The sequence below is a fragment of the Phocoena phocoena genome, chromosome 18, assembly GCF_963924675.1.
Source record: "Phocoena phocoena chromosome 18, mPhoPho1.1, whole genome shotgun sequence".
NCBI lineage: Eukaryota > Metazoa > Chordata > Mammalia > Artiodactyla > Phocoenidae > Phocoena > Phocoena phocoena.
In genome coordinates this window covers 12,445,661-12,589,839 of record NC_089236.1, presented here as the reverse complement: position 1 = coordinate 12,589,839, position 144,179 = coordinate 12,445,661, and the positions used below count along the sequence as shown (strand labels likewise).

At 40.7% G+C, this 144,179-nt stretch overlaps 3 protein-coding genes and 1 pseudogene across 4 annotated transcripts; 1 reads left to right on the top strand and 3 right to left on the bottom strand.

Annotated features, from left to right (window-relative positions):
• The first annotated feature begins 13,861 nt into the window (after nucleotides 1-13,861).
• SMAD9 (SMAD family member 9) lies at nucleotides 13,862-36,797 on the top strand. Of its 2 annotated transcripts, XM_065895805.1 has the most exons (5): nucleotides 13,865-14,500; nucleotides 19,767-20,024; nucleotides 23,711-23,932; nucleotides 33,151-33,407; nucleotides 36,304-36,797. In XM_065895805.1, the coding sequence occupies exons 1-5, from the start codon at nucleotides 14,089-14,091 to the stop codon at nucleotides 36,445-36,447; spliced, it is 1,293 nt and encodes a 430-aa protein (XP_065751877.1). In that variant the 5' UTR covers nucleotides 13,865-14,088; the 3' UTR covers nucleotides 36,448-36,797. The 2 variants fall into 2 exon arrangements, with proteins under 2 accessions (XP_065751878.1, XP_065751877.1); XM_065895806.1 differs by lacking the exon at nucleotides 19,767-20,024 and having other exon boundaries at nucleotides 13,862-14,500.
• A 15,220-nt stretch (nucleotides 36,798-52,017) lies between these two features.
• Nucleotides 52,018-96,554, bottom strand: RFXAP (regulatory factor X associated protein). The gene is made up of 7 exons (XM_065895912.1): nucleotides 96,500-96,554; nucleotides 95,929-96,025; nucleotides 68,812-68,894; nucleotides 58,136-58,350; nucleotides 57,354-58,025; nucleotides 53,749-53,856; nucleotides 52,018-52,128 (listed from the first exon to the last, which is right to left on the bottom strand). The coding sequence occupies exons 1-7, from the start codon at nucleotides 96,552-96,554 to the stop codon at nucleotides 52,018-52,020; spliced, it is 1,341 nt and encodes a 446-aa protein (XP_065751984.1).
• An 8,472-nt stretch (nucleotides 96,555-105,026) lies between these two features.
• Nucleotides 105,027-113,074, bottom strand: LOC136137504 (glyceraldehyde-3-phosphate dehydrogenase-like; annotated as a pseudogene).
• Nucleotides 113,075-134,621: 21,547 nt separating this feature from the next.
• On the bottom strand, nucleotides 134,622-134,945 carry SERTM1 (serine rich and transmembrane domain containing 1). The gene has a single exon (XM_065896271.1). The coding sequence runs from the start codon at nucleotides 134,943-134,945 to the stop codon at nucleotides 134,622-134,624; it is 324 nt and encodes a 107-aa protein (XP_065752343.1).
• Nucleotides 134,946-144,179: the final 9,234 nt, after the last annotated feature.

Genomic DNA, 144,179 nt, shown 5'->3' with positions numbered 1-144,179 from the left:
TAAAATAAAACAAAGCAACACTTCCCCATAAACCATTTGGCAAAGCCAAAAATATCCCCCCAAATATCCCTCATTGCATTTTTAAGACTCTAAATATTTTGAAGCAGTTTAATGGCCTTGTGTCCTGACTTAGATTCTTTTAATTCCTTAGGTAATGAAGACTTTGAATCTGGGAAGCTGTTGTATAGTTTTAGCACACAGCACAGCACCTAACGCATGGTAGAGACTCAAAGGTTTGTTGACTGAATCAAAGAATGAATGAAGATGTACAAACTACCAGTCATAAAATAAATCACAGGGGTGTAAAGTACAGCACGGGGAATACAGTCAATGATATTATAACAACTTAGTATGGTGTGTAATCTATAAAAATGTTGAATCGCTATGTTGCACACCTGGAACTAATAAGTCACTTGTACCTCATAGAAAGAAAGAAGGAAGGGAGGGAGGGAGGAAATGAAGAAAGAAAGAAAGAAAGGAGGGAGGGAGGGAGGGAGAGGAAGAAGGAAGGAAAAGAAAGAAAGAAAGCAAGAAAGAGAGAGAGAGAGAAAGAAACGGAAAGAAAATGTGGAGAATTACTTCAGGATGGCTTTGCAGGGTAATTTAGAGGCTGTGTAGAAATAACCCCTACTACTAGGAGTGCACCTAAGCACAAGGGAAGGTAACAAGATTCTTTGGTCATGCCAGGCAAATGGCCATTCACTCTGCTGTAGATCTGCATTTCTCAGAGGAACAAAGTAGAAAGGGGAAAAGTGAAAGATCACTTGTGTTTACCATAATTACAGGCTGGAGTTACAGAAATAAATTTTAAAAATCTTTTTTTGAGTAAGCCCCCTGAGCGTTACTTGTGTGTTGATATATAAGAAGTTCTGAATGAAAAATAGGGAGATTTGAAAAAACATGTTTCTGTCCTCTGCGTGGTGTGGCTGTCATGCACTGTTCTGCTGTGTCACCACAGCACATTCCCCATATTTGGGCTGAACAGCATTTATTGAGAAACGTGGGTGCAGGGGCGGGGAGACTGAGAGAGAAGGAGGATGTACTTGTTGGAGGCAAACACATTTCTATTGTTCCTAAACACTCATCAGGGTTAAAAAATGACATCCAAGGTGTCCTGGGGTGACTTTATAACAATGAGAAGGTGGAAATATACCTCCTTACCTAGAAAAACAATTTCAAAACATCTATTTAGAAAAAGGGAAATATCCCTTTTCTGAATTTGAGCTAAGCTATTCTACATGGATATCATCTGATATTTAGAATAATACAGTTTTCTGAAGGACACACTGGGAGCATTTTTTAAAAGTGGTTTATTGACTACATCAGTAAAATAATACCGTATTGCTTACAAAAAAGCTGGCAGGTTTGTAAAATTCTTAAAGTTTTAAGGATGTTTGGTGTTTTGATGGGCAAAGAGTTTAGAAGATAAAGCGTCCCCAAAGCTAATTTGATTTGCTCTGCAGTTTGCTAACAATGGGGTTCTTTACTGCCTAACGAAAATGTTTAGATGATAAGATGGCCAGAATACGGGGTTTTTTTTTTGGTTTTTTTTTTTTTGCGGTACGTGGGCCTCTCACTGCTGTGGGATCTTCCCGGACTGGGGCACAAACCCGTGCCCCCGGCATCGGCAGGAGGACTCTCAACCACTGTGCCACCAGGGAAGCCCTCCGGAATATGTTTTTAAAGTTAGAGTTGTATTTTAGAAGTAGTCATATAATGTGAACTCTCTTAATTCTACTAAGGAGTCTAGATTGTTTCTATTAGATATACCTTTAGAAGCAAAATATGTAAGGTTTTAACAGTTAACTAAAGGAACTGCAACATAGACAACTTGGTAAATATTTATTGAATGAAAGGGTATTTATTCCTGAAAAAGCTCAATCAGATTTTTGTAAATTGCAGCATACTTTTACATTTATAATGAGTCATTTTGTAAGACAAATAATCTCTCCCAAATTTACATTTGTGGCAAAGCCAGATTTTCATAGATCAGAATTGCTTCGAGTAAGGGCACCTTTAAGATGCCTTGTGTTGTATCTTTTTGTGGTTGCTAAGGTACAGAAAGTTTGGTGTTTTTTAAGGGCAACAGTTATTCAGTTTATAAACAATTCGGTAAAAATAGATTTCTGAGGATCTTCAATTTGTAATTGATAAATCATCCATGCTGAAATAGTTGGCCTTGATTCTATTTTCCTTAAGAATGTGGAATGTTTTATAAATACACTAAGAGTTACAAATATAGGAGGGAGGAAAGAAAGAATTGCACTGTCTAATGTGATGATATACATTTGTGCATACATGAAATTTCAGTCAAAACATTCTAATACAAACAGTAAAGCATGTTAAAATTTGGTCTAAATTAAGAAAAGTCTCTAAGTAACACATAATCTCCTTTGTTGCAATCCTATTTGAGTCCTACTGTGAGTTAAAGACCTATATTTTTTTCTGTTATCTTGTCTCTCTGCTGAGTTCTGGTGATATAATTCAAGTTTTAAGATAAGTAAGAGCTCCTGATGAATGGGTTGTCTCCTTGTAAGATGTTCACTACCTATTGTCTAACTGGGAATGCAAGACTTATCTTGGGAATAAAAAAACATGGAGCCACATTTTAAATAGCACACTACTTTTTGAATGGATACTGGAAATCCAGTCTTCTTGTCATTTTAACGAGAGCTGAACCAAGATCTGTAGGCCTCTCAGAGAGAGTAATCATATGGTTCTGCTTCAAAATCTGTTGAGGAAAGGTGGGGGAAAAATCAATCTTTGTTAATAAAAGGTTTATACAGAAAGAAATTGAAGTATGAAGCAGAATCGATGCTTGGAAAAATAATGGGCAAAACATTTCCTAATTTTTGCAGTTCTTCTAGGTTTTTTATTAGGATTTTTCTGACTCTGGAGGTGTTTTTCAGTTGATACAGAATTCAAAAAGTACAGAAGTAACATGTCTTTCACCCTTCTCCCCAGCCACCATTTTCTTTCCAGAAGCATCTAATGTCGTCAGTTTCTTGTGCATCCTTTCAGAGTCATGAAAGTATTTATCCTCAGTCCCTGCCTTGAAACTATTATATTAAAGATTCAAAAGGCAATCAAGTAAATCACTCCTTTCTATAAGGAGCATGAATCCTCTGTATTACCACTTCAGAATTTCCTCTCATTTGCTAATTTCCAGGTGCTGGGTGGCATGATCATCACAAAAAAATATTTAGAAGTGTTATTTTTTCACACTTGAGGGCATTGCCTACTTTAGTAGGAATGTGACCAACTTATATTTTGAGAGTGTGTTGTGATATTTTTGTGATTCATATAGATAAGTACCCAAGTACCGTCTTGGCTGCCCTGCTTCTTTATCCAGCTCTGATCACCTCCTCGTATCATACAGGGAAAAGAGCCCACTGGTAGAGGGCCCGGGTTTCAGTCTGAGCAGTGAGCAATGCTTCCTTTCCGAGAGTAGGTTGACTTCTTCTGAAGCTCCTTGGAGTGGGACCCTACAACGGCTTTGTTGTCTGTCAGCCGTGCTGGCTAAGTGGCCCCTGTAGGAGATTGCCTTTTGTTTTGTATCTGTATTTCAGAACACACTCCTGTTTTCCCACCCTCTCCCTACTTCCCACCTTTTCCTTGCTCCTGAAGTCTCTTATCCCTCCTCCTCCCAGTCTTAACTCAAGCTTCAATCAAGACATTAGACTTTCTCAGAGGTAATGCTCCCATTCTTCCGGTGACCAGATGGACAAACCTACCTGGATCTGCCCTCATTCTCCCCTCTTCCCTTCTGTGGCCCCACTTCCTCTATCTTTTGCAACATGAATCTCTCCTTTTTTTACTGATTAATTTCTCTCAATGCGTAAGATGGTCACTAGAATCCCCATCTTAAAAGCACAAAACAACACTCCACTGATCCCACCTTCCTCAACAGCTACCGCCCTATTAGGTCTCCCGTGGTCTCTCACCTGTACCGTAGTGTGTTCTAGTTGGTCTCCCTGCTTTCTTACCATCCTGTTTTTCTCCACATAAGCAGCCAGTGTAATCATTTAAAAATGCATCAGGTCATTTAACTTCTTTGTTTTTTAAACCCATTCAAAGGCTCCCCTTTTGCACTTAAAATAAAATCCATTTTCCACACATTGCCTTCAAAGTCCATCATGAGCTGCCTCCAGCCCACCCCTCCCACCTCACTTCCTTGCCCACTCCTCCTTGGCCACACAGGCTTTCCTTCAGCTACCCAAACTCACCAAATTCTCCCCACCCTTACGCCACCCTCTGAGAACTTCTGCCTGGAATTCTCATTCCACAGCTTCTGGAGAAGCTGGCACTATCGCCTCTTTGTTTGTTACCAAACCAGACTTCGGTCCACTCACCCAGTATGCAGCAAAGCCCATCTACTGACACTAGGTTATGGTGAAGGAGAGTACAGTGTTTCTTGCAGGGGCAAGCAAAGAGAATGGGTAGCTCATGCTCAAAAGACCCGAATCTCAGGGTCCCTTGACATTCTGTATGAATTTTTCTATTCTGCCAAAAAATTGGGATATTTTTGGGTAGTGTTGACATCTTAACAATATTAAGTCTTTCAATCCACGAACATGGGATGTGTTTCCATTTACTTATGTCTTTCATTTCTTTCAGCAGTGTTTTATAGTTTTCATTATACAAGTCTTTCACCACTTTGGTTAATTCCTGAGTATTTTATTTGTTTTGATGCTATTGTAAATGGGATTGTTTTGTAATTTCTTTTTCAGATTGTTCACTGTTAGTGTATAGAAATGCAACTGATTTTTGCATGTTGACTTTGTATCCTTGTGCTTTGCTGAATTTGGTTATTAGTTCTAACAGATTTTGTGTGTGTGGACTCATTAGGGTTTTCTACATATAAGATCATAGCATTTGCAGACAGAGGTAAATTTACTTCTTCCTTTCCAATTTGAATGCCTTTTATTTCTCTTTCTTGCCTAATTGTTCTGGGTAGAACTTCCAGTATTATGTTGAATAGAAGTGACAAAAGCAGGCATCCTTGCCTTGTTCCTTATTTTAGAGGAAAAGCTTTCAGTCTTTCACGATTGAGTATGATGTTTGCGTGGGTTTTTTAATATATGGTTTTTATTATGTTGAGATAGTGTCCTTCTATTTGTAGTATGTTGGCATTTTCTCATGAATGGATGTTGAATGTTTTCAAATGCCTTTTCTGCCTCAGTTGAGATGACGTGTTTTTTTTCCCTTCCTTCTGTTCATACGGTATATTACATTGATTGATTTTTATATGTCTAACCATCCTTGCGTTCCAGGAATAAATCCCACTGGGTCATGGTGTATAATCCTTTTAATATGCTGCTGAATTCAGTTTGTTCGTATTTTGCTGAGGATATTTGCATTCATGTTCATAAGGGACATCAGTATGGTTTTCTTTTCTTGTAGTGCCTTTGTTGGCGTTGGTTTCAGGATAATTCTGGCCTCATGGGAGTGAGTTAGGAAATGTTCCCTCTTCTTCAATCTTTTGAAAAAGTTTGAGAACAATTGGTATTAGTTCTTTAAATGTTTGGTAGAATTAGCAAGGTCCCAGTGAATTAGCAAGTTCCGGACTCTTTGTTAGGAGATTTTTTGATTACTTGTTCAATCCCCTTCTAGTGATAGATCTATTCAGATTTTCTGTTTTTTCTCCGGTTCATCTAGGTTATCTAATTTGTTGGAGTACCGTTGTTCATGTTACTCTTTTATAGCAGTTACATGTTATAAACTGTAACATGTTACGGTTGTTCATACTACTCTTTTATAACATATTTATTTCTGTAGAATCAGTAGTTTGGTTTCATTGATTTTTTTCTATTGGTTTTCTGTTCTCTGTTTCATTTATCTCTGCTTTAATCTTTATTATTGTCTTCCCTCTGCTAGCTTGGGGTTAGGCTTGTTCTTCATTCTCTAGTTCCTTAAGTTGTCCTAGCCTTTAATGTCTGGCTTCCAAAAGGAAAAAAAGAGAAACTTAAAAGGGGGTGAGGTGGAGAAAAAGTATCAGTCCTTTAAAGCCCCTGGAAGTCACTTCAGCCAGAGGGGGAGGGGCTTGCACCAGTGGGAGGTGCAAGATCAACACTTCCCTCCAGTTTGTCTGCGTGTCTGTGATTGGATCAGCAGTTGGTGATCAGAGCACAAGTACCTGATGTTTGGAGGACCCAGTCCTTTTTGCCTACCTTGGCTCCCTGCGGAAGCCGTGCAGGCTGTTGCCAAGGGATATGGACTAGGTAACTGCTTCTTGTGCTAAGAACTGAAATCAGCCCAGATAAGCCACAATTTACCATCCAAGCCTTCCCCTGAAGTTGCCAGCCTTCAAATGACTCCAGAGTTCCAAAATAGTCACATTAGATTCTGCTAGTGTAGTAATTGTCTAGGTGGGAAGACAGATTCCTGGTGCTTCATACTCTGCCATCTTCTTAGAATTCTCTTCCTAGTCTTTTTTAAAGACCCTTCCCCAGCACCCAATTTAGTTAGAATAGTCAGCTATTCTCTTCAGTCTCTTCAGCTTCTTCCCCTTCTCTCTCATACTTTCTCCTTTTCCTCTTCTAATTCAGTGGGTCTTTTTTGTCTTTTTTTAATCTTCTGGTGGTCACAAGTTCTTTTAAGAATTTGAAGACAAATACCTATGAATTATCTCCCTAGAAAAATCTATATATGCACAATCACCCAAAATGAGCAGACAGTTCAGAGGTCCGTAGGTGCTCTGAAATTCCACCATGGGGGCCCCTATTATAAGGACACATGTCTGTCATCTTCCTTTGACACTGTGGGCAGGAAGTATTCTACTCCTGCAACAAGACACTCTCTAGGAGATTGGTGAATGCGAACTGCCCCCTCACAGATTTGTAGGAAGTCTCTGATTACAGCTAGAAAAGCCTCTTTCCTGGCATATGAAATCATGACGCCATTTCCATGTTTATCCACCAACTGGCATGTTTATCCAATGACATTAAACTGGTATGTGTATGAGGTAGTTACTTACACCTTACAGTACAAACTTGTGATTGCCACTCATTTGGAACATGTAGAGATGACAGGCTAGTTTAAGTGAGGACAAATTTGAATTAATCAAATATACATCTGTGTATTTGTGTGTGTTTAATTAATTAATTAATTTATTTATTTTATTTATTTTTGGCTGCGTTGGGTGTTCATTGCTGCACATGGGCTTTCTCTAGTTGTGGCGAGCAGGGGCTACTCGTCATTGGGGTTCCGGCTTCTCATTGTGGTGGCTTCTCTTGTTGCGGAGCACAGACTCCAGGTGCACGGGCTTCAGTAGTTGTGGCACACAGCTCGGTAGTTGTGGCTCGCGGGCTTAGTTGCTCCATGGCATGTGGGATCTTCCTGGACCAGGGCTCGAACCCGTTTTCCCCTTCGTTAGCAGGTGGATTCTTAACCACTGCACCACCAGGGAAGACCCTGTGTGTGTGTTTCAAGCCTGGTTTCTCTTCAAGCGTGTACAGTAATAAGACATGATATACATGTGCCAACAGTGATAATAATAGCCAGCTATTTTCTAGATAGCATTCTTTTGGGTCTCTTTTTACACTTTAAAAGCCATATCAATTACTGGTGTACAAGAAGTGCTGTAGAAGTAGTCAAGGAAACAGTCTCTTCTTTTAAGGAGGTTAAATGTTCTTTTGGCGGGGATTCCCCGGCAGTCCAGTGGTTGGGTTCGATCCCCTAGTCGGGGAACTACAATCCTGCAGACCACGCAGCACAGCCAAAAAAAGTTCTTTTGGCAAGTGTGTTCAAATTCTAAATTTCCGTAGTAAACTGTTTTATGGAGGGGATACCGAGATATACTTAATGCTGGCCGTGGATTAGAGGGTCAAAATTGATAAGGTTGAACAATTTTAAAACAAAACAAATAATGAAATAACAGTGTTCTGTCATGAATGTTTCTGGAGTGGCTGACTGGGGTACACTGCCTGGTAGGTGATGTAGATTTTTCTTGGCCACATTGACCAAGAAGCAGTGCCCATGAGGGGTTGTTCAGTGGTTCCATATGCTCCTGAGCAGACAACCAATGTGTGCATCTTAAACAGTATTTTTTGAATTATGTTTTCTTCAGGATTGAATTCACCAGTTGAATCTTCCAGTGAGGCCAAGTAAGTGGAAATAAGATTGAGTAACTGCTAACAGGAGTTGGATTTAAACGGACAACTTAAAAAATAGAAGGCTCATATCTCCCAAACTTCTATCCAGCCTGGCAAGTTGGATTTTAGTGTGGAATCATGCACAGTTAGATCATGGAGTGTGCATGTGGCCAGTGCTGCTTTCTTTTAAGTGGTCCTGTTTATTTAAAAAACTTGAAAATGAGAAGTTGTTTTGCTCGCTCAGTTAGGGTTTATTGTAAAACTCAGATGCCAGAAAAAGAGAGTACAGTATTGTTTTTGTGCTGTGAGAGTGTGAAGTGGACCACGAGTGAACCGGAGAAGTCATGGTCGTGGTGCTTTCTTCCTTCTGCCCAAAGAAGGAAAGCTCTAATGGTCAACACATGGTGTTTGTGGATGTCTGGCGTTAACACTCATGGATGTCTGGCCGCATCAAGGCCTTGATGAAGGCGCTGAAAATGGTGGCAGACACAGTCACGCCAAGCGTACATTTTCACTCTTATTCCCCAGGGGTGATAATAATGCTAGAAAGAAACAAAAAGGTGGAGAGAAAAGTGGGCCCTGTGCTGTGTTGGTAGATGGCATTTGTCATAAAAAGGGCCAGTTTGATAGCCTCGGAAAGAAGAAGTTGTTCTGCCTGGCTCCATGTAGTGTAGCTTCATGGGTGAAGGTGCTAACTTTCAATCTTCCCAGGAGTAGCAACGTAGCACCAACAGCTGAGGGAATACAGCTGTTTTCCTTTTCCATTCTTGTGTTCCCCTGAAATAGAGGTCGAACAGATATTTTAAAGGTGCAAAATGCCATCAGAAAATACTATTTGAAATGAACATTACAGGAATATCTTGGCATAATGGCCGCAGAACACTCTTATCCCTTGGCAGGAAACAGGTATAGGGGAAAGTAGCACATTAGCATTGAGGACTGCTTGTCTCGCCCAGTAAAAGCAAGCGCAGTGTACAAAGAAGTGTATCCTGAATGTGTTATTTGCATTCATTTAGCACAAATAAATCATTTGGTTTCACTTCAAAGTGGGAAAAAAAAATCCCATGTGTGGGAGGACACGTGGTTGTTGTGTAATCCCACGTGACACGACAGACACGGAGTCATGGACCCATCGCCCAGACAGACCCTCCCAGTGAGACCGAGCCCCTTCTTGATCCGCAGAGGAGGAAATGAGGGGCCCCGGAGAGATCACAGGACTCGCCCGAGATCACACAGTTGATCCATGACAGCAATACGCAATTTTCTTACAAAAGTGAGAATTTAACCACAAAAAACTTTAGAAAATTACCCTTATCTGCCAAGTGAGTTTATCTTTTAACTGTGACTTGCATCCTTCTGAGTGCAGCTCAGTGATCATCTCTGGATCATCTCTGGATCATCTCTGGATCATCTCTGGATCATCTTTGGATCATCTCTGGATCATCTCTGGATCATCTCTGGATCATCTCTGGAACCCTTCCAGAACCCCGCAGGTTGGACCAAGGGCTCTTCCTGCTATACCACCTCCTGCCTCTCTCTTCCGTAGCTTTTGTTATATTTTGTAGAAATCATCTGGTCGTGTTTTTGTGTATGAATCCACAATGTACATTCATCTTTATAGTTTATTTTGTTTCATTCTTCTTTGTGCTTTATAGGAATGGAGTAATGACCAGCATGAGTAACACCACCCCCCTTCCTATTTTTGTGAGTTTTACAATGACCCCCCCCCCCCAGGGGGTACTCTGCGCTAATTATTAAGTGAGCCCTGGCCAGTGGTGTTTTCAGAACGTCATGCTAGGTTAGTGCACATAGTCTACGGGAACCTAAATTATCTGAGGATGGAAAGCCATTCTGAACCAGGTGGACACGACTGAACAAACGGGCGAGGTGGGGCCCCTATACTGTCGCTGTCAGTGTGATGACCGGCTGACGATAAACAGGGACCCTTTGTTCTACTAGTGGCTAAAACATTATAGGAATGTTTGATACTATGTATAAAGTAGACAACTGATGGGAGTGTACCATATAGCACAGGGAATTCTACCTAATGCACTGTGGTGACCTAAATGGGAGGGAAGTCCAAAAGGGAGGGGATATCTGTATCTGTATGGCTGATTCATTTTGTTGTGCAGTGGAGGCTAGCACAACGTTGTAAAGCAACCATGCGCCAATAAAAATTGATAATAATAAACATTATAGTAATGAGAATGGGAGGATAACCTTTGTGAACCTTAAACCGCACCCCTGGACAAATAAGAACTATTAACATTGACGAGAACCGGAAGCCTTAGTGTCAGTGAGATTCCAAGTTTGATGCTTTTTTTTTTTACATTTAGTTTTTCTATTAAAAAATATATCAAACAAGTGTAGAGAATCATATTTTGAACATCTGTGGATCCAGTCAGCTTTACTAAACCTTAACTTTTTTTTACAGGACCTAAATATATGCATTTGTAATTTACTTTGTGTTTTTATTAAAATTTTTTATTAAAGTATATTTGATTTACAATATTGTGTTAGTTTCAGGTATACAGCAGTGATTCACTTATACATATATATATGCACACTATATATATTACTTTATATGTACTATGTATATTTTCCAGATTCTTTTCCAGTATAGGTTTTAACAAGATATTAAATTTAATTCCTTAAGACTGTAACTTTTTTTTTTTTCTTTTTGCGGTACGCGGACCTCTCACTGTTGTGGCCTCTCCCTCTCCCGTTGTGGAGCACAGGCTCCGGACGCGCAAGCTCAGCGGCCATGGCTCACGGGCCCAGCCGCTCTGCGGCATGTGGGATCTTCCCAGACCGGGGCACGAACCTGTGTCCCCTGCATTAGCAGGCAGACTCTCAACCACTGCGCCACCAGGGAAGCCCAAGACTGTAACTTTTTGATATTTTGTATTCTTTTCCTTCCCTATCCAGTGGTCACTATTACAAATTTGACTTATTACTCTGAGATTCTAAATTTGACTCTCTGGGGCCTCCCCAATGCAAGGGCTCTGTGTAATGGGACAGGAGCTGTGTCTTGTAGCAGTAAAATCATAGTTTAGGAGCCACGGTGAGGCTCATAAAGATTTGAAATGTGGCAGAGAGATCAAACTGCAGAGCCAGGGTTCCCAGACCCTAGATTCTTGACTAGTTAAGATTTCCCCAGGGGACAAGGAGGGACAGTAGCCCCTGAAAGTCACTTATCAGGGTGAACCTCAAACAGGCATGATTTGAGGAAATGTATGGTTTAGGGATAATGCTTTTCAAACATTTTTTGACTGTAACCCACAACAACAAACACACTTTGCTTGGTGACCCTCGCCACATGCACATGTACACACACAAACACACACTCACACACAGACACACACAGAACACCTACCTCTGAATGAAACATTTAAATGGAATAATGCCTTTTCTTTCTTTGTCAGCTGCCCTGCAATATGGTCTACTTTGTTGTTTTTACAAAAGCTATGTGTTCCAGTAAGTTGATTTCCCAGGCCATTAATAGATAGGAACCCACAGTTAAAACGACAACAGCAGCAGCAAACCCTGGTTTAGAGAACTGTGATTTGTTTCATGGAGCAAAAGTTTTTTAAAGGGTATATTTCATTTAACTCTGCTGAACATCTTTATAAATAGCTGTTTTCTACTGCTGACCTGAGTTTACAGATTTATGCCACAATTTACTAATAACAAATCCTATGTAAAACTAAGCAGAATTCAAAGCTCTTTGGGGGTTCAGATTATTCTGTGTTGTGTTACTTCTCCTCTTTAGAGCTCCTGACCCTCTTCAACCATTGCTTTAATGCAGCCTGTCTCGATTAAGTAAACAGAGCTTGAACACAGTGTCTTAACTATATTTTATAAATTCATGATTGTTAAGCCACAAAATCAACCTTTCCAAATAAAACTGAGTGTAAGTCAAACTGCCAAGCGAAAAAGAACAGCTATCAAGCGCTTAACGTCTCCTTTTCTTTACCTTTCTCCATACAGTGCTAACTAAAGTCTATACAAGGAATAAAGCGATGTATGTGTTGCTTCGTATTTATAGAATGTCACCAATTTTTGTGTAACCACCATCTTCTTCACAGAGCTGCCTGATGGCTATCACAAGAGCAGGCATTGTGATACCGCCTTTGTTCAAGATGTGCATGTAATTGTACTCAGAAAGGTGCAGCTTCCCCCCCAGGGAAGCAAAGGAGAAAATTATGTTTAATTCATATTAAATGAGCTATTGTTGGAGATTCTGAGCTAGATTGATTCCAAAATGCTAAAATGAGTCAGCTTTCTCCAAAATATTACCAGCAGCTACTTTAAACATTAACAAGGGAGCTGGTTTCTAAAATCTGGAAGAAGGAGAGAGTTTTGTTTAAGCCAGCTATTTCACAGAAGAGGAAGTGCAGTTCTACCTCAGGAAATTTAAATGGGACTGTTGAATAACTGGGAAAGAATGTCTCCTTTGGATGAGAGGGCAAAGAAGAATTCAGCTGATTTTCAGGGAGAATAACAAATGTGACAGCAGTACTTTTTTGTGTACGTGTTTATGTATGTGACTATGTGTAACTTCTAGAACTTTCTGGTCTTATGACCCCTTTCTATTTTTTTTTTTAAAAAGATTTATTTATTTAGGCTGTGCTGGATCTTTGTTGTGGCACGAGGGATCTTAGTTGCGGCATGCATGTGAGATCTAGTTCCCCTACCAGGGATCAAACCTGGGCCCCCTGCATTGGGAGTGCAGAGTCTTACCCACTGGACCATAAGGGAAGTCCCATAACCCTTTCTACTTTTAAGAATTATTGAGAACTCCAAAGAACCTTTGCTGATGTGGCTCATATCTTTTTTTTTTTTTTTTTTTTACCATTTTAGTAATTAAAACTGAGAAGCTTATAAAATTTACTGACTCATTAAAGACAACAATAAACTCATTATATAGTAACATAAACTTTTTTTTGAAAAAACTAGATTTTACCCCCAAATAGTGAAAAGAGTGCTATTGTTTTATATTTCTGCACATCTGTTTAATGCCTGGTTTACTATACAACACTTGGATTCTCACATCTTCTCCTGAATACAGTCTGTTGTGATCTGTTGTTTGGGTCGAAGTACATGGGGGAAATCTAGCGCACACAGATGTGTAGTTGGAAAAGAGAGGGCTTCACAGCCCACTGAAAGGGACTCTGGGACTCCCTTGGGTCCCATTTTGAGAACCACTATCCTATAAATAGTTTGGAAGAATATATGAGTGGTGAGATGATCAGTGGTCCTAATTTTTTATTTTTCACTTTTATATCTTTTGTACAGTGAAGATGGATCACTTGTGCAAACTATAAATTCGAAAAGAAGAGGCACAAGCATGTTGGGAAAAGACCCTAGAAACCCAAGCAGAGACATTTGTACTTGGGAGACCATGGAGCCACTGTAATTCCTCAAGTAGGAGAATGGCATGTGAAACATTGTATTTGGTAGTACATGGATTAGAATTGGAAGAGAGGAGCTCCTTCAGAGGTGTTGCAGCGATCAAGGTGGGTGGTGAGGCGGGGCAGGGCTCAGATATGCGGAAATGGAGAGAAAGCTTCAAAATCTGAAAGACACTTCGAAGGCAGAATTACCAAGACTTGGATATAGGGAATAAAGGAGAGGGAAGAGTCAAAGGTGACTGAGAGTTTTCAAGTCTAGAACATTTGAAGAATATTTTCCCTCTTACATCCAACCTTTAACCTTTTCTGAAAATTATCCTGATTAAGTTCACTGAAGTCTTATTTTGTGTTTTTCAGAGTTGGCCAGTCCATCCCAGGGCTTAGGAGAAAGTCAACCCCCTTTCCAGCCCGCATTGGTCACAGTTACTTCCGGAAGAAAGGGAAGACCTATGATGTCCCTGGAGAGTTGGTACCTATGACATCCCGGGAGGCGTCCTTCCTCACTTCATTCGGGCCCTGCAGGCAGTGAAGGGCCTTGGGTCCAGCTCCTCTTTGCACTGGACACCTGTGGTCCCTCTCTTATGCACTCCAGCACCCCCATCAGCTCCCTCTTCTCCTTCACCAGCCCAGCAGTGAAGAGACTGCTCGGCTGGAAGCAAGGAGATGAAGAGGAAAAATGGGCGGAAAAGGCGGTGGACTCATTAGTGAAGAAGTTAAAGAAGAAGAAAGGAGCCATGGATGAGCTGGAGAGGGCGCTCAGCTGCCCAGGGCAACCCAGCAAGTGTGTGACGATTCCCCGCTCCCTGGACGGGCGGCTGCAGGTGTCCCACCGCAAGGGTTTGCCCCACGTCATTTACTGCCGAGTGTGGCGTTGGCCCGATCTCCAGTCTCACCATGAATTGAAGCCACTGGAGTGCTGTGAGTTCCCATTTGGCTCCAAGCAGAAAGAGGTGTGCATTAACCCCTACCACTACCGCCGTGTGGAGACGCCAGGTGGGTTTCCTTCATGGTTCATTGTAAGAGGTAAGAGGGTGTGTCTCAGTTGGTGGACTACATGGGGCACTGGCAGGAGAAGGACCCCCCCTTCCCGCGAGAGAGGGAGAGAAGAGAGGGAGGTTCGATTTGCAGGAACTGATCCAAATTTTGTAGTCAGAACAATCTAGACAGAAGATATTTTCATTTCAGTATACGTGTAAGCTTTGTGTGATTTTGAAAAATGCAGTTTTATTTTGATGCATTTTGCAGTCATCATCCAGTTCTTGAAAGCTCTTAATATGGCCTCGACATGATCAACTGGAAGAAAATAAACATCCTCCTCCCCATCCCCCTTTCCTGCACTCAGCTGTGCTGAGCTAAACGGGCTGCACTTTCCCCAAAGCTCAAGTAAGTGGACATATCTCCTGCCTGGGTCTGAAAACAGCCAGTGAAAGAGTTGCTGGAAACCCTTCCAAGACTGAACATAGTGGCGGTTAGGGGAGATTGGTGGCTGTTCTTAAATATGGCTTTAAATATAGGAAGGTGTTGTTCCTAAAACTCTTCACACACACGTGTGTGTGTGTGTGTATCTATATTTCACACACACACACACACACACACACACACACACACACACACACACACCCCCTTTTGGAGAAGTCTGGTGTTGCTCTTCATTCCTTCACACTGGCTGTAACAATTTGACTACGTTTCTCTTTGGATGGAGTGTTCCTATGGCTTGATGGATGCAGTTTTTGTGGGAGCTTCCTCTCCCTGACTGGCCATCTGCCCCATTCCAGGAGACCAAAGGGCTGGCACGTGCACCCTGGGAACTGGCCCATGTCCATTACGAGGCAGTTCTAGGTAGGAAGGCAGGTGGTGGTGGGAGTCCAGCCTGCCTCCTGGCCCCCTCCCAGGCTCAGTTAACCTTGCAGCCGTCCTGGCTAAGTCATGCCCAGCCTATAGCAGTCTTAGTGAGGTGACCTTTCAGGCTCCCAAATCCCACTATCATGCTGTTAAACTGTTGTCAAGGAAGTCACCTGCCTGAACGTGGATGCTTCTCAGGGTCCCATCACCCCGGATACAGGGTGAGACTGTGATGAGAAAGGCCCACATTCCTGGTGAATGTGGTGTGCTTTCCCCTGGATCGTGTAGGTCTTTGCTTTGTCCTCTTCTTTCCTGCTTCTCTCTGAGCTATCTTTGCCTACTTTAAAAAAAATGTCGTCAATGAGTTTATGACAGAAATGACTTGATTTCTCTTTTGTTTCTAAGATTTGAATTATATTAAGCATTCAGAATACATCCCATGAAAAATATTTATCAAGCAATCATTTTTCTCTTCCTGAGTAATGTAGTTATAAAATGTGTCTTGTAAGAAGTATCTTGTAAAATGTATCTGGCTTTCCTTTTGAACGCTTGAAACCCTAATTTTAAAGGATTATTTCATGTTTTCATATTATGTGAGGTTCTTTCAGGAATGATAGTGTGAATGTTTTTACATATGGCAGGTAGATTTCATATCATCATGTTTTAGGTTTGAGTTTCCAAAATGAAAGATGGGCAAAGATTGTATTGATTTTAAGGTAATGTTTAAGCTATACCTTTTTTTTTTTAATTCCTAACTTTGATCTTTTAATAGAAAAAGGCATATTTTGCATCTACCTTTCTGGCTGTGCTTAAAGTCAGTATTTGGAGAACAATGAAGATGATAATGTGCACCAAGTTTGCTGGGTCCCTGATTATCATAAAGCTGAAGTTTTGCCTTTGAAATCTCTCATCTTTTGACCACCTGTTTTAGGAACCTTGAAGGCTGAATTCTGATTTTCTTTACACTCACACAACCACTTAAATAATCAATTTTAGTGCTTTTCAAACTATCTGTAGTGAAGGACCAGTTTTTTAAAAAATTTCCAATCCCTCAAATATCAGTATTTTTGCAATACAAATGAATTACTAGGCAGATGAAACTTTTGAAAGACTTAGAAAGTACAAGCTCAATATTTTTTACTATTCATTTCAACAGATATAAAATTACTCTGTCAAGTGGCCGTTAAAGTTTCTAAACACAGACTCTCAGTTTCAGTACTTGTATTTCCACGGACTGGTACCCAGCAGCTGGTAAAATCTCACCAGTCCTCAGACCTCACTTTGTGTGGCTTGCGTCTGGTAGAAGCCGTGCAAAAATGTTTTCATGGCTCATAATGATTTTTCTTCATGCAACTGGAGGTTATTTCAGGAGTATAATTTCTCCTCCGTGTAAAATGCCCACACTCTATCAGAACCACATGACTTTTGAAAAAGATACAAAAGCTTTTCTCAGCTTTGCTCTGCAGTTCCTCATAAGCAGTAACTCCTTCCATTATCTGCCCCCAGGGTAATGCTTAGATAGTGTGGTATTTAAAAGGTGGCATCACATTGAGACCAGTGTCTGTCAGCTCACTAGGTCATATTTGCAAGCAGCAGTTGTGATGCAGAAATAGAATTGAGTAATTAGAAATAGCTATTACTATAGATTGAATGTCTGTGTCCCCCCAAAATTCATATGTTGAGAACCTCATGCCCAAGGTGATAGTATTAAGAGGCAGGGCCTTTAGATGACTAGGTCATGAGGCTAGACCCCCATGAGTGGGATTAGTGTCCTTATAAAAGAGGCCCCAGAGAGACCCCATTCCCTTCCTACCATGTGAGGACACAGTGAGAAGAAGCCAGCCTGCAACCCAGAAGAGGGCTCTCCCCAGAACCTGACCAGGCTGTACCCCTATCTTGGACTGCCCAGCCTCTGGAACTGTGAGAAATAAATTTCTGTTGTTTATAAGCTTCCCAATCTATGGTATACCTGCTATAGCAGCCCTAAGGGGCTAAGACAGCTGTGTTTTGAGTGAAAGTATTTACAAATATGATCAGTGCAAACCTAAGGTAAACTGAGCTTGTCAGGCTGAATTACAACCAGGATGATACCATCAGTTTTCCTTACAAATCTTCACTGCCTTTGGTTTTACCCAGATGATAGAAACACATTATCAAGATATTTGCCTCAATAAAGAAAAATGCATCCTTTCTTTTCTTTTGGTGCCTCAGACCTGCAGGCCACGGTGGAGTGAAAGTCTCTGCATTCAGATATGAGGGAGTCTGTTTATCAATGTTAAGAATACACTGTAGATATCTTACATTAGAACTGAAGTCACAGTGAGTATCTGAATTCTTCATCCAAAAAAGAAAAATGAGTGTTTATTTGATCTTTGTTAACACTGTGATCAAGAAGCATCACTGGAAAAGAAGTCATATGTCATTTACTATGTCAGCCCCTCACTTTCAGAGTATTCACGAGGCAAGGCATTTTTGTATGCCTGTATATTCATGGATTACATAAAAGGAAATTGAATGGCTTATCATCCAGGTTATTTTTGCACGGTGATGTTGAGTATTTGTTCTATCATGTCATAAGGCATATACAAATACTGGCTTTTGAAGGAGGAAGAAATCATTGTTTCTCTACCACCCTCATATCTGTAGTGGTTTCACTTAAAACTTTTCATCTACCTGTTGGAGTTTATATTCTACCTGTAGAACTGAAAATTATTGCTTGTTAAGAAGAGGTAAGTGTATGATAGTGGGTAAATGGTGGACTTCGTGATGGATGTTATTGTTATTGTATTGTAATTGTTGTCTGTTTACTCCAAAACATTTACTTTCTATGAAAGTTTTTATTGATACTTGCATGTGATAACAAATCCATAGTGTGATTTGAAACAAGTGCTACCTCAGCCATTTCCAGAAGCAAGCTCTTTTAATCATTCTGGCTTGGTTCTTTTGCTAGTTCTCTCTATTATTACTAAAAAAAATATGAAGATAACTCTAGATAATATACATGTTTCCAAATTTATCACTTTTAGCTAATTTCATTGACTAACATAAAAGATGAAGATTTAGCTAATTTATATTATCTTTTTCCTTTCTTCCTCTTCTCAACCTATATTTTGGTTTCTATTATATTATTATATAAGTTAATATATTAATTATATTATTCTTTTGGCTATTCTATTAGTTTCCATTGTGGGATTTGGTGGTAAGAATTATTCCCCCTTAGAAGAGCATTGATCCATTACCTTCTACTGTCCAGCATCGGTGATGGGAAGTAATAAATCAGTTTCTCATGTCCTTGTACGTGACTTTGAGGTGATCTTCTGGGAGCTTTTAGAATATTCAGTTCGTCCTTAGATGTTTGAAATTCAAGATGGTATGACTAGGTCTGGATCTTTTTTCATTAATTAGGCTGTATACTCTGTGGCTCTTTTCAATCTGATGACATAGATCCTTCTTTAGCTCCGAGACATTTTTGCCTAGTATTTCTTTGATCACTTCGTCCCTCTGTTTTCCCTGCTTCTCTTTCTGGAACTTATGTTGGTGCCAGCTCACCCCTCAACAATACTTCATGGAATAGCTTCCTTCTGCCAAGCCTTGGGACACTTTAGAAGTCAGGAGGAGCTAGGAATGCCTGGACAATGCTTGCCCTTGAGAATTGCATCTGTTCCTGTTTTTGTATAGAATCAGGAGCGAATTGTTCTTTTTAAAGTATGGAACCCAGAAGGAAACATACTAAAATGAACAGACTTTATGTATAAGTTCTCTATCACTGCTTATCTTCTACTTATTCACTTTTGTTACTACTCACTGTTTATCTTTTACTTTATAACTTTTAGTTACCTTTAAGCCTTTCTGCTAAAGGCAAGTAGAATGTTTTTACTTAAGCAGCCGTACGGAGCCTAAAAATTTAGGCTGGTCATCTAAGTAATTCACTGTGGTTTCTGAAGTAAAAATATTCTGGGCATGACTTGGGGTTTCATTGTGAGCAATAGAAAGCGATTTTGCACTAAAAAAACAAACAAACAAAAAACCGCTTTATTGGCAGAATCAAAGGAAGCAGTGAACAGTCAGGTCTCCAGAAGGCCAGGTAATAGGGCAGCTCTGGTCATTTCTGCGATGGGAATGAGTAGGCAATTTTTAGAGCGCTGACATCAGAACGATTCTCTGCTAAACTTTTCGTTAATTGGCTGCGAGGAGAGAAACCATTGCTTCAGCTTGATTCCCAAGCTGTCTTTTGAGGAGGAGATGGGACCTTCGTGGACAGTGTCACGATGAGCACACAGAGTGGTGGACAGGTGGTTCCCAAAGGAAAAACAGGAGTTTATCACCCAAAAATGGATAGACGAAAAGCAGCCCGCCCCCACTCTCCTTTGGGCGGGTGAGCCGAGGTTCTAACGTACTGGTTCCTTCCTCCCCCCAGTTCTGCCTCCCGTGCTCGTGCCCAGACACAGCGAGTACAACCCGCAGCTGAGCCTCCTGGCCAAGTTCCGCAGCGCGTCCCTGCACAGCGAGCCGCTCATGCCGCACAACGCCACCTACCCCGACTCCTTCCAGCAGCCTCCGTGCCCGGCCTTCCCTCCGTCGCCCGGGCCCCCGTTCCCGCAGTCCCCGTGCACAGCCGGCTACCCTCACTCCCCGGGAAGCCCTTCCGAGCCGGAGAGCCCCTTCCAGCACTCAGGTCAGTGGAAGCCGCGGTCTCCCGGGATACGAGTACCCTACACAGTTGTGTAGGCGGGGCCATCGTAAAATCCAGCGCTGCCACTTGTAGTTCACACAGCAGTTTCCTGCGGGCCGTTGGACCCTGCCCACCCTAACCAGATCAGGACTCTACCCATTTTGGAGCAGTTATCAATTTCTTTCTTTTTTAAAAAAAAATTTTATTGGGGTATAATTGATTTATAGTGTTGTGTTAGTTTCAGTTGTACAGCAAAGTGAATCAGTTATACATGTACATATATCCACTCTTTTTTTAGATTCTTTTCCCATGTAGGCCATTACAGAGTATGGAGTAGCATTCCCTGTGCTATGCAGGAGGTCCCTATTAGTTACCTATTTTATATATAGTGGTGTGTATATGTCAATCCCAATCTTCCAATTTATCCCTGTACAATCCAGTGGCATCAGGTACATTGACACTGTTGTGCAGCCATCACCACGATCTATTTCCAAAATCTTTTCATCACCCCAAACAGAAACTCTGTGCCTGTTAAGCAGTAGGTCCCCATTACGTCTTCCTCTAGCCCCTGGTAAGCTTTTATCTACTTTCTGCCTCTGTGGATTTGCCTGTTCTAGGTACCTTATATAAATGGAACCGTACAATATTTGTGGGGTTTTTTGTGTCTGACTTATTTCACTTAGCACGGTGTTTTTCACAGTCCATCCAGATTGTAGCAGTATCAGTTGCTCCATTTTTGTAACTGAACAATAGTCCATTGTATGGATATACCACATTTTTTAAAAATATCCATTCATTGGTTGATGGATATTTGGGTTGTTTCTACCTTTGGCTCTTGTGAGTAATGTTGCTATGAACATTGATGTTCAAGTATTTGTTCGAGTCCCTGCTTTTACTTCCTTTGGGTACATACCTAGGAATGGAACTGATGGGTCATATGAACTCTACGTTCAGCCCCTTAATTTTGTAGATAGATTGACTCAAGGACTTACAAAAGGGTCCCCTTTATAACTTTTGCACCAGGGTTGTAGTTCATTTTCTCTTAGGGAAATGCCTTATCACTGCGGTGTGGTCCATGGACCATGTGCATTAAAATCATCAGCAATGCCTGTTAAAACCTGAATGGCTGCATCCAGCCACTGATCTATTGACTCACAATTTCGGGAGGTGGGCCCAGGAATCTGCATTTTAACAGGTTCCACTGACGATTTTTATGCCCACTTAAGTGTGAGAACTACTTGGATGGACGATTCAGTTCAACAAAGGCAGACTGCCTACTTAAGTGTGAGAACTACTTGGATGGACAATTTAGTTCAACAAAAGCAGTGGAGTTAATGCCATTGAACTCCACTGCTAACATAACAAGACCATTTTGAACCGACATGAGGAATGTGAACAGAAGGAATCATTTGTTCTGAGGTCCTTGATAAAGAGTTTTCTCTCTGCCTCAGGAGTTTTTACTGTTTTTGAATTAATTTCTGATAACATGTTATCAACTGAATGCATACCATTTGCCTAATTATGATCATCTGATCATAAAACTGACATCTGGGGAGAAGAGCCCTTCTTAGCATGCCTTGGGCACAAGCTTATAATCAGGTTTCAGCCATTCTGTGTTTTGGGGGCCATATTTTGAACTGTGTTGAGTCCGAGTTTCCCTTTGGCCATTGTACAATCCATGGCACCAGAGGAACTGAAAATTAAATTCACTTCAAAGAATGTTTAGCGTTCTCTGTTTTGAAAGCCAGGTAACAGACTATAGAGAAAAGCTAGGAGAATAGCTCCTAGATTTGAAGGTCCCATCATGAAGTCATTTGAACCCAATAATAACTCATAAGTCAGAGGGACAGCGAATCAACCCTCTAGTGAGGGCCTCAGGACAACCAGTTTCTCCTGGAGGACTGTCCCAGTGTCACCATTAGAATGGCCCCCTTACATTACTGGTCTCTCTGTTAGCAGTGACACTGTCCACCAAAGCCGGGAGTTTAGCGGCAGAAAGGGTTGACTCAAGCTGTCCTTGTGTAGTCTATCAGTTTGATGTTCCTTTGTTTTACTGCTTTCTTTTAGTTGACACACCACCCCCACCTTAGAATGCCGCCAAAGCCCCAGGGACCCAGAATGCCTGACCTATAGATGCCACAGCTGAGAGTCACTTAGTACTGTCAGTGCCTAACGGAGGTCACTTGGCAGATGAACGGCCAAATGTAGCTGTTTTCCAAGAGTACTTCCTATTACCACCTCCCTTCTGGGAAACAAAGAAAAAAGCAAAAGAAAACAAAACGTGCCAGCCTGCTGTTTCATAAGTGTTGTCAAGGGCAGATAGCATGGTTTCGCATTTTGACTTTGGCATTCCTCAGTCCCATAGAGTGAATGTTTTGTGTGTTATCCTGGTTAGTAGAACAAGTAAATTTTAAATTTTAACCGAACATTTACGAGTCTGTAGTTCTGGATGTTTTAGTATGGAATTAGGTATTTAAGAAGTCAGTAATTTTGTCCCGTTTGTGTTTCTTTACTATAATAAGTTTATAGTAATGTCTTTCATTTGGCTTAGAGGAGTGCTCTTCAAAATATGCATATAGCTTTTACATAATTTTATTTGTGTCCTGTAATAGGCTAGATAAATATTGCTCCACTTTAATGTTCATACAGACCACGTGGCGATCTTGTATAAATGCAGATTTTGATTCCCTAGATCTGGGGTGCTTTCCAAGAATCTGCATTCCTAACAAGCTCCCAGGTGATGCAGTGGCTGCAGTTCCAGGAACCATGCCGAGCAGGGAGGGTCAAAGCGCTTTACTATCTAAAGTATCTCAGAGGGAATTCTTTCATAAGTGAAGGTCCATTTGGAAATCAAATAATAACCCCCTAATTTATCTGTTTTGTGAGTTCATATTTTAGTGCATATAGGAACACACTCTAGACACAAGAATTACTAGAATATTCAAAGAAAAGAAAGATACTATAATCAATAGAAAGGCAGAGAAAGAGTGTGAGGGGCGAAGAAAAAAACCCACCAAATTTGGGTTAGTGGCAACTTAACTTTGAAAAATTTGGGGTGAAAACATAACATTCATGGATTTCCTAATGAAATAGACCTCTCCCTTTAAAATATTTTTATGCCATAATTATCCCATATGTACACAAAGGAGAATGTGAGTCTATGTGGACATTGTTTTTTCTTTCTTAAATAAAATCCTATGCAGTGTTTTAGGTTTGATTTTTACATATTCGAACAAATTTTTTTCAGCTTTAGATCATTAGAAAAGGATACTCTTTGCCACGGGGATTCAGTTTGGCACTGCAACAGTAAGATGCTGTCGTCTGTAAAGATGAGGTGACCTGGCAGCTTCCTTTTAGCTGTGTTTCCTTTCGGGGGGATGAAGTTTACATGGATCCACTCATATCGCTGTTGCCTGGCCCCTCAATTCTAGTAAACATGTTTACAAAGCCTCCATCCATGGGAGAATCACAAGGACGGTGGCCCCTGTGCACAGGTACATGGACCAGATGAGCTACCTGCCAGCAGCTTCCGTGGAAGAGGCAGGTTTGTAAAGATCACACAGCAGCCTCCTGGGTCTTGCAGCCGGCTTTCTGGTGAACAGCGGTAACCGCAGTTTCCTGGTGGAGTCGTGAGCTGGGAGGCACGAGCGTGGCGGTAGTGATGTCCTGTCTGGTCCGTTTTCTTTCAGATTTTCGGCCGGTTTGCTACGAGGAGCCGCAGCACTGGTGCTCAGTCGCCTACTATGAACTGAACAACCGTGTTGGGGAGACGTTCCAGGCTTCCTCCCGAAGTGTGCTTATTGATGGATTCACAGACCCTTCAAATAACAGGAACAGATTCTGTCTCGGACTTCTTTCTAATGTAAACAGAAACTCAACGATAGAAAATACCAGAAGACACATAGGAAAGGGTAAAAGCAAATATGTAGTTCCTTCCTATATTCATCTGAGCTAAAACGTGGAAATAGAAACAAGCCATGGATTGGCTGCATGACCTAGTGGGACGATCCCAGGGCTGGGATCTGGGAGACCATTCTGGGGATATTGTTGGGAAAAGCATGGGAGGTCTTGTAACCTTAGTGTCTGTACCTCTGAGGTCGGCACAGCATCTTCTGGGGGGTGGTGTAGGGTGGGTATTAGGAGGACGAACAAGATGATAAATATGAGAACAGGATGAAATTATTATTTTTATTCATTTATTTATTTGGCTGCGCCGGGTCTTAGTTGCGGCGTGCTGGCTTCTCGCTAGCGGTGGCATGCGGGTTTTTTCTAATTGTGGCATGCAGGCTCCAGGGCACGTGGGCTCTGTAGTTGTGGCACGCAGGCTTAGTTGCCCCACGGCATGTGGGATCTTAGTTCCCCGACCAGGGATCGAACCTGCATCCCCTGCATTGGAAGGCAGATTCTTTACCACTGGACCACCAGGGAAGTCCCAGGATGATATTATTGAAGAGAAGTATTATGAATTATTTTTGAATTGCCTGAAATGCTAAATAGGATAACTTCTGAAGAAGAGGAGTTCTGGCTGGATGATTATTTATATCAGGTGAAGTTACCTTTAGAGACTGAGAAGCCAGGCAGTTTAAAAAATCGTTGAGTTATTAATGTCAGGAAGCCTTTGGTAGGTGATTGGGGTTCTCTTGTGTCCAGGCTTTGTTACAACAGCCGAATAAGCACAGGCCTCACTGGGGTCTGGCTGTGATGCTTTTGGAGCCTGTCTCATTGGCATGATCAATCCCAGCTGAGCATGAGGCCTCGTTGAGGATTTTAAGTTCTTTTCTATTCGAATAGTTGGCAGTGTCTGAATGGTGCCTGGTTGTCCAGTATTCTACTCTGGAATCACAGGTGTAAAGAACCTTCAGAGTCATTTGATCTTTTCTCTCCCCATCTAGCACTTATACCACCTTGGGAAGTAGCCACGAGCCTTTTATTTCAAATTTCCAGGGGAGAGTCATTATTTCACTTATGATGCTTCCTGTATTCTTCCTAACATACGTCCTAAATGTCTCCTGTTGTAAACCTACAGACCATTGACTAGAGACAGGCTGAGTTCCTTCACTGATGTTGACTCTTAATGGCAAAAGTTACTTTCTGTTTATTTTATCCTGTATCTTTCCATAGTAGCTTTGAGGTGGCTTACAAGAAACCTTTACAGTGAAATGATAAATGAAAAATAGAAAATCAGGAGCTGGGGGTGAGTGGGAGAGAAGAATACAGGTATGTCATCTCCAAGAGTTACCATTGTAATTGTAACCATTGTGATTGTGATTAAACTTTTCCTCTGGAGGTCGGAAAAAGGAAACTTAATCTGCAATGTAACTTTTATCCCAAAGGAGGAAACATAGTCATTCTCAAAGGAAGTAATATTTTGACTGAAATCATAAATATCTCAGGTATGGTTTTACTTTTAAATGATTTTTATAAGAATCTTCAGGTGAAATCTAAAGGTAGAACATTGAAACGTAATGTTGTAGAGTTGTTTGCTTTACAGATTGGTCTGCATATTGGACTTCTACTTATGCCACTTGATCTAAAAATAGAATTAAAATATGCAAGGACTGTTAAATACCTTCTGGGAAACTTTCTGCAAGTAGTTTGTTCAAGGTGCTGCTGATGTGGATGGACAGATGTGGAAGGTTGGTGTCATGTTAGTAACTGAGAGATAATCCATAGGGTTAAAAAAAAAAAATAGGAGCAAGAGCCAGGACTGGTGACCTGTTACAAAAACCAGCAAGCCTAGGAAATGCTCACCTGGATGGAAGGGTACTCCACCCTCAACATGGTCCCCAAGGCAAAGGCACAATTTTCTTAGAAAGCTGCTTTGGAATTGTCCTAAGGTGCAAAGATAATTTTTTTAAGGGGCTACAAGCCATGCCATAAAGCATGGCATGGAATATTTCAAAGCAAGAGCTACTGGTTTCTGTGAGGTCAGGGGACTCTCTATCAGGGGCCCCCATGGATTATCTGGTTCTGAGCTGTATGGCTTCCTGGAGCACCAGCCTGAGTAAGTTTGCAGCCAAATGCACCATGAGGTTAGTGAATAAGTTAACGTGTTCTGTGGAGCTAGTTGCTAGAGACAGTCAGACCACACAGCTATGCATTCATCTCGCAAATATTTACTGAGCATTTAATCTTAGCCAGACGGTTCTGCTACTAGGGATACAGCAGTGGGAAACAAACAAGACAAAACAAAAATCCCTGGCTTTGTGGATTACCTACAACTAAGGAAAGACAAACAAATAATACACGCACGTGCACACACACACACACACGTCAAATGATAATTGTACAGAGAAAAACAAAGGAGGGGAAGGGAATGGGGAGGGTAGCCAGGGCAGGCTTCCTAAGGAGGTGACATTTGAGCAGAGAGCTAAAGAGGGAATCGACAGTGTCGGTAGCAGCGGGGAAAGCTTTCCAAGCAAAGGGAAACAGCAGGTACAAAGGCCCTGAAGCCTGCCTGGCATAGTGAGGAAAAGCACGGATGTCAGAGTGAGTGGAACAGTGAGCAAGGGAGTGAGGAAGTCATAGAAGAGGGGACAGGACCGGGTCTCAGGGCCTAGAAGCCATGGAGAGTGCTTTAACTTTGCCTGTGTGACATAGGAAGATGGAGTTAAGTTGGAGTTTATAGATCTGAGTTTTCACTTCAGAAGGATCCCCTGGCTGTTACATCGAGATGAGACTATAGGCGGCGGGGGGGGGGGGGGGGGGGGGGGGCAAAGGTGGAAGGTATCTACAAAAAAAAACTCTTTTTATTATGGTTAATTATGGGCCATTTCTCCCCTCAGTAGTATCACTTGCTTTGAGGTCACTTCCGGTTTGTGTTCCTTGCCACTTAAGTTAGGGAAGATGGCTGGTCCTCTAAAGAAAGTTCATGCCACCACCGGTCAGCAGTGTATGTACTTTGAGTTGTTTTCTGTGGCGGTGATGGTTTATGCTGACTCACCCGTGCTCTTTCATCCTGCTTTCCGTCTAATGCAATGCACTGTGAGGCAGCAGGCTTGGTACCATGCCTTCATTTGTGTCCTTACAACAGTAACAAATCTATTTCTTTGACCTCTCTAGCCAAGTGCTTTAAATAGCCGTAGGTTAGTTAGCACTAGAATAGCGGGGTGGGGGTGGGGGTCTGCTGCTTCAGTGTCAGAGGCAGGACTTCGAAGAACCTGGAAGAGTGCATTCTACATGAAGTCTGTCCATATTCTTCCTTGAAGACCACTTGAACCCTTTCAAATGACTGATAGCTGCCCCCACTGATTTTCCCTAATGTGTGTGAGGCACCCTGGCAGACTCTTACTCATATTATTTTTATTGTCACCCTACAAGTTAGGATTTCTTAGTCCCATTTTATGGATGAGGCAATGGAAGGCCAGAGAATTCAGTGGCGTACCCATGGTCCCACGAGTGATGTGGGTTTGCACCCATGGCTGGCTGTAAGGTCCAGTCGCTCCCTTCTGGAGGGGAGGGACCCTGCTGCTTTTTCATCTCGGCACCCCTCTTAGTTCAGCACTTGAGGAGTTGAATCTTTCGATAGGGAATGAAAATACTTATCATATGCTGCAGGCATGATATGTCAGAATCACCTCTGAGATCTTGAAATAAGGCCCTCATAGTACTAAAGTGATGAAATTTTACAATGATTTACTTTAAAAATGTAAATCAGAGAAGATTTTGTGTTTTCCCCACAAGAATATTCTAGAAAAGGAGTACCTCACTGAGTTACACAGAGCTTCATCGGAGGATTATAAGGATCTTTACAGAAAAAAAGATGAAGAACTGCTGACATATCATACCTATCTGTGCGCAAAATAAAGCAAAGGTTATTTTTTGATGTTTTGGAAGTGATGGAATAGCCAATTTGGATCACTGGAGTATAAAACGTGCCTGCTTTTTTAGAGTGGCTTTTAAGATGGCCCCGATTTCCAAATAATGAGGAAAACCGCAGTTTTGAATGGACTGCATGGACATATGTGTGCTGCTCTCAAGGTCATTGAGGTTGGATTACGTTTCTTAGAAATGCACAACTTAATATAATCCTAATCAATAGCACTGTCATTTCTGAGCACCTACGATTTGTGCTGTAACTGAAGTCAGAGCTGTTGACCTTGGTAATGAGCCTGTGCCGGGGTCTTGATGTGAAAGGACACTTGGAGCAGGACAGGGAGGTTTCTCCTTTGCAGCTGCAGACGTGCTGTGTGTGTCCTGGCTGCTGGCTGTTCTTCCTCTCATGGGAGAAGGAGTGGGTGATTATAATTCCTGAGGCATTAGCCCCAGGGATTAAACTTACTGAGGCAAACCAAGACCTTCCCCGAACATAATTATCATAGATTCCAAATCACTGAATTGCTTTTGGAATTAGTTTTTCACCTTTTAATGAATCTTTATTTTCTTGCACATCTCAGCTTGTTCTGTAGAATCCTAGTAATGCTTCCATGTTTTATGAAAGGAATTATCCTGAGGCAAGGGTTTGGTTTGTCAGTTCCTTAGAAGGGGGGTCTGCACCTCAGGGTGATTTTTTTAAAAAATAAATTTATTTATATTTGGCTGCATTGGGTCTTCCTTGCTGTGCGCGGGCTTTCTCTAGTTGCAGCGAGCGGGGGCTACTCTTCGTTGTGGTGCGCGGGCTTCTCATTGTGGTGGCTTCTCTTTCTTGCCAAGCATGGGCTCTGAGCGCGCAGGCTTCTGTAGTTGTGGCTCGCGGGCTCTAGAGCGCAGGCTCAGTAGTTGTGGCGCACGGGCTTAGTTGCTCCGCGGCATGTGGGATCTTCCCAGACCAGGGCTCGAACCCGTGTTCCCTGCATTGGCAGGTGGATTCTTAACCACTGTGCCACCAGGGAAGTCCTCAGGGTGATTTTTGGATTGCTTCTTTCCCAATGGATTTAGTTTCCCAGTCTCAAAATGTCCTTTCCATTCTGCCTTTGAATGTGTATAAGGTTTCTCATCCCTGAAAAAGCAAATCCTAAAAAATTTTAACACAGAATGTCATACTGTTGCAGTTATTACACAGGGCATTGAAGAGTACTTCATGAGAAAATGTTCACACTATTTTTTTTTGTTTGTTTGTTTTGCGGTACGCGGGCCTCTCACCACTGTGGCCTCTCCCGTTGTGGAGCACAGGCTCCTGACGCACAGGCTCAGCGGCCATGGCTCACAGGCCCAGCCGCTCTGCGGCATGTGGGATCCTCCTGGACCAGGGCACGAACCCGTGTCCCCTGCATCGGCAGGCGGACTCTCAACCACTGCGCCACCAGGGAAGCCCCACACTATTTTAAAATGTGAAAAAAAGGTTATAAAAGATCCTGTAGAGGATGATCCTAATTTTGTTTAAAATGTGCACATAAAAGACTGAAAGGTATATGACAAATATTAGCTTTGAATATTTCTGGGCTGTGGATTTGTGGCCCATCTTTATTCTTTGCTTCTCTGTATTTTATAAATTTCCTCTAGTGGGTTTTGTTGCTCCTGTGAAGATGGGGTGGGACCGGGCATGTCCAGGCATGCTGGGGTCACTGAAGTAGTTAGTGGTGAGAGAGAAAGCATCACGGTTCTCCCACCCCGGCAGAGTCGCCGAGTGTGTGAGGCACAGTGGGCATTCAGTGTAGGTCAGTTGGGACCAAAGCTGCTTGTTCATCATATTGTCCAGAGAGACCTAAAAGTCTTCAAGTACAGCTTTAGGGAACTGATTCTGCTACCAGCCCAGAAGTGGCTTTGTGTGAATTGGAAGGAACCCATTTCTCAAGAGAAGTTACTGCCATCTGCTGGAGGAGTCTTCTAATAACTGTACAAATCTTGGAAGACTGAGGCACACCCTGGGTTTGTGCAGTGCACAGCTGCAGGCACTGTCCTGGGCGGGCCTACCTCCATCCTCTGGACCAAAGCCCCGGTGTAGATCTGGAAATTTTTACTTTTACATTATTTTTTGATCATACATTAAAAAATTTTTTTTATTTTGGAAAATTTCAAGCTTACACAAAAGTAGAGTCATGTAACAAATTTTCATATGACCATCTCCAGCTTCAATAATGAGTCACATTCTGTACCATCCTTTTCCCCTGTCTCATCACAGTATTTTTACAAGAGTATTTTGAAGCAAATCTCAGACGTCGTATCCTTTCTCCCATATATTTAAGTATATGTCTAACTACATAAGGAATTTCTGAGAGTATCATCATTAATCACCCTCAGAAATATGCACTTTCCTCAAGCTCCAGAGGGTCCTGACAGTCAGCCAGATTTTAAAATAGTTGCGCGTCTTTGATGGGGAGTAAAGACCGGTGAGGCCCTTTGCCTTTGGGTTTCTCTGAAATCTTGATCTTACCTTAGATGGCCTGGACTCAAAAGAATGTCACCCTGCATTTCATAGAGTTTCTAAGTCAGTATGATTACACTTCTTCACAGCGACTAGTTGGATAATTCACTTGTATTTCAATAAATAGTGCATTTTTTAATGGGAAAAAAATAAAATAAAATAGTTGTGCAAAAGAGAGGGCAGCAAAGCCAAGGGGAATATCAATTACAAACTCCAGGGAAGGTGTTGAGTTTGTGCTCATAAGTTCAGGGTGTTTTCCAAGCAGAGTGGAGAGGCATCAGGGTTCTCTGAGCTGGGCTGTGGGGTGATGAGATCTACTTTCTGCAGGGATATCCTTTCCCCACCCCCACTCCCACTCTGGAGGGGATCCATGCATATTCCTTCCACTTTGGGATGTCCCCCTCTGACTGTTAGTGGGTTCCACAGCATTGGAACCCACTCACAAGCCTAACTGAGCCGCTGTCCTTCCCCGCTTCCCCTCCATCATCTCTGTCACTCAAGGCTGCAGAAGATGCCAGAAGGGACCGACCTGCAGTCTGACTCAGTAGATCCAAATCAAGCCCACAGAGTCCTAATTAACCACCACCCGGACTCCAGACTCCCTAATCTCCTACAGGGTGGGTGCAGGCACACACAGATGGAAAACTCAGAGGAAGAAAGATGCAGCCCCGGAAGAGAGGTCGTCCGAGGTGTGGGTGCAACTTGCCCGAGGACCCCGTAGCCTGGCTTCTCTCTCACCTCAGGTAGCGCCTTCTTTGGGCGTTTACCCTTACTGCTCACTGTTCTCTATGGCGATCTAGCATCTCACACATGTGGTTTGAAGCCACTCTTCTGGCCTGTCAAATGGATGCAAATAAAATCCCTTGCTTACTTGACTCCTTCGATACTGCTGTCTCTAGCCCAAATCCAGCCTCCTTCGCAGTGGGGTTGAATTCCCCCCGGTCCCCGTACTGAGGCCGGTCTTGGGCTTCTGCAGGTGCATCCCGTCGGCTCTGCCCCCTCTTCTCGCTCAGGATGCTAAACTACTGCCTCCTTGTTCGGTCTCTTCTCTGCTTTCCATGCTCTGCCAGCATGTCTGTGGCTGCGGATAAGACTTTAACAGGACTGAAAATCCTCCCCTAAATAAACACCAGAGTCAGATGACAAACATCTGTTCTCCTTATTAGGTTCTGGGGGGATTGTATATTTGAAGGTCATTCAGTTCAAAGACATACTAAACACTTAGCAGCCTCATGTTCTGGCTCGTTTACCACCTGCCCGCTCTCACTTGGAAAAAACTCACAGCTACCCCAGAGGCAGGCCTTCCCCCTGGGAGTTTTTAAAGGAAGTCGCTTGGCTTTGCCCCTGCCTAACCTCCAACATGTCGCTGCAGCCAAGTAACTATGTCCCAGCTAATTAAGACAGTCCTTCTGCCTTCTCCTCACGGCCAGGGCCACGAGGCGTCAGACCCCGGGCCGTTCAGGGGAAAGAATGATGGAGATGAGGAAGAAAAGGGAGAGGAAGGCTGAGCAGAGGAGGGGAGCTGCTCTGATCTAGGTGCTGAGAGGGGAGCCTTGGCCTGAATATCAAGAGCTGTGCTTTATCATTGTGACCCTGGGTCCATTTCTTCAGACTGTGTTGGAGTCTATGGTTGGGATACATAATACTGAAAACCACTCTTCTCTAAAACTGTATTAAGGGAAAGGAGATGGGAAAAGGAAGCCATAAAGCTGGCGGGAAGTATAATGCAGAAGTGCCTCCATTGCTGTGGCTGTGTCCGAAATGTTTCCTAAATGCAGAGTTACGCACACCAGGGTCTGAGAACCCCTGGAGGTCAATTCTATTACTTTTAAATGTTTTATTTTTATTTTTAAAAGATCCAAAATCTATCTCTGTAAGTACATTCAGGATCATTTCTACAAACCCCTTGCCACTGCACAGTGATTGTATTTACAATCATGTTGACACTTTGTGCTGGACCATTTTGTTTCTGCTAAAAGGTTGGGGAACAATTGTTCTAGTCTTTAATACTCACTAGACTAGAACATCTTCATCTCATCTAACCCCAGTCCCTTGTTATAAATTTACGTGGAATCTTAAACCGACATTTGGAGGGAAAGCAACAACTGAAATTTACTTTGAGCAGCAGCCTTCTCAGGATGCTTTGCCTTTCAGCTCTTAGAATGTGAGATAAAGTAGCATAAACTACATTTTGATTGTGTTTTTATATTTTATCTGAAAACGTGGCACAAAGTTCACTGTTTGTAGGTAAAAAGAGGCATTGTTTCTGTGACCTATGACTGTAGGTGATAAGCTTTAAAATGAAATGGGTGTCTTTGAGGTATTAATTAAGAGAAATGGATTTATAATTGTTGGTGAAATAAAATTTAAACTTCATTTATTGTTCCCTCTGAAGTAGGTTTAGTGTATGCACCTAAGTATTACCATGGCACTGTGTCCAGTTCTTTTTTTTTTTGATGTGTTCTGAATTATGTATGTATTTATTTCGCATCTAATATTATGAGATCTTCCTTTTAGAAGGAACAGCGTGAGATTGAGCAAGTGATGGGAGTAGGACACAAGAGCCTACTTCTGTGCTCTTGGTGCTAATCGTAAACCTGGGTTGCAGTCCACTTTTAAATGGACTCATGAAAAAAATATAGATGATAATTAAAGCAAGTCAGCCTTTGGGGCACATGTGGTACTAATCAATGATTGGTGATATTACAATTAACCTCACAGTTGATAGTCACATCTCTTGAGGTTACAGAGGTGGATGAGAAGGGAAGGGTGATAAATCCAAGCGAAAGTCGGTGCTGGTGTTGGAAGACTGTTTTTGCCTCGTAGGCGTGCATCTGTACTACGTGGGGGGAGAGGTCTATGCCGAGTGCGTGAGTGACAGCAGCATCTTTGTGCAGAGCCGGAACTGCAACTATCAGCACGGCTTTCACCCGGCCACCGTCTGCAAGATCCCCAGCGGCTGCAGCCTCAAGATCTTCAACAACCAGCTGTTCGCTCAGCTGCTTGCCCAGTCTGTCCATCACGGATTTGAAGTCGTTTATGAGTTGACTAAGATGTGCACCATCCGGATGAGTTTTGTCAAGGTAAGGAGTGCTTGCTTCCCAATTGTAAGATGAAAAATAAAAGCAAAAGCACTCTTTGGTTGATGTGGCAGTTAGACAGCCAGGGTAAGTAGACAGCAGTTTGCCGGGGGGCAGAGGGGGGCACTCTCTTTAATTGTTTTTTTTTGTTTTTTTTTAAAGTAAATACAAATTTAATTTAAATTTTTATTATAAATTTTACAGTAAAAGTAAAACGAACAATATCCTAGAAGTCAAAATTCTACCTACAGGTAATGGCAAGAGTAGGGAAACTACAGAGTCCAAATTTTACTAAACAATGTACAACTTGCCTGATCAGGAGCTTAACTGGGAAAAGCATGAGCTCTGTAAGCAAACAGATTTCAAATCAAATCCCTGCTCCCCTAACTAACAACTGATCAAACAAGGTAGCTATGCTATCTTTTTTTTTTTAACATCTTTATTGGAGTATAATTGCCTTACAACGGTGTGTTAGTTTCTGCTGTACAACAAAGTGAATCAGCTATACGTATACATATCCCCATATCCCCTCCCTCTTGAGTCTCCCTCCCACCCTCCCTATCCCACCCCTCCAGATGGTCACACAGCACGGAGCCGATCTCGCTGTGCTATGCGGCTGCTTCCTACTAGCTATCTATTTTACATTTGGTAGTGTACATATGTCAGTTGTTTTTTGGAAGAGCTCCTCCACGAGTATGAAATCTCTTGTTTAGCAATTTTAAGAAAATTCTTAAGCATATTACTTTGGAGGAAAACCAAGTTAAGATAGTTATCTGATTTTTTTTAACACATAAGATAAAGTGACAATGATAATTGTATAGAACTTAATGCTACAGAGATTCTTCCATCCCTCAAACTGCTGACCACCTATGGTCACTCAGTAAATGTTGGTGAATTTACCTGAATCAAATAAGACACTCTCCTTACTCTTACAACATACGGGCAAATGGAGCAGTCATATTTATAAATAAGCTACAAAACAGACAGAACTGACTCTAATACAAGATAGTATGAATTAAGTGCTGTTTATAAAGGTATAAACAAATTGGAATAGAAACATTATGGGGCTTGTGATTAATTCTGAGACAGCAGTAGATGTTCTGTTTATGAATATTTGTTGAATTTATCAAATTAGATCTTATTAAAATTGATGTGAAGGTTGGAGAACGGAGGAAAAGTTACTTAGCAGGAAGGAAAAAAACTGGATTTGCACGTTGAAGCTAAAGACCTCACTTTCATCATCTGCTATTTCATCCCTCGCAAAGCACTTGCAGATAATTCTAATTTTTCCAAATCTGAGCTTGTTTATCAAACTGAGTATATGTTTTCCCATTGTCATATATTCATCCAAGGAATCAGTATGGCTTGTTGCAGGTTTTTTCAAAGTAAAATTTATTTATTAATCCTTTAAAATTATCTTGAAAAATGTGTCCTGTTTTTCTATACTTTTTAAAAAATATTTATTTATTTATTTTTGGCTGTGTTGGGTCTTTGTTGCTGCACGCAGGCTTTCTCTAGTTGCGGCGAGCAGGGCTACTCTTCGTTGTGTTGCGCGGGCTTCTCATTGCGGTGGCTTCTCTTGTTGCAGAGCACGGGCTCTAGGCGCGCGGGTTTCAGTAGTTGTGGCACGCGGGCTCAGTAGTTGGGGCTTGCGAGCTCTAGAGCGCAGGCTCAGTAGTTGTGGTGTATGGGCTTAGTTGCTCTGCAGCATGTGGGATCTTTTCAGACCAGGGCTCGAACCCGTGGTGTTCCCTGCATTGGCAGGAGGATTCTTAACCACTGCACCACTAGGGAAGTCCATTATGTCTTTATTGTATATATAATTTTAGTAATTATTTAAAAAATAAGAATAGAGTTTCCAGTTGAAAAACTGACTTCTTGAATCCATTTCTTTCATGGTGACAAAGCAGTTTTATTCAAATTTACTGTTAAGCTTTAAAAGTATTTTCACACAGTCAGGCAATTAAATACCTGAAAATCTTTTCAAACGTTCTGATGCTTCAGAGCCAGCAGAGGGCGTAAAATTGCCATTAACAAACAACCATTTGACTTGCAGTTACTTTTGTCTAGGCCTGTGTTTTTCAGATTAGGATGAAATGCCAATATCTCAGACGTAATTATTTCACTGTAACATAAGCTTGCACAGAAATCTTATTTTCTTAAGATCAGCAAGATGTATTTCTCAGATATGCAACCTTTAAATTCATAAAACTACACAATTCACAGAAAATAAACTGTTATTATATTGCAGGGACTTTTAAAAACATAAATCCCTAGCAAATATAATTACAGGTGATCGGTGTAAAAGAAATGTACAAGTTCTCATCACAAGAAAAAATTGCAACCATGTGAGGTGATGGATGTTGACTAAACTTATTATCTCTATTTTTACTGTCTCTCCTATGGATGGTCACAAATGGCAAATTGCCAGAAGTGAGCCAGCGGGGGGAGAGCAGAAACAAGCTTTGTTCATCAATCCTGAATAACCAAGAGCACCCTCAGCCCTCGCTTTACAACGTTCAGATCCAGTCATTGGTCTGTAGTGAGCAACCATCTTGTACACAACATGGGTCTTCAGCATTAGGGGGTGAACATGAGTTCAAGCTCCTTTCCCTGTGGAAGAGGAAGTGATTTGCCAGGGTCTCCGGCATGGCTAGAACCCAGGCCCTCTCTAGGTCCATGAATTTAGTTGTGAACCCAGGAGGAAGCCATGGATGGGGACTCAGGGTATCTGGTTGATGCAAAAGTCGTCCTGTACTTGCAGGAACGTAGAGTTCACGCTCTCAGGTCCCAGGAGCTGCCCCTGGTTGGGTGGGCTGTGTCCACCGGGCCTGCTGGGGCCTCTGAAGGCGGCCTGTAAAGTCTGGCACAATCACTCCGCTCCGTTTTTGCTTTTCAGGGTTGGGGAGCCGAGTATCATCGCCAGGATGTCACAAGCACGCCCTGCTGGATTGAGATTCACCTTCATGGACCACTGCAGTGGTTGGACAAAGTTCTGACTCAAATGGGCTCTCCACACAACCCGATTTCTTCAGTGTCTTAACAGTCTTGTCTTCATCCACATTTCTATAGGATAGATGCTATTGCAGGCAGTGGCTTATATCATTTCAGATTTGCAACTAACTGAAGTTTCTAAGTACATGTGTAAATACATATAATATATACTATTCACATTTTGTATCACCATTTGTTTTGTGCTTTCTAGTTAACCTGATGCCAGTACAGTGCAATTAGAAAAGCAGGTGTTTTGTGCCTACGCTCTAATAAGCAGCAGCTTCTTTTGTGGGAGAGAACAAATGAGAGGCAACTGTAGGAACAGTATTTGAAGGGTGTTGGTAGAATAAAGGCCGCTTTAGTCCACCATGTCATGTAAGGCATGTTGTGTGGCCAATCTGGAAAAATATTAAAACTGTTTACGTAGCAAAAATCAGGTACTAGCAGCACTAGAGCAAATAACACTTTAGGACAAAACAAAGCTACCAAACCCATAAAATTGAAATAACCTCACTGTTAGTGCTACTGGCCAAAAAAAAAAAAAAAAAAATCAAGCTTTTAAAATCAGTTATGTACGATAAGTCACATAAACTTTATTTCTGAAGTTGAAATGCCTATAGCTGGACTATTGTGCTGATATGAACGGTACATTTTAAACAAATTAAACTGTGATGGGAAAAGAAAGAAACTGTGAAGCTGAAAGTCATGTTGCCTCATTATCTACCACTGTAAAAAAAAAAAAAAGAAGAGTCTAATATGGGAAGATACATATGAAAATAGCATGAAATGAGCTATATCCCCCAATTGCAAAATAAGACCAGAACTTAGTCTGAGAATCACCCACGGAAGATGCCTGCTTTCCACATAGGAAATCTCGGGCTCCTGTTTTCCTGTTGATTCGTGTCAGGCAGCTCTGCAGATTTCTGAGTCTGCACAGTGAGCTCTACGGCCATGTATGTCAGTCAGTCCTGTGTGCGGAAGCAGTAAACTAAGAGCATTGGACAAAAGCACCCTGTTTACTTATACCTTCTCACATCCCCATGTTCAAAGTCTCTAGGTGAGGGCGTGCCTTTTGCCACATTTTCCTCACATGTTGGCAAATACTAACTATTCACAGATGACTCAAATCTAGACACACTGCTGGGATCAAATTTGAGTTATTTAACTTAGTGTCTGTATTGATTAAATGATCTGCTGGTCATATGTGGTAGCCTCTTCTAAAACTAAAGCTTCATACCTGGAAATAACTTCCCAAGTAAGATAATAATTTCACAATCCCTGTCATTTCTGAGGAACAGTGGTCCTGAATAACAGGACATTTAAAAAAATGTATCCACAACATCAAAACCTGTTCTTATTTACCCTTGGGTGATAGAGAGAGGAAAATTTCCCAAATTCCTAGGTACTTTCATATATATATAATTCCCACCCACTAAACACTGCATTGCTTGGAAAAATATTTCACACCCTTTATAAAATGTGTAATTTAAGAAGGTAATTATGCTTGTAACAGACGGTACTTCAGTGATCCAGGAGGTTTCTTCATTTATACATTCTGTCTCAACTCTTTCTAGCATTAGTGCATAGTAGTTGTTTCTCATTAAATTGTATTCAAGGTAGGAATGATCATGTGAAAAAGATGTATGTGTGAGCTACTGCTGTCACCTCTTGTAATGACTAGTGTTACCTAATAGAAGCTTCTCTATATACAATAGAAAATATTACATTTTACATTAAAGCTAGGTGGTCCATTTAGTGTTTAGCAAACTCCGTAGTATATTGGTTCATCAACTATGTATGTGCCTGGCACAATGTTAGGTACTGTGGAATCGAATGTAAACAAGAGACCCGTCCCAGCCCTCTGGGGCTGAGAGTCTTAAGAGTAAATCTGTTTGTAGAATCATCTTCATGTTTCAAGAACTTTTAAAACAAACCATGCAATCTTTCTTATGCTTGAAAAAAAGTATAATTTTCTTAATTATCTCTATTTTGAAGCTGATTTCCCTTCTCTTCTGAGCAATCAAGTAATGGTTGAAGACTTCCTTGGATAAATGCTACTCTTCTTCTGTGTCTCAAAATTGAGTTTTTCGCCTTTTGCTTCCCTATTTTCCAGTAATTTCCCCATCTCCCCTTTTCTTGGAAAAGGCATTAATATGGTGAAGTCATCCTCATACAAGTACTGTTGCATGAAAGGGCATTAGGTACACGTGGTTTGGGCTCCAGAGAGCAAACACAGTTTTCTAAATCTCTCCATCAGTGGTCAAACTCCTCCTCTGGTAATCTTATACTTTTACAGGATTAATCGGTACTAGTTGCTTATAAATGACATGAAAAAATACATTGAATTTTCATGCAGCTTTGGGAAACCAGGCCAGAATATTCCAGTGAATCCAAATTATTTCTTCAAAAAATAAATGATTAAAGTGGTACATATGCGTCATTACCAGTCCTATCTCACCAAAAGCCTTTATTAAGATACTGTGAAATTCAGAGAATTTAGAATTGATGAGAAGTTAATCCTTCAGTCACTGTAAGTCACATTTTAAATCAGCCTTTTAACATTTTTGCTGGCAAGAATTGTTAAAAATAGTAATGCAGTATTTGATTTCAAACTTCTAAATGTGCTCATTTAGCATTCATTCCTTGAGACAGACAATCCAAAAAGTGTCATAGCATTCTTTTATAGGATAGTGAGCAAAGTGGACATGCTAAGCCATTAATTGCATCAGCCAAACATGTTTAAGGTTGCCATAGACAAGGATTGTGCAATAGAGAATAACAACATCTGGACTGCTCACAAGACCCAGAACATTTATGGTGTTGTTCAAGCCTGGTTTTTGTGTTTTTTTGTTAAAAATTTGAGATGTGAAAAGTTTGTTTTAGTTAGATGATATTTTAATACCTGCCAGTGCTTTGGAACTATTAAGATGCCACTTCTCAATACATGTATGTTTTGTTATTCTTTTCTTTTTTTTACACTCAGTATAAATCAGGAAAAGTTGTACAACAACCTAGCATTTAGAATTTCCTTTTCATTGTCTTCTTAGGAACTGAATACCCCCATCACAGCAACAAAAGCATTTTATAAGTACCACTTGCTAGACTTTAAGCACCTGCTTAACTTTGAGTATGTCCTGAATATTTGGTATATATAGTCAACAAATAAAGCAAAATATAACATGCATTCCAAATTTTGTCTTTTCCTATTAAGGATTTAACAGCTGAACTATATGACAAGATTAGGTGATCCTGGCATATGTTAAATTCAAATTAATGTAAAACAAACCAACGAAAAAGAAACTATTTCTATTTAAGTAACGTTTTTGTTTACTGTAGCTAGGCTTCAGTTATCCTTCAAATGCACACTTACACTGTTACCTGATTGTTTATAATAAAGAATACTGTACCTATGTGTCTTTTGCCTCATTTTTCCCTGCAGACGTCATAGAAGGATTTCTTGCATATGAGTCCTTAAGATGATCTTAAACCGTCCTATTTTGAAAATAGGATGTTTTTGAAATCCAACATCCTATAGAGAAATCAGGTAACAGTTTTGAATTAAACACCTCAGAATAACTGGCATTAAATATAGAACCTTGCAGGGAGGGATAAATTAGGAGGTTGGGATTAACATATACACATTTATATATAAAATAGAAAAACATATATTCATATATAAAATAGAAAAGAATATAGAACTTTGAAGATACTTTGCAGTAGTTTTAGAAAGGATATGCATAGAAGCTTTTTATCTGGATATTAGCAAATATTAAGTGATATTACAGTATATAGGAGAGAATGAACAATTTTATTACTGCATACATCTGTACATTGCTATATATTACCTATTAGAAAGGTGCTACAGAAGGCAACTGAGGAAAAACTAAGATGAAATCCAGGAGGAATATGAACATATCTAAAAATGTAAATGTTCTATTCCCTCCATTTAAATTTCCTTCCAGTCTATAAATGGAGGGGGTTAAATATGTAAATATTTTGAGAAAACTTAGATGCCTTAACTTGATCAAAGTTTTCCTTTTTTAAAGAAATGGAGCCCTTTAGTCAAAAGAAATATTTTGTGGAGTTCCAAAATGTAAACAGATGAAAGACAAGCTATTCTGGTTCGATACAGGTGAGGATTATGAAGCTGTAAGTTTATGGAAAGCAGTGTTTGTGTCTTGCTTGTCTTTGCATCTCCCATGGTTCCTGACCCTGTTCTCGCAACCAAAATTTGGTATTGGCACTTCAACCACTAACTAGTACAGATTTTTAAATATATCACTGTATAGACATAAGATATTGTCTTTAAACGTCAGCCCATCTAAGAGAAGGAATATTTTCATCATCCTAGGAACTTCCACATACTCGTTTATTAGACGATTCTTGTGCATCAGCTACTACCAGGCAGGCACCATAGATGGCAATGACGACACAGTTTCTGCCTTAAAGAAGCTTATCATCTGTGGAGGAAATGAACAAGTAAACCAATAAAGGTCAGTGTGCTCTCAGTTGTGACAGGCTGCAGGGGACCAAGCAATGACACCTCTGTCGGGCCCTGGATGGGTACCCAGGAAAGCTTCTGGGCTGACCCACCTTGCCTTCCCTCCCATCAGTTCCCTTAGCAAGTCTCCCAGACATGTCTAAACCAGCCTAGGTGCCTGATCTCTGTGTTCCCATCATAATTTGTGCTCATCGACAGTCAGTTATCAATTCCTGCACCATAATGTTTTCTTGTCCATCCATCTCTATGAAGCTGGGAGCTTTTTAAGGGCAAGGATTGTATCTATTCCTGTTCAGCATTTTCCAGCTGTTGTTTGTTTAGAAAGGCATTTGGGGTTCACATTATAAAGGCAGAAATGGTATTTGTCTCATTCTCCTTTTTTAAAATCAGCAATTATTTAATCTCTTCAAAATAAAAGTAATTGCAAGCCTTCAATCACATGTCCAGTGACCATGCTGCAGCCGGTGGGGATGGGAGAAGCACGCTTAGGATTTAGTTTGCAAATATGCAGCTGCACAGCTGTACCAAGGGAAGATAGCTTTGACAGTTAAACTGTTAAAATTGTTTTTATTCTAAGCACTTATTTTCAAAATGTGAATTTGAGCAAAGACAAGATGCATAGGAATTCTGATGTAACAAGGAGCATAAAAAAGGTAACAGTTCTGAAAGTTTATCTCTGTATGATCACTGATGATTCCATTATTTGCACGCATCTGATAAAAATGTTATGTGTGGCCTCAGATCTACTCCAGTAATCTGAAAGATGATGTTAAATGGAGTAAATATAATGAAAATTATATTCAGGTTTGTGTTTTTTAAGCCAGAAATTACTCACACCTGCAGTATGTTATTTGGAGATAATGTTTGCAAGTGATAGGCTAAATTTTCTCTAACCTCATCATTTAGAAAGAAGAAAACTAAACATTCTAAAAATAACCCACTGATGTTTAATGAAGATGCCTGTGGAGAGAGGCTCAGGAGTAGCGGTAAGAAGACTTTTTCTCTCAAGGGGCAGACAGTAAATATTTTCAGCTTTGCAGGCCATGTGGCCTTTGTGACTGTTATAACTACGCAGCTCTGCCAGTGCAGTGCAAAAGCCACCCTAAACAATATGTAAGTGGATGGTCATGGCTGTGTTCCAATGAAACCTTAAGACATTGAAATTTGAATTTCATATAATTTTCACATCATGAGATGATTTTCTTTTGATTTGTTTTCAACCATTTAAGACTGTAAAAACTATTATTAGCCTGCGGCAGTACAGAAATGAGCTGTGGGTTGGATCTGGCCTGGGGTGGGGTGTCCCAGTTTGCTGAGCCCTGCTCTGGAGGATGAGAAGCTGTCTTGAATGTACCAACCACAGCCATACTCCCATCTGAATGCAGCCTCAGGAGACACCCCAAGCCCGACCACGAGAACCCCTCAGCTAAGCTCAGCCAACACTTAACATTGTGGGTTGGGCAGGGAGGTGATTATGGGAAGCCACTCTGCTTAGGGGTGGTGTGCTAGATAACTAGTCATAAACGTGTGGAATGTTGATGAAACTTTTTCTTTGCTTCATCCAGAAGCCTCAGGTGGGAGTAGCTTCTCATCACAAAGCACAGGCATGCCTGTTTGGAAGCACCTACAATTTTTTTTTTTTAAACATCTTTATTGGAGTATGATTGCTTTACAGTGGTGTGTTAGTTTCTGCTATATAACAAAGTGAATCAGCTATATGTATACATATATTCCCATATCCCCTCCCTCTTGCGTTTCCCTCCCACCCTCCCTACCCCACCCCTCTAGGTGGACACAAAGCACCGAGCTGATCTCCCTGTGCTATGCGGCTGCTTCCCACTAGCTAGCTATTTTACATCCAGTAGTGTATATATGTCCATGCCACTCTCTCACTTCGTCCCAGCTTACCCTTCCCCCTCCCCGTGTCCTCAAGTCCATTGTCTACGTCTGTGTCTTTATTCCTGTCCTGCCATAGGTTCTTCAGAACCATTTTCTTTTAGATTCCATATACATGTGTTGGCATATGGTATTTGTTTTCCTCTTTTGACTTACTTCACTCTGTATGACAGTCTCTAGATCTATCCACCTCACTACAAATAACTCAATTTCATTTCTTTTTATGGCTGAGTAATATTCCATTGTATATATGTGCCACATCTTCTTTATCCATTCATCTGTCGATGGACACTTAGGTTGCTTCCTAAGTGCTCAGTGCCCTGTTTTCAGGCTCCTGTCATATTTGCAGAGCTGGCCTTTTCTTTCTAAAATAGCCTTCAGGACCGGGACACCTTGCCTTTTGTGCCAGTGCGTGGACCCTTTTGGCCTGGGATCTGCCTGTCCAAGAATAGCCAAGCGTTCCTCTCTTATCCTGTCCTGGCTATTGTAAATACTGCTGCAATGAACATTGGGGTGCATGTGTCTTTCTGAATTATGGTTTTCTCAGGGTATATGCCCAGTAGTGGGATTGCTGGGTCGTATGGTAGCTCTATTTTCATTTTTTTTAAGGAACCTCCATACTGTTCTCCATAGTGGCTGTATCAATTTACATTCCCACCAACAGTGCAAGAGGGTTCCCTTTTCTCCACACCCTCTCCAGCATTTGTTGTTTGTAGATTTTCTGATGATGGCCGTCCTGACCAGTGGAAGCACCTACAATTTATGATATGGTAGCTACTCTGGTTCTGAACAGTACCCCGGCTCCATTTGCTCTGCCAGTGAAACCGCTGTTTAAGAGATCTCTGTTCAAAATACTTCTCTTTCCCAGACCATGTGGGAAGACTTGCCAGTTTGGTTGCTACAGGTAAAGCATTCAATTCTCACCTCCTGTTAACACCAGAGGCGAGCTATGACACTCCCCAGCGAGGGTACAATGCAGGCAGTAAGGCAGCACTGGCCTCTGAGGATACTGCTGTTCCCACCACTGCTGTGGTGATCCCAGCCTCTGACCTTCATTTTGTGGCCAGAGAAGAGTCCAGAGAGCCTAGAGTTCTGCTGGTCAGAAAGCACCCCGCCTTCCCCTCCAAACTGGGTACCCGAGAATTAACTGTGCATCTCTGTTTTAAATTCTCATTGCCCTTCGGAATGGGCAGTGCCTGGCCTGGGCAGAGGATGTGGTCATTTTCCAATTGCTAACAAAGCAGGAAGTGTTCAATAAAGTGAGGTCCTGGATGGACTTTAAACCCCATTTAAAGGTAGCAAATGTCTGGGACTGGGAAACAAAGGGCAATGCTGATTGTTGCTGGCACTGGAGAGGTGAATAAGAAATAGAAGAGACACAGGAAACACGGTCACATAGCATTTGAACGTAAGAAGAGAGACAGGTACCTGGATAAGAGAGGAACGCTTGGCTATTCTTGGACAGGCAGATCCCAGGCCACAAGGGTCCACACACTGGCACAAAAGGCAAGGTGTCCCGGTCCTGAAGGCTATTTTAGAAAGAAAAGGCCAGCTCTGCAAATATGACAGGAGCCTGAAAACAGGGTCTCTGAGCATGACACTTCTTAAGTTTCCATACTGGCAGACAACTTTTGGTGATCTTAGAAAAATACCGATTTCTCTAAGACTCAGGGTCCCTCATTTTCTGAAAAGAAATAATGCTGTCACAGTTACCCGTCACCCCCGCAGATGGTTCTAATCAACATGATGGTGAAGTACAGGTGCATGTGTGTATTTTAATATGATATATTACCATAATAAATAGTAATAAATTTTTGTGCAATATATTTGATGTTAATATATCCTGCTCCTTATTAGATTTTCAAAGGCAACCGGTATAAAATCTTATTAGTGGACAGTGGTCTCCAACTGAGGACAGTATATGACACAAGTTGCAATTATATATAAGAGAGGAAAACAAACAGAAAATCTCACTACTCATAACTATCTTTTCTGGTTGTTTTCCTTAGCTCTCTGTTGTTGTTTTCCTGCTGCATATACTCCTGGGCCCTTTTAAGCCCAAACTACAAATAGCTCATGAAAATCAGTATCTGTGCTCAGTAAATACATCTTATGAAAGGCTACATGCATTTCAATATTACTAGGGTAAAGCTACGAAGAGAAAAGATCTATTTAGTTTGCTGCAGTACATAATAATAAAAAAAAGCTTATCTCCGATGCATTAGAATAGTACAAACGATTATTTAGAGGGTGGAGTAATACATGTTAAGGATAATAGGGAAGGTTAGAAGATGAGATCAACTCACCTAATTAGTAAACACGTCAAGTATTCTCACTAAAATATTTTACAAATATTAACTGTAAACTCAATAAAGGCAGTATTTTGATCAGTTTTTTTTTCCTATAGTGAGGCACGTCTGCTAAACAAATGAAAGTTCAGCCTATCACCAAATAAACTGCTATCTGAATACAGGTCCTATGTATGTACCATTCAACAGCATCTGTAGTCATGATTATAACACTCATTTTCATAGTTAAAGAAAGCTAGAAACTGAGGGAGTGATGATGATAAGAACACTAAAATTTCCATGTCAATTAGTTACACAAAGGAAATCAGGACTACTTGCCAATATCCAAATTAATTATATTTTCCAATTCTAGAAAAAGAAACAGAAAGTTGTAAATCAACCATCATTTGAAAGATCCCAAGACTGAGAACCTAGAAGTCATACAAGAAGTGTCAGATATGTTCAAATATTCAAGAAATACATGGCAAGAAATACCATAAAAAGGTAAAGAGACCAATTTTAGAAGTGGAAAAAAATAAATAAAAACGACATAGGGTTAATTTTTATAATAGTCACCAGAGTTTTGCACACCGAGTAGAAAAAAGGAGCCTAATGGGAAAACAGACAAAAGACACGACGAGGCAGTTCACAGAAGAGTAAATCTAAGTAGCCAGCAAGCATGTGAAAAGGTGCTCAAGTTTACCAGCGTTCAGGGAAACGCTAATAAGTGTAACAGTAGCAGTACATAGCTATCAGAAAGGCAAGAGTTACAAAAGAACAGTAACTCCTGCTGCTGGCAGAGGAAAAGAAATCCTCCCTTGTTACTGATGGATGTGTGAAGTGATACAGCCTTTTGAGGGGAAAGGAATATAACGGTATCTATTTGAAGGAAACATGTATCTATAAATCTCCCTCCACCCAACAATCCCATTCCTGAGAATTCCCCCCAAGGCCAGAGAACCAGCAGTAAACACCACTACATAGGGACACACCACAAGGACGTTTGCTGCAGCTTTGCTCATAGTGGCAGAAAACCAGACACCAACAGTGCGATGATTGAATATGATGGTACGTTCACATCATGAGATGCTCTGCAGCCACTGAAGCAATGAATTCGAGCTACACAAGTGACTCAGGGACCTTCTACACGGTACTGGTGTGTAAAAAAGCAGTATACTGACATGTGTATAATACACCCACGTTTTTATGTAACAGTGACAGTTGCAAAATGTGTATATATGTGTATCTGTAGAAGATTACACAAACATAAAAAAAAAGAAGAATCCCTGCTGACATTATATGGAAGACGGTGGGGGAACCACAAAAAGGACCAAAAGGTGAAAGCCAAAAGAAAAACCACCCCTCCATATATACGATATGATTACACTGCTGTATTTATATAAAATTATATACGCGTACATACAGCAAGTTCTTTAAAAATTTAGCCTTTACTGAAGCACCTACTGGGTTCGAAACTAGGTACTTAAAAGTGATAGCTGCTGATTTAGCAACAACATGCTACTGCGGCAAGAGCATCATTTTCGGAGACAGAAGATTTAGCTTCAAATCTTAACTCTGCCTCTAATAGTAAGACCTGTTATTTACGTCACTTCTCTCTTTCCTCATCCAAAAACAGGGACAATACTTGCCATGCCATGTTTTGAGGTTCAAAGGAATGAGCACATAGGAAAGTACCTTCTAAATTGTGTTCTGAAGTAACACAATTAGGGTTGGTTTAAATAAAATCTGTCACTTAACACATTCTAAAACTCAAGGCTTAATATACAAAGGCTTTATTCTCCTGGCCCAGTGACAGTGCATCCACTGGTAAAAGTAAAGTTCACGTTCAAACTGCACTGGCCTCATCACGATCATGTACGTGGATCGCACTGCTTACTAGATTTAAGTCCAAGAGCCGTGTGATCGTGAGCAAGCAGCTTAACCTCTGCAAGCCTGCTTCTGTATCTACAAAATAATAATTGTTGTGCATACGTTGTGGAATTGTGAAGAGCAAGTATGTATGCACAATTGTTTTGAAAGTTATAAAGTGCTAGAAAATCTGTATCATCTGGTCATGTTTTTATATTATGTACCTCCAGTAAGGAAGTATACGTTTTGGGCCTCAGAAAAGACGGTAAGAAACTCCAGGAGGGGAAATCTCACTACAAATAAGTGCTACGTATATGGAAATAAAGATTCATTAGTAAAAATGTATTTCTTCCTATAAGCTGAAATAGAAAGCAAAGGAAAAAGCATATCCTGTCTACTGTTTTCAACCTGTAATAGGATTTCAGTTTGTAATAAGAAAAACATTTTTGAAAGGGTCATCTGTGCATGGTGAAAATTCAAGCAGTACAAAGGGTTATTTTGAGAAAAGATATTGCCTCCCAACCACTGAAGCTCCTATTCTTCTACCCCATGCTACCAGTGCCCCAATTTTCCTTTGCAACTTCCAATTTTGTATATAAGCATACGTGTGCGTATAATTATATCTTTACATATAATTTTTGGTAACATTACTTATGACCCTTTGTATTTCCCTATTCATAACTAAGTAACTGTAGTCCACTTATAATTTTTGGCCGATATCATCATTGATGGACACCTCTTTTGAGGACTATCTTGTTGGTTGTCTCCTTTTTCTCCATAGTCATTTGGATTAACTACTACTGAAGCAAAACATCTATCTTATAGTTTTCTTTCTTTCCTTTTCCTTTTCTGATCGCTTTCTAGCAAGGTTTGGTAGTACTCTAGGGCTGCTGGTTGATGAGCTGAAGCAAATGCCCCTGGGTTTCCTCCCTGAAGTGGGCCAATCCTGAGTAATTTTCCTGCCATTAAATCCTACTGACTTGTTTATTCAATCCCTCCAAATCCCACTCTTCAAGTGGAAGCCTGGGAATGGTCTTAAAACCAAGGAGTTGAAGGAGCTTGAGTTACTGATATACCCACTGTTACAGAGTAGTGTAATAAAGATCGGAGCAGTTGCTCATTCATTGTCCTGAATACTGCTAGTTTCCTGGCTGAAGTACCTCGTGCTCTCTGATTCTTCCTACACTTGCTCTGCAATGTCATAGAAAACTACATTCCCTGTTGGCCTCATTTCTTCTCGGTTCAGCGAGAACTCTAGCTTCTATTCCTGAGAGTAAAGCATCCTAACTTCCGCCACTTATTCCACTAAATGAATCTGAGCTCAAGCTTGCAATCTATCTTTCCTCCTCTATGGCTGGTGGAGCCCTGAGATATACTGTCACCTGACTGCAGACTGCCATTTCAGGCTCCTGGTTTCCAGGCCAAACCTTTAATGCCCAACTCATCAATCCCTTTACACACAGTATTACTGAGGATATAGACCTGGCTGGATATAACAGAGACACCTTTCTAGCCATGATAGACACAAGAAATTCCATCTCTCTTTGATGTAGTAGTCCAAAAACAGGAGGTCCCTAGTCCAAAACAGGTTATAGGATAGTAGCTCTGCTCCCCAAGGCCATCCAAGGACACAGGTTCTTTTTCTCTTGTTCTGGCTTTCCCAGTGAATTACCTTCATTTGGTCTACAGATGATGTGCTGCTTTGTCCACATTCCACGCAGCAGGATGGAGGAGGAGAACTGGGCTGCCTGTCTCCTGCTTCAGGGCACTGTCTGGAAGTTGCACACATCTTCTCTGTTCATAGCCCATTGGCCGTAACTTACATGGCCACACCCAACTGCAAGGGCAGCTGAAAAATAGTCTTAAAACTGAAATAAAAAATATATACTGAAAAGTACAAAAATCATGCATGTATAGCTTGCTGAACTTTCATTAACAGAACACACAGGCATAACCAGCATCCAGGACAGAACGAGAGCATCACCAGAACCCCTGAAGCTTCCTCATGCCTCCTTCTAGGCTCTATCCCCACCCAAAGGGAAACCACTCCTTTGTGTTCTAACAATAATAGTTTCACCTGCTTCTGTACTTTATACAAATTGAATCATCCACACATCATTCGTGTCTGGATTCTTTCGCATGACATTATGTGAAAATTGGCCGTATTGCTGGGTGGGTACATTCCCAACCAAAACTATTCTATTATTATGAAAGAAGGAAAAAAGTTATCAGGGGACTATTAGCAGGCTACTAGCTACTAGCCATCTTTCTCACTGACTTCAATGTCTTTCTAATTTTTCCTTTTCCTACAGCCTCTTATCAACTCCCCCGCTCCATATTAGCAGATGACTTCTCTCTGCTCCTTTCCCCAAGTCTACAATAGCAGGTGACTTTGCTGGAAAATGCAAGCTGTGAATGCCTTTACGTTATTACTGCAAATATACCATATCTCCACTTACTATATCTCCTTTCCTCTAGACTCAAATCAACTAGCATTAACATCACTTTGTCATGTGGTTAGAGCAGTCACAGGGCCTGCTCAAATTCAAGGGGGCAGAAAAATAAAATCTAGTTCTTAATGGGCCACATCACATAAGAGCATGTGGGATGGGAGATTTTGTTGTGGCCATCTTTGGAAAGTGCAGTCTACCACACCTACCTTGAAGGCTTTTGCAGAGTTATTTAAAACCACAGTAATCATATACAGAACTGTGAGAAATAATAATAACTTGTTTTCAAGCCACTAAATTTTGGGGTGATTTGTTACACAGAAACAACTATACAGTTAGGTGTATCAGTTACCTACTGTTTCAAGAATGCTGCATAACAAACCATCCCACAACTCTGTGGCTTACAATCATAACTATTCTTGCCCACAAGTCTGCAGGTCAGCGGGGTGGTTCTGCCAGTCTGGACCAGATCAAATGCACCTGCAGTCAGCTGGCAGGCTGGCTGGGGCATAGCTAGTCTAGCACAGCCTCACTCACATATCTGGCTGTTTACTGGCTATTGGCTGGTACAACAGAGGTGACTGGGCCATGTGTCTGATTATCCTGCAGGCTGTGCTGGTCTGGGTTTGTTACCATGGCAGCTGGGTAGCATTCTAAAAGGACTAGCCGAAGTGTTCAAAACCTTTGGAAGTCTGTCTACTCAGAGCTGCCATGTTGTTATTTCCTCTGTATTCTATTGGCCCAAACAAGTCACAGGGCCAGTCCTTCAGATTTAAGGGGTAAATAAACTCAACCTCTCCGTGGGAGGAACAGCAAAGTCACATGACAAGAGTTATAAATATATGCAGGGATAAAAAAGTTGGGGACACATTGCAATAAATCTACCCTAAATATGTAAAAACCTTATTGTTTTCTATAATATATATCATGTGTATAATATATATATAAATAAATTCAATTCGTTTTCTTTTAATTCAGCTCTCACTGGCCTATTACTTTCCCTCCTTTCCTAATCCTCGTGTTCCATTTGAAGAAGGATAAGCTGGGTTTTTTTGTTTTCTTTTTACTACAAAAGTTAACTTATACTCTAGGGATTCAATAAAGCTCCTAACACCATAAGTAAGAAAACTAGGGATTCAATAAAGCTCCCAACGCCATAAGTAAGAAAACAAGCTAACAGTTAATAACAAATGGAAATGAATTCCTCTGCATCCGGTGCGGAGCAACTGAAGAATAGAATAAGTGACTCAGACAACTCAAAGGTCAATAACGACTTTAATGAATAATTCTGGTAAAAGCATTTTTGCACAGATATGCAGGTATAAAACACATATAAAAAATGAACATAAAGATTCCTTCTCTCCTTAAGTACATCTTAGAACAGCCATGACTAAGTTTAACTTGATATATATTTCAGAGCTTAAAACCCAAGAAACTAACAAATTTTTGCACAGTTTAACCTGAGGCACATGCATTTATTGTCCTAACACTGGAAATACTTTCTTGACATTTGATTTGATACTCTTATTGGTAAGCTTTGCCTTTTAAAAGTTTTCCTAGGAGAAAATACAAGAAAAAAGTATCTATCCAGATTACCCATCACTCTTTGAACAATACTTAGGAATAACACAATCTTAAAATAGCTCAATTTTGAAAAACACTGACAAAATGCTGGAGTGTTATTCTTATATTCAGGATCTCTTTTTTAAAAAGAAATGAGTATAAAAAAGTAATTTTGTCCTGACATTGGTGGGATGAGATACATTTGTACTGTTCACAAATTCAACACACAAGAGTGTCTGTTTTAAACGAGATCAACACTAATAGGTAACAAGAAGTAGAGAAGCCAACTTTAGGAGATGCAGTCATTCCAGGGTACTTGGTTAATCCCTCTCGGGTTTTACCAGCACATCTCTGAAAGGAGATGCACATCCTAATCTCACAGCTATTTAACAATGATCACTTTCCTTATACACAGAATATATGCTTACCTCTTTGACAGCTCCAGTCTTAACTGCAAAGAAAAGGTTATTACGAGAACCCAGTTCTAGGTGCCCCAACTACATTTTATCATCACAAGTAGCTCTCAGTGTTTCTTAACAGGGGGATTATTGGCATTGCGTGTAACATAATTCTTAGTTGTGGAGGACCATTCCAGACACCTAGCATTCCTGTCCCATTCACTAAAAACCAGCAGTTTTCAAGGTCGCTGTGACAAGCAAAAACACACCCATATGTTTCCAACTGCCCTTTGATGAGAATTACTGAGTTAGATGATTCAAGATTAATATCTATTAACTTCGTGACTTCCACAGAAAGCAACTGCTTCATTACCTTCAGTAACAATGACTGAAGAGAAACATTTTGTTTAAAAAAACATTGTAATTAAATATTACTTTGGAAAGATAAGCTGATTTCTTCAAATCCACAGTGATCTGAAAGGATCAGACGCACAGTGTGCAATACTTACTTGTCCCCAAATGCACACGTACAGTCACAGGAAGGTGACTGTTTACCTTCTACTGGCAAATCTTACCCCATTTATCTTTAGTATAAAAATATGTCCATCCACTACAATAAGATAAAAAACGTGTAGGACTTCTTGATAAATTCGCTCACACTGACGTTCCTGGAAACTGCTGTTGTCTTTGCTCCAAAACTTGCTGATTTAATAGCTGTTGTTGTTTCTGTAAAAACTGCACCACTTCTGGACTTCTTAGTAATGACTTAAAAAGGAAAAATAAAAAACATATTTATTAATAGCATTATTTTTATGGGATTAGATCATATTCATGCTATAAAATTACTCTTCTAGATCCTTACACAAAATACAATATGCTTACGAAACGAAACATGCCTAAATTGAATTCACTTCTGCATCTGATGTACTGCAATTAAACTGCAAACTAATAATAATAAAATTTGATGTCATACATCAAATACTAAAACCTAAAACTCACTGGTGAAGCCTGATCTTATTGGTGATTTTGCACACAAAGGAAATGCTTTTATGATATGCCAGCATGTATACCCTTTACGAAACATAAGAGCCAAAAACAGCACTGGATTACAGCAAGAAAAAAAAGGAAAAGGCATACCACGTGAACATGGTTAAATGCCAGTTTAGAAACACATACATGTATGACTAGTACTGGAACTCAAGTTCCTCCCACTAGTTTACTAAGTCTTTCTGAGAAATTAAAAATGGTGTGTGTCTGTGTGTATAGGTATGTGTGTGTGTATATATAGGTATACATGTATAATAAAAGTAATATTAGCACATTACCAAAATTTCAGAAAAGAAATACAACTGCTCTGAAACAACCAACACAGTTTTATACACTCACCATTTTTAAATATAGTTATACTCATATGACAAATATAATAGACTATGGCTAATATGTTTTTATTAAAATACTTATATAAATTGATGAAGGTAAAAAAACCTTGAACCTAATAAAGTGAACAAGGTAAACCAAATAAGGTGGAAACATTATCATTAAAAACTGATTTTTAAAATGTAATATTACAGCATAGTATATTTCCTATTTATTACTTTTCTTTAAAATTTATTGGTAAAGACTGCCCAACATTTATTAAGTAAATGTACTAAAGTCTACTTAGCTGTTATGAGACTGTTGGACATTGAGGCTGTTTAAACTACCATTTTACTATTTGTGATAAATACATTTCTGGAAAATATCCTTATGCTTAATTTATCCATATTTAGGATTTGTTTCCTGAGAATGTCTTCACAGTAAGTATGATTTCTGAGTGAGGGGATACAGACTGCCCAGCTGCTTTCTAAAGTGCTGTACTAATACAAGATGCCATCAGCAGAATGAGTCCCTTTCATGGAACCCTCAACATCACTGTGTGTTATCATTTAAATAATTTTCACTTATTGTACTGTTTATTGTGTGATTTTAACTGATATGAAATATCTTTCCATATCATATAAGGGAAACATTCTGCTTTTTTCTGTTTATATTTTTTGCAATGTATTGAGGTCAAAATTTTTTCCTCCCCTATCTGTGTGATAAAAATGTCAACCATACCAACCACAGTCTTTTACATATTTGTTGCAAATGTTTTTCCTGTATGTTATTTTCAAGTTTGCATTTTTATTTTTACCACCATTTTTAACTACAATATTCATTTTTATGCAGTGAAATTATACTTTCTTTGTAATTTTGTCTTTATGAGATTCCAACGTGTACTGGCAGAGGCACAATTCTATTCTGATTACCAGTTTAACAAATTTTAAGATCTCAAAAGCTAAATAGTTCCATTTATAACAAACAACTTTTGTTAGATTTGTAACTACTTTACAAACAGATATTTACCAGTCTTTTCTGATTTAACACTTGTTCTAAAAGAGTAGGTCTTGCAGGTCGATCCCCAAAAGATCCTGTTCTCTGTTTAACAATGGAGAGTATATTATCTGCACTTTCCTGGGATAAAAGATAAAAATGCAAATAGGATTAAATGTTGATATAGTAATCCATGATTAGAGGCATTTCAATGATGTAATGAACAGGTCTTTGCTTCTCTTCCTTCTTGCCCAGTTCCTGGGAGCCTTTAAAGTCCCTCTTTAAGTCGTTAGGCAAAGTGTTGGCAGTTAATTTTATATAACATGCCTCACTCCCTTTCCCTCCAGGACTTCCAACCTGGGATCTTCTGTCTCCAGAAGGTCTCAAAAATCAATAGTGGAGCAGGGTGGGGGAAGGGAACCTATTTTAATATTTGTGAGTGATTTTCAATATTACAAAAAAGTGCCAAGTGTAAACTGAACATTCTCCTCAGATAAAGCTATCCAGGCCAAACCAAAGTTTGCCTGCCTTTGAATATAGCAACTCAAAGGCCATTCATGTAGTGCTAATAAAACACTCTTGATAGTTTTTTGCCCAACAAAACAACAACAAACAAATTAACAACAGCAAAAAAAATGGGGAAGGGGAGTAAAATATTACTCAAAGAAGCAATTGATACACAAAGATTTCAAAATTTGGAAGTCACCAGGAGAAAAATGACAAACTGGCTTTGAAAAGACTGGAAAGCACTGGTATAAGTAATCTCCTGCCACTGGTGTAGACAAAACAGGCAAGTCCTAAAATGACACCATACTCTTTGAGACATCGTTCCTCAAACAAAATCAGCAGCACTTACTACCAACTATGTATCCCCACTGACCTGATAAAATCTTAAATACAATTTTCCTGGCTAACAAAATGTTAGTTCACTGAAACGTTCTGACTCTTATAAAACCATGATACAATACTGACCACATCCAAAAATTCTGACCAAATATAAAGTCACATAAGCTATGCCACGTATGAATTCACTCTTATTCTGCTCTTCATTTTGGTTATTATTGAAGCTGTTTTTTTCTCTTGACCTTCTTTCTAATGTCCTCTAAGTTGTCTATTAGAATACTCCCTTTCTTTATCTCTTTCACCATGAGAAGTTTATCAATCTGATGTTAAAAAAAAAATGTTCAATCCCTTAACATTTTAAGCCTCACAATATAAAAAACTGTAAAAAGAGGAATCTAATACCCAGAGAAAACAAAAATAATTTTTTCCTCCCTCTCTCCCCATAGGATTAACTACTTATGGGACTGTGCTTCATTTTTATTGCACAAGAAATGGGATGCCGAAATTGATGATGGAGTACCCTGCATTCTCACAACCTCACACACAGCACTGTGTACATTCTGAATGTTAATAACACAAAATCATAGAAGCTTGTAGTGAAAATAAACTTGAGTCATCTAGTTCAAACTTCTACAAGTGTTGGAATTCCCTTTTCAAAAATTTTCAACACTTTTTGTCCTAAGGAGTTACCAACTTTTGAGGCATCCTATTTGGTTTTGAATATCTAACATGTAGGGAGCGTTTACTTAGGTTGAGCTGAAACACATAACCCCTGTGATTTTCACCTAAGAGTCCTAGTTACTTCAGAACTATGCAAAGTAAGTCTACTGCTTCTTCCAAATGATAGCCTTTTAGATATCTAATGATAATGATCAATCCCACAGGTCAGTTCTTTCATCCCTGGTTCCTTTATGTGTCTCTCACACAGCATAATTTTTAGATACATCGACTAAATATTATATACGTTTGTTTCTCATTTAACCTTGATTTGTGTAAGAAATACTGATTTTTAAATATCTTAATTTCTAATCTTGCTGCTCACACTATGGCAGAAGACCCCATCACCACCTACCAGTCCTACTATAATCATCTCCTAAAACATCTCTAAATCTATAGGCTCTTGACTTTAATCCACCCCATCAGAGTTGGAGCCCCTGTTACTTCCTAACTAGGAACTTTCTTTTGAAGACTCCGAATTCAAAATCCATTGCCTGGCATTCAACATCATATAAAAATTGGCTTCAAACTCTTAAATTTATCTTTTATGAATTTTCCACATAAATATTCTGCTTTAGCTAGAATGGTCCCCTTGCTGCCTTCCCAGAAGTGCCTTCTGTATTCCCACTTCCCTTCCTTTACTAAAATGTATTCTCTTTCTTTTTATCACCAAAATTCTAGGGAAGCAGTATAGTGTGGGGATAAGAATGAAGGCTCTAGAACCAGATTGCTTGGGTTTGAGTACTTGCTGGCTGCATGACCTAGGCCAAGTTACTTAACCTCTCTGTGCCTCAGTTCCACATATGTAAAATATAGTACTTATCTCATTGCTGAAGGGTGTGAGGCTCCATTTACAGTTTAGCACAGTGCCTGGCACATTAAGAAACTTAGCTGATTAAGCACATACTATTAGCCGTCCTTTCTGGCTTACACTGAGTTGTATTTTCTTTGCAAAGCCTTTCTAGAATATCTCAGCCTACAATGATCTATCCTCTCCACTACTAAAGCACCACTGTACAGCTGGCCCTTAATGTATCCTGCCTGTCCCTGTTAGTTATTTTCTTTACACTCAGTTCAACAAAGACTTACAGCTCTTGATTCCTCAGAACTGGTAAAGTGTCCCATACTGTAAGATAAATGGCTATTATTTGTTGCTTATAGCAATTAATTATCTTCCCTAAAAAAATCATGCAAATTATTTTAGAATAGGAAAATTATTAAGGTTCTTTGGGGGGGGTTGGAGGGAGAGATTCGAATTCAGTATCTATTTGCCTTTTGTACATTTTCCTCAAACTGTAGATGTAAATGCTGGGCAATTAAAAAAAGAAAGTTGCTACAGGTAAAATACTTCCTTCTTGAAAAGAAGTATATTATTTCCTCTCTCTCTAAAGAATTCTGAAGTGAATGGGTACGTTTGGGACAAACAGAGGGACAAATGACTATTTCATTCTGTAATAAGTGGCTTATTTACTGATAATTGGGATACTAAGAACAAAATCAACTGAGAACAGGACACTGAGAACACAGTAGTACTAAGCACAGAGTACTAAGAACAGAGAACTGAGAATAGGTTTAACTGAGAAAATAACACTACGAACACTAAAAGAGTGCTCTTAATAGGGGTACTGAGAACAGGGTACTAAGAATACGTATACTAAGAAAAGGATACCGAGAATAGGGTAGTGATAACAGGAAGAGATTATCTTCTCCAAAGTACCAATTTCACGCAGGTTCCTAAGTCTCTTTGCCTGCTCCTCTAGTGATGAATTAGGTCAATCATTTACTATCTGCCCTTCCAGCCCATATCCCAGACCTTTGAAACGACAGCTTTCCTGACATGTCACATCATTTTCATTGAGATTTATTCATCTCTTACAAGGATGCGCCAGAACCTCACAAGGATGCATACGTTTGTATAAACTGTAGTTGAGGGCAAGCACTCATTAACTCTCAGCCACAAGTCCTGCCACAGCAACCTGGCCCATTTGGGAGGCGGTAGGCAGGCGCTGGAGACGCGGTCTGCGGCCAGAGTGGCGTTTCTTTTTCCACCTCCCACTCCCCCAGACCCCAGTCGATACCTCAAGTTTGACATTTCCTGCGCTGCCAGCCTGGGCGGCCCCACCGCAGTTCAGGGCCTGGTCGCTTTTCTTCTTCTTGTATTTATCCTTGTACATCTTGTTGCGGTGTTTCTTGCACATCCACGGCTTGCGCTGCTTGGCCACCTGGCTCGTGGTCTCGCTGCAGCCCTCGTAGGTGCAGGTCTTGCTCATGCTGCCCCCGCCGCTGCCCCGTCTCCGGGCTCCACCGCTGCCGCCCTCTCCCCCAGAGTGGGTCTCCTCGTCCTCCAGATCCTCCAAACTAGCCGTGCTCTCGCCTCCCCCCGGGGGGTCCGAAGTGTCCAGCAGGTCTGTCTCGTCTTCCCCCGCCTCCTCCTCGCCATCCCCCGCCACTTCGCACAGGTACCGAACGGGCTTGCCCGGCCCGGCGCTGCCCCCTAGGGCCGGAGCCTGCCGCAGGACGCCCTCGGCCGCAGCCTCGTCCGGCCCTCCACAGGGGCGCATCACCAGCAGGGTGAACTGCGAGGCCGCGGCTGGGACGGGGGTTGGAGCCCGGGCCTGGCCGGAGGCAGGGGCGGGGGCCCCGGGGCGGAGCGCACCGCTAGCGGCGCCCGGCCCCGCGCCCTCGGCGACAGCCTTCACCTCCGTGCTGCTGAGACCTGGCGGGGGTCCACGACCCCAACCCTTCAGCACCTGCCGGGCCCAACTGCACTTAGCAAACCAACGACCCGGGACCCGCGAGAGGAAAAGTGGCTGGCTCAGCAACGGCGCCCCGACTGCGCCTGCGCGGCTGCAGCCCGCGCTTGAGCGTCTCTACGCTCTGTCCCTTTCAGGGAACCCGGCGCCTCCGAGGGGCGGAGCTGAGCGGCCGCCGGAGGGTCTGACTGCGCATGTGCTGTGGACTCTGGCGGGAGATGCTGCGCCGCGCGGTCACCGCCGGCGCCCGCCGGTTTGCTGAGCGCACTTGAGGTACTGAGGTGCTGGGCGGGACAGCGCTTTTGCCTGGAACCTACTCTGCCTAAAACGTTTCAAAGCACTTTTGTACTGGAACTCCACAATGTAAATCCAGATTTTTCCTGAGCAATCTTATGTGGCGTCAGGAAGCTCATTAAAATATTTCTGACTGAAAAGCTGACTGAAAAGGGAGATGTGATGCTGGGATGTGGCAGTGTCACAAGCGGGCCCCAGTAGTTAGCAGTCAAGGAAGGCAGAGGCGGCCGATTTGAAAATGGTACCGTGGAGGAGTGGACCAGACCGGGGGCCAAGGAGTATTTGTGTGGAGAACTAAATGATTTACTCCTGGAACCTTTTTCTCTCTTGGAAACATTTGATTTTTAATACTTGGCCTTTGCTGTGACCTCCAAGGTAAGTCTTAAATAACGTTTTCAGTAACTATAGTGAAAATGTGTGAAAAGGAATACTGAATGACAAACGTTAAAAAAAAAAAACCCAAAAAAACCCACACAGTGATCTATCATTTCTACCAGTTGTCGCACGATGGCTGATTGCTGAATCTGGACTCAGCCAAGTCTCGGGAAGGGCCGCATCCTGCCATGTCCTGAGCAAAACTGTCGGGTAGATGTGCTCTTTCGTTTTATTTTTTCCTCCTGCCCTGGTCAGAGTTCCCATTCCACCTATTGGAAAGGAAAGCAATGGTTAAACAACAAATGACCAATCCATTGACGTTAGTGTTTGGGTGTTGATGTGTGGGTCGGTCACCAGCTACATTTGAAGGAGAGGCACGGTGGATGGGAGAAGGTTTGGAATTAGACCGACCTGGGTGGCACCATGCTGTGTGACCAGGGCTAGTTAGTGACTGCCTCTCTGAGCTTCAGTTTTCTCACTGGTAAAATGGGCAGTCGGTTGGTTGTGTGCTAGAGCCAGTTGATGAGTGCCCACTGTTAAGATTTCACGAATTCATTTAAAAATTAAATTCCATAAATTTACAGTTAAATTATGTTAGAAACAAAGGCTAAAAAACTTGAAACTCATCTCTTTCTAATTGTTTTACTCTTAGCTCTGCTGATAAGATTATTTATGTCTGTTGTATCTGTATGTGGAAATACTGTTTAGTGGTATGATACTGCATATTTCTTCCCAACTCTGCATTCAGTGGTATGTTGGTAGCTTGAAACCAGCCATGGTGGGACTGTTCACACCATGGAAATTGTCAGATGCTACAAAGCAGGGTTTGAATTATTGTTGGTTGTCTCCAGACATAAGAAAGTAATAGTAAAAATGTTAATGAAGATTAAACTTAAAATGTTTCATGTCTGGGGCTGTCACATTGTCAATACTCCCTCCCCCCAACTGAGGAAATATTCTTTCATTTTTTGACAGCTATCATTATTTCAGCAAAAAGTTGCTTACGTCATTGAAAAACAAGTGAAGTTTTGGCATATGTCTTCATTGTTTCACTTTTGTCCTTAATGTAAACAAAGTCTCCACCAACATTCATGTCAGAACTACACTCTTGGTGAATAACGTGAGCAACCTCCTTGCTGCATTAGAGAGAAATCAAGCATTTATTTATTGTTTGAATTTGTGACACTATTGTTGGTGAAATAATTTTAAAAACTGATAGTGGATTTTGCAAGAAATGGCAAGTCATACTGAAGTATAATAAATAAAGGGTCATATATTGTATCATTAATTGTAAATTGTGTGCTAAACATTCTTTATATCAGTTAACTTGTTTTAAAAAATTTACGAGCATATCACTGAGGGTAGTACTGTTTAAATCCTAGTACAAATTCCTGTTATATAGTATTTAATAAATGACAGCAGGTTTTTTTTAATTTTAAGTTTTATTGAGATAATTTACAGGCCATAAAACTATCCATTGTAAGTGAACAACTTAATGATTTTTAGTGAATTTATTGAGTTGTGCAACCATCACCACACTCCAGTTTTAGAACATTTTCATCACCCTGTATAAGATCCTTCCTGTCCATTCTCAGCCAACCCCTGCTCCTATTCCAAGCCCCAGGAAACCACTAATCTACTTTCTGTCACTGCAGATTTGCCTTTTGTGGGCATTTTATATAAATGTAATCATATAAACATGGTCTTTTGCACCTGGCTTCTTTCACTTAGCAGAGTGTTTTTAAGATTTGTCTACTTTGTTGATTGTATCAGTAGTTTATTTCTTTTTATTGTAGAATATTATTTCATTGTATTGCTTATCTGCTCACCAGTTGGTGGACATTTGGATTCTTTCCAGCAATGTTCCATAATGGCAGCAGGTGTTATTATCTAGGGCTGAACACATAATGCGCTCTCAAAATATTTCCTGAATGAATATATTAACAAACGAATGAGTCAGGGTGAAAGAAGGAGCGTGGATGGACACAGACTTTTAGGTTCTAGGCCTGGCTCAGTCCCTAAGTGTCGGTGCAACTGACCAGGTGGGGACCAGGAGTCTCTGGGCTTTAGTTTCTCAGTTATAAAATGATGGAGTTGGTCTAAATGATCTGTAAGCTCTTTCCTAAGTTTAGAATATAATATACTGTAATGATCTTTTACTGTGCTTAGGCCTACTCCTTGGGATTCTGATTCCAGTGGTCTGGCGTGGGCCTGGGCATGTATATTTTTAGAAAGCTCTCTAGGTAATTCTAATATGTAATCAGGGCTGAGAACCATTGACTTATCTGTTATAGCTAAAATGTAATCTAGTAGACTTATATATACAAACAGATAACGTAGCTTTGGCCTTCATTAATATAGTGTATTTGTCACCAACCAATAAGATTTTGCATATATAGTTTTTTTGTTTGTTTGTTTGTTTGCGGTGCGCGGGCCTCTCACTGTTGTGGCCTCTCCCGTTGCGGAGCACAGGCTCTGGACGCACAGGCTCAGCGGCCATGGCTCACGGGCCCAGCCTCTCCGCGGCATGTGGGATTTTCCCAGACCGAGGCACGAACCCGTGTCCCCTGCATCGGCAGGCGGACTCTCAACCACTGCGCCACCAGGGAAGCCTTGTGAGAGGCTCTTTGATGTCCAGCGTCTCCTTACCTGTGCCCTCAGCCCATCTTACTGGCTGACTTTGTTCTCAGTGCTCAGAATGCAGTAAACAGGAAACAGTAGTTCATTTCTTCTAGAACAGAATCTCCAGTGCTTTATGGACACTTTACAGATTGGTATTCTTAATTCATTTCTAAAACTTTAGTGTAAACTTCTGAATAAACTTTTTCTTAAATCAGGGAATAGTACCTCTATTCCTAGTCAAAAAAGTTTTGACCTGCTTCTCCACATGAGGTTATTTTAGATTTGCAAGTCTGAGCCTGGTTGACATTTAGGGAGGATTTCATGTCGACCAGGGTCAGTGAAAGTCTACTTATTCTATACGTCTGTTTACTCCTCTCCTGTGTGGTTTACTTCAGCTTCTGTCTCAGAAGGACCATCTAGACCCGTCGTAATGTAGCCCCAGGGAACAGGACTTTCTTAAAAACATGTTGAATCAATCAAGGAGTCATGCAAATAAAGTTAAAAAAATAAGGAGAATTGTTGTTAGAAGTACTTTTTCAAATAAGGTAAACAAAAAAGAACCTAGGTTTCACACCATCTGTATTATGTGTACTCACCACTGCTTTTTATGAACTGTTGTCTCACATTGTCAGACAAGGAGAAAAGAATATACTAAGTTCAAGGCTCTGGAAGAGCAAGAAAAATACTTTTGAGTTGAGAATATACTTTAGGTGCTACTGAAATTCAGCAGAAGAATTAAGTCAAAGTGCCAGGTTTATTAACCAATTATTAATAACAGAAGTACTTAATTTTTCCCAAAGGAAAAAAAAGGGGGGAAGTAATTGTCAAGTAACTTCTAGCTGGACAGTAACTCCAAGGTGATGTTTAATGTTCAACACCATACATTCATACATCTGTATTTTCTCAATATGATAAAAAGCTATCTTGGATTTTTCTTTTCTTTAACAAAGTAACTAAATATGAAAATTTGCCTCTACAAACTAGTATACATAAAATAGATAAGCAACAAGGATTTACTGTATAGCACAGGGAACTGTATTCAATATCTTGTAATAATCCATGAGGGAAAAAAAAATCTGAAAAAAAAATATAACTAGATCACTTTGCTGTATACCTGAAACTAACACAACACTGTTCTTCAATTAAAAAAACTGAACAATGTTTAAAACTTTTTTCCATTCCAGTAGTCTTTTTAGAAATATATTTAGGATGAATAAGGGTATACTAATGCTATGTCAAAATGGCAAATGGCCAAGCTGGAAAGGCACCAAGCCTTCTGGAATAATGTCAAGCTGGGCATGGGGGAATAAAGTTTGTTCTGATGTTTAAAATACAATAGTAATTTATATTTTGCTTTGGATATAAAATGTATTTGTATGTCTAATATTCTGAGAAGACCTAGAATTTCAAATGAAAGTGTAAAATCATAATTGGCTGAACATTTGATAAAGTCCTATGATTTGTCAAGGACGGGGACTATGAGTTTAAGATTTATTCAATCAATCAATCATTCTTTTTTAAAAAACCTTATTGGGATATTTCTATATCATAAAGTTCACCCACTTAAAGTTACAATTCAGTGTTTTTAAATATATTTATGGAGTTGTGCAACCATCACGATTATCTAATTTTGGAGCATATTCATACAAAATACTATGGAGAGATTGTGCTAGGCCTCTGGGGACTCTGAGTATCAGAATTAAACAGGAAAAAAAAAGTAACCAAAAAATAAATACATAGTTTCAAATGTAAATTTCATAACATAATATCTTATCATACTACTTAGAAATTTTTAGATTATATAAAAATATGAAATATTTGAGAACAGTACCTTTCTTTAAAATTCAAGGACATGTCTGTGTTTCTGATGTCTGTTTTAATATTTTGTCCTATTTACGTTAGTTTAAAATGTCTTGTAGACTTTTATAGTAAGTGCACGGACTGAAACCATTCTCAGCTATATAGGTAGTAGAAAATGCTGCCACAACTTAGCTTCTTTTTAGGCAAGTGGGTGTGAAAGTCTTAGCTGGATCCCAAACCTTTTAAATTAGACTGATTAAATCATGCTTTGTCCTCAAAGTTCTTTTGAAGCTCAACTAATTTTTCTTGAAAATTCTGGGTAACATGTTCCACATCTGCTTAAAACCACCCCATCTGGTGTTGTAAAATGTTAACTGATCTTTAAATCTAATCATCATAGCATCCACATGAGAGCAATCTGTTTCTGAGTCAGTATCCTTTCATCTATCCTCATGTTAGATAGATTATGCTGCAAAGCTGGAAAATACAAAAATCATCAGTGAACAAGATTATTTTAAAATATTCGATTTGTCGAAAAAGCCAAGATAATTCCCTGCACTGTAATGAGATCGATCCCCTTCCCTTTAAGTTTAAGAGGGACCTCATTTACACTGTAAATATGCATTTACATTGGAGAGATCTGACTGCCCCTTCTAACCCAGGTAATTGCATTAGTAATAGGGGTAGAGTCGACCTCTCCGATCTCCTATGTGAGCAAATAGGAAGAAGTATCAGCGTCACATAGGATGTATTCTGGCCAAAAATGTTTAACATGAATCGAATGAAACCTATAATTTCCTGTTTATAGGGGAGGGAGGGAGGAATAAGTTAAACCACACAATGAGGAGACAATCAGAAACATCTAGAATGTGGAAATTCTAAAAGATGACTGGTCTGGTGGAAAAAGTCAATGTAAAAAAAAAATTTTTTTAAAGTTAGGGTCGACACATTTTTTGGATTAAAAGAGACTGAATACAACAAACAAATGCAATATGTGAAACTTGATTAGAGTCCCCCTTAAAAACAATAACAAAAAACAATAATAAAAGGTATCTAGGGGACAATTGGAGACATTTGAAAATGGACTGAGTATTAGGTTATATTAGATAATTATTCCAAAATTTTTTTGATGTGGTAATTACATAGTGGTTATGTAAGAGAATATCCTTATGTTTAGGAGATTTATGCTTGAGAATACAGGGATGAAGTAGCATGATAATGTATATTTTATTTTGAAATGTTTTAGCTAAAATATACATACATATAGGAAGCAATTATGGCAAAATAAATTATTGAATCTAGGTAGTGAGGATAAGTATGTTTATTGTCCTAGTCTTTCAATTTTTCTGTATATTAAAAAATATGCATATTATATACAAAATATAAATTAAAATATTTATACATTGAATAAAGAGAAAGACCTTTGCAAATATAGCTTAGAAGATATACCTCATTGTTTTGCAGTATTTCAAATTTGATATTTATTTTTTTCATTGATTGCATCAAAAATTCCACATAAGTCCATAATGTGAGACAAATCTTTTTTTTTTTTTTTTTTTTTTTGCGGTACGCGGGCCTCTCACTGCTCTGGCCGCTCCCGTTGCGGAGCACAGGCTCCGGACGCGCAGGCTCAGCGCCCATGGCTCACGGGCCCAGCCGCTCCGCGGCATGTGGGATCTTCCCGGACGGGGGTACGAACCCGTGTCTCCTGCATCAGCAGGCGGACTCTCAACCACTGCGCCACCAGGGAAGCCCAAGCCAAATCTTTAAAAGAAAAAAATTCCTTGGAGAACCATCTTATTTGGACAAGACATTCAAACTCTTCATTGACATTTGGTAAATTATGGGTAATCTGTCATTGAAGGGATTACTTTTAAACATTCATTGATCTGTGGCCTCTTTCTCTAAGATTCTTGGTAATTACTTTTAAACATTCATTGATCTGTGGCCTCTTTCTCTAAGATTCTTGGTAATTAAGTATTGCTAATGAATAATGAAATGACTTCGTAAAAATATGTGGTGGTTCTTTTTTAAATTGGCTCTGAACTAACATTACTGACTCTCCATCTGTTAAATAAGTAATGATGTTGGAAAAGTTTTTTTTTCTTTTAAGTAATTTTGAGGGTTTCAAATATTGACAGTTCTTTTGTATTCATTGTCAGTCATTTTGAAAATGACATTTTTGCTACAATTTTTTCAGGCCTTGGAAACTTTACATATGCAAATGGTAAAGCTTGTTTATCATAAAGGATGCTTTCATCTACTCTTTTACATCATGCAGCTGATTTCAGTGTCTTTTGTAACCCTCTTAAAGCAGCATTGCAATGGAATAGAGGAAATGATTTAATATGATCTTTTCTTCCCCTTTGTAGTTATCTTTTATACAGCTAAGATTAATTTTTCTTGAATATTGTGTGGCATGCCATATTTTGTGATCATTTACGTTGTTCTGTAAAAAACAATGAGACCTGTCTCCTTCTGCATAGAACATAGTCAAACGTTCCAGGGACAGTATTGCAGTTTTTAGTATTCTTTAAATATAGAAATATATATCTCTTCCAATCAACATGTTCCTTTGTAAAATGCTCGCTTAATCTTGATGTGTTTGTCGGCTTAATGAGAAAAAGCATGCTGGCAGAGTAGGCACATTCGTGACTGTTCATTTGTACAAAAAGCTGTAAAACCCAGCTTCTAATATTTAACTGAATACTTGTCCATATTTAAAATCTATATTTGACATTTTGAAAGAAGAGCTAAATGAGGAAAATTTTACATTTGCTTAGAATCACCATGATTCTATAGCTACAAACGCAGACCAATGCAGTTGTGTTGTTTTGGTGACTCAAATATCACCCATGTTGCTACCCTCGGTGACCTGGCTTTCTGTAATGGTAACAGCTCTTGGTAAAATTCTGAACAAAAACCAATGCATTCTTTCCTCAGTATATATGGTAGTTACATTCCTGTGAGTTCAATATACATTAACACCATGAACTCATACTTTTGGTTATATATAAACCAGAATTTGAATCTCAACTCAGACAATTATTGATAAGTTTTTCACCTACATGGAAGCCCAGAAGAACATTCAGAAGTTGGACATGATGCCTACAGTTCCTTTTTGGTACCGGCCTGTCTGCATATTGCAGGCATCTCGCATCCCTGGCCCTACACACTGAACATTTGTAGAGTTCCCCAAAGCTCCAATTTTATGACAACCAAAAATGCTCCTTGCATTTGCAAAATGCCTTCTAGGGGCCTACATCACATCGTTTGAGAACCACTGACTTAGAATTTAATAAGCACTGACAAAATATTAAGAAAAATAAAATGTTATAGGTGCTATGAATGCATGGGTAATTCTACCTGGAAGACTTAAGAGCTTCAGAGAAGTGATAAGATACCTTAAGTTGAGCCATACAAGATCTTCATGGACTAAGATAAAAGGGCATGACAGACAGAAGAAACATATGATAAAGTTTATAAAGCTCAGAGGCCTACAACTGGAAGGTACAACTGGCATCCAGGTTGCAGAGGTACCTGCATGGTATCAAGAAACCATTCAGGGGGCTTCCCTGGTGGCGCAATGGTTGAGAGTCTGCCTGCCGTTGCAGGGGACGTGGGTTTGTGTCCCGGTCCGGGAGGATCCCACATGCTGTGGAGCGGCTGGGCCTGTGAGCCATGGCCACTGAGGCTGTGTGTCCGGAGCCTGTGCTTCGCAGCGGGAGAGGCCACAACAGTGAGAGGCCTGTGTACCGCAAAAAAAAAAAAAAAAGAAAAGAAAGAAACCATTCAGGGAAGTACACAGAAACCAGGTTTTGGAAAGGCTTGTCTTCCATGCTGAGGAGTTTGCATGCTGGGAAGTCCAAGATCAAGGTGCCAATAAGATAGATTTTCTTCTGAGGCCTTTTCTCTTGGCTTATAGGTGGCTGCCGTCTCACTGTGTGCTTATGTGGCCTCCTCTTTGTGCTAGTGGAGAGAGAGAGAGCACAAGCCTTTTCCTGTCTCTTCTTATAAGGATACTAATTCTTATTGGATCAAGTCCCCACCCACCCTTATGACCTCTTTAACCTTAATTACTTCCTTAGAGGCCCCATCTCTGAATATAGTCACATTGGAGGTTCAGGCTTCAACATTTGTATATAAATTTTGGAGGGACACAAATATTCAGCCTGTAACAGGCTGCCATGACAAAATACCATGGACTGGGTAGCTTAAACAATAAGCATTTATTTCCTCATCATTCTGGAGGCTGACAAGTCCAATATCAAGGTATTGGCAGATTTGGTTTTTCCTGAGGCCTCTCTCCTTGCTTGCAAATGTCTGTCTTCTTGCTCTGTCCTCACATGGGCTTTTCTCTGTGCACATGGAGCTAGAAGGATCCCTGGTGTCTTTTCATCTTCTTATATGGATACCAGGACTATTGGATTAGGGACTCAGCCTTAGGACCTCATTTAGCCTTAATTACCTCTTTAAAGACCTCTCTAAATACAGTCACATTGGAGGTTAGGTCTTCAACATGTAAACTGTAGGGGGACACAATTCAGTACTTAACAGATTTTGGCAGGATAATTTTGAAATTTTTGATTTACTGTTTCTAATCTAGTAGCAACCAAATATATTCCCTCTATCTAAAACCTTCTTTAATACCAGTTAGAACCTTAGTGTGTTTTTCTTTTCCTTTTATATCTAAAGGTCTTTGAGGTCTCATTTTAGTTTAATTTCTGTTTAATATATCTCCTAAGATTTTAACCTTACTCCTAAGAAATATTTTTCCAGCTTAATCTGTCTCTTCCTTTCTTTTATTTTAATTTTCCCTCTGCTTATGTTCTGATATGAAGACTGACATATTTTTCATTCCAGTTTTTCTGTGAGATTTTGAGCAATCATGTCCCCCTAGAGACAGTATTTTTAAATGATCAGCATTTTTATTTGTCGTTGGGTCAGCAATAATTTATTTCAGTTATTTCTCTAGTATAATCTAAGAAGATGACATTTTTTTTCAATACAGATGCCCATTTGTTCTTATTGTAAATATACCATCTTTTTATGGTTGAGCCTATGATTTCAGTCTGAAATCAAAAGCCTTTGCTTGAACTCATGAAATGAACAAATTTGGGCCATCTTGAGTTTGCATAGTTGGGGGTGACTCAAGACTGTTGACAAGTCACATAAATTTAAGACTAATTCCTCTGGCTCTGAGTATAGAATAGAATTTGGGCAGTAAGATCTGGTACTACCTATCTGAGCTTAATGTTAACAATTTAAAGCTAGAATCTCATATGCTATTGCTCAGTGACCCATGTGGAACTTAACTATCTTTACCGACCTGGCTGAAAAGCACAGGTAGACACAACATCCTAAATCAACTATACTTCAGTTAAAAAAAAAAACAATTAAAATTAAAAAAACACAGCAGAAGCAGGAAAGTACGCTGCTGAAACTCTGCCTCTTTCAAGGCAAGACTTCCCTGGGACTCAAAGGCTCTCTCCTGATGGTTAAATCCCTATATCAGCCCTATCTTCAGGCATAGACCTACCTGGGCATGTATTGTTCAAGGTCATCTACAGCTACCCACAGAGTAAATTCTACCTCAACCCAGGTTTGCTTGCTAAGGCCTGTGTGGCTAATGTCCTAGATCACCTGAAGTGGTCAGTGCCTGCAGCCCAGGCAATATAGAGAGAGCCCTTGCCTGTATACAAAGCCAGCAGATCAAAATCTTTAGGCAGCCGAGGTTTAAACTCATTCACACTGGCTGAAGCAGCTAAGAGCCAACTTCATGAAAAATCAAGCACAAAGTATTAGCTGTGAAAAACTGTGAAAAGATTAAAAATCCCTGCATGGCCTGAGCTTGGTATAGTCCTCACAAAACTGAAATTATACCAATCAATTCCTCCAGCCTCCAGAAACCTCAATTTTCATATGTTTTAGTCTTGGTCTTCAAATTCATTCAGGTGTGTGGCAACAATGGAATTCCTGATGCCAAACCTCAGAACTGGATTGGGGCTTGTCCATCCTGAATAATCCCAGCACTCCCCTCGTCCCTTCCCTTCCCAGGGGCAAGGCCTCTCTCTACGGCAAGCTTATGTCAAGTCTAAGAGAGGCCCAGAGTGCATGTTCTCAGCAGGCAGGCACACCCAGGAGAGGGAGGAGGGAGGAACCATTGAGCTACAGCTCCCACATCTGCCACTAGCATTATTCACTCTTCCTCCCGCTCCATGAGTGAGAGGCCAGGGGTATCTGGGACCTAGAAAGGAACATGAAGAAAGAAAAGTAGACACCCCCCTCACCTCACCCACATGTGCACTCAGTTTAGGAGATTCTAAAAGTGTTTGTAGCTTTTTTTATAGTATAATATACTAAGAGGAAATCTTTAAAGCCAGAATGAAAGGTTTGAACTTAATTTATCAGCTCTGGTGCATCCTCAGAGTTTTAAAACAGAAAAGTAAAAATAATCAATTTAATATGGGAATAGTGCATAGTCAGAAGGTGTGAAGCAACTGGCTAGGAGGCTAATGGAATTTTTAAGCAAGAAGAAAAGATTAAACTCATAGCAAGTAGGAATGAAAAGGAGGGGACTGATGTAAAAATTTCTTCACATGCAGACAATCTGATTGTGAGCAACAAAGGAAAGGTAGGGGGAAGATTCATTGCTAGTTGATGAGGTCTGAAAGCTAGTTATGGGAGAATGGATGGCACTATTAGTAAGTGAGGAAGATAGGAAAGTGTTTTTTTCTTTTTTTTTCCACATCTTTATTGGAGTATAATTGCTTCACAATGCTGTGTCAGTTCCTGCTGTACAACAAAGTAAATCAGCTATATGTATACATATATCCCCATATCTCCTCCCTCTTGAGCCTCCCTCCCACCCTCCCTATCCCACCCCTCTAGGTGGACACAAAGCACGGAGCTGATCTTCCTGTGCTATGCAGCTGCTTCCCACTAGCTATCTTATTTTATGGTTTCCTTTGCTGTGCAAAAGCTTTTCAGTTTCCTTAGGACCCATTTGTTTATTTTTGTTTTCATTTCCATTACTCTAGGAGGTGGGTCGAAAAGGATCTTGCTGTGATTTAGGTCATAGAGTGGGGAAAATGGTTTTGACTGAGGATATGGGGCTGATGAATTGTTTGGTTATTTTGTCATTTTAAGGTATTTTAGACACCTTACCAAAAAAGGATATACACAGCATAACAATAAAATAAGTATAGATGGTAAAAGTCAGGATCAGGGAAAAGAAAGCCACAAATGACAAGAGTCCATATTATTGCTATGAATGAGATTTAAATTTGGCTCTGAGCCAAATGGCCAGTTCCCTCATTCTCATGAGTGGATAGCATAGAGCATATCAATTATTTGGAGGGGTAGGGAACACAGTTTTTCAGCATAAAATTTTTTTTCACTATTCTGATACTTTGGCTCTCTTGGCTGGTCCCCAGAGTCAGTTACCAAAACCCACTGATCCTAAGTTGATTTCCTCTCTTGAGTCCTCATGTGCTCCTCCACCACTCGGAGCTGTTACTTAGGTTTGGGCCATTCCTGTTATACAGGGATCTCTGCAACTGTCTCCAATTAGTCTCCCTCCAATTCTGTCTCCACATTGCAGTGTCAAAGATCAACAAAACCAGACACTAGGTAAAGATGGATTTTATTGGAATAAAGGAGAGACCCCAGGGTATCCCGACTTCAACTCTAATCTGTGCCTAGGTGACTGGGTGTTTTAAAGGGAGAGTGAGGGAGTAGGGAGAGGGAGTGAGTGGGGGCTGGAGCAGAGTCAGGGATGTGAAAAAATTACAAAAAGCAAGTAAGTGGTTCCTGTCTGGGTGATTAGGCCATGAGTGCCTACTAACACATTTACTGAAGTTAGTATACCCTCCCACAGAGGGTGGGAGACAGGCCCTGTCCTTAGGATTACATTTCAGAGGAACAGCTTAGAGGTCATTAAAGACACTCTTGGGCTATGGGAGGTACAGGCAGAATTTTCTGTAGGACATAAGAAGGATTTACAATTGAAGCTTTTAAAATAAATACTCTCAGAAAAAGGAGGTCAGGGGCCTCTCTCAGCTGTTTGCTGGAACGAAGGGTAAGTTCTTTTGGTAACCTGGAGCTTTTCCAGGCAAAAATTCATCACTGTTCCAAACATGCGACCTTAGGCTGCTGGAAGCCACACCAGTTTGGTGCATGGGTTTGCATGTTCTTAGCAGCCAGAGCCATCTTTCTAAAATCTAAACGGAATCTGTTACTCTCCTGTTCCAAACCTTTCATGTATTTCCCATTTTCATCTGGAAAATGGACACACTTCTCAGCATGACTTACAAGGCCCTTTGTGATCTGGCTTCCACTCCCCTCACCAGCCCAGGTCGCATCATCCCTGAGGGAGGGAACAGTTACTGTTTTTTGAGCGCTGACACCCACCCTCTTCCTGTTGAGTCTTGGGTTTCCTGAACCTCTCCTGGCTGGTGAGCTGTCTCTGTGGGACCATCACGGAAAGTCCTGTCTTCCTCCAGCCAGCAGCGGGCAGCTTCAACCAGGCTCTCTCTTTGGGGACCTCGAGTCCAGGGCAGAAGGACACAAGGGCAGACACCTGTTTAGGGCGCCTGCATCCCAGAGCAGTGCTCTGATACCAGTGCAGATGACCTTGGTGACCACCCCTGAGCATTGCCTGTTTCTCTTTCTGAATCTGGCACTCCTGCCCTTTCACTGCTTCTATGAAATCCTGATATCCTTCCCATAAACTGCTGTTTACCTCAGCCAGAGTGGATGGGCTTCTGCTGTGGCCACCAGAAAACCCACCGTTCTTCTGGCCAACTCCTGCTTTTCTTTCAGGCCTTGGTGTAGATGTTGGCATTTTTTTTCCTTCATCGTGCAAGAGGCAATTTCATCTGCCTTTATTTCCATCATTTTTTTCTCCTACTTCCCGGGCTTTGTATCATTAATCAGAGGGGTGGATCCCTCTTACTTACTCATTCTCTAACCCTGTTTCCTTATTTTCAATAGTTTTGTTTTTATAATGAATTTTGCGATCATATTTACAGCAGTTATTTATGCCTGAGTCCCGGTACTTAACTGATTTTGGTTTTCCTATTCTTTAGTTCTTAATTTTGAATCTCCTCAGTCAGCAGGGTACCCACAAGGTGTTTAATTTCTAGATCTTTGTCTTTGCATAAGAACACACTTGGGCTGGGAATAGAATTCTTAATTACATTTCCTCCCTCTAAATCTTTACAAATTTGCCGTTATCTTTAGGAACTCAGTGTTGCAGGGAAGTCTGGGGAAAGCATCTTAATTTTGGTCCTTTTAAGGAAAGCTGCTTTTCCTGCTCTCTACTTGGATATTTGCAGGATTTTTCTTTTCTTTTTTTTTTTTTTTTGATAACGCATATCTAGGTATGGGCATTTAGAATTAATTTAGAATTTGCTTGGGCTATAATGAAGCAATTTTCCATATTGACTGTTTTTTGTTGTTGTTGTTAGCATTTAAAGTTTATACTATTCTATCTCCTGTATCAGTCAGGGTAGGACCAGAGAGGCAAAACCAGGGGGGTATTATTTCTTTTAGGGAATTGACTATACGGTAGCCAGGCTTCAAGGTAGCTCACCCAGTGATCGCTGGTATTTGTGCCTTTGTGTAGACCCCTCCCACAATGTATTAATCTTGGTCTGTATGACCAAGAGAACATAACGGAAGTGATAATGTGTGACTTATGAGGCCATAAGGACATTGCTGCTTCTGCCTGTTCTCTTGGATCGCTCACTGGGGGAAGCTGGCCACTGTGTTTTGGGGACACTTGAGCAGGAGAGATGAGGGACTATCTCCCGCTAATAGCCAGCATCAGATTGCCGAGTGAGCCATTTCAAGAACAGATGCCCCCGCCACAGTTAAACCTTTAGATTGGGGATTGGCAGATTGACTCACCACGTCAACCAGCCTGCTGCCTATTTTTGTAAATAAAGTTCTGTTGGGGCACAGCTGCAAACATTTGTAAATGCATTAGCCATGGCTGCTTTTGCCCCTTCACAGCAGAGCTGAGTAGTTGCAACAGAGACTGTATGGCCCACAAAATCGACAGTATTTGTTATCTGGACTTCAGAGAAAAAGTTTGGAGACCGCTGCTGGCATGTTTTTTTTGTTTTTTCATTAATTAATTTATTTATTTTTGGCTGCGTTGGGTCTCCATTGCTGCGCACGGGCTTTCTCTAGTTGCGGCGAGCGGGGGCTACTCTTCGTTGTGGTGCACGGGCTTCTCATTGCGGTGGCTTCTCTTCTTGTGGAGCACCGGCACTAGGCATATGGGCTTCAGTAGTTGTGGAGCGCGGGCTGTAGAGCACAGGTTCAGTAGTTGTGGTGCACAGGCTTAGTTGCTACGCGGCATGTGGGATCTTCCCAGACCAGGGCTCGAACCCTGCATTGGCAGGTGGATTCTTAACCACTGTGCCACCAGGGAACTCCCTGATGCTGGCATGTTGACTGCAACCTCATAGGACAAAAGTACCCACTAAGCCCCTTGCAGATTGCTGACCCACAAAAACTGTGTGAAACAGTAAATATTTCTATTGTTTTGAGGTAATTTGTTGTGCAGCTATAGGTAACAAACACATTGACCTTATATCATTGTGGGAGTTGATTAGAAAGTCTGTGTGAGTCGGTATTGTTTCTGTATCTGGTGCTGGGGCCTGACGTGCTTGGGACAGATGGTTGGGAAAGGAAGACGGTTGTGAACTGGAGCTTGCAAGGCTGAACTGAAGCACCCGGGGAAGGACTAGAATGCACACTGGTCACTTAGCCTCCACCCGTGATGATGAGGCTGTCCTGTAGGAGGTGCTGGCGCCCTTTGTCCGGGAAGTAAACGTGTACCTGACTTGAAAGTTGGAGAAGCTAAGGAAGGATCCTGTAGGAGCTGAACAGTCGTGGGCCCCCCTACCGCCCTCATCAGCCGGGTGACCTGATATGCCTGAGTGCCTTGTGCCCTGCCCTAAACTTTTGAGCATAAAAAGATGGCCCCTATTTCACTTCTGCCTTGTGAATCTCTAGCAAAATGTGTCTCGTTGCCTATGCTAACACAAAACAAGGCATGAAAGTGAATCTAGGAAATAACAGCTCCAGCGTACCTATCCACTGTACTTTCTTATCCTCAAAGGGTCAAACACTTTTATTTAATTAGCATCATTATTAGGTGATGTATCTTTCCACCCTCTCCATTCCTAATTACAAGTGGTTTGAGAAATTGCTCTCAAGAGGTCTGACCCAGTCTGCAGATCGTTACAGGCTTCAGAAAACACACAGTCCCTCTACGCAGTGGCTCTGGCATAACTATGTGAGGGCCTATTGTGTAGAGAGATTGAAATGTTTTCAATATTGCTAGGCTGTCTCTACCTTTACAGAATGAAGGATAGAATGCTAGAGGCAGCTGTGTGCCAAGATCTTTGGTCCAAATCCTGCAGAACCCCAGGCATCTGAGCCAACATCGTGGGATCTGTGTTACAAGGTAGTAGAATGTTGCAGCAGTGACCCTCAAATTGCTCAAAGTTCCCTTTGTCCACACCTTTGGGTTGTTTCCTCCCACACTGACTCTGACCTTGGCTGTGCAACTTGCTATCCCTAGTGAGACAATAGCAAACATGACACAATCATAGACTTGAAAAGTGCTTGTGAACTACTGCCAGTTTATAATGTTAAGCAAACAAGGCAAAGCAAAGATGAGTATGTATAGAAGGTTACTAATTGCTTAACAAGGAGGGCAAATACTGTACTAATTCATTTACAAAAATGCACAAGTAGGTTTAAAAACAAATATTTATCAAACCATTTCTTCTTGCATCTCATATTCTCTCTTTTTGAAGTTTACCCTTTATAAGTTTTTTAGTGAGAGTAGGTTGAAAACCTTCTTGGTTGTTGTTTGTCTGAAATGTCCTTGTTTCATTCTCATTCTTAAGGTATGATTTAGTTGGGTATATGTTTTAGATTGGCAATTATTTTCCATCAGAACTTTGAAGGTATTATTCCACTGTTTTCTAGATTCTGTTATTGCTGTTGAGAAGTCAGTTGTCAACCTAGCTATAGTCTTTTTGTAAGTAATTTGTCTTCTCTCTCCAGCTGCTTTTAAACCTTTTTCCTTGCCCTTGGTGTTCTTCAGTTTCCCTGTGAAATGTCTGAGTGTATACTTCCTTGATTTGTCTTGCTTGAGGATCATTGTGCTTCCCAAACCTAAGGATTCATATCTTGCATCAACTGTGGAAAAGTCTCAGTCATAATCCTTCAAATACATACTTACCTCACATAATGTATGCTCAGTTAATAACTCTTGAAAAATTCTGCCACTTTTTGGACAATTACTCCTTTTTTTTCTAGCTTAATGTCTTTTTTTTTTTTTTTTTACCCAATAACACACTAAATAAATATATTACAGTTATATTTTAAGTTTCCATTTCAGGCAAAAACACACTCATCAATTGACTTGACACACGGTTCCTAGTCAGAGAATATCAAAGGAACAAGTGTGAATTGCAGTTTTGCTGAATCCAGACTGTTCTCTGTAAGAGAATTGAGGTGGAAGGATCTTGCTTTACATGTGCAGTATTTTCACATTTACCCATAACTTTGCACTAAGGATATTTTCCTGTGCTATATTCAATGCAAGATAATCACAAACTCTCTGAAAGGTGAAGAGAATGATGCAGAAAGAGTAATGCACCATCCAAAGTGTGCCTTTCATGCACTCCTCTGCCATCAACTACCACCTCCTCAAAAGTCTTCTCCCATTAGCAAATATAAATACAAATAGTTTATGAGCAGACTGTTTTTGTTTCTTCTTAAATTACAGTTTATCATGTATATATAGATGCCAGGTAAGAGCAGCTTGTGTCTTTTCCTCTGAAATCTCTGCCTCTAAGTACTATGTAAGTGGAGAGTAGGTGGTGAGCATTCTTGGTACATGAGAAAAGCCTGTCTGCGGGTGAAGCTACACACGGAGGAAAGCAGGGCTGAGGAAGGAGAGACAGAGTCCAGATAACATTGTTTGAACTCCTGAATCCACCCTGCCAGATGTGCCTCTTGACTTTTTATTTTTGTGAGCCAATAAAGTCGATTTTTTAAAAATAAATTTATTTATTTATTTTGGCTGTGTTGGGTCTTGCTGCGAGCAGGCTTTCTCTAGTTGCGGTGGTGAGCAGGAGCTACTCTTTGTTGCGGTGCGCGGGCTTCTCATTGCGATGGCTTCTCTTGTTGCGGAGCACGGGCTCTAGGCGCATGGGCTTCAGTAGTTGTGGTACTCAGGCTCAGTAGTTGTGGCTCACGGGCTCTAGAGCACAGGCTCAGTAGTTGTGGCGCACGGGCTTAGTTGCTCTGCAGCATGTGGGATCTTCCCGGACCAGGGCTCGAACCCGTGTCCTCTGCATTGGCAGGTGGATTCTTAACCACTGCACCACAAGGGAAGGCCATAAAGTCGATTTTTGTTTAAGCTAGTTTGTTACGTTAAATCCAGTGGAGTCCTGACTAGTACTTAACTTGACTTCTTTCCTGATGTCAGTCATGTTTTAGTGAAGGTCCACGGTGTGCACACAGAGGGCTGGGAATTGGGAATACAGTTGATAGGGGCTTTTCCATTTCTTCAGCAATTTCGTAAGGTTTCTCATAGTTTCCAAGCCCAAACTATGTGACAGCAATACCTGTCTATAAGAGGAAGGCCATCTTCACTCTTTAGACAAACTCTCTATGCTAATATTTATATCATTTCAACTAGATCTTTTTTAAAAATTACCCTTTCAAAAAAAAGTTAATGGGCCAAATGTTGACCATATCAAAATATAAAAACCAAAATATTAAAAATATATTTTTAATCCTTTATATATAAATATAAAATATTTTAAAATATGGGTTTGCACTACAGGAAGCAAATCACCACCATCATTTCAGGCATTTAAATGTTCCAAATATGAAATAACTAGAAACAGTCGGGAAGTTGCTGTATGCAAGCTTTATGTTTTTGAGGGGTGGAGATGCTTCTAGTTTCCTCGCAATTCATTTTATTTCCTAGCTTGATCTGTCCTTCCAAGAGAACATCTCTTAGAGGAGAAATAGGATGATACTTTCAGGGTTCTGAGGGCCTCCTTGTAACCTGAGTCAGGTGTGCATGGCCACTGTGGGAGTTGCGATAGAAATTCCAGAGCTGAGCAAAGCAAGTGCGGATGGGAGGGCTGAAATGTGCTGAGCACAGTTCCTACTCACCCCAGGCGCTAAATTTCCAGAGCAGCGACCTATTGTAGGGAAAGAGCATGCTTGAAATTTCAGGGTGTTTGTTGTAGCAATAATCTTTCTCCAAGACGTACAACACCAGAAAACACGAGAACATTAAGCATTCAGCTGTTTGATGATGCACATCAATAAAAAGATGGTGTAAGTGAAGGACGACATGGGCTCCCACATCGTGTTAGGGGTTCATCCCCTATGAGTCATAGGGCTTTGTGTGTACCATTCTCATTTTTAGCAGGTTTTAATTCATCTAGAATATGATCCACATGTGACTAAGAAGAAAAGGCTAAAACTAAATGAAACTGTCCAGAAGAGAACTGCCTGATTGAAAATGTGATTTATAACTATGGCAGCATGAATAGTCCTATTTTTATTGTGTTTTCTGATCACCTTCTCCAGAGGCAGAAGCATCCATATTAATGGCCAGATCATCAGACTTTTGCACTTTCATAATAGCAGAGTAAGGACGCAGTCTCTCAACAACTTTTGTGTATATGTGCTTATTCTAGAACACAACAAGATTGTTCTTCCTTCCATAGAGCATTCAGATACATCAAGTTTAGGAGATTTATACTGTCAGCACACTGAGAAGCATCCACGTGCTCTAAGGGAGTTCTTACTTTTGAAAGCCAGATATTTTGCTGAATATTAAAAAATGAGACATATTAAAAATGACAGAACTAGAAACTCACCATGCTCTAATTACTACTGTCGTAATTGATTCAGGCAAGAATCATCATTGGAGGCTAAAACTACTGGGAGAAAAGTTGTTGGAAAACAAGATATTCAGTCTCAAAATATCATCCCACAAATTTAAAAAAAAAAAGAATGAGGTATGACTGACATACAAAAAGCTGTACATGTTTGAGATATACAACTTGATGAGTTTGGAGATAAGTATACACCCATGAAACCACCACTGCAATAGATTGCCATAAACCTATCCATCACCTCCAAAAGCTTCCTCCCACCCCTTTGTTTATTATTACTATTATTATTTTAATGTATGTATGATAAGAACACAACATAAGATCTGCCCTCTCAGCACATTTTTCAGTATACAATACACTATGGTTAACTATAGGCTCTACCGTAGATCTCTAGGCTTTACTGATTTTTCATAATTGGAACTTCGTGCCCTTTGACTAATACCTCCCAGGACATTCCTCCTCCTCCCAGCCTCTGGCAACCACCATTACTCTCTGCTTCTAGGAGTTTGACAATTTTGTATTTACCAATTCTGAGGTAATTTTTTAACTTAATGTGTTACTGTTACAAAGATGTGCAGATCTTTAATCATTCACTATGTTAATACTATAATATCAAAATAGTGTTGCATTCTTTAAACATTTCAAATTAGATACATTAAAAGGAAGGTTTTTTTAAAAAAATGGTACAGTTGCTGTGGAAAACAGGTTGGTGGTGCCTCAAACCCATAGGGTTGTTGTGAGGATTAAGTGAATTAATAAGGGTATAGTGGCAACCACTGTACTTACTACACAGCAAATATTCAATACATGTTAGCAATTGTTTGCCTCATTTAAATAAATACAAATCCTTCATAAGTTGCTTTAAGAGTAATGTCTGCTTATGCTGTTATCTATGCAATTCATTTTACTTCATACCTCAAAATCTTATGTTAATGATTTCTCACATAAAGGTGTTTTTAAAGACATTCACATTTTCTGACAGATTTTGTGTCTGTGTTTTTGCACCCATGATTCACATGTACGAATAAGGAGTGCCTAAGTAATTCAGACAAAATGCCTTTCTTGGACTGGAATCAGCATTCCTTTTCAAAAAATTGAAACAAAAGTTCAGATTATAAAATAGTAATGGAGTTGGCTTTTACTCACAAGTGTGAAAACTTGCTGCAATTCAAAAATTATTCATGCATTCAGATTTGGGGGTTGGAAGGAACTTTAGAATGGTATAAGGGGTTTTAAGGTAGCAATACATGAAAAAAAGTACAACTTTCACTCACAATGACATTTATGTTGTCACCATCAGAGGTTCTTTGAGGCTAAAGATATACAAGATTTTCCTATCTCTATGGGAAGTTTCTGTTTATCTATCCCATGATTCAATACATAAAATTATTTATTTGAATCTTGCCTAATTTAAGCCATTTACTAGGAATAAAGAATAAGTATTTGTGACTTACAACTTTAGCTTACAAAATACCACCGAGCAGACTGATGGCCTACTTTACCTGAGAAGAAATTCTGAGATTGTTTACATGGAGCTGTGATTTGTATCTTGTAAATAGTAAAAGCATAAGGAAAGTATCAGCAGTCATGTGAGGTGGTGGTGTGCTCTCTCCTGTGAATATTATCCAAACCACTCTATTGGGACCTTTCTCGCTCCACTTACCACATTCCATCCTATGGGGTTTTATAATTTCCAAAGTACTTTGACATATTTCATTTAATTGTTACAAAATTTTTCCGAAGTAGGTATTACTATCTCCATTGGATAGGTAATCAGGTTAGGTATCTTTTCCAAAATCATAAAATTACTAATGGAATAGCTAGGGCTCACACCCAGCCCTTCTTAGTCCATCTCCAGGGCTCTCCCTCCCTGTTGCCTCTCAGCTGTCATTGTCTCTTTACACTAAGGACATTTTGATATGCTCCCTTCAGCGACAAACTCAGGGCTTTTGCCCAAGCAAATGTACTCAGTGAATATGGAGGAGTGCATGAAGGAAGGGTCATAGTGGAGGAGACTTTTGAGGGTTCTGAAAAAAGGGGAACTTGATGAGAAAGAGGAAAAGGGACGCTAAGAGTAGTGAGAATTCTTTCTTGACCCTTGTTACACTGTTGCAAATTTTAAAAAAATGGAATGAAGAGAAAAAGCAAGCACCTCCTCTATTGATGACATCTCCCCATCTAGGCCGCCCTCTTAGGCATTCACTGACCTCCCCTTCTCCCTCTCCACCCCTAACAATCACTGTTCCTTGGCTTCTGGGCATCAAAATGGGATAGTCGATCTATCTTCAAAGAAGCCAAGTTGGCAAAGGAAAACAGCTTTATAAAAAGGTGCCACGATAGTGATTCATGGGGAAAAAAGTAACCCTGAGGGGATAGAAAGGATGTGCAAATGCTGAGACGGACTGCTGGTATCTGTTTATAGCATTCTTCACTTAACCATCTGTTGACTTAAAAAAAACTCACTGTGAGTTGAGTTTACTCAGTGTCTTACTGAGGACTGTAGCCAGGGAGACAGCCTCTCAGAGAGCTCTGAGGAACTCTTCCAGCAGGTAAGGGGGGAGGTCAGTATACATATATATATATGATTTTGGCGAAGGGGGTATATGTAACCAAGCACACATCTTGGTAGACAGTTACTGCTAGTCACCAAGAAACAGTAATCTTAGTTAATGGTTTTAGTGCTTTTCTAAGAATGGGAAGATCAAAAATACAGGTTCATAAAAAATTTCTTCTGAAAATACGTAACTATCTGAAGTCCTGTTCTGCCAGTTTTCTCAGAGCACAGAGTATCTTATCCTGATCTTCACCCTGACCTCCTTTCAGGGTGTATTAAAGGTCAGCAGCTACAGTGGCTTATGACTCAATCCTTGTAGAGCAGGATGGCAAGCAACATTTTTTAGTTGTCACATTCTAAGGACAAAACTCTCTCAATTGCCAAATCTCACTTCTCCTTCTAACCCTTTTCTCTGAGGAAGCAAAGAAACTCAGCCAGGAAACTAGGAGGTGCAACCCATCCATCCCACCTCAGCGAGGTCCATGTGGGATGCCAGGTCCATTCAGACACCCAAACCACCTGTGCCTGAGTCTGGGTATTGGGGTCAACCAGTTCCATCCCTGCATCCTCCTCATCTCATCCCCATCACCTCCCATCTCTTCCATGTGTACCCTCTACTCTTTAGCTCAGTGCCCTTCCCTCTGACTCTCACACTTTATTGGCCCACAGTCCTTATGACTAGGTATTTGGGAATCATATTCTATTTTAAGGAACCCCCTCTTTTGCTTTAACACCTTCATAGAACATTCACTTCACCCTTCCTTCCTACAAGATGCCATATCTTTTTCAGCTCTTTCTGACAGGAAGGACTTGTTCTCTGACACCTGATATTTCAGGCCTGCTGCTGCTGGTGGAGAGTGGGGTTATTCAGTATCAATCAGGCTCCCCATTTGCTGATTCCCATTATTTTACCCATCCCCTCATGGCAGTACCTGTCCTCATTTAATGCTTAGAAACTGACCACACCACCCTCTATCCCTCCCTCCTAACTCTTTTAATTGGTGGGCCAGCTATCTGCAGCATCCCCGGGAGATTTTGGTACTTCATTCAGTGATTCCCAGCTACACAAAGAGCCATCCTGGGATATTTCAACCACACATCTGGTTTTATGTTCTGTGACCTTAACTCTATTGATCTTTACTTTCCGTTTTAACGCCCTGCTCCTTAGACATACCCCTCTCCCCACTGGATTTTATCATCATTGGAATTTTCCATTTCAAATATCTTAAACTCTTAACTTTCCACACACTCTATCAATCTGCCCTCAGTTAGTTTCCCAATGACTTCTTAATTGCTAAATTCAAAGGATTCTTTTCAGTCCTTTGCTTATCAGTCCTCTCTGTGGAATGTGAATTTCTTCTAGAAATTCTGTTTTCCCTCAGACAACTTAGTTGGTTTTTTATAATATCTTTGGCCTCCTTTACCACTGCTGTTGTGGGCCTTTCCATGGTATTCCCCAGAATTCCGTTCATGACCTTCCTCTTGTCTGAGGTCCATACTCTCTGGTTGCTGTCTTCTGCTCTCCTAGCTCTAATAATATACACTCGGATTCTGGCGACTCCAAATACCTTCAGCTCAGATAGACCTTTCTTTTTTTTTTTTTAATTAATTTTTATTGGAGTATAGTTGATTTACAATGTTGTGTTAGTTTCTGCTGTACAGCAAAGTGAATCAGTTATACGTATACATATATCCACTCTTTTTAAAATTCTTTTCCTATATAGGTCATTACAGAGTATTGAGTAGAGTTCCCTGTGCTATACAGTAGGTTCTTATTAGTTATCTATTTTATATATAGTAGTGTTTATATGTCAATCCCAATCTCCCAATTTATCCCTCCCTTCCCCTTCCCCCCTTGGTAACCATAAGTTTGTTTTCTACATCTGTGACTCTATTTCTGTTTTGTAAATAAGTTCATTTGTGCCATTTTTTTAGATTCCACATATAAGCAATATCATGTGATATTTGTCTTTCTGTGTCTGACTTACCTCAGTCAGTATGATAGTCTCTAGGTCCATCCATGTTGCTGAAAATGATGTTATTTCATTCTTTTTTAATGGCTAACTAATATTCCATTGTATATATGTACCATATCTTCTTTATCCATTCATCTGTCAATGGACATTTAGGTTGCTTCCATGTCCTGGCTATTGTAAATAGTGCTTTAATGAACATTGGGGGAGACCTTTCCTTTATATATCAGCCTCATACACCCTACTGTCAGATCTACATCCCTCCATGGATATCCCACAGCCACTCAAGCATATTCCAAACTAAATTCTTTATCTTACCCTATGAACTCATTTTTGCTCTTTATTCCATATCTCAGTTGTTAGCAAATACCTCATCCATGGAACTAAAAACCTGGAAATCATCATTCTGTTCCCTTTTCCTTCCTTCTCACTCCCATAAACAATAAATCACAAAGCCATACTTTTCATCAATTCTCTACACTGTGCCTCCTATACCTCTGTCCCCCCAACCCCAGACTAAATGTTCCCTGCACTTTCCCTCTTTTCCTTAGCCCATAGTGCAGTTCTTGGTCCATAGCTGCCTACTATCTGCTTCATCTGCTCTGTCCAGGAAAGAGAGCTTAGCTCTTGCTCGTGATCTAGCCCATTACTTCAGCACCCACTTCCTCAGAGACCAGGAACAGCCCTGACTCCTTGGATTTGTTTCATCTCATCTTGTTCATTCCTATGAAGCTCAGGAATGATGCCAAGCAAGGGGTCTAGCTTTTAATCTGGGCTCTTATTAAGAAGCTTGGAGACGCTAGACATAGAAGCAGGGACTTTGGGGAGTGGGAGGAGGTAAGTGACCACAAACTACTTTATCACAACAGACAATTAGTTACTGATGGTGGGTGATTTGGTCTTGATAATGATGTACTAGAATGGTACAGACACACCTCTAGATTAATAGTCCATCCTCCTTTGAACATACCTCTTCTTCAAAGCTTAATTGGTAGCCCTTGCAATCTAATCAGAGATATACTAAGGATCCCTTTTGGGATAGGGAGCTCAGGCTAGACATCAGTATATTCAAAAGGAGTGACAAGACACCAAAGAATTGGAACTGAACAAATGAACCATGTGAGCATTTCAATAGAGATTAAAGAAATAGAAATGTCCTCCTCCTCATACTGCATCATTTAGAGTATGGGAAGATGCTCATCATTGTCTCCAAGCTTTGTGGTGGGAGGTGTAAAATCAACGTACAAACAGACAGCTAGAAATTCTGAATAGGATAGAACAAAAGGATGCATTATAATGAACATGTTGGTGGGATGATGTATCAGACAACATAATACTTTTTTATATCAAATTTCTAGTCTTCATTATGTGTGCTTATATTTTCTGTTCCTGTAACTCAGGAGTTGGCAGATCTATTTTGTCTTAAAAAATATGACATGTGCAATCACAACTTTCCATCAAGTGTGTTGTGCTAAACATCCCACAGGACAGACTCAGAATATTCAAATCAATAACAAATCTTTCCACTTAGTAAGACCCCTAAAGTTATGGCTCATTCTTTCCTCAGATTTTTCATACTGAGAAATGACTTTGTTAGTGGTCAAGGTCTTGAAATTTTCAGCCCAAGTTTGATACTAAGGAGTTTAAAAAATCATACCAGAAATTGGTCACATATTTTCCCTTCAAATGTAAATTTCAACGCTTTTCCCCTGACAGGTGACCTTGACCCTGGCAGGATGACTTTTTACTAGGAATAATTTGCTTTTCGAGGCAATGATGCCTCTGAGGGTCCAATCCTTGCCTCTTACTGCATCCTTATATTTCATACTATGGCCAGCCTTGTGCCTTATATATAGTAGATAAAAATTGTAAGTGTTGGACGTGACCATGTAGTCATCGTTTCATCCAGCCCCTTCATTTTGGAGAAACAAGTCCCCAAAAGGTGCCTTCACTTATGAAGAGCTAATTTGGTGAAGAGCTACATCTAGAATCCAGGACTCCTGTGTCAGGACCTCCAGTCTAGTGCTCCATCCACCAGTATGATAGATATCTGCTCAATGAAGCACTAAAACTGCCCTTGCAGAGGTCACAAAGGACCTTCCAATCACCAAACCCAATGGCATTTTTTCATTTCTAATATGCTTCAGTCTACATCCCTGGGAAACAGAAGAAATATTCCAGCTGGAGCCACTTCAACTTCCTAATTTCTGGTCGATAAAGTTATTTTCCCCATCCTGCTGCCTTCTCAACCTGCCCAAGATCAACCCTTTTACCTGGGCTCAGTCTCATCCCCTCCAGCTCCTTCAGGAACTTTTCACTGTCAAGTGTATTCCTTCATCCACAGTTAAAATTGTTTGCATCTTTAAACTCTCCCCTGGGCTGGCTATTTACCTGTAAAGTGTAAACACACTCAAGTCTCACAGCTCACAAAGTGCCTCTGATCCTTGGTCCCCTCCCCTTCCACTATCTTTCTCTCATTACCATCAATGATAACCTTAAAAGAACCATTTATTCTTTCTGTGCCCATCTCCTTTCTTCCCATTCACACTTCCGCTCCCTGTTGCTGGCCTTTTCATGTCAGTCCTGGCACTGATCTTGCCAGCAGTTCCCGTGATTTCTGATGATCAAATCCAGTGGATACCTTTCAGTCTTTATTTCACTTTTCTTTGACATTTGACATCGTTGACCTGTTGTGGACATTCATCATCTGTTTTGGTGGCCCAGCATTGAAACCCACTTCCTTTGAGGAAATTTTCAACCTCATGGGGCAGATTGAGGCATTTGTCTGTCTCCCAAATGCTGGATACCTGTTCCCTCTGTGTCTTTTCTTCACCACCCTCTCCTGCAATGTAGATATTCTACAAGGATCTGATTTTAGCCACTTGAATATCTATATCAGTGGTTCTCAACCTTTTTTTATATCCTAGCACACACAGAAAAATGATATTATGGCACACTGGGGATAAACAAGAGGGAATTTTAGGATGACTATGTCGACTAAAAAAATATATAGCCTAAAAGTTGAGAATTATGTTTTATTTGGCAGACAAAACTGAGGACTTAAGCCCAGACACAGCCTCTCAGACAGCTCTGAGGGATGGCTCCAAAGAGGTAATGGAGGAGCCAGGATACATAGGAGTTTTTGCAACAAAGACCAGGTAGTAGGAACTTCAAAAGGTTACTGTTAATTAAAGAAAACTAGGTATCTCAAGTTAAGGAATTTAGCACTTTTCTATGTATGGGAAGATGCAAGAGTCTGGGCTCACTGAAATCATTCCTCTGATATGCATCTCAGCTATCTGGGGCCAGGATCCTGTGCTTTCTCGTTCTGAGTCTCCTCAGGGTGCACCTTTTGGGGTGGCTGCAGCAGTTGACTGCTTGATGGCAGGCTTCCTGTTTCTATCCTGAGTCCCCTCAGGGCTCACTGTGGGGTGGCTGTAATGTGATGGCTTGATGGCTGCAGCATCCTTTGTTTACTGATATGGCAGGCAACATTTTTTTCACTGACAAGTACATGGGAGGTTTGGTGGAAAAAACTTGTTATAGTTTCTTTATATTATATAAGTCTGATAAGAGAAATAGAATGAAAACCTCCAAAAATATATTTTAAAAAACTTTTCATTGAGAAACTGAAGTTTGTTTCTGTGAATATAACTTCTTTTTAACAGGTTTTATGCTGAATGACTTGCATTCAATTCTTAACCAAGACTTTTGAAATGATGATCTCTTCAAGTTCTTGATGGCCACCATGGAACAGTGTGGGTTCCACAGGGAACTTCATCAGATCCCACTCTGCTTTAGCCACTCTTCAAGGAACTTCACATTGAAGCTGCTCATGGCTGGAGGTGACTGAGGAACTCTGACCCCTCAAGAACTTACCAGCAGTACTGAAGCTTGCGGGGTCAGTTTCTTGTAGCAGACCTGCAGCCCACTGAAGGCACAGTGCTGTGGGAATGCTGGTTGGGAAGCTGGGTCTATACCATTTCCTCTCAGCCTTGTTTCTCCTCAACACACCTGAGGGCCGCATTAGTGACATGGTGACTCACAAGGGCATATCTTTGAAAAATCCTTCTGAGTAATTCTGTAATAGTCCCCAAGGACTATTGCCCTTCCTAGTCTGTAATTTCTTTGAGGGAAAACTGCACCACAGGTTTCTGTGGCTGCTATAACAAATGACCACAAACTTGGTGGCTTAAAACAACAGAATTTATTCTCTCACAGTTCTGGAGGCTAGAGGTCTGAAATCAAAGTGTTGGCAAGGCCACGCCCCCTCTGGAGACTCTAGGGAAGAACACTATCATGTCTCTTCTGGCTTCTGGTGGCAGCCAGCATTCCTTGGCTCATGGCTGCATCACTCCAGTCTCTGCTCCATCTTTACATTGCTTTTTCCTCCTTGTGTCTGTCTCTAATCTCTCTCTTATAAGGATCCATTTAAGGTATCTTATTGGGATGTGATGGCATTTAGTGCCCAGCTGGATAGTCCAGGATAATCTTCCCATCTTGAAGTCCTTAACTTAATCATACATTTTTTTTTCCTAAATAAGGTGACATTCATAAGTTCCAGGGATTAGGACTTGGATATCTCTTAGGAAGCCATTTTTCAACCTACCACAACATCTTTGAGTAAGTGTTCTCAAGAGCCATGAGTGATGTTTTCAATTAGAAATATTTTAGTTTGCCTCAGGATTGGTAATATAGAAAGAGAGAACTAGTGTTAAATCAGTGTATATAAAGCAAAGATCATACCTAATTCAATGTTCTGTTCACTAACTTGTATAGAGATATGGTGTCAGACAAACCAGCCCAGACACTGCCTGTATGTTGAGAGCAGAATCAAACCCAACCTGCTTCTTTTAGCGCAATTTGTTTGCATTATCCCAGGATCAGGGCACACTCATCCCATTACTCTGGGGGCCATCTTTCTAAGCCACAGTGAATCAAAATTTCTGACACATTTAACACCAATTAATTCTATCTTTAGCAGAAGAAATGTTCTGATTTTTGCTTCATTTGTTTTTAAAAAAATTAAGTTCTTGTCAGTGTCAGGCATATTGATTTATTCAATTCACCAAGTATTTATGAAGTGCTTAGCACTATGACAGATTAAATGGGCAGACAAAAATGAATTATGTATATATATATATATAAAATTCAAACCACTTCTATCACTAAACGAAACTATGAAGTGAAATCTTTAGGGGTACAGTTTTATTTTTCCAAATAAATTGACCCTTTAGCTATCTAGTGCCTTCAGATTTGGGTGAATATATATGAGTCAAATGTTATTTTAATATAAAGCATTATATTACATACGGCCACACCTGACAGACTTCTCCAAGAAGACAGGTCTTATCTTAGACTCCAGCTCTCAATTTTTCAGGCTTTCAGAATAAGTGGGAGTGGTATTATTTTTGAGAAGGGAAGCACACCCTATAGGTGGTCACAACAAATAGATGATTACTTTATGCATAAATGCAGCCATGATTACCATAACCCATATAAATAGTAAGTTAAGACATGTCTTAAATTTGACTTGGAAACTATATTAAACTGGAGAAGGAAAGAAAACAGAATGAGGAACTAGAAAGTAAACCTCCCAGTTTATGATTTCAGAAAATTATTGCACTTTTTTTTCTTCCCTCTTACTAATTGGAAGTTTTAGCGCAGAGTCTTTCCATTGTACTCGAGCAGAGAAGCGGGAAAATCCATTAGCAGTTCGATAGTGGTGTTAGCAGGCCGTTGAGAGCGCAACTCTGGGGACTGCCCAAGTGCATGGATGGAGCTGCGTAGTTATGGAGTCATGGATGGTTGGTGATATTAGCTCATTTGCAGAGCAATATCCCAGTTCCTAAATCCTGAACCCCGAATACCCAATCGGATCTGTATGTTCAGCTTCATAAGGCATAAATGTACCACTCTACAATGGTTTGATATTTATTTGGAATCATTATTTTTCCTTCCCCTAAAAAAAAAAACAATACTGAAAAAAAAAAATCAGCTTCTTGCTAATTAGTCCTCAAGTGTCAAGAAAGGGAATCTAGTAGTAATGGAAAAGTAGAATCGTTAGAAGAGTGAGTCATCCGTGGGTGGAAGAATATATGTGTGTAGATTTTATGCTGTAGGATGTTTATATGTCTAATATAGTTAAAAATAAAACTGAAATTTTTTCTTTACTGTAAATGGTTAGGGTTTTGGCCAGTTCCTTGGTGATTCAAAGAGGCTGCATATAATGTATCACATGGAAAACCAGGAGTTGAATAGCAGTGTTCTTTAGCATCCTGTTAACATTAAACTCCTCCCTTCCCCCTCCCCATCACTTCTGTTAGGTGAAAACTCGTCATTCATCCATCCCTTTCTTCAACAAATATTTATAGGGCACCTGTGATGCAGAAGTCCTGTGAAAGACAGAAGTGAACAATCGGGAGAACGGAGGCACCAAAGCACAGGCACCAGGAATGCAGACCCCAGGGTGGGCAGAGAAGCCTTTCCCAGGGTGGCCGGCAGTTCTGCAGCAGGGGCGTAACTGCAAAGGCCCAGAGAGAGCAGAGCACCTTCTAGGGGCTGAACTGGGAAGAAGTAAGGGAAGAAGCTGCAGATTTAGGCAGGAGCCATATTTACAGGCCCAAATCAGAATTTGGTGTTAAAATACCCTGAAGTATTTTAACTTGCTGACAGATTTTGAACAGAGAAGTAATATGAGAATTGATTTCCACTATGGAGTTAGAGCTAAGAAGGGCTTGGGCTGCCTTTTCTGACACAAATGGAGAAGGAAGCTTTGAGGAAAAAAGCTGCCAAAAATTTTGGAAAACACTGCTTTTTAGATCCCCTTCTTGGAGTTTCTCTATTCATATTAGCATATTAAGGGACTCTGAAAAACTGGGAGCAAAGAAACCATTCTAATTTTCTTTCAGTCAGGGTCTTTCACACATTTTGATTACAGATTTTGTTTTGCTTGTAGGATCTATTAACATTCTTTGTAATTCTCAAGAGACAGACTTTGGAAAGGATTGGCCAGTATAACAGTCTCTGCTGTATAGAAATAGATTCCGAACAGAATACCCCAGGTGAGGAAAATATCAGCCTGCATTTGCTGAGTATATGTTGGAAGAAGGGCACCCCGTCTTATATTGAATCGCTGCAAGGCACTTATTTCCTTGAGAACAACTCTCATTTTCACTTTCAACTCTCCCCACCCCCATAAAGATTACTGTGAAAACTAAATACTTGCCAGGGAGGGGGAAGGGTAAGCTGGGACAAAGTGAGAGAGTGGCATGGACATATATACACTACCAAACGTAAAATAGCTAGTGGGAAGCAGCCGCATAGCACAGGGAGATCAGCTCGGTGCTTTGTGACCACCTAGAGGGGTGGGATAGGGAGGGTGGGAGGGAGGGAGACGCAAGAGGGAAGAGATACAGGGACATATGTATATGTATAATTGATTCACTTTGTTACAAAGCAGAAACTAACACACCATTGTAAAGCAATTATACTCCAATAAAGATGTATAAAAAATCTATTGATATATACTCTTGACATTAAACTACCTTTTCATTCATCAAAACAAAACAAAACAAAACAAAAACTAAATACTTAAAACATAGAAGAGGGAAATACCATTGTATTCTTCCCTGATACCTAAACTCTATGCTTATTTTCATGACTGAATTAGCAAATCCTGCAGATGGTTTTGATTAATCTGCTGCTGATAAATCTCAACATTAGCTCTACTAAAACTGAAGAAATGGCAGAACAGACATTGCTTTTCTACCATATACACTGACCAGTGCTTTCTAACTAGATCATCACTTTTTGTAACACATTTAAAAACAAATGCAATGTTCCTCTTTTCTGGATCTAAGTATTATTTGTGTTTTACAATTTTTTTTCCTCTCTAACATGTTTTTGAGCAAACATGGAAAGTTATTTAATTTTTTTTCGGTAACATAAAAGTTGTTTAGTCTTTTTAGAAAGTCTTGGAATGTAACTGAACATTACCCAAAAAACTGTAGTTGGAAAAACAATCCTAATTTTATGAAACATTATTTTTATCTTGGTGTATAGCAGTGCATCTCCTTTAAGTTCGATAGTATGGTATACATTCGGTGTAGAAAAGAAATATTTAAAATTGTATTCAGTTCTTTGGTATTGAAAGTTAGTACTGAAAAGGACCCTAGAGAACATTAATTCAGAGTGGATGAATCGAATTGTGAAAACGGTGGTGAATCCTCAGATCAGGTAAGGATGAGTCTTCCTGTATCCCCCTCTTCTTCTTCCTTGCTTTTTCAGCATCTGCTCCCACTTCTGTTGAAGTTTTCCCTCTTCCATTCTTCCTAGTGGGTGAGGAGATCTGGGGCCCCCATCCTTCACTTTGCTATTTACTACTTTAGCTTTGGGCAATGACTAGAGAAGAGCTTAATATCATAGTATAAAGCATCAGGCACCACTCGGCTCTCTAAGCTTAAGTGATTTTAGCACAAATTTCAGGGGAGAGGAATGAAAAGACTAGTCTACCTTTAGACTCTGCCACTAACTAGTCATGTTAGAAGCATGTCATTCTAGTGAGATGGAGTTTCAGTTCTGTAAGTAAACAAATTTGTGGCCTATTTTGGTAATTTCCCTTTGAAATACAGTTAATAGATGCCTAACTTTGTTCTTTTATTTATACATTTAAAAAATACTTACAAAATACCTACCGAGTGCCAGGCATTGTTGAAAGGTTCTAAGGATATAGAAATGAGCAAAAATGATGTGGTCCCTGCCATATGCTCTTGTAAAGAGGAGACTTTAATGGTAAAACAAGGATTCTTCAACCCCATATTCCCATGACATTTTATTTCCTCCCTATGCGTTTAAATCTTGTATCCAAGCTAGCAGAGTTGCTGACTTCATTTTTTTTTTGTAAAAGAAAATGCATTAATATTTATATAAGAATGTACTGTCAGAATATCATTTTTTTTAATGGAAGAATTCCACTAACTTTTATATCTGAAGATTAGCACTGGTTTTTCAGTGTTTAAACATTGGGATACCACAGATTCTAACAGCAGCCTTTTGATGTTTCCTTTTCTTTGTAGATTTATCATTACACATACTAAATATTATATTATTTTATTAAAAGTCTCCTTTTAATAAAAGGAGACTGTTGTCTTTGACACTTGCCCTAGGCATAGAATGAAATTTTAAGCTGAAAGCATTATAGGGTTTTAAATTTCATTATCTTTTAGAAGAATTACCCCATATTGTATGTCATACTGTTAATAGCACTTAATTCCACAGATTTCAATTAGAATAAGGTCCCAAACATAGACTTTGGGGGAAGAAAACTGAGCAGGCAAAGTTTGTGTATGGTAATTCATCATAACTAGGCTCCAGATCTTGGATCAGCAAACTTACTTCATTGAACCTGACAGTCATTCCTGCGTGGTGTTAGGCACATGGATAGACTTTTCTTTTCTTCTGCATGTAAGTTCCATGGGAGAATTTTGCCTGAATGTCGCTCCTTTTGCGTGCTTAGGAACCCCGGCACAGAGTTCTCCTACCATATTCACTGCAGTGTGCTTATCAGTTATCACAAGTTCCACTTAGCATTTGCAAATCTGACAGCTGCTGTGAAGTTGAAAACACTGTGAGAACAGAATTTGGAAAGGAGGAGAAGGGCAGGATAGATGTTGGGAAAAGTCTCTATGTACTAAGGGAATATATTGCTGGTATCACTCAAGGTGCCCAATAGTTGTTTCCTTCAAAGAGATACACAGGAAATAAGCCTCCATACCTTATTTCCAAGACAGACTTCTTTCCTCCCTTTCTTCCTTCCACAAGAATTAATTGAACATAGGTTGTGCTGAGGATAAAGAAGCCTCCATCATCTACCCTTACTGTCTATCTATCATTCAGATATACGTACATTTTGATCATGGACTCTTTTTTTATTTTTGTATTGTGGTAAAATGTACATAACATAAAAGTTATCATTTTAAGTGTACAGTTCAGTGACTTTAAGAACATTCATATTGTGGGGTAGCCACCTCTTCCCAAACTGAAACACTGTCCCCATTAAACAATAACTTCTCATTCTCCTCTTCTCCAGCCCCTGGCAACCACCATTCTACTTTCTGTCTCTATGAATTTGACTGCTCTAGGTACCTCAAATAAGTGGACTCTTACAATATTTGTCCTTCTGTGTCTGGCTTATTTCATTTTGCATAATGCCTTCAAGGTTCATTCATATTGCAGCATGTCTCAGAATATCCTTCCATGTTAAGCCTGAATAATATTCCATTGTGTGTATATATCATATTTGTTTATCTGTTCATCTGTCAGTGGACATTTGGGTTATTTCTACCTTTTGGCTTATTGTGAATAATGCTGCTGTGAACATTGGTGTACAGGTTTTGTTCAAGTCCCTGCTTTCAATTTCTTTGGGTATATACCTTGAAATGAAATTGCTGGATCATATGATAATTCTATATTTAACTTTCTGAGGAACTGCCATACTGTTTTCCACAGTGGTTGCACCATTTTACATTCCAATCAGCAATATATGAGGGTTCCAATTTCTCCACATTCTCACCAACACCTGTTATTTTCTTTCATTTTTTTAAAGAATAGTCATCCTAATGGATATGAAGTAGTATCTCATTGTGGTTTTGATTTACATTTCCCTAATGACTAGTGATGTTGAGCATCTTTTCATGTGCTTATTGACCATTTGTATATCTTCTTTGGAGAAATGTTTATCCAAGTACTTGGCCCATTTTTAAATTGAGTTGTTTGTTTTTGAGTTGCAGCAGTTTAAAAAAATATATTCTGGCTATTAATCCCTTATCAGATTTGCAAATATTCTTTCCCATTCTATAGGTTGCCTTTTCACTCTTTTGATATTGTCTTTTTTTTTTTTTGGCTGTGCTGTGCAGCTTGCAGGATCTTAGTTCCCTGGCCAGGAATTGAACCCCAGGCCCACAGCAGTGAAAGCACCTAATCCTAATCACTGGACCACCAGGGAACTCCCTTGATATTGTCTTTTGAGGGACAAAAGTTTGTTATTTTGAGGAAGTCCAATTTATCTATTTTTCTTTTGTTCCCTGTGCTTTTGGTGTCATATCCAAGAAATCGTTGGCAAGTAGTCATGTATTTTTATTTATTATATACATGAATTATGTACCAAACAGAGAAAAAAATGAAATTCTTAAAGGACAAGACAAAGATGAAATAAGCAATTATATTAAAAAATTTTCACTGCATATCCCTGTGATTGAATATGCTACATTGTTTTTGAAAAACATGATTTTAACTTCTATAATAATTATTCTATAATAAGTTCAGTTTCTTTCCATAGTTGGATCTAATGGTGGTCCTAGTGAAAAAGATACCTCACAAAGACATGTTTATCCAAATTGGAGATGTTCATGGTTGGTTGTGCCTGCTGGGTCGTGATGCTGGTTTTCAATTCCATTTACTGATTATGCAAAGATTTTAGTTGAAAATTGCCCACCAGATGTCCATCTTCCCTGATATCAGTCAACTGTTTATTCAGAGTTATCAAAAGGTCCTGAATTTTTTGTATTTTTATAAATAGATATAGTTTCACTGAAATCTCACATGTGGATGATTTAAAAATGGGTTTGAAATATTTATTTTCAACTTTTTAAAAGTGAGCACATAAGAGAGTTGTTACAGACAGCACACACTGTTTTCAGTTGTCTCATCAGGTAATTATGTAAATAATTTCAAACATTCATTTTTCAAAATATTCTCCCCAGAGTATGTTTCTTTCAAGAAGCAGTTATTTTCTCAACTCATTATTAAAATCAAAATTATCAAAATGGCAGCTCTACCTTGAAGGAAGTGATTAAGGGTGTTTATGTCTTTGAAAATATCTTCCAAACAGCATATCCTGACAGCCACTTGTCATCCCAGAGAAAGATAGCAAATTTGTAGCATGGTGTTTGTATAATAGAGATGTATAATACCTTGATAGTCAACAAGTCTTTTATGTATTTTGCCACAAACAGCCCCCCAGAGTCCTCTGTGTCATTCAAAAGATTATCATGGTTATTCCCCACATCATTACAAAGTATTGTGAAAGAGTCTATTTTAAGGGTCTTGTCTTCATAGAAAGTAACTATATTTTTGACATCTCTAGCACTTGATACACTTCTGGCTTCAACTTCTTTGCTGTAACATCTTGACTATGAATGAAGCAGTGCAGGGTTTCATACGTGGAAATGTCTCTGTGACTTTATCCCAGAATATTTTTTATTCCACTTTAAGTAGCTATTCCATTAAGCATATTTTTCCATAAGTCTTTGTTTTTATTAAAGAAGTTACTGTTGAGAATACACCTTCTTTCGTACATGTTTTCCTTTAGTTGTCCATAAGAAAATGAATTATTTTTGTATTTCTTTTTTGAACCCGACTAGAAATCTTATACACTGACTTGTTAGGAATATCTTTACTCTTTTCTATATATACAGAAAACCTGCTGTAATGTACAATTTAACATTTATCTCTTTACATTTTAAGCAGTGTTTGCTGAGAATCTTTCAATGATATTTGCTGATAAATGAATGTGTTTTGGATTGTCTCCATATTTGTTTCCTTGTATTTCAAGTATTTTTACCATAATAGGAAGAGTTAGTATTTATCCAATCATATGTAGCTTTTTGTCTTTTTAATCTTTCAATATTAAGTAAGGAGACTCAAAAGAGGCTTCTAAATATTCTCATTCATTTTAATGATATTTTGTGAAGTACTGGATTGACTATTGTCCAACTTGATTCATGGCATGGTTGGAAGTTCACAGAGGGAGTGGCTAAGGGAGCACTGTCCAGGCAGAAGAAAGAGCAGTTGCAGATGCTGTGAAAAAGGGGGCAGCTCAGAAACCTGTCAGTTAGTCTGCTTGGTTTACCAAAGGATGAGATCTGGGGACCATCACGTGATGAGACTGGAAATGTCAGCGGAGCTGTATCTGAGGATTTCTTTAGGTAGAGTAAGCAGTGAAATGAGACTTAGCCCAGGCTCTTTACCAAACAGAACCCGAGGCAAGGATTAAATGTGAATGCTGTCCTGGGAAGGGTAATGTCAGGGAGTGTGATAGAGGGAAAGTGAAATGAGTCATGGATGGATGGGAGCTAACACAACGTCTTAAGTTATGGAGCTGGCTGTTGCTTCATGAAGAAACAGCCAGTTTCTCAGCCACATGAAACCCCCCCAAATAGGCTATACAGAAAAACTGTGTCTCAAAGCTGTCCATCAGAGGGTATATGGAGAGGGAGTTCATCTGCTAGCACCCTCCCTTCTCTTGTCTCCCATTGAACAGAGTTCACCTGCAGAATGTTAACTCCCTGGACTTCTGGCTTGCATCATCCGGCACCTTCTGGAGAGCCAGGTTCCGTGCCTCATAGTGTGGTGCTTCATCTGAGTCTAGGAATAGGAATAGGAAGAGGGACCAGAGACTCCAGGTGTCTGCCTTAGCAGCAGGACTGCGTGAGCCCACATGGAACTCGTCATTGTGGCAGAACAAATGGCCAGTATAGGATGTGCCTTATATAGATGACCTCTTGCGCTCCTCAGCTCTGCTTGTGACCTTCCATTGTATGTGGCTCCCTCATACACTACAGGACTTCCATTGTTGTGAGAACAGGCTGTGCTCACTGCTTCCCCAAGTCAAACAGTCACAGAGCTGCCTTCAAGATGGTGACTAGTTGTGATTTGCAGAGACACTTAAGGCAAGTGGGTTGGTGGAATAAGCTACAGTGGGCTGGTCCTGAGGCTCTAATTGACATTTATCATCTCTCACCTCTATCAGACATTCTGTATTTCCCTACCTACGGCCAACTGTCAGCTGGTCTAAGTTGCTTTCCTGCTGGAGTGACCCAGAACTTCAAGTGGACTGACCCTTTATTTGTCCTGTACTTTTTGCGTTATTGTCGCTGTATTTTCCATTAACCATTATCAGTGGGCATGGCAGTGCTGAGAGAGACCTAGTGAATCCCTTGGGTTTCAGATATTATCCCCTATGACCCCATTTTGTGGAGGGTCAACACCAACTCCTTAATTACATCAATCAGACAGTAAATAATTTCCTTGCCTGTTGAACTATTGGCATGAAAGCCCCAAGTGGTCAGGTAGTCATTAACTTTAAGTTCAGTGAAACTTATTATTCACACAGGCAGAAATGCTCCTTCCCAGGAACTAGGACCTCTAATTGGGTATGACCTTAGATTATAGGGAATAAAAGCACAAATATTTCAAATGGACCCCTGTGTGGTGAGGAGGCTACTTCTACTTCACTTGGTTCTTGGACCCATATATTCTTACTGTTGGAGGCATAATACTATATATCAGCTATTGATTTGGCCAGTATGTCACTTCCTAGAAGACAGCAACCAAACCCTGCAAGATACTAGACCCATAGCTAAGCCTTCAACAGGCTGCTTGTCATTCTGTTGGTCTGGCTGCTTTTAGATGGTGGGGTACCTGGTATTATCAGTGAGTCCCCTGGTGACAAGCCCATTTCTGCACCTCCTTTGCTGTAGAAAAGGTCCCGTGTTGGAGTGAACATTGTGTGGAAAACACGTTGAGAGATAAAGTGTTCTGTAAACGCTTTGGTGGTGGTGATGATAAAGGAAAGGCAACCCCACATCCAGAATTTGTATCAGTATTGGTATGGAGTAATAATTACTCTCTCCTCCAATGTGGAAAAGCTCTGATGTCATTGACTTGCCACTAGGTAGGCTGTAGGATGACACCTCAAAGGATGGTGATGTGTTGAGGGTGCAGCTTCAGTCTCTGTTGCTGGCACACTGGCCACTCAAAAGTGGCTATAACCAGATTGGCCATAAGACAAGAAGCCCTTGTTATTAGGCTCATGCATGGTCTTCATCCCTGCTACCCTGGTCACCCCTGGTCTGGTCATGGGCCTATTGCACAAGCACTGGCTGGACAAGGTCAGTCATCCACATCAGACCATCTTTCAGGGTTACTGACAATTGGGGCTATCATGTGACAACTGCCCAATTCCAGCTCCACCAACACAGCATAATGATACATCTGTGAGCCAGTCCTGTCTTTTCTTCCTTTGAGAGTTGGTAAGTGGAAATACATGGGTTGAAGGAGAGGCATTGATATGGTAGAAGTAGGTAGCATGGCAGTCTGGACCAGAAGTTACTGGTACTTTACTCATAGTTTTGGACCTGCTCCAGCCCCATCCCAAATGTGCCACTTCCATCATGCATTGGGTTGCTTCTACGTCTGTCCAACAGTACTACTTGGTGGGTCTGAAAATATGCTGTGCTGTACAGAGGCCACACTTCCTTCTCTGCCCCAGTGACTGATCATAGCAGAAATATTAAGACAGATCTATTCCTGGGAGACAGGGGACTCCTCTCACAGGAGATTTAGCTTGAGAACTTCCCAGTGGCCCTGCCAAAATTTCCTTAGAACTGCACTGCAGTCTAGGACACTTCCATCCACACTTTCATCCTTCTCCCCTTCTGTCAGGATCAGATCTTCATTGCATGTCTATTCGCATCTTGGCATTTGCTTCTCAGAGGACCTGGACTAACACGTGGTGCTTTCTCTGAGTCTGGAAGTGGTAGAGGGGAGTTAGAAGCTCCAGGCCCTGGGTTCAGGAAGAAGATCTCCACAGGCATGTGCTGAGGGGTTGGAAGTGGCCATGGTTGACGAGACAGGGAGGCTGAAAAATCTGGGAGGGTGCATAAGTTTATGTCCAGTAGAGAGGGTTTCAACAACAGATTGAAGCTTGCAACTTTAGCAGATCACCCTGGTGGGAGTAAAGTGAATGGGCTGGAAGGGAGCAAATATAATGACAGGAAGACTGGTTAGGAGGCAGTATTCCAGCCAGGGGATAATGAGTGTGTGAACTACAGCAGTGACAATGAGAATGGAGAGAGGGGGAAGGTAAGACAGAGGGAAATCCATGGGACTCAGTGATATTGAGACTAGACTTTGGGGAAGAGAGAGGAGACAAAGCTGATCTCTTGGTTACTGTTTAGAGCAACTGAGAGGATGAGAAATACAGAAGGAAACCTTCTTTTTTTTTTTAATAAAGCCTTTCTGGTCACATTGAGTTTGAGGTGTCTGTGGAACATCTATGTGAGGATGGATGAAGAAGGAGTTTGAACAGCACATAACAGATTTTGGGATTCTCAGCCTTGTGGGGAGGCTGTGGGTGTGAAGAGAAGGGGCCCCGTAATGAAGTCTGGGGCTCACCAATGTTTAATGAGAGGATCAACGAAGAGGAGTTGGGGGCAGAAGGTGAAAGTGAGATGCAGCAGGAGAAGTGGGGTCCTGGAGGCCAAGGGAGTACAGAAACTCTGGAAGACAGGGAGTTATCAGTGAAGCTGGGTGCCCTGGAGACGGCCAACCAGGTGAGGACTAAGACATTGCCACCTTGCTGCTGTTGGTGATCTTACCAAGAGGAATTTCACAGCCGAATCCAGGCAGAAGCCAGGCTAGAACCGCTTTGAGAATGAAAGGGAGGATATGGAATTGCACCACTCTTTCAGTGAGTTGAGTGTGAAGGGAGAGAGTGAGAAACTTCTTGCCAAGTGGGTAGGCAGAATTCAAAGAGGACTTCCTTTGTTTTGTTAATTCCTTTTTTGAGATGGGAGACACATGTGTGCAGATTTAGGCTCATGGGAAAGAGCCAGCTGAAAGGGAGAGGTGGAAGTTACAGGAGAGAGAAGGAGTGAGGCAGGGGAAGGCTCAGGTCACAATAGTTTCTGCCTGTTTTATGAGGATTTCTGGATGGAGAGAGAGAGAGAAAAGGGATTTCTTCAGAAAGAGCTCCTCGATGTAAATAAACTGATAACAATGATGTCAGGTACTAGTCCTCAGCTTTCTGTGGATCCCGCACCCCTATGCAGATAATGGCAATGGCTGATGGATAGATTTTTACAGCCTCCACTGAGCTTTCATGAACTAGTCAGGTTGGATCTGCATAACTCATCCATACAAAACTCCTGCAACAATCTGGTCCTATTGCCATCCCAGTCTCAGTGCAAGCATCTCAAACAATTGAACATTTTATTAGTCAGAGGAAGAGTTTATCCAAGATCTCACTGTACAGAAAGCTTTTGTCTAATCTCCCCTGTGTCACATTTCATTATGACAGATGTGTCTGATTCCAGCTTCTTATTTACATAGCAGGCAGACATATTGTCATTACAGATAATTAGTCTTAAAAGCACCAGCTTTTAAAACACTCAAGTCTTAAGTTTCCCATTCATCCATCAGCACGGTAAGGAAAAATATGCCTCTTCCCACATTAGGTTCTGTGTCTGATTTTATGTCTGCTCAAGCTTTTTATCCTTCTCTTGTTTGCCAGTGGAGGGGAAGCACCGAGGGGCCCAGACGAGGCTATTGTTCCAGTATTCCTAAACTGCTGACATTCTTTTCTGGGAAGATAACTGAATCACCAAATTTGATGAAAGGTCCCTGAACTATCAGGAAACAGATTTTCCATGGAGTCTATGAATATAACTATTAATTTTAAAGTCAAAGATCTTGGATTTTTTCAGCTTGGCTGTTTCTTCACTGAGAAGCATTTAAAAAATAAATTATTGCATATTGACAAAAAATATGATAACATAGGGACCTTTCTGTCAAAGAAACACATTGCAATATGAAAATCTAAGTAATATAAACTTGTCTTGAACATTTTCTAAGAGATTTTACTTAACAAATACACACTGGAGAATCTCAGTCATTCTGATTCAATTGGTCTAGGCTGGGGTCTGAGATCTACATTTCTAACAAGCTCCACAGACCACCCTTTGGGGGACTCTATTGATTAGTGAGAGAGCTGACTTCTCAACATCAACAACAGAGATGGAGAACAATATTTTCAAAATGCTGGAAAAAAAATTGTCTATCTGGTAATATATATCTAGTTAAAATTGCATTCAAGAATGAGGGCAAAATAAAGACATTTTCAACAAACGAATTTGGAACGTTTATTACCAACTGATCCTCATTAAAGCTTCTAAACAACTTTAGGAAGAAGAAAAGAGAAACTAAAGGTGTGTCTGAGATGCAAGAAGAAATGAGCAAAGGTTAACATATGGTTAAATCTAAAATGTTGAGTCTATGAAAAAAATATTTAATTTTGCATGTAAAAAAAATTAAGTTGGAAATGGAAATGGGGTAAGAGTATCTGGCAAGCAAGTGGTTTTAGTTAAAACTTTCTAAGATCTTTTATTTGTTAGAGGAAGGTGGAGATATTAACTTTAATTTTAAGTTATATATAAATATGAAGTTAAGGGTTAAATAAAATAAAAATGTAGTGAATAACTTTCAGCATTTCAGAAGGAAATTAGGTAACTGTAAAAAATGGAATCAAAAGCCAAAAAGGAAGGGAGAGAAAAAGCATCAAAATAGCAGGACAAACAGAAAACACAAAATAGAACAATAGAAATATTTTCAAGGATATTGCAATAAAAATAGATGTAAATGGTCCAAACTTGCCAGTTAAAAGAGAGTGTCAAATTAGATTAGAAAATAAATCAGGATTCTCAACAGGGGATCAACTCTGCGAGGCTGGGTAGCAGCGGCCATGCTGGGGAGAGCTGCCCCCACTCCCAGTGGCTATGCAGGAACTTCACCCAAGGGACTTGTCACTGGGGGTCCAAGCTGCCACTTTACACATACAGGGAGGTGCCTCAGGTCTGCACATACTTCCAGCAAGGCTCTGCTTCCATGAAGCAGGACCTGCAGCCCCTGGTTGCCTGGAGTGAGGCAGCTGCCATTCAGACCCACATGTCACCCAGCCAGGGCTCTGGCTGGAGCCAACCCACAGAAGCTCTGGGCTCACCTCCCTGCCCTCTGTGGCAGCAGGAATTGTGTCCTATTCAGTAATTTGTAATTCTCAGACATCAAAATAATGAAGTAATTATTCTGAGAAGTTTCAAGTATATTATTCCAATTGAGTTTGTGCATGTATGGTAAAAAATAGTGGAACAAAAACAAACTATCCAATGCTTTGGACACAATCTCTCTATTATATTTTACAAAAATCATTTGGAAAGATAGCCATACCTCTGTATGCCACTCAAAGCTATCTGAAAAAAAAAAGTTAACATAAATACAACAGTTGACATCGATAGCGTGTTTAAGATTAGCAAACAGATTGAACACATGCACAGATGTGTAACCAAACACTATTTAGAGCCAGCCTACCTGGAGTCCACAAGAGCATTATCAAACCCCACAATTCTCCCACATGTAACCTTTAATAATAGGCTGTTTTGATTATCTTTAGACTTTTTGTAAGTATTAAAGACTTACCTATGCAGATTGATGTCTTTAATACTTTAGTTTCTTCATTAAACAGAGTTTAGGGAATAGAGGTTATATTAAAAATTAAACTTCTTCAACTGATAATGAGCAATTATTGGTTTTGGTTTTAGTTTGTTTGACTTTTGCTAAGCTGTTCTCCGGTCATCTCAAGTAGAACTTAAACTTTTATGAAGGTGACAAGTGAGATAATTAATCAATTTAGTTTGGTGTGAATGCTGTGGATTGTCGTTGGAAATGTCAACGTTATTAGTCTAGAAAAAAAAAAGAGAGCTTTATTTTCATCTTGTGGTCCTCTCCTGATAGTTTCCATGAGATTTTGAGATTTTCTTGGAGAGGATGGTTCAGGTGTTTTGGGATTCTCTCACAGGAGTTTGGTGCCTCTCTCCTGTTGTTAGGGCTGACCTAAAAGCCACGATGATTTTGAATGTATTTGAGTGCCATGCCATGAGAGTGGATAAAGGGCATCCTTGTTTGCGGTTAGTTACATCTTTGGTCCTCTTGTAGAACAGTCTGTCCTGGAGACCTACAGCAGCCCCTTATGACCAACAGTTCCTTGCCAGCTTAAGGATGTTGAGAGGCAGATGGGTTTTGAAGACACAGCAACCTTAAAACTGGCATAGTGACCTTGCCCACCTGGGGTTCTCCCAGGAAGAGGCAATTGTGGGGAAGAAATGGGCAGAGGGGCTTGGCCAATTACTCCTGCTCAACACATCCTTGCTCTTTTTCCCTCCTTCTCAACCTCCACTGCAACATGAACTTCTGAATTGCTTTTCATTCCTGTTTATCTTATAGAGCCAAAATAACATAGCTTACATTTCCTTTACCCAAAATCTGAGACTATTTGGAAAGCAGATAAATAGTTTGAGTAGCCTCTGTGGCAATGTGAATAAAATTTAGTGCCTGAGAGATTCCTTTAAATGGAAGTGGAAAATTGTTATTCACTCCTGATCAGTTTTCATTTTCATTTTTTCATTCTCACTTTAATTACTGAGCTTCCTTTCTCTGAAATCAAGTCTCTAAAACAGACCTTAATTATCCATTTTTAACTGCGGGAAGATTTATTATTCAAAGAACAGCTAACAATCCAGAATAGATGTTATTCTGTTCATATTTTAAAGGGTTAGTCAAATATTTCTTCTAATGGAAACATTTTGTACCAAAAGCCTCTAGACAAAAAGGTAGATAGACGAAGAGATAAAGATTTAAAGTAAATCTGTAACAGAGGAAGATGACTAAATCTTTTGAAATCTTTAAGGCATGATCCCCATGGAGTAAATGAATTAAATTAACATAATTAGAATGAAACAATCTTTGCATTCATATAGCATCTTATTTTTCCAAGATCTCTTTTTGCCTTATATCTTATGTAAATAATCCCTCTAAGGTAAGTACTCTTAAGCCTATCTTGTCTTTTAAAGAATCTATCGAAATCTCTTTATGTGCTTCCCTAAAAGGGATTTTCCTTATAAAATTAGCCTTTTTTTAATCTATAGCCTTAAAATGCAGAACTCTATCTACCTTAAGACGTAAAAGGATCATCATTTTCCTTCAGTTCTCTGTAGCCTGGTTTATAAAGTTTGTTTGCCAAAGAAGCTTAGGAAATTATCATTTTTGGAAGCCTTTAAAAGTAGCAGAGCTCTTTATCTCTTGGTCATGGTTTCAGTGTGGTTCTTCTGGAAGGGAAATGTAAGACATAGACACACAGGTGTCTTTGGAAGAGAGATAATGAAAATGAGTTGTAGGGATGTTGTACCAAGTGTTGGTGGTATCCATAAGTGGAAGCATCCCATAGGCAGACAGAAGTCATAACCAGAGCTTGGTAGAGAGGTCAGTACTTACATATGGGACTAATCCATACAGGAATCATAGCTAAAATTGTGAAAGTAAAATATCTATTAAAGAGATGAGAATCCAGGGTATATCTAGGGTGAAGGAGGAAGAGGAGGGAGGAATCCAAGTGAGAGTCTGAAGGGTGTGCTTGAAAAGACAGGAGAAAACAAGGGCGTTGTGGTGTCCTGAAAGAAGACAATGGGGAGGAGAGCATTTCAAGAGCTGGGATAGATCATCTATGTCAAATAGAAATTAAAGTAAGGCTATTGCATTTGGTATCTCAATTTTTTTTTTTTTTTTTTTTTTTTTTGGTTAGATGATCTCGAGGGAACTGGGATAACAGTGGAAAGCGTGAAGGATGAAGCTGAAAGGGGCTGTGGAGAAATGCCTTAATAACAAAACAGAGGACATACCAGTCAGTATATTGCCCACTGGAACAGTTGGGTGAGAAAGTTTAGAAATACTGATGTTAGCTAGCAGGGAACTAAGGTCAAGTGACTCAGGGTGGGGGCATCTCTGCATAACTGTAGATAGACTGGAAGACCCCAATAAAGAGGGAAAGATGAATATAATATTATAAGGACTCAGAGAAGAGGCTGGAAGGAATGGAATCCTTCTAAGTAAACCTTAGAAATGAGAAACTTAGAAGTGAAGAAACTTCATTTCTTTGTTAGAACCTTAGGAATGAAAGACCTCACAGGTGGTGGATTGGCTCTCTCATTATAGTAGAGGAGGAAATAATTCTAGCAGGAAGATATTTTATTAGGAGGTGGGGAATGGGGATAGGGAAAACAATGAAGAAGAGGTGACATTTGGGTCATGCCTCTTCAGTAACATCACATGTCTAGCTATTTCACAACCAATAATCATCAGTGATTTGCTTATCAGTGAGTAATAATATACTGCTAACTCTTCATTATCAAGACCTTTCTCCACAGCCCTTTCTGACTTCCTTCTTTGACACTCTGTTACATTAATTACCTCAAGATTAGCTGTCATCTATTAGGTAGCCAAAGATCGTAGAAAGAGCATTCAAGGAAAGGAAATAGTATTCACTAAAACAGAGTCGTTAAAATGCAGCAAATAGGTCAGTATGGCTGAAGTATAGGATATTGGGTTGGATGAATGGTTAGAAGTGAGCACAGAAAAGTAATCTGAGAGCTCAATTAGGAAGAGGAAGGCCATACTAAAGAGCTTGGATGTGATTCTCAGAGGGGAACTCATGTAGATTTCCCTCCTCTGGGTACAGTGTATCATATTGATTGTGCTGATGCTACCTGACAAGGTAGGGTTCTTCAGGTGCTTGGAATGGGAATTGTGTGGGGGAGGGGAGTTTTTCACTGTGGTGGGGGCTAGAGGTGAGGCAAGGACTTCTCAGCAGATGAGAACCTCTCTCTACCTCAAGGCTATTAGGCTTGTTTTCCAGGGAAATCTTACTCTTTGGAACCACATGGACCATGAGGTTTATCACATGGTTGCTGTAGCCAAATTCATACCAACAAATAAGCTTAACAAAAGGTTCACTGAGGGCAATGCCAGGCCCTGCATCAAGGTGGAGAAGTGAGTGACTCTGTTAAAGTCACAGGAGAGCGTCTAGTCCTCAGTGTTGCCCAGGATGCTCTTCAGGAGCCCTCTGACACCTGCTCCACCACATTTTTGATGTCGAATTTAGCAGCTCTCTCTAGATGGCAGGTCAGATCTAGAACACACTCTTGGCAGTGCCTTTGGTTGCAAGGATGATGCTCTGGACAGCACCATGACCCTCACACCATGGTTTGCCAGAGGGGCCACCATCAGTCTCTGGGTAGCGTTGATGGCATGGACTGTGATGGTGAGTCCTCCGTGATGTGAAAGTTTCATGGATAACCTTGGGCAGGAGAGCCACTGTGGTTGGTGGTTCAGAGGGCATTACTGATGATCTTGAGAGAGCTCTCAGGTTTCTCATGGTTCACTCCCATTGCATGCACATGGGGAATCAGCCGAAGGGGCAAAGATGAAGACTTACCTTCAAGTAAACCTCAGCCTTCTCAAAGACACAGGGAACTCCACATCAACATCACCCCATTTGATGCTGGTGGGGATGAGGCCTAAAAGAGATTTTAACTTAGTTTGCATGGCACATAACTAATGTGTTCCATGAAGTTACTCACAGTGATGAGGTGACGGGTGAGGTGGAGAGTTTGCCTAGAGGAGCAGGTGTAGAGTTGGGCTGAGGCACAGGAGTCCAGGGTTATCACTTGGGAAGCATTCTTGCATAGTTCAAGGGCCTAATAGGCAGCTCAAGTTCACATCAGGATAGTCCTGTGGAAACTCTGAGAGCACCAGCCAGGACCAGGTCACCATTCCAACTCTACAGACGTGCAGCCCCTTCTTCTGTCTGGTTCCATTCCTCACCAAACCTGCCCAGCCCCGACCAAAATGTCTGACTTGATACTAACGGGGTTCACTGCCTCCCTCTTTTTTTTTCTTTCTTTTTTTGTAGAGACTGGGCTGGTTACCTCTGCAAATTCCTGCCATTTAATTCAGTTCCATGCACTAAAAATCCACAAGAGTTTAAGGGAACAGTTGGAAGAACAACTTGCTTGTGCCTTATGCACTTGGAATTGTAGCTATATGCCTTGATCTTTCCTGGTTACTGCTTAGCTGAGAAGAAACAATTCTCAATAGTGACCTGATTATTATTTAGCTAAGTCCAGTGATATTCCTGAGAATTTAAAGGAGCATAAATGATGGAGGTGACAGCCCTCTCTATGGGCTCTCTTACAATATAGAGATCACTTATAATGAAATTCTAACCAGTAGATTATAGTTCCTCCTATAGGGGATGAAGAAATAAAGATTTATGCCTAGGCTTTAACATTTAAACTAGTATGAGTTTCCATACTATCCTTCTGTTTTAAGTTTAAAAAACTTAATATGACATTTTCTTAGTTTTGAAATCAGACTCTGATTCTCAAGGAGCTTTGTTTGTTGCAGAAAGATTTATACTTTATATCCTAAATTGGGTGAGAAGTGATGCAGAAAGAAAACATTCCCCCATCTAGTCATTAAAATATTTAATCTTGGGCTTAATCCTTGTAAACAAGTTTCCCAGGACAACACTTAAATGCTACCCGAAGCTTAGATAAAGCAAAATATGATTTTGATTAAATGTAATACATTAGCAAAATGTCAGTTTGTGATATTTTTAAGTGAGATAGGAAATGCATGATGGCTGATAAATTGCCTCTCATTAAAAGAAAACAAGAGAAGTAAGTTTTTTCTAAGTATTTATTTCTGAATTTGTATACGTTTGATATACTTGTCAACTTAAAAAAAATGCACAATGTAAAAGCTGTGAGTCGAGTTTATTCAGTGTCTTACTGAGGACTATAGCCCAGGAGATAGCCTCTCAGATAGCTCAGAGAAATTGTTCCAACAGGTAAGAGGGGAGGTCAGTATATATGTGAGTTTGGCAGAGGGTGCAAGCAACCAAGCACACATCCCAGTAGAAGTTTGTTGCTAGTCATGAAAAACAGACACCTTAGTTAATGGTTTTAGGGCACCTTAGATAATGGTTTTAGGGCTTTTCTAAGTATGGGAAGATGCATGAGTTTGGGTTCATAAAACTTTCTCCTGAAAATTTCACACTGTCTAAAGGCCTGTTCTGCCAGTTTTCCCAGAGCACAGAGTGTCTCATTCCTGATGTCCACCCTGAACTCCTTTCAAGGTGTATTAAAGGTCAGCAACTTCAGTGGTTAATGAATCAACCCTTGTAGAGCTGGATGGCTGGAGACATTCTTTAGTTGGCACACTTATCAGCCATACTTATGTTTTCTGATTTATTAAATGGGAAATTTAAGCAGCTTCATAGAATGAAACAAACTATAAACCAATTAAGCTTCACTAATAGGCAAAATTCCCTTTTGCATTTTTCTAATAGCCCTTCTTTGGGTTTCATGGCCATGTGGCTCTACCACTCTCCCCATCCCACCAGTCTTCATTTATTGAAGATTTTGGCACCTGACTCAGGAGTCGTGACTTCCAGATCTCTTGCCATAGTTATAGACAGCATTCACATCTGGTGAGTAATCCATCAAGCTTCAACTTCACCTCCTTAACTTACAAAACCTGGACTTCCATTCTCCATGAGCAACCCATCCTCAACCTCATTCTCACCAAGAACAGCTTCATTTCTGAAGCTGGAAACCAATACAAAAATAATCTCTGCCCACAGCTCCTTAGTGGTCCAGCTTTCACCCACCGTGCCCCACTGAGTTCTTCAGTCCCTCAAGCTCCTCTTTGCCTCATCGTTTCCCTCCCTTCCCTGACTGCAAGTCTCTTTCCAACTGTTTCCTCCAATGGATCAGCCTTCCAAGTCTTGACCTCAGCTAAACGGAGAATTGGTCTTTTCTGCCCCTATCCCTAGGTACTGAATGTTACTGGAGGAAAACACAGATTGTTGTTACTATATGTTTTTGGTCCCCAAATCTCAGTGAGACCCTCAAAGCAATCCTTTCGTGCTTCTCTAGGGAGCAGTCTCTTGCTTTCCTCCCAGGGATTATTCACTTTTCCTTAAGTCCCAAGCTCCCTGCTGCCATCTTCATTCTCAGCGGGTGACATTGCACCATGTTTCACAGTGAAAAGATGAAGCTTTCAGGCATGAACATCTCCACTCTTGTTCCTCAAAGTCCATGTTTTTCCCCACTACACCTCTTGGCTGACACATACAGTAAGATCTCAACTAGACGTAAGAGGATTATGCTAAACTGAAGCAGAACCAGGATCATTATGTCAGGATATTGGCAAACACCATTTAATGGTTACTTTTGTTTGATTTTATAGCAACAAGCCTTCCATCTCACAGATAATGAGAAATAGCCCTGTACTAAGCACAATAAACCCAATATATTATCAAAATATCTTATTTATATTTCATAGGTGCTCATTGAATGAGTGAATTAGGTAAATGAATGAATAAATGTGGTAAGCAATCCCTGGAGTGAATTAATAAATGAAGAAGTACAAGAAGTTTAGGAAAAGCTTTCAGCCCAGGAACTTATAATCTAGTTTAGAAACAGCTGAACAAGGTGTGGTATAATAAAGTTTTGGACTGTGTGGAATAGAAAATTAGAGATAAGCTAAAATATAAGAAGGTGTTAATTATTTAGGCAGGGTAGTTCAGACAAAATGTTTTTGATTTGTTTTCTGTTTTCATTTTTTAAGACAAGAGAGATCACAATGTCCAAGCATTGGACATTCTAGGTTCTCAATATATCTCAGGAAAGAAAGGTGGAATAATTATTCTTCATATTGCTAGAAGATAGGAGTATTAGACCATGAGATTTAAGGCAATGTAGAAAGAAAAAGGGAATCCCTTCTAGGCAGTAGGGCCAAAGGAAAACCATAAATAAAGGCAAAGGGGGAGGGGCAGTGAAAATTGTGTCTGGGGAATGACAAGAAGACCAGTTTAACTGGAACATTAAATGTGATATGTAGAGTGTGTGTGTGTGTGTGTGTGTGTGTGTGTGTGTGTGTGTGTGTGTAGGGTGTGGTGTTTGCAAAAGCTGGGCACAGAAATTTCAACTTAGGGACTAGTATGTTAGAAATTTATTAGTACTATTGGGAGCCACTTTAAAGTAAATCCTATATCGGTACACTAATATTGGAAGAAAATCCCTTTTGCTTATGATTTTATGCCAGGAGCTTGCAAGAATGTCATTTAGTCATGTTCAATTGTCACTGAAGAGTCAGTGTCTTTAATAATTATTCAACAAACTTGCAGATTGTCTTCCAGATGCAATCTGATGCTCTAGATGTTTGGGGAGATATAAAGATGTATTTTAAAATCTCATGGTGGAGGAGTGAAGGAATGCATAAGCAGTTTGTAATGAGTGAACACCTGGTTTATGAATATTTCATGCTTATATGTGATCACCACCAGGGGGCGAATTCCCTCCCGCTTGTAAAACTAGCGGTCAGAGGGAAGGAAAAAGTGCTTTCACCAGAGCCCATGAAAAGAAAAATCCCTGATCTGTCTTCCAGAGTCACAGAAGGTAGTAAATGTCTCTCTTTTTGCCAGTGGTAGGTTTAAATAGGTTTCTAACATTAATTGTATTGCCCCATGGAAAAAGTGCCATGAATAATGGTTAGGTTTTGCAGGGTGATTCCAAAGACATGTTTAATATTTCATGTAGTTAGAAAAAAACAAGGCCAATATATGTAATAAATATTATTTATATTTTTTATGGAAAAAATTTCCCAAGTACAAACTTCCAGAACTCAATCCATTTACATCAGTGACTGCCTGTTACTTTAAGGCATAATGCCGAATGAATAGAGGTATGTATTCACACTTAATACTTTCCCGTCTTCTGAAATGTAGAACTACTTATTAAAGAAACAATAAGGATTTACCAATACAGTTCAAGACAACCGATTTTCCCTTGTATGAAAGAACAAATGTTCAGTTTTATTTTTGCAGGTGGATAAAAAGAGACCAGCCTCTCCTTTACCACAAGCCCCAAGCATTTGATCACCATTGTCTGGGAATAAATTATAAAAGTTTCAAGTCAGGTTAAAAATGAGCTGTGCTGTGCTTATCAAACAGCGTCAGGCTCTGCAAATAGCCTCTGTGCTGCCAACACAAAGGCACATTTATTGCACATTAATTTTTTGAGCCTGATTTGCTCCAAAGCTATCACAGGTAGAAATTCCTGTCATTAACACTATCCTCAACTGGCAGAGACAGACGCTACAAACAAGGTCCTTTACTCATTTTGTAGCAAAACCCTGACGTTACAGCCAAATGTGATCAAGGTCCGTGGCCCTCTGTCCCCAAGACCCAGCCTGTTTTAGATTTCAGGATCAGTTTAGTGCCTGCTACTTCCTCTGCTAAAAGGCAGTTGAGGTTATAAGCCACTAATGAGCATTTTGTTCCCAGTTAAGCCAATAGAAGAAACACAGTTCTCAACTAGCAAACATTTAAGACAAAATTTTTCCTTCAGTGTATATTAGTAGGAAGCATTATCCATGCAAAACCCTATTCCTATAAAGGGGGACTAATTTACTACCAAGAATGACTCATCATCCAATTTGGGTTTCTAGATGAGGGATTATAAATTTGAAGGCAGGCAGGACCCTCAAGGGGTCGAATGGCCTCCTGAAGTTATATCAGTGTTGCATTAAAGTTCATTTTTGTGGAAGAGGGACCAGAGTTTCCTCAGATTTTCAGGTTGGTGACTCCAAAAAACTTAACAATCACTGATCTAGATCCCCTGTTTCTCTTCTTTTTGTTTTTCTTATTGATTTTACATCTGATTAAGTGTATCGACCCTAGGATTAGAAACTCAGGAACTGAAAGCCTGATTTTTCTTTTTTTAACCACTTAAGGTTACGTGATTGTGGCAAGTTTCTTCATTTCTTTATCACACAGCTTCTTCACTTGTTCAATGGGGTGATAGCTAATTGCAGCCCACAGAGCAGGCAGATGTTACATGAGATATCGAAGGGGTTCTAAAATCAAGAGTGTGTCAGAATCACCTGGGAGGGCTTATTAAAACAGAGATTACTGGGTCCCACTCTCAAAGTTTCTGATTCAGTAGGTCAAGGATGGGACCTGAGGATTTGCGTGTCTAACAGGTTCCAAGTTGATGCTGATGCTGTTGGTCAAAGGACCACAATTTGAGAACCAGAGCTTCCATCCTGAAACACCCATGGAAACCTGGGTCTCGTGGTTTATTTGCCTGTTTCTTTGCCCATCACCTTGCTCACCAGGGTAACTCCTATTGCTTTGTTTTTTGTGTGACCCTTCATCTCAGCATCTAGAATCTAAATTTCCAGCTCAGCCTTTCAAAGCTGGCATGCCTGCTGGGTTCCGTCTGACTCTAGTAGTTAGGAAAGGGTTGGGTTTTCACAATTTTAATGGAACACTGTCTAGTAGGGATATAATGCATGACACATATAAAATTGTAATTTTCTAGTAGCCATATTAAAAAAAAGAAACAGGTAAAACCAATTTTAGCAGTGTTTTTCATTTGATCTAATATATCATCATATGATAGGATATTATCATATTAACAAGTAATCAATGTAAGAAATTATTAATGAGATGTTTTACATTTTTTTGGTACTAAGTCTTAGATATCTGGTGTGTATTGTACATTTCCAGCACATCTCAATTCAGACCAGCCCATTTCAGGGGCTTGTGGCCACTCACTGTATGGCACAGTTTTAGAGTATTTGTGAGGGGGAGAGAACTGGAGAGTCCTTCGTGTGTTCTCAGAATGAAAAACTCCCCAGAGAGTACTGGGTTCTTTATGCTACAGATTCTTCTGTCACAAGAGCGACACAACCTCTCAAAAGGCCAGGTGTCCTTGTGTGAGAAATTGGAAGGCTTGGGTCTGGGATATTTTTATAGAAAGTCGCACGTTTCACCAGGAAGAAAGAAACATCCTTAGATACATGTTACGGCGCCCCTAAAATATTTGCATTTCCAAAATTAGGCTCTTCTCCCTTGAAAGAGCATGTCCATTGATTCTGGTCTTCCAGTCAAGTCCAGGAGTGGTGAATTAGCTGCTTTTATTTCTTCCTGGAAGGGAAGCTGGGAGACCATTTGGAATAGAAACCTCCAGACAAATTATCACATGAGTAAATTAGAGTCACCGGCTTCCAATTCAGCTTCCCCCCGGATGGCGACGGCAACCTGTAGCAGTCAAACCTAGGAAGTCAGTGCCTGGGGTGAGAAAGCCCACCCACCCCAGAGAATTTCCACAGTGGACGTGGTTGAGTACTTCACTAATGAAAGTGCTCAGTCGAAATTCACGTTTTCTTTTCAGACAACACTGAAACTCCTTCAGCCAATTATTCTCATTTCTGCTCAAGTGGTCCTTAACCCACAAAACATTACCTCTCTAAACATCTCGAGTTGAAGATCATTTTCATTTTGTCTCTGCACAGCCAAGTTTTTAAGATTCGTAACAGAATAGTTGTACTTTCAAAGTTTTTCAGTCTTGCTGTAATCTTTATTTTATAATGTGACTTTCAGATATATAATTCAGGGATGATATTGACTATATTTCAATGTTTTGGATTTGCTATGGAATCACTGAAGTTGTGCTGTTAGTTTGAGAATAAGACATGACGTGCGATGAGTCTCTGACTAGCACGCTACCCTGAGTACACAGATGGTGATGAATTTGGTGTGGTACCTTTAATAAATGTGCCTAGATAGGAACCTACAACATGGAATATTCATGACTTATTTTCCTGAGTAGCCAAGTCTCACCTACTCTGATCTGCTTTGTTTTCTTGACACTTCAAGCCATCATCCTCGCTGCCCATCAGTGCCCTTGTCTTGCCCTTTCACTCCATTACCCCATCCTGTCTCTTCTGAATTCCAGTCTTGCTTCCCTCCTGAATATAATTTTGTCTTTTTCCTTGACCTGCATTCACAGATAACTCTTGGGATAAAACTCAATCTAATTCTACCTTGTTTGCTTAATATTATCAATTCTCTTTTGGTAAATTATCTTTAAGCTAATTGTATTTTTCATTGTTTTATTTTCCATTTTGCTTTTTAAGCAGAAAGAAGAGGCAATAATAGTTGCAGGAACTTCTAAAAGTATAATTTATGTCATAAACTAAGATGAGGGTTGGGGGCAATAACTCTTCATGTTAACATCAGCTTTTGAGGATGGGCTGAGAGTCTTTTTAAAATCCCTAAGCCTACCTTCTTACGGTTTAGAAAAAGCCCATGCTCAAATTCTCAGCTTTAACTTCAGGAGAGCAGTGAGCCCAGTCCCAATGACAACTCAGGAGAATTGCCAGAGCATTAATATCACCATGTAGAATGAATCAGGTACAAAACGAGGAACATTACTCTGTGGTTTTGAACCTATAAAACAACCTGGCTTTCTACAAGTTGTATAAACTGTGCATAATACAGAAGGAGAAAAATGTGGGTGGAAAGTTCTGCCTTGGAAAGGGCTTCTTAGCATAAAAACATAAAATTTAACCCAAGAAAATCCTTAAAAATCATTGACCATGAAACCCACAGAGGAAGGTTCAACTAAGAATCCATAACTGTTATTAGAATTTGAAATATGCCAGATGGGCTTCATAAAGACTAAAAATTGACTAATTTCCACAAAGCAGGACTTCAATTCATTTAGCTTAGTATGTAAGTCTTTGTAATAAAAAATATTTATTTTCCCCTTACTGGATGCCAACCGTGGAGCTGAGTTCTGTATATACAAAGGTGCATAAGACATAGTCCTGAGAGGGAGGAACACAGACACAGGAGCAACCGATGACACTTACAGGGTGATGAGGGCCCTGAGAAGCATAGGAAGGAGCAACAGACTTTACTTGGAGTCAAAGAGGAAGTGACATTTAAGCGAAATTTTGGAAGATAAACAACAGTTCCTCAGGTATACAAAGTAGATGAGCAGTGTTCCAAGCAAAGAGAACAGAGGCACAGAAACACAAAAGAGCTCCTTAAAGAACTGCAGTAGTTTGGAAGTGGCAAGAGTGCAGAGTACATGTGGAGTAGGGTGGAAGCAGAGTAGAAGGGGTGGATGGAAAGGAACCAGGTCGTGAAGGGCCTTGTTCTTGCAGAGGAATCTAAACTCGATCCCTCAGATAGTGGGATTCACCAATCAGGGGAGGGATACTCCTAGACACATTTTAGCAATGTCACTAAGAGTAGGCTGGATTGGAGAAGAGCAAGACCGAAGGCATGGGAACTAATAGTCCAGGATAGAGAAAACAGGGGCATGAATTAAGTAGTAGAAGTGGCAGGAAAGAAAAGAAAATATTAGGAAGGTTTTTAAGAAGTGAACTGACCACTTGGTGATTGATTAGGTGTAGAATATGAGAAAGAAGGAATCTAGAATTGCATTTTCATCTACTTCCTTGATGTGATTCTGCATCCCTGTTTCTTCCAATCCTTTGTTAGTTTATTCAGTTAACATGTATTGAGGGCCTATTATGTGCCAGGTGTCGTAGTAAACACTGAAGATACAAATTCTATTATTTGACAAATATTTCATAGACACCTGCTCTCTGTGAGGCATTGTTCTAGACTCTCCGAATCCAGCAGTGGAGGAAACAGACAAGACATGTTGAAATAAGCAGAAAATCCAAACAAACAAAAAACAAATAGAGGAATAAAAGGTTTCTCTTTATTAACTTGATGGGGAGCAAGGAAGACAGCCTCTAAAGCAGCTGCTTCAAAGTGATGGAGAAAAGGAGTCAGTCTGAGAGCAGGTAATGGAAATTCTGGCAACAGAAACCAGAGCAGTTTCAAGCATTCTGGGCTTCAACTTTTAGCAAAACAGAATATTGGTGATGTGGGTAGTCACAAGCAAGAACAAAAGGACCCCAGCAGTTTCCCTGGGAAAGGTGCAAGGGGTTATTTCTTGGGGACTCAACATTAGAGCCAGGTAGAATGGAAAATTATGAGACCAGGGAAATTGAAGACAGTTCAGAAAAATATGGGCTTTCAAATTCTTGCCCTCCTGCAGTTTACCTCTAGTGGAGAAATATGTGATAAACAAAATAAGTTAGTAAATTATATAGTATATTAGAAAGTGATAGATGTTATGAAGAGAAATATAAAGCAGGGAATGGGAACAGGGAAAATGGTGTGTGTGTGTGTGTGTGTGTGTGTTCACAAACAAATGTGTGTGTTCTTTTAAGTGGGATGGCCAGGGAAGGACCCACTGAGGCAGTGACAGATGCAAATAAGAAGGAGGGCCAGTCTGCAAAGAGTTCAGTGTCCTGGTGGAGTCAGACAGGTGCAATACCACGTGAGACGTTCTGAGCTGGAGGAATGCATGGTGGTGTGGCAGCTCGTGCATTGGGTACCTAACCCAGCCAGGCAGCAGGGAGTGGTCAAGGAAAGCATCTCCAATGAGTTGCCACTTTAGCTATAACCTGACAGTTGAGTTAGAGTAAGTCAAGTAAGATTGATGCAGTGGGTTTTGTTCCAGGAAGAAGGGCCATCGTACGCCAAGCCATCAAGTTATGATAGTTTGGAAATTTCAGAGAACTTCCAGTAGCTTAGAGCTACTGAGAGCAGGGTGTGCATGGAGGGGTCACAGTGACAAGAAAGGAAGGGCTGGATCATGGATGGACTTGAACATCACAAAAAGGGATCTGGATTTCAGACTGAAGGCCATATGTGTGTGCATGTGCGTATTGTGTGCCCATGCACGCGAGAATGCCTGTGTGTGCGTGTGTGACTGCAAGATTTTAAGTACTAAAAGGATTTTAAGCAAACGAATATTGGATTGGTTTTTAGAAAGATTCGGCCCATAGTCATGTTATAGATGGATTACAGGAGACTAGGGAGTAATAGAATCCTATACTAGAGTTAAGGAGACCAGTTTAAAGCTCATTAGTAAATTCAGGCAAGACAGGAGGAAGGCTCGAAGAAGTCAGAGGCAGTGGTAATTGAAAGGCGGTAGCAGGCAAATTCAGGAGCTATTTAGATGGTCTCTGTTGATGGCGCAGACTCTCAGGCCTTCAACTCCATTTCCCCATCCATTCCCTTCATTGCTGGTGGCCAGGAGCCCAAACAGACTCTTCCACTTCGAAACCTCAGCCCAGATGAATTGATCCATCCATCTTTGATGTTACTCAAGCAGCTTCTCTGGAGCCAGTGCCTCCTGTAGTTTATGGTGTAAATCATTCCACAGAGCCGTGCTAGGCATCATGCAGGTGGGTATGAAAGTGAGTGAAACAGTACTACTTACCCTGTGCAGGTCGAGTGAGAGGAGATGGACTGACAGACTCCAGAAAGTGCTTTATGGCAAGAGCATAAGGGACTGAGTAACGGAAAGCAGGTGCTCAATAAATATATGGAATATGAAGAAGAGAGGCCCAGGTCTGTCTGGGGGAGCTAGAGGAGATTTCACTGAAAGACATTTAAATTGGGTCTTGAGGGAGGAATATGCCGTTTCCAGGGAGCACAGGGCCAGCATTCAACAAAGACAGACTGGTAATGGCAATGGAGACAAGCATAGTCAGCTGTGAAATTCTTTTTCTGTTTTGAAATCTCGCTTAGGTCCACAGCTACACTCTGTTACCTAAATTCAGCCTTCTGATGAGGCAGGAAGGAGATGATTTCATTCTGAAGGCAGAGACATAAATAATCACAGAAAACCAAAAATATGACGCTATTTATTTCTGGTTTTTCTGTTAATGTATCATTAACATTTAGAATAAAAATCCAGGGGAAAGCTAATTCTAATATTTGAAATGATTGAAGAAACAGACTGAGGAGAGTCTATGAAAGGCCTGGATCTTCTGTAAGCATCTGAGGAAGGAAGATGTTTAACTTTAAAGTTAAACCAAGAGTCCAGAGTTCCATTTCTTTCCACATCAGTCGTGTCTCACCTCAATGGGTCGAAAGTATTAAACAGACACTAAATGAGGTCATGGAAAGACTTTCAGGCAACATGAATACATGAATTTAGGAGTTGGGGTTGACCGAAACTTAAAGTTCCACAGCCATAAACTCCCCCATCATTTCTTCTCATTAGCTTTTTATCACCTTTAAAATAGAGCATGGATTCCAATCCAACTGCACATAAATGAGAAAACAGTGAAACTTGCCAGAGGCAAACATTACATTTTGGTTAACACTGAATGAAGTTACAGAAGTTTCTCTGACTCAGCCAGTTATAGATTTGCATTTGCTAAAGATGTAATGTGACAATTGGGTTTGTAGTAAGAATGTTAGTAACTGGTTCTCCAGCTGCTGACATTCAACCAGAAATAAAGTTCTGTGGCCTCAGAGCTAAAGGACAGGTACACACTATACAATCAAGAACTCAGCAAGTGTTTACATCTACTACTTGCCTTGCCCTTCCCTAGGTTATATAGGAAACACAGAAAGAATTTAAGACATATTTCCAAACGGGCCCTCCAAACAAAGCACAATTAAGTACCCTCCCCCTCCCAAATATTACCTAGTTTTGACTTGTCTGCCCCTGGCAGAAAGAGTGCTCAACAGGGACTGGAAGAGTTGAACAACCCTGTGGAAGGCGTAGAGTTTAACTTGGCCCTGGAGGGATCTAGGAGGAGTTGGGAGGGGGTTGGAGGGGGGAGGAAGACATATCAACTGGTAGGGGAGTGGAGATAGGACAGGCTAGGCATCAGGGCCCTGCAGAAAGGAGATGGTTCTGTCCATGAGGAGGGGGCCTGGGAGGGCAGGAGTATAAATAAGTAGCAGTGGAGCCAAATTCTGAGGGTCTTAAAAGCTGCATAAAGGAATTAAAGACTTGATGTGGAAGGCAGTAGGAGCCATTGTAGGTTCTTGAGCAGGGCTTCGAAATGGTAAATAATGTATATGTTTGGAAGATTCCTCTGGCAGTGTGGTACAGACTGGATCAGACATGGGAGACAACAGTCTGGAAATTGTAGTAGTTTTCCAAGTTATTGTAATTATTCAGTTCTGGCTGACCATGTAGGGACAATGGGAATAGAAGGAAAAGAAATCCTTTTATCATCCCTTATTATCCAAATATTGGGTGGGGGTGGGGGTGGGGCTGGGAGAAAATTGGTGTTTGATTAGGAATCTGGGAAAATAGCTAAGCAAGTTTATTCACTGAACAATTTGGGACGATGTCATGATTCTCCAGTGTTCCCTAACCTGTAGGAACAGTCATTTCATTTGAAAATGACTGGCTTTGCATTCCTGTCAGTGGAATCCTGGACAGGGAACAAAGTGGTATTTCAGCTGTAATATAGAAGCCAGTATCTGCGGAAATGCAGACTTTCCAAGTCAGAGAAGAAAACTCAGATCCAGAGGGAAATGTCATGGCTGGCATTTCTGTGACAGAGAGCTGTGTGGTGCAGAATCTGCTCTTGTCTGGGGGCCAGGGTTACCCAGTTGCCTTGGATGGCACTTGGAGGACACAAATGGAAAAGGTAAACCCTCCTAAGGGATTTCTGAATTCTCTACAGAATTTATATTTCTTAAATATACAGAATTTATATTTCTTTGTTCTCAGTCACAGGATTCTTTTATTTTCAAAAGAGTTTAACAATCTTTCTCTTTTCTTTCTATGGTCTCTATCCTCATCCTTTGTATTAACACCAAGTTAGAAAAGCAGATTTCCACATTTCATTCTTATTTTTATCCCTTCGTCTTTATTTATCCATGAATATATCCTACATTATAGCAACATGAGAATCTTCATCGTATTTGAAAATAACTTAATTTCTACAATGTTCAATAATCAGTTTCCTTTTTCAGACATAACATTTAAACCATCAATAGAGAAAGGCTTCTGCTATTCATGGTGAAAAATCAAGAGAAGGCTTAGCATGTCTACTGCAAAACCATTGTTGATGACCAAAGTTCAATTTAGTTTACTAGATTTATTATTTTCTTAAATAGAATTTTCTAACTATGAAATTAAGGAACACTGATGAGATGAGCTATGTTTTGATAATGCCCTAAATATAATTTCATTCATTTAATCCACAAACATTTGAGTGTCTCTTCAGTTTTAGCAACATTCTCAGTGCTAGTGATTCCAGTTTCAAAGGAAGAGATGACCCTCCTCTTGACCAGGGCTGATCTCAACCATCTGTACTCTGCATCTCATTTCCTCCCATCCTCTCTGGGATCTTTTAAGTATTAATTATTTAAATTGTTCATTCATTCATTCAACAAACATTTCTGAAATGCTATACACAGCCCTTTGCTAGGTCTGGAAGTGAAGGGGTGAAAAGACAAACCTGGGCCTGCCATGTTAGATGGATCTTGCCATCCAGGGAGAGAAAACTGTCCCCTTTCTGGTCCATCTTCTGCCTCTCCACTCCATCAGACTCCTTCTCAGCCTATAACACAGCCAAGCTCTTTCAAACTGAAAGTCAAAGTTGATGCAGCCCTCTTTGGACACCTGCTTCTACTCTTCAGTTTATATTCCATGATACTGTGTTCTCCCACTCCTTGCATTTCACACAACTCCTGCTTCATCTTATTGCTGGATTCCTTTCCTTTTATGTGTCTTTTTTTTTTAAGCTTTATTATAGAAGTAGTATTTATTGGGTCATGCACTGCATTGAGCAATTTTATTATGATATTTAATTTTTTGGAAATCGTATGAAATAGGTATCATTTACTGCTCTAAAAGGTTGAGTAGATTATTAGATCTAGGGTTAAAATCTAGTCTGATTCCAGGAGTTGTTTTACTCATAATTAATTCAATACATTTCCTCCCACTAGATTATTACAAAACAAAAGGGATTTTTACCACAATTAAAAAAAGAAACAGGGCTTCCCTGGTGGCGCAGTTGTTGAGAGTCTGCCTGCCGATGCAGGGGACACGGGTTTGTGCCCCAGTCCGGGAAGATCCCACATGCCACGGAGTGGCTAGGCCGGTGAGCAATGGCCGCTGAGCCTGCGTGTCCGGAGCCTGTGCTCCGTAATGGGAGAGGCCACAATAGTGAGAGGCCCGCCTACCGCAAAAAAAAAAAAAAGAAAAGGGGAAAAATCTACCACAGAATAATAATTCCAAACAAAAGGAATAAATGTAAGTTTATATACTTCAACCATTAATTGGCTTGTATTTAATAACTCCACTTTGAGAATAAACTCATTATATTAGCTAGGTATGTGTTTTATATAGTTCATTTTAAGGTATAAATCAGAAAGCTATATCATTGAGCTAAAAATTCTAATGGTTATTGACTGAAATGACTTTATGGCCGAGTTGAAGGTATAGTTCACTTTTTACAAAGAGATCAGACCTCATTTCTAACAGTTTTCTGTCTAAAATTGAGTCATACTCCCTTATAAAGTATTGAGGATTTTACTCTCTGCACTGGAATAGATATAAAACTACATCTTGAGAAAAATCTTGGCTGTGTTTTTCAGTGTTCCTCCAACCTACTCCTCAAACAGAAGCCCATCTCCACACTGAGATGAACTTAAGTTTGTTTCTTTCACAGGACCGAAGCACAGGGGTATGTCTTTAAACTGCAAATGAAATGACTATGTTCATACTCACCAAGAACACCTCAAATGTATGGTTATCAAAAGAAGACTTCACTATGCATTTATTGTTCTACCCGGAATTACTTTCTGAGTAACTCATACAACCACATATATTTATACCCTGGCATAATTTCTTTGGTTCTCCCATAGAATTACCTTTATGAGAGCCATTGCTACTATTACTCTAAAGATTCAGGATTGGTGAAAAATCTTTAAAAAAAAAAAAAGGTTATCAAATTTGTAGGCATATGTTTGTTCATAATACTCCTTTACTATCCTTTGAATGTCCATGGGATCATTAGAAGGATAATAGGGATCAGGAGGGATGGCTCCTCTTTCATTTTTAATGTTAGTAATTTGTGTCTTCTGTCTATTTTTTTAAGTTAGCCTGCCTAGAGGTGTATCAGTTTTATTTTATTTTATGTGTGTTTTAGCCCCAAAGTTCAGTCGTTAGCCTCTTCTCTTCTGGATTTGTACAGAACACCTAGGGAATCTCATTGATGTCTTCAGCCTGGCATTCCTGTCAACTCCACACCCGTATTTCCAGCTGTCTAAAGGACCTCGTCAACAGAGACATCAGTATTGGGACCTCCAAATTCATTATGTCCAACCTTGCAGACCTCCTTCCCACCTTTCTATTTCTTATCCCACTGGATGATATCATCACCACTCAGTTATGTGGGCCTGCCTCCTTCTCCAGCTCCTACAGCTCTTATCACGTTGCTTTGCAGCAAGTTACCACCAGGATAATCTTAGGGAACAGATCTCTCTGAGCCTCTCTTTCTTCTCTGACAGAGCTAATGATCGCAACCACATGGAGTCATCGTGAGGATGAAGAGAAATTATATATAACATCTTACATCGTGCCTGTCCTGCAGCAGACACTTAGCTTGTGTTTGTTTCTTCCTTTTCCTTTTTCCTTCCCCTCCTCCCCCCCTCCACCAGACCGTGAGCTACCTGAAGACAGGGTCTGCATCCATGAGGAGTAATTATTTAGTGAATCACAGAACCTATATAACAGGGACCTAAAATATGCAGACCTTCTAAATCTGTATTTAAAAATCTTTGAGGCTACCAATCTTTCAGCTTTCTGTATTCCTACTGTCGGGAAGTACAAAGAGGTACAAATTCAGGATAAACTCTGTACAGTGATTGCAGTAAATATTAAGGGTTTTACATGGGGTGTATTTTCACATGTATTAGGAACAGACCACCTATAAAACCTACAGTAATGCATTCAGAACACAACCTGTAGCCCACATTTCTAAAATCCACCAAAGTTCTCAATCTGCACATTGTATGAACCAGAGGCTTTCTTGTCCTTGCTTTTAATGGAGTCTTTTGTTTTCATCAAATTTGCATTTCATTGGATGCCAAGGTATAGATTATTTTTGGTAAAATAGCATCTTTATCCTGCGAGAAAGAAATCAGAGTAGCACACTTCCTTCATGAGGAATTCTTTGTTGTAGTTTAGCATTCACTATGACAACGTGGCCAAGCGTGGCTGAATTGCCATCTAACCCTGCAAAGAAATTATGATTCTAGCTATGTGCAGCTTATAAGCAGATCTTTTCTAATTATACAGAGATCTGTTCAGTGTTTTTCTAACTTGATTGTTGTGTGGTATGTAGTGGTTAATTGTGTTTGCTTGAGCAAAAAGTCTACTTGTTTAAGAAGGCAGATTGTAAGCTGCTGAGTCACAGAGCTTCCTTTGGCAAAGAGAAAGTGGACCCAAAAGAGAATCAGTAAAGCTGGGGGCACACAGTCCATAGGGAGGGCGTAGGATGGAGTGTGAATATTCTCCTCTGGCCTCTAGAAGCTGAAAGGAACAGGTCCAAAGCCTTGGGCAGCCTGCAGATTGGGAAGTGCAAACACTGGAAGAGGCTACTCGGAGCTTTAAGCAGTTAAATGAGTTGGGAAAACCATTTAAACTAAGATTTTTTTTCCTGTTTTCACTCATTTTATGAGGTATTGTGTAGCTTATAAACAAATATTTTTAAATGAATTTTATTTTGTTTGTTACTCTAAATGAATTCTGTATGGAATTACTAATGAGCCTGAGGGAAATTTAATTCTGTGTTTCATAGATGGCACTCAATCATTTGTGGGCTCTTTATGGAGGGAACCTCATGTGCTGGGCCTTGGGCTGTGAGGATAACTTGCAAGCTTAGAGTATCATGTGCCCGGGAGACAGATGAATCAACACAGTGATGTGTGCTGTGTATTTACCAACGGGGAGCGTTGGTAAACAGAAGCATGTAAACAGAAGAAATACCTGACCTGGCCTGGGAGGGTCACAGAAGACCCACAGAGGGACTGACATCTAAGTGATAAGCTAAAGGATGTGTATGATCTAGCCAGGCCTTAGGGAAGGGGAGAGGTATTAGTGTTCACAGGCAAAGGAAGCTGCTTGTGCCAAGGTGGGAGGGGAGTGGGGGGTTAAGGGGGTATTGCAGATCCTTCCTTACCTTTTGGGGTGGGTGGAGCATGTGCGCAGGACTGGCTGCAAAGAGGAGAAGAGAAGGCTGGGGGAGCTGTAAGAAATAAAGAACAGAGGGGCATTGCCTGAAGGCTTTACAACCAACCACTGGAGAGATTTTATCTTTATTTTAATGGAAAGCTGCTGAAGGATGGTAAATGATGGATCAGATCTGAATTTTCTTAACATTACTTTAGCTGCAGGTTGGAGAAGAGATTGGAGGAGAATGACTGTGGAAGCTGGAATTAATTAATTAAATCAATTAATTCATTAAGGATTGGAGCTAAGTGGCCTGCAATAGAGCAATGGTACTGGGGAGAAGTGAGTGAATTCAGGAGATCTTTGGAGATCTGATGGTCAGGCTTTTGAGACTGTTTGAATGTGGGTGAGGCAGTAGGAGGAACCAAGCACGGAAGATCTCAGAGGGGGAGCGGTCGTGGGGCAGGGAGCGGGAAGATGAGGACATCAGGGCTGGATGTGCTGAGTTCGGGCCCCGAGGTAGCTGGACTGTAGGTTGACTGAGAGTCATAAGCATGTAAACAGAAGTGACTCCATGGGAGTGGATGTGATTACGGATGAAAAGAAAAGATGACCAATGACAAATATCTGAGGAACACTAACATTTAAATGAAGAGTCCAGACAAAAGATGCAGAGAAAGCGATTGGAAAACAGTGGCCAGAGGAATGCCGGGGGAGTGTGGGTTTGTAAAGCAAGGAGAAGAGAGTTTTCAGGAGGGGATGTTCAACAGTGTGTCAGACTCTGCAGGGAGTCCACATGGCAGGGGGGAAGGATAGAGATGTGTCCACTGAATTTAATGACAAAAAAGTTGTTGGTGACCTTCAAAGAGCACAGCGATTTTAGTAAAAGGTGTGTGTCTGTGTGTATGTGTGTCTGTGTGTGTGTGTTTGCAGAAACCAGACTGCAGCAGGTTGATGAGTGAATGGAAGCAGAGGAGGTGGAGACAGATCTTTTGCATAGTCTAGATGACATGAGGAGGAGAGAGGGTGAAGGCTGAGGTCCCCTTGCCGCTTTGGACCATTTCATGGGCTCACTCAAGTGCCCTCCTAGGAACCACTCTTTATAAACTAGATAATTTCCCTCCATAACTGCTCTGCCTGTTCCTAGCAACCTTGGTTTCCAGAGCCATGTTCCCAGGGTCTTGACATCTTTCCTATTTGCTCTCTCCCCACAACTTAAGTTAGGACCAGGGAGGCCCATCCAGAGAATAACAGACCGTATCATAAGGAGAAAAACAACCTTTAAAAACGCTACTCTTCATACATGATGACATTCCTTTGCTAAATTATTGTGTCAAATTTGATATGCTGAACATGGCATTAATGTAAGAAGAAAGAGTAGTATCAAGGTTAGAGTGAACTGTTTCTACACATATTTTAGTTATCTTTTGGAACAGAGGTCGTACCAAGAGTAAGAAAAAGCCATTCTGCCACCAAAACAAAGCTGATCATTCTAAATGTTTTTTGTAAAGTTGATTATCAAGTAGTGAGCTCTGTCACAAAAGATGGGACCATGCATATTGATGTCATAAATCAGTTTCCTCCTTCAATAAGTTCTCATGGCAGTGTAATTGAAAATCAGATCCTATGGAGAAACCTTCATAGACTGGAGTATAAATGTCTCTAGAACATTGGCTTTGCTGGAATCACAGTCAAGACAGTTTTAAGTGGCCCAGGGTGCAGAAGAACAAGCCAGCTGGTGTTGTGGATTCTGAGCACAGGGCAGACAACTCCCTGAATGAGAGGCTGCTTGTTCCTGGGAAGAGTTGAGGAAGCCAATGGAATCGCTGGAAGAGAGGAACCTTTGGGGTTAATGAAGGACAGTATCAGAAGGAAGGGGGAGGGAGGATGTAGCCGAATACACTATTCTCACAAGTTGGAGGGAACCCAAACCAGGAGGCAGTAAAATCTCTAGAGGGGAAAAAGAAGTCAGGCACAACTGTGGATTTCATTTAGCCTTATAAACAGTGTAGGATAAATTGTCTGCAGGATCACTGAAGCAAAGAGTACAAATAAGCTTGAAAGACTCTGATATTTATATGGAACAGCTGATTGAGAGCTGCCCTAGCACAGACAGCAAGAGAGGTTTAAAGTCTCAAAGATGCCAGATTTACTGAACCGAATAGGATGCTTTTCCCTGTTCAGCAATTTATTGGGTTCTTTGGGTTATTACTACTTTCCTCATGTCCTCATGAACATTTTCATGACATATGGTATGCCCTGCCTTATCAAACTCCTTCTCAATTAAAAACTCAGTGATCCAAGCTGTGGTTACATATCTCTCAGCCTGATTTCTTTCCACTGGCTTTTCTAAGCAAAAGAGTATTTTCTAGAGCTTCCAGGATGAAATTGACACGTGGAAAGATTCTTAGCCTCGGATTCAAGTCGTTACCACTGATTTTTTGGATGGTGCCCATGAAATCACTGTGATCAGTTCTCCTCATGGGATTCAGGGTTCTCATGCTGCCCTTCCTCTGGGAGTAGAGGGAATTTGTTCCTGCATGGTTGGTCTGTCTTTCACTTCCTCATGCATTCTGCAAACATCACTAAGCTATCGTATGGCTGGAAAAAAAAGACTTTAAATTTGCAAAGCACTTTCATATGTATTATGACTCCAAGTTTCAAAAAGCTCAGGAAGCATATGGTCATGTCATTCCCCTGCTTATGAGGACTCCACAGCAAGCCCCCAGCCACAGGATAATGCCCCAACCTCCTGTGGCAGACGAGGCCTGATGGTTCACATCCTGGCTGGCGGGGACCATCTCCCACCACACCCTGTAAGAGCCCTAACTAGCCGTTTTGTCATCCTGGGGTCCAGCAGGAAGCTCACCCTCAGATCCTCAGACATGGAGGTGTATGTAGGAAGGTGGCGAGGAGGATGGCCTCTTTGTGCATGGCCGCTTGTCCTTGATCTTGGATTTCAGGTTCCCTCTCTCCACCCTGTAAAAATGCTGCAACGGGTATTGAGCTGCAGGCTTAGAGATGCCACGCAGACACGAGGACCCCAGGAATTAAGATGCTGCACCGGGAGTGGAGGGCCTAGACGCTTTGGAAGCTGGTCCAGTGCTGATCTGCCTTCCTGTCTATGTGTTATATGCTAATGGCATGGAGCGCTGTATGATTCCTCACACATACTAAGCCCTCTTGACCGCCAAGGCTTTGAACTTGCTGTTGCTGCAGGAATGCCGTCTTCAGCGCCCGTATACATGGCAAAGAGCTGGCTCAGGCGTCCTCAACTTGGAACAGGCTTCTTCCTCTATGTGTTTGCTGTACCTTATACTTACTTCCAGTAGAGCTAATTTTACGGCTTTGTAAATTCTAATAGCAGTTTGTTCCCACCTCTAAGCATTTAGCTGAGGCTGGGTAGGCACGACACAAAAGTGTGCATTCGTGTCTATGAAGTGAAAAAAGTCACCAAGACATTTGGAAATGGATAGCAAAAGCAAATGGTTAATATAATTTTTAACTTTGCAACCAGTTGTTTTCATATGTTTATCCCTTGTGTGAATAAGCAGAGCATATAGACCCAATCAATAGATGGAAGACAGAGGAAGAAGAGGTCAATTTGATGTGTGAGGAATTATTACTTTTTTGTTCCTTTTTTTTCCCCAGGTAAATCTGTGAAACCTCTGTTTTGATTTGTGGTCTTTTTGTTGGCTGACTTTGAGTGATTGAAATAATAGAGATTCAGTAATTATCTTTACACTGTAATCCTCAGATGATCATCCTTTGGGATGTAATTTCATTTTGGGGAAAGAGAGCCCAAAAAGATGATCTTTGCAGCTCAAATAGCATCATCTCAGAAAGGCCTCTCTTTCCACTTGGTCTAAACTTCCAGTTACACTCAATTCTTTCTATTTCCTTTTTCTACTTTATTTTTTCTCCTATGCACTTAAATTATCTGACCTACAATGTATTTTACTTATTTATCATGCTATTGTCTGTTTCCTCCACTAGCATACAAACTTCTCGAAGGGCTTTGGTCTGTTTTGCTTACTGTTGAACCCTAAGAGCAAAGAAAAATCCTGGCATATAGTAGGTGAGCAATAAATATTTGCTGAAGGAATGAACATCTCTTCTTTTCATTAGGAATGAGTCTGCACCAAGGAGGGGCTCTCTGTGTGCCTTGTATATGTGTTCTCTGCTCTCAGCTGCTGTGGAGCTGAGACGTCTTTGTGTCCATGCTCTGGAAGTAGGGCCCTTGCTCAGTGTTCCTGGCTCCAACTTGGGCACGTGTATGAGAAAGGAGGCTGTGTGGGACCTGTGTCCGTGGTTAGATAAGACAGCAATAGCCTGTGTTCTTCTCTCCATTTTCAGCAGGTACACATTTATACTGGCCTGGGACATATTGCCAAGTTTAATATTTGGTTATATAGTTATTCCTCAGTCACCTTTGTGAGTAAACATTTTCCCAAATATATCTATTAAAAATGACGATTTCTGGGGTTCCCTGCTGGCGCAGTGGTTGAGAATCCGCCTGCCGATACGGGGGACGCGGGTTCGTGCCCCGGTCCGGGAGGATCCCACATGCCGAGGAGCGGCTGGGCCTGTGAGCCATGGCCGCTGAACCTGCACGTCCAGAGCCTGTGCTCCGCAACGGGAGAGGCCACAACAATGGGAGGCCCGCGTACCGCAAAAAAAAAAAAAAAAAAAAAAAAAAATGATGATTTCTGAATGAAAGGAAGAGAGGAGTAAAGAGCAGTAGTTAAGTTGCAGAACTTAGAGCCTGATTCTTTGGGTTGGAGTCCTGATGATTCTGCCACTCACTAGCTTTGTGACCTTCCTCAGTTTCCTCATCTGTAAAACGGGAATAATAATAGTATCTACTGCAAGGAGTGTTAGGAGTGCATACACAAAGTTCTTAAAAGAGTGATGTGCAATAGTGACTATGTAAGTGTTGGCAATTAATGTTATTTGTCATTATTATTCCTGCTTGAATAACGGTCTTGAGCTAAATAAGTTTACTTTTATTGCTAGTAGTAAGCATGTTTAATACTTTTAATATTATTACAACTGATATTATAGTAAACAAATGAATCTGGCATTTTATTAACCAGAACTCCCTCCGGACTGGCATTTATGCCTATAGAGCTAAAAATGATGTTTATAATGATAATTCTGGGTCACTGGGAGATCTTGAATTAGCTTCTGAATTATCAAAGTTACTACAGCTTTGGGGTTGAATGGATTTTGTTATAAAGAAACTGTAAAATACTTTTTTGAAATATAATAGTCCAGAAGTAGCAATGTACAAAAATTCTTCAGTAAGTTTACATTCTTGAATGCCAGGGAGAGGTAGTACAAAGACTCCTCGAAATATAAGGGCATAAAGACAGTCTGAGAACCAGTAATATGGTGTGCAACTAAACAGCACATACTGGGAATCCAGAGGTACTGGTTCACTGGGCAGCACTGGATGATTTGGGCAAATATGCAGAGGCACTGTGTTGCCTGACATCTCCAGGCACTGTCTCATCCCACCCTGACTTTCCTAGGGTGATTCCAATTTTGACTGTAACCCCAAATCTCTCCAGCATATTCATGACGCTTCATAAGTCAGAGGGTGCTCACCAGTAGGCTTCATTCTTGAACTGTCTTTCCGCCATTACTGCTCACATGATGACACATGACTCTGTCCCCAAAGCCCGCAGACCTTGGGGGGTGATAGGCTGGAATAAGTCAACAGGGCCTCATGTTTCTTCGCTGAGGCTATGGAAGCTTAGAGAGGGAGTAAGGGAAGCAAGATGACAGCAGAACAGGTAGGGCCAAATGAATGAAAGGTTAGGTTGGAGGTGTGAAAAAAAGACGACTGGAAGAGGAATTAAATTCATGAAGGTAGAGAGAGTAGATAGTAGGCAGGATAACACAGGGGTATTTGAACTGTCAGGAGCCAAACGTTCTACCCAGCGTTTGCTTGATATTTGCACATACAGTACTACTCACCACGTATTAAGCAATGTAGTATTAGATGGTTTACATACCATTTCTGCTTAATTTTTACAACCTGTAAGGAAGATACTGTTCTCTTTACGTTATTAAGATCATGGAGGCTCAGAGAGGTTGCCTAAGGTCACGGAGGTAATAATTAGGGCTTAAGGATTTGAACCAGCCTCTGTCTGAATCCACACCCTGTGTTCCATGGCACATGGAGTGAGTTAAACAGGGCAGGCAGATAACTGAGCATAAACTACCCAAGAGTGTCAACTATTCACAAGAGGCTAGAATCATAAAGAATAAGCCGTATAGTAGATAAAGCATGACTGCTTTTTCAGAAATGGAATTTTAAAAGTAGCAAAATTTTAAACACTTCAACTTTACTGCAGTATTAGTTTTATTGGAACATTAGGCACACATCACGTTAAAAATACTGGAGGGCTTCCCTGGTGGCGCAGTGGTTGAGAGTCCACCTGCCGATGCAGGGGACATTGGTTAGTGCCCCGGTCTGGGAGGATCCCACATGCCGCGGAGCGGCTGGGCCTGTGAGCCATGGCCGCTGAGCCTGCACGTCCGGAGCCTGTGCTCCGCAACGGGAGAGGCCACAACAGTGAGAGGCCCGCGTACCGCAAAAAAAAAAAGATACTGGAGTAAGAGTTACATGGGCTGAAAATGATTGAAAGACTTTAGACCAGGGCCAAATGGGGACAAGTGAGGAGAGGAGAGGAGGGGAATCTGAGTAGGTGGGGAGGTTGGGGGAGAAGGAGAGGGAGAGAGAGAAGGAGGGAGGGGAGAGGGAGGGAGGGAGAGAGGTGAGCGTGTGGAGGAGGAAGGGAGTTGTGTGGTAACACTCGTTCTAAGCTAAGACCGTTTCCATGGCTAGAAGATGAACAGATATTTGTAGCAGGGAGAACAACTCTCCACCCACTCCCATACCCCACCCAGGGTGGATCCGAATAGAACTTTGTGTCCATCTCTGGTCTATTTTCCACAAAGTAGCTAGAGTAATCTTTCTTAAACATAAATTCAGTTATTTAACTTCTCTGCTTAAAACTGTTCAGTGGATTCCCCCCGCTCTCCAAATAAAACTCAAATTCCTACTATAACCTACTAGGCCCTGTATAATCTGCCCCTGCCTACCACTCCAACTTCATGCTGTGCACCTCAGCACTCTTACTTTCCTGCTCACAAGAACTGAGATCTTTCCTGCCACAGGGCCTTTGTACATGCTACTTCCTTTGAAAAAATACTCTTCCCAGCGTGTTTCAATGCTTACATGTGATCTCATCAGAAAGGCCCTTCCTGACCACCATATCTTAAGTGAGTTTCCCTTCTTGTCTATCATTTCACCATTTTATTCTCTTCATAGAGCTAACTGTAATTGTAATTATACATATTGTTTGTTCATTTGTTTCTGTATTTTCTTCACTAGATTATAAGCTTCCTGAGGGCAGGAACTATATCTGCTTGTGATACTTTGTTACAATGGACTTACTTGTTTATTTAATAAATACCTGATGATAATGATGTCTCCCTACAGTGTTCAGGGTGGCACACCCTCCCTCAGAAAGGATCAGAGCTAAGATAAAGAAAAGCAGTCAGTACTTGGAATGGTTTGATGAGGGCTCTGAATAGTCAGATGTGAAGTGACTACAGGAATCAGTGAGCTCTGTTGTAATGAAAGGAGCGTTACTAGGAATTGTCTCTTACAAAATAGAGATGTTTAGGCTGGTTTTGAAGTTGAAGAATGGTTAAGGAGGAGCTCATGTGCTCTGCTCACTGTTGAGGGCAGGGTTATAGTGAAGTCAGTGGACTGTGTAAACTGTGTTGTCTTTGAACACTGAGAATTGTTTGTTCCTGGGAGGTTTGTGTGTGTGCGAGAGTGTATGCTACACACACCACACACACACACACACACACACACACACACACATGTGGGATTCTGAGAGCTCCCCACTGGTGACCAGGAAGAAAGAGCATAGTTGCCCTCTCAGGGGAATAGACTGAAGGGAGCTGGCCTGGGAGCCCCAGAGCTCCCCTTGGACTCTTCCGCTTCAGCCTCCCACCAATCACCCATGGGAACTACCGCCTCCCCGCACACCCTGTTCTGAGTAACTCAAGTTCTGGGAAGTGCAGTGCTGAGGCTTGGGTTCTGTGTGTTGTACCAAGTAGGATGGATCTTAGAGGGCCTCCTAAAGGACAGGGGGACCTGGCATTGGTCTGAAGTGGGAGCCTCTTCAGTGGGGAGAGGCAGACCTCAGGCAGCAAGTCTAGACACTGGGGTTTTTATTGGAGAACGTTTCCTTTTCATTCGCTGTTCATTCATGTGCTGTTGTTTTCCTTTGCATCGTGGAGATAGTCTAGTTTGGATACTGTGTAAAACATTTTCTCTCATTTGATAAACCTCATCAGTGACCCCCCAGTCCTCTAACCTAGGCTGTTATAGGCACATGATCTTGTGAAAGAGGTGCTGTGGGGAAGAAGGGCTGTGACTTTCCTTAGGTCCCTCTTCCATGGAGCCCAGTGTGATGGCAGCCACTTTCCACCTAGGAAGGTGGCCTGGAGTTCAGCCCCGCACCCCCACAGTGGGCAGGGCTGTGAGCCGTGTGAGGGGTGAGGGGACACTTTGCTTGGAGAGACAGCAGTTACTTAGGCAGCGGTCCAGAGGTAAGACCTCCCTGTCCTCCACAAATACGCTTGAGCAATATATGCGACCCTTTCTCTGCCACAGTGTGTCCTACTGACCATGAGCATCACCCAGCATCCTTGTTAAAAATACCACTTCCCTGGCTCCACTCCTGAGTTCTGGACTGTGGCCCCGGAACCTGAATATTTCCCAAGCATCCAGGTGATTCTTCTGATCAGGGAAGTGTGGGTCTCACTGCCCCAGAGGGAGGGGACCCTTCAGAGGTGGGGAGAGGCTGACATTTGGGCCACTAGTTATTGACCCTGCTTCAGAGAGGACGTGAAGGAAAAGCCTCCCTAGGAGAGAAGCTTGTGGACGACCTCACTGAGAACAAACAATAAGAGAAGAGCCAGGCTTTCAGTGGGCTTGATTTCTTTATTTATAAACCAGTCTTCCAACCTTTCTGAACTTCGTAACACAAATTCATCTCAAGTTGTACAATCTGTTATCCTGACAAGCTGGGCATGACAAATCCTGTTTTACAGCTTTGAATGTTGCTTCCAATCACTCTAGTTAACCTTGAGAGCTAGAAACATCATGGCAGGGGGAGGGGGAGGGGTGTGTGTGACTGCAAATTTAAAAAAAATGTTAGTTTTACTTTTAGAAGCCTTTAGATCTCTTCCAGAAGGAAAGAGTATAAAGTTACCCCTTAGAACAGATCATACTAAGATTGTACTGTTGTGTGGCAAATTTGCTCCTTTATTTTTTAAAATCAGTTCATCCAAGTCCTTTCTTCCTTGGTAACCAAAATAGCACAAGATTAATCAAAGAGCAAAAGTGATAATATAGATGCCTCTGTAATCCTGTGCAGCTTTCACACAACTCTTAATTGGGAGTGTGTGAATATATATATATTATATATTCTGAGAATGTGTTGTGTACAGACACACAAACACACACACACACACACACACACACACACACATATACACACACAGAATGCTATAATGGTCTAAAATAGCAGAGTTTTTCTGGTCCAGCATTTATACTACATAACATTCTAACACACTGCCATGCTTTAAATGACAGCAAAGGCAAAATTTTCACTAATTATACATTTTAGGGCAGCAACTCTGTGCAGGTCTTATGGTGTTTGAGGACATTTTTGATATATATAAACCTTTCAATGTGGTCTGATTTAAGTGAGGCTTATGGATTTAAAAAAAAAAAAAGCCTTCTGATCTTCACTTACCGATCCGCATTTCTCTCAGCATTTTAGAATGACAAAGATAGACCCTGTGAAAATGGCGGATTCTTTATCCCATCCCAGTTCTGGATGGAGATGCCACACAACCAAACCAAAGGGTGGGTTGAAGGCCCACCACTTAAGATTAGTAAATGTTTTGGACAAGAAGGATCCAGTTGCCATGGGCAGACAGGGACATGCAGATGCAGTGGGCTTTGTAGGCTGAATACATTCAGTGTTTACACCGTGGACCATTTATTTTAAAAATTAAATTAAAATTCTTACTCTTAAGAAGCCACAGTTTGCTTGCTTTGTTAGGTTTTTAGGGGCAGTTGATTCCCTCCATATTCCATGTCTATGTTCAGGTGTGTGGCTCATTTCATGGACAAAGCCTGAGTTCAGGTGTGCTCGGCTGACCACAGTATGGCAGCCCCAGGATCACTAAGCTCCCAGCAGCTACCCAACGTGAGTGTTTACAATTTTAAACATAAATCCACATCCTGGAATCCTAATGTAGAGTATTATGTTAACACACAACAACAAGTTATCAGAGACCTGTAACGTGCATGGAGTATATAATAACATGGACATTAGCTATCGAGTCTTCTAAGTTTTGCAACCTAATGTGAGTGAACAAACATCTGACATCTTGGAGTCTTACTATAATTCTGCACTAAACTTATAAAGACTGTGAAACTGAATAAAGGAACATATACAACTGTGAGGAGTTATTACTGTACAAAATACAACTAAAGTAGTATTTTCCATATGTGTGATTCCATTGATGGGAATTACAGATATAAAATAAACATCCTGGTGTCTGTTCTGACGCTTCTCTTAGTAATAGCAACAGCAATTATCACAAAGAATTCCACCATGTTAGGGGCATTATGACTATAACATAAGTAGGTAAAAACCCAAGAGGCAGAAATACATTACAAATGGCATTATAACACATATTTGTCTTGCTATTAAAAGTTAAAGTCTTCCAGAACTTTTCCACATATGACTTAATTCATCAATAAATGTGATTTAGAAAACATTTAAAATATTTTTGTCCCCGGTTTTAGAGATGTTATACATGAAATCTAAATTGAGTCTTTTTTTTAAACTGGTGTTTCCACTTTATCTTTTAAATATGGATAATATCTTTCACATTGCTCAGACTTCACTTAGCCAGTTTCTGCTGAGTCCATTGATTTTACAGTGTTGTAAGAGAAGCCAAGTGCAGAGCCCTGATCCAGCATCCTCTGCTAGGCCGCCTCAGGTGAGTTCTGCCTCAGGTGTCCAAGAGGGTGGCCTGACCCACTGAGAAGAAGCCAGCCCCAGATTCACCAAGCAGTCTGGGTGAAATTCTGCACCTTGCATGCATTTCTGTCAGCATCAACTCCGACATGATGAAAAGCATCATGAACAGGAAAAGAAATCAGGGCTGAAGGAGAAGGAGAACTGGGTCTAATCAGTGGAAGAGAACAAAATGGGCGTTTCTTTCCTGAGGCACGTACTTCATGCGACACTTCCCGAGGGAAAACTCCCCGAGGGCCGCAGCATTGAAGGATTCTTACATTTTCTTCAGGAGGAAAGGTTTGAAAAAGTGGACCTTTGCGAGGAAATACTGCAGACTTCCAAGTTGGTGAAAGAACTTCCAGCGTCGCTTGGATACTCCGGGTAGGAGGAACTGGAGGAGATGATATTTTTGAGCCTCTGGAGGGCAATGATTAAAAGTAGAAGCAGGAAGGCTAACAGGCTGAGGAATATGGACACATAGATGTAGACATTTGACAGGTGGCCTGAGGACGGGTCCACCGATGTGGACAGGGATGTGGGAAATAGCTCGAGGAAAGTTCCATTCTCCATACTCCCCGAGAATACAGATGAAGAGTCAGGTTCAGACATCTTTATGGAAGGTCAAAGAATGCACAGTATATGAAAAGCAGTTTCACACAGGGGTCAACAGGGACAGAATCAGCATTCTTTTTGTCATGATAGCATCAGCAAACATTGCGGGTGGTTAAATCAGTACAGCAAAACTCAGTTTCCAAGCAAAGGCAGCAGGGTATCAGGTGTCCATCACTGCAAAAACAAAGACAAAAAAACCAAAACAACTGAGTGCATTATTCAGAAAAAATTACATTTGAATCTCACTTCCAATTTTCATTTCAGCAAAGGCTTAATTATAAAATCAACCGGGGAGGGAAAAGAATGAAATAATTTCCCCAGGAACAAGTAATGTTTCTGTCTTTCTATTACAAATGATGATATAAAAATGCACTTTTATTTGATCTCCACAGTACCCTAGGTGCCAGGTTTCTGCAAGGAACTAAAAATGAAATAAAAAGGAATATATATTTCTGATACGTTCCATCTGCTGAGATTTCAACAGATGCTCCAAGTGCATGCTCTGAGAATAGGACCCCAAAAGTTAGCTCCAAACCTTCCTCCTCCAGAAAATGAATTCCCCTCACTCTCCAGCCCACTAGCATAATTCCAGACCAGTATTTCCTTCTAGTATGCTTAGGAGAATCACTGCACATGTAAGTTTGCTTTTCATAATTTGCTAATTTGTTTATTAAAATATATCTTCTTGAGCTTGGGGGCCATTTCTACATAGTTCTTTTCTTTTAGGTCTACCTCTGTACTTTGTTCTGCATATGTTAGGCATTCAGTAAAAAACCTTTAGATTAACTTAGAAGAATAAAGGTTTGATTTCCTCTGAATGGTAGAAAGAGTACTAGCTTTGCTGTCAAGAGATTTAAGTTTGAGGCCTGAATTCTCCTTTATCTTTGGGAAGTTGGGCAAATTGCCTACATTTTCTGAGCTTCACTATTCTCATCTGTAAAATGGTATATAGTACCTGCCCCATTCCCTCACTGTGTTATGCAGGGATCAAGATAATAGGCAGGGAAGCACTTTGTAAATTGTTAAGATTGGGCCAAAATGAGTTTACTGTGTGTGGGTTGTGTGTGCTTGTGTGTATGTGGTGGTGGTGGTGGTGGTGTGTGTGTGTGAATGGGTGCTGAGAAAGAAATGCTCTTGGCCATGTTCCCCCTCCTCACGGGGTCCCTATGAGGAACACTGGAAACCAAGTGGACTGAATCAGGCAGATAGCCCTGGGGCAGAGCATGATTCTGCAGGCTCCAGGCGTGGGGGCGGGTGCCGTGTGTCTCTGACACCCTCGCATCCGTGACTGGGGAAGTCATAGCCAGCTTCTGCCTAGTTTGTGCGGGGGCGAGGGAGGCAGCCTGAGGAAGAATGATCCCTCCCGATGGATGACTGTCTTTCCTCAAATCCAGAAAAGATGCTCTTCCTAGCTCTTTATGGCATTAGATCATTTTGTTGTAAATTTCCAATTTCCTTGCATCGGATGTAGGGAAACTAATGCGAAAATATCCACTCTGCCCTGGCTTTCCCTTTCCCTAACCTCTGCCCTGCATTTTACCTTGAAAACTTGCCTTTCCCTTCCGTTCCCCAAATCTAATTAAGTGGCTGATTCCTTGAGGGGCTGACAGTGGCCGCTGTGGCTGTGGCTGAGTGGCACTAATGATCCCTGGGAAGGAGGGGACCCTCCTGAGAGGCCTGCCCTGTCGGCACTCAAGCAGGCTACTCATCTTAGTGGCTCCTCAGAGGCGGCCACGGGCAGTTCTAGCGCTTCCTAAAATAATTTGACTCCTAGTCCTCATTACACTTTGCCTGCTGATTTTAATTCCACTAAGTCTGCTACAGGCTCCTAACAACCCTTAGAAAGAGAGAGGGAGAGAGAGAATCACGGTGGGACTACAAATGTGTCACAGTGATCTGGCAATACCTTGTCTCATACAGCACATAAATGCTTTAGGGGAAAACAGCAGCATCTCAGAGATAGCATGATGTATAGGCAAGAAAACTAGGAAAGAATCTCATGGGCTGGATCAAAAGAAATCTTCAAGATGTTTTGGTAAGACCTCCTAAGTCTAGCTGAGGAAACTGGGAGCAAAGAAGCTGATCGATTTGACAAAAGAAATGTATCTAATTAGAAGATAAGCCGGGACTTTCAGCTCTGCCCATCCTCACCCTTTATACCATCCGGTCTCAATTTTCCTACCGTTTGGTAGTAATGATTTTACATACTCTTTTTCTGGAATGGGCAAGAAGGTAGGGGCTGTGCATTTTATGTTGCTCCACACACAAACTAGTTTGTAAGGGAGGTAGAGCAGAAATTATTATTCCCATTTTGCAGATGAAGAAACTGATCAGCAAAGAAATTGTGATTTACTCAGGGTTCACAGCTAGTCAGCAACAGAGGACTGACAAGAACCCATGCCTGAACAGCATTCTTAGTTTCCTCAAATATGGTAGGAAGAGAAAATGACGAGACTCAGGTAATTAGTTCCCACCTGCCACTTATTTTGAACAAGCTCACAGTTCAGTCTTGATATATCAGTTTTCCCATTTGTCCAATGACACCTTTCCTACCTCTCCACGAGATCCTAAGTTAGGATCCAAAATCATACTTCGAAAATGATAAAAGGCCATCCAAGTAAAGGGATGGTAGACAGTTCTTTCTCAATGCCTAGAAAGACTAGAGGAACTTCCAGGTCTCTGCTAGTCCAATAATTCTGACACGTGCAGGTCATCGATTCAGCTGGAATTGGCCGATTTTTCTAAAACCAGCTTCGCTACCCAGAACTGTATAATTTTCTGAGGGTGAGGTTGGAGGCACAGATAATGTCACTGGCAATTCAATGGCAGGGCTCACAACTGGCTGCCAGACCACTTGCTAAAACAAAGGTATCTCTTTACAGTGTAAATATTCCAAGAGCACTTTTCACATCCTGAAGATCACCTTCTTTCAGACAAAAGCCCACTGTGAGCCTCAAATGTCTATGGAATCGTTTATAGCAAATGAGGTTAAGATTTGGGGAAAGCATCTGATCTTCCAAGTGACATTGGAAGATGGTAGAAATCAACAGATGAAACCTTGTGTCCTTATTTGACATTTCACAATTAAGTAACTTCTCTAAACATCCTCCCCCCAATACTTTAGATTTAATATTACTTCCAGAATACTTCTTAATTTAAAATGACAGATATACGAATTTCATTTCACTCTTCTACTCTGAAACAATAGAGCATATGCAGTGTTAGAAATCATTTTAATTTGATGACATTAGTTCTCATTTTCTTATAGATGTTTTAAAAATTGATAAATCTTCTTTCTCTCTGGTGAATGTTTTGACAATCTATGTATAATGCTGAGGACGATCCAAATTGTGTGTGTTCAGGCACTGGGACAGTGTGAATGAGGCCCAAGGAGGTACTGTGGAAACAAAATCAAACAAGTGTGTTTCAGGATGCTGCTTTTTGGGCTGTTTCTTCCAAACAGATTGGGTTCAAAGGAAGGAAGAAAGCGACTTCATCTTAAATGCATAGCCTTGACCTATCTAGGGGCATCGACAGCACACTCTCATTTCAGGTAGCACCTAAAGCCATGTGGGGATTGTGATGCTTTTTTTCTGAGCCATTCTCAGAAAGTGATTTTTGAGAAAGGAAAATGAGACAGTGAGATCACAATATTATAAATGAAGATCTGTGGATATGTTTAAGTTCATGGTCAGCCAGCCTTCCCTTTGTCTCTTGGAATAAAGAACTGTGCTGAGGAGAAATCTACAAAAGGCAGTCACCTCCTGAAGTGAGCAAGGACTGACTATAATCTCACCGTGAGCCCAGCCGGGTGGGAGATGGAGGGACCTCAGGGATAAGTCGGACCTTGGCGGGGGGTGGGGGTGGGTCTCTGCTTCCATGTCACTCAGCGCCCAGCCACTGTGACTCCTCTGAAAGAATGGAAGCTTTCCTTCCCATGGGGTGTTTAGGGCTGTAAAGTTTTGGAGGAACAAAGCATACTCTCTGGTGTGTACCTTGCTACTTGGTAAAAGGAAGAAGAGCTGACAGGCCCTTAACTCTTGAGTTCTCTCACCTAAGCATCGCCAGACCGCTGGCCGCCAGCCTGTCTGTGGGCAGAGCGTCTGCCAGGGCCTTGACTTCTACAATGCAACGTCTATAAAACTCTGCCTACAGTCAACCTCAAACCTGTCACAGCAATCTCTTGAGTTTCTGACATTTATTTAAATACATTTCTATGTGAATAACAACTCTTTGAAAGTTTTTTTTTGTTGTGGAAAACTGGGACAAGCTGCTTTGTTCCCTTGCAGACATTATTCAAAGAGTCCCCTAGCTGTTATGATGTCAAATCAACATTTCATCCTTATCAAGCCCTGCTGTGTCATTCTCCAAAAGGTGTTCTCCCAAACCATTAGCAACGATTTGATAAAGTATTAATGTGGTACGGTAAAGGCTTTTTCTGGTCTACAAATGTAAAATTTAACAGTATAACGTAATGAATAGTTTTAGATGATAAACTGGGTTTCTTTCTCTGTAGAATACAGAAACTACCATCTCCAGAATCTAGAAGGGAATTTGTCACATCTGAGCACAGCTGCTTTTAGTTCTACTTAGAAAACAGCATGTTTATACAAGACCTTGTTAAATGTTAAATATTTTATACAAGACCTTGAGCTTTCCTTTACAATTTGCATGATTATCTTTTCCCTTAACACTTTCTCTTTGCCTAGTGGCCTTTTAGGTTGTGCTAGGTGAGAGAAGATTGGTGCTGACAATACAGACTAGCCACTCACTCTTCTCTAAAGGTAAATCTTGACCAGCAGTCAATGGCAGCACTTACCCCTGGGCTTACAATAGTGAAAATAAAGTTTATTATCTTACTACTAAGCTTATTCAGAGCTGATTAAATCCATCCATATATTCGCCTATTTGAGAACTGCTCCTACTTAATCAATACAATGCTTTGAGAGAAGAATTTTGTGTGAAAATGAGTAGAATCTCACTGTGATTCCCAGTATCAGCGCAATAAAAAGCAAAAGCAAGTAAAGAAAAAAAACTGAGTCTAGGGCTTCCCTGGTGGCGCAGTGGTTGAGAGTCCGCCTGCCGATGCAGAGGACATGGGTTCGTGCCCTGGTCCAGGAAGATCCCACATGCTGCGGAGCGGCTGGGCCCGTGAGCCATGGCCGCTGAGCCTGCGCGTCCAGAGCCTGTGCTCCGCAATGGGAGAGGCCACAACAGGGAGAGGCCCACATACCGCAAAAAAAAAAAAAAAAAAAAAAAAGCAACAACAGCAGCAAATAAACACAGTACAAGTGGGAGACTTGATTTAGGCAGTAAGTGCCAAACAGTCTTCAAACACCAAGTTCAGCAGATTAAAGAACTCACACTCCTTACAACTCTTAAGCTAGCAACCACCTCTCTGACTGCCCTGGTTTGGGTGAATCCTCTAGTGTGGCAAGAGGCTAAAGCCAACCACATGAACTCTCTTACAGTCCGGGGTCCAGTATCTTTTGAAATAGGAGCCAATAAATAATTTTAAGAAAATCTAGTTGTCGCAAAATGCAGCTGCAAATGAAAAGAAAATATGGAGCATTGATATTAACAGTGCTTTTCATCAGTCATCAGCAATCATATGACTGAGGCTCTAGCTAGGTACCCTAAATTGATAAGTACCAGATGAGTCAGATTTTAGGCAGAGGTTACATAAAACACCAACCCTATAAGGAGACAAAGTGCTCTCTCATGGCTTTGAAATTACTCTTCTACCAGGACTTCCAGGTTTACCAGGGAAGGCAGAAGACAGAAAAGAGGACATTGTGTCCTTTATCAGGAAAGCAAGTTCCCATGTGGGACTTCCCACAGTCCTGCTAATCCTTTGTGTGAACAGAGCAGCAGAGCTTGCCTTAATATTCTCTCATGCATCCTCTCTCTCTCTCTCTCTCTCTCTCTCTCTCTCTCTCTCTCTCTCCCTCTCCCTCCCTCTCCCTCTCTCTCAGGCAGCACAATGAACTCAAAAGTCTGGCTAACAAAGAGAATGTCTACATGTTCCTTGTAACATGGAACAAAATGACATGGCAGGCTATCAAGTGTGGGAGGAAATCAAGTCCCCAGCAGCCTGTTGTCATATGAGATAACAACTCAAGACCAGAATCTGTCAAAGACAATATGGATGCAGTAAACAAGTGTAGGCTCAGATTCTCCCAGAATGTATTTCAACTTAAAAATGCAAGGAGGTCAAACTGGAAAATAATGAGTAATTATTTATAGAAAACAGACTGCTACACTGATGACCTATATAAAAGAGTTACACATTCTTTTAAAAAATATAAATAAATATGGTTTTACTCATGGAAATCATGAGTATCTTATACAAGATTTAACAGACTTTGGCTTTGCCCTTTATCAGGGTTGAGCTCTTCACCTTACCATTTAAGGTTGTGTGCCCTGTGCTTTTTATCCAATTGTAGGAATAGCCTTGGTCAGAAACACACGTTCACACATCACTCACTGCTCTTACATCTAAGTTCTCTTTTATTTCAGTCATGTGCCCTGGGATGTAGGGGGGCACATCATGCCAGAAGAGTGGTAGGAAGTAGAGGGGAGGGGATGGTGGGAGCATCCCCAAATCATTGTGGAATGGGAACAGAACATGACAGGCAGGGAAAGGTGGACCTGGGATGCTTGCATAGGAGAAGGAATGTCCAGACAAACTAGTTTGGAAAAACAACAAAATGAATGACAGCAGCCAATATGTATTAAATAAAAGCATATACTAGTTGTGTGTGTGTGTGTGTGTGTGTATGTGTGTGTGTACATAGTGCAGGTGTATATTCTTTAATCTTCACAGCTCTCTACTCTAGTTATTATTATCCCTCACCTTTCTTTAACCAATGAGAATATTAAGGATCAGAGAATTTAAAAGCTTGCCCAAGGCTACCCAGCCACATAGAAGCAGGACTGGCATTCAAATCTATATCCCTATGTCTCCAAATTTTATGTTCATTACATTTCTTCTCTCTGGGGAGGTTGGAGGTAAAAGAGGGATAAATTTGAGACCTATGGTCCTTGGTGATGTTCACATGTTTCTGCCATTCTTCCCTCTGTCCAGGTATGTTGTAGGGCTGCGTGTTTCCACCCCCTCTGAAATGAGGGTGGCCACATGACTTGTTTTGACCAATAAAATTTGGGGAAAAATGACATGTCACTTCTGGGTAGAAAATGTAAGACTTCGTGTGAGATTTGCCATATCCCTTCCCTCTGCTGCAATAACTGTGTGAGTTCAAGCCAGCTTCTGTCAGTATTATGTTAAGTGCCCTCTATGCCTGCTTTCTGGAGGGGTTTTATCATAAATGGCGGTTGAATTTTGTCAAAAGCTTTTTCTGCGTCTACTGAGATGATGATATGGTTTTTCTCCTTCAACTTGTTAATATGTTTCATCACATTGATTGATTTGCATATACTGAAGAATCCTTGCATTCCTGGGATAAACCCCACTTGATCATGGTGTATGATCCTTTTAATGTGCTGTTAGATTCTGTTTGGTAGTATTTTGTTGAGGATTTTTGCATATATGTTTATCAGTGATATTGGCATTTAGTTTTCTTTTTTGTGACATCTTTGTCTGGTTTTGGTATCAGGGTGATGGTGACCTCGTGGAATGAGTTTGGGAGTGTTCCTTCCTATGCTATATTTTGGAAGAGTTTGAGAAGGATAGGTGTTAGCTCTTCTCTAAATGTTTGATAGAATTTGCCTGTGAAGCTGTCTGGTCCTGGGCTTTTGTTTGTTGGAAGATGTTTAATCACAGTCTCAATTTCAGTGCTTGGGATTGGTCTGTTTATATTTTCTATTTCTTCCTGGTTCAGTCTCAGAAGGTTGTGCTTTTCTAAGAATTTGTCCATTTCTTCCAGGTTGTCCATTTTATTGGCATATAGTTGCTTGTAGTAATCTCTCATGATCCTTTGTATTTCAGCAGTGTCAGTTGTTACTTCTTTTTCATTTCTAATTCTATTGATTTCTGTCTTCTCCCTTTTTTTCTTGATGAGTCTGGCTGATGGTTTATCAATTTTGTTTATCTTCTCAAAGAAGCAGCTTTTAGTTTTATTGATCTTTGCTATTGTTTCCTTCATTTCTTTTTCATTTATTTCTGATCTGATCTTTATGATTTCTTTCCTTCTGCTAACTTTGGGGGTTTTTTGTTCTTCTTTCTCTAATTGCTTTAGGTGTAAGGTTAGGTTGTTAATTTGAGATGTTTCTTGTTTCTTGAGGTAAGATTGTATTGCTATAAACTTCCCTCTTAGAACTGCTTTTGCTGCATCCCATAGGTTTGGGGTTGTCGTGTTTTCATTGTCATTTGTTTCTAGGTATTTTTTGATTTCTTCAGTGATCTCTTGGTTATTTAGTAATGTGTTGTTTAGCCTCAATGTGTTTGTATTTTTGTTTTTGGTTTTCTTGTTGTTTTCTTTTGCGGTACGCGGGCCTCGCACTGCTGCGGCCTCTCCTGTTGCGGAGCACAGGCTCCGGACGCGCAGGTCCAGCAGCCATGGTCCACGGGCCCAGCCGCTCCGCGGCATGTGGGATCCTCCCAGACCAGGGCACGAACCCACGTCCCCTGCATCGGCAGGTGGACTCTCAACCACTGCGCCACCAGGGAAGCCCAGTGTTTGTAATTTTTACAGATTTTTTTCCTGTAATTGATATCTAGTCTCATAGCATTGTGGTCGGAAAAGATACTTCATACAATTTCAATTTTCTTAAATTTACCAAGGCTTGATTTGTGACCCAAGATATGATCTATCCTGGAGAATGTTCCATGAGCACTTGAGAAGAAAGTGTATTCTGTTGTTTTTGGATGGAATGTCCTATAAATATCAATTAAGTGCATCTTGTTTAATGTATCATTTAAAGCTTGTGTTTCCTTATTTATTTTCATTTTGGATAATCTGTCCATTGGTGAAAGTGGTGTGTTAAAGTCCCCTACTATTATTGTGTTACTGTCAATTTCCCCTTCTATGGCTGTTAGCATTTGCCTTATGTACTGAGGTGCTCCTATGTTGGGTGCATAAATATTTACAATTGTTCTATCTTCTTCTTGGATTGATCCCTTAATCATTATGCAGTGTCCTTCTTTGTCTCTTGTAATAGTCTTTATTTTAAAGTCAATTTTGTCTGATATGAGAATTGCTACTCCAGCTTTCTTTTGATTTCCATTTGCATGGAATAGCTTTTTCCATCCCCTCAGGTTCAGTCTGTATG

Coding starts and splice junctions, on each gene's coding strand:
- RFXAP (XM_065895912.1), bottom strand. CDS start 96,554: ATGGTTAATGGAAAATACAGCGACAATAACGCAAAAAGTACAGGACAA. Junction 58,351..68,811: donor TCTGCTGGCTTTGTATACAG/GCAAGGGCTCTC, acceptor GAAACGTTTTAG/GCAGAGTAGGTTCCAGGCAA. Junction 58,026..58,135: donor CAGAGCGTAGAGACGCTCAA/GCGCGGGCTGCA, acceptor TGGGCCCGGCAG/GTGCTGAAGGGTTGGGGTCG.
- SMAD9 (XM_065895805.1), top strand. CDS start 14,089: ATGCACTCCAGCACCCCCATCAGCTCCCTCTTCTCCTTCACCAGCCCA. Junction 23,933..33,150: donor CAGAAGACACATAGGAAAGG/GTAAAAGCAAAT, acceptor TTTGCCTCGTAG/GCGTGCATCTGTACTACGTG. Junction 33,408..36,303: donor TCCGGATGAGTTTTGTCAAG/GTAAGGAGTGCT, acceptor TTTGCTTTTCAG/GGTTGGGGAGCCGAGTATCA.
- SERTM1 (XM_065896271.1), bottom strand. CDS start 134,945: ATGTCTGAACCTGACTCTTCATCTGTATTCTCGGGGAGTATGGAGAAT.